Here is a 134,718-nt window from a genome sequence, read left to right as displayed (position 1 = left end):
CCTTCTGTGTTGGGAAGACAAAACCTGAGACTGTTCCTCCCTTTAAATGCAGCCTTGTTCCGCAGGAGAGGAGGGAAGAAAGAGATGGCTTGTTTTGAGAGCAAGTGGGTGTGCTGCCATACACCTTTGAAAGAGCTCAGGCCCTCCCCGAGTGGGGCTGCTGGAAGGAACTGCAGGGAGCTTGGGATTTGAGGGGAATTTGAGGCCTGGAGTGTGGGCTGGGAAAGTCCAGCTTTCACCTGGAGCAATGGTGTCTTTCTTTTGTGGAGGAGAAGAAAGTGGTGCCGGGTGGCCTTATAGAAGAGCCGGCCAGGTGCTGGTGGTACACGCCTGTCATCCTGGCTACTCAGGAGGCTGAGACCGAAAACAGTCTGCGAGACTCTTCTCTCCAACGAACCGCCAGAACAGCAGCAGAGGCGCGGGGCTCAGTGTGGAAGAGCCCTAGCCTTGAGCAAAATGAGCTCAGTGATGGTGCTCGGGCTGAGTTCAAGACCCGCAACTGAGCACCCCTCTCCCCAAAAGAAAAGGCTTTTCCCTAAGTGGGGGGAGTATTCTTCACTCTTCCCTAGCCTCTGCAGTACAGGAGACTTGAGGTGCTGCAGCGTCTTGTGAGGCGTTTGTGAGAATGGGGGTCCTCTTCATGCACCCCCGCCTCCCTGCGCGTGAGGGATAGTTCTCAAATCCGTGAGACTGCTTTGGGTACATGTGTGTGTGTTGTTTGCATGTGTGTTGCAGTGGAGGGGCCAGAACCCTGGAGGAACTCTTGACCAATCCTCTCCCTCTCCCGCTTTCCACAGCATCCTTTCTCCCCAGCTGCCAGTGGCCCTGGCCCTGACCCACTCCCGGCCTCTCACTGTTGTCATTTGACAGCCCTAGCTTTCTTCCTGTGTCCTGAGCACCAGCACGGGCTGGCTGAGAGCACCTGTGAGCAGGTGAGAAGGTTTCTTTCACACGCCGGTCAGGGGGCATTACACACTTGGATTTTGGCTTGTGCAACCCCAGCAGTCTCGCCGCCCTCTTTCCAGGTCCTCTGCAGCCCCCAAGGTCAGTGTTGCTTTTTCCCCTTTCAGAAGCAATGGAATCACTGAGTCTCCTTTCTTCCTCTCACATGTCTCAGGCTCTTAGCTTCCTCCTGCTCTTTGTGTGGGACAGCTCCAAGATGGCTTCTTCATGCCATCTGTGCCACCCCCGACCACGACCTCCTACTCACCCGGCTCCAGTCTCCTAGTTGTCTCGCTGGCTTCATGAATACACTTTCTGAGACACCTATCTAACAGGCCACCCCGTCCCCCCACACTACCCAGAGAGTACATTCTGAGCGGGCTCGTGGTGGGCGGTGTCTGCCTCCCTCCCACTCACACCATCCTCACCACGGCTCCTGGGGGCACCCCGAACATCCCCTGCCCTTTTATGGGGCTTGCTCTTGGTGTGTTGGGAATTGATGAATGACCCTCTTCCCAGGTCACCGGCATATCAGAACAGGGCTCCCCTTTCAAGGCCCAGATCAGGTGTCACCTGACCTCTGCTGTCCTCAGATGGCACTGCCTATCATGGCCTCCACAAGGCAGAGCTGCTGGCTTCTCCCGGGAGCCAGGGCTGCACTGAGTAGGTGTTCCGTTGAGTCACCTGGGATGGCTCCTGCTCTCGCCTGCCCTTTTCCTTTCTTGTGTCACTTAACTGCTTCTGCATGAGATGGCACTGGTGAAGTGGAGGACAGCTCCTGGCCGGGGCTCAGCGTGTTCTGCCACCATCCACTGCTCCTCTGGGCCTGTCCCCTCCTCTGGCATCCTGCACATCGGAAGTACGCAAACATTGGTCTTAGGGGACATTTGGCATCTGGCTTTTTTATCTTCTCTCAAAACAGCAGGCCTCTGCCACAACTGGAACCATAGCTTGTGGGGGGCCCATCTCCCTCCACTGCCTGTCACCCACACAACAGAGTAGTGCCAAGATTTGAACTCGGAATGCAGGGCCTCTTGCTTGCTGAGCTGGCACTCAACCATTTGAATGACCATTTGAACTTCGTTTCTAGCCTTGCAACCTTTTCTTCCTACTAGAAGGGCCTCTTCCTGCTCATTCAGGCCAAATGTCACCTCCACCACCAGTCCTTCCCTGACTTGCCTCCCTCCTTTCCACTGTGGCTCTGTTTTAACTGGGCCATCTCGAATGTGCTTTGTTTTCTTCTCTTGGTTCCTGTTGACCTATCCCGAGGATAGGTGCTTGCTGACTTAATCCCAGACCAGTAGGTAACATGGTAGACGCTCTGACTACTCATTTTTAAGTTAGAATGAAGTCTGGCAGAAGCTCAGAGTGGTGAGCCCCCGCCCCCTTCTGGGGGCCTGGGATGAGTGGCCAGAGTTGGGGGGCTAAGCTGGGGTGACTATGCAGAATCTTGTAAGGCCCAATCCATTTCTTTGGTTCTCACATAGTATCTTTGTTGTTGTTATTTTGCTATTCTTGGGCTTGAGCTCCAGTCTTAGGTTCTGTCCCTGACCCTTTATGCTCAAGGATAGCACTCTACACTTAAACCACCGCTTCACTTCCAGCTTTTTGCTAGTTACTTGGAAATCTGAGTCTGGGCTGGCTTGGAACTGCAATCCTCAGATCTCAGACTTGTGAGTAGCTAGGATTACAGGCATGAGCCACCAGCACTAGTTTGTTGTTCTTAAGACATGGTCTCGGGATCTCTCACTTAAAGCTCAGAATCCTCTCCAGGCAGCCTCCTGGGTGCTAGCATTTCTAAGGCCATTGTGCTCAGATCTGCCCTTTCCACTCCTGCTGGTCTGAGTGAGATCTGTGCCTCCAGAGGCTGGAACCTCCTCTTCCCCTATCCTCTGGGGGATCCTAGAACCCAGCCATGCCTGGTGTTCAGCTCTAGCCTCCAGTTGAGTTCCTCCAGCCCTACCTAGAGCCAGGCCTCCCTTGCTGCTCTTCACTGAGCGCCACCCTTCCCCCTTGTCTAAAAGGCCGTTTGAGCTGCACCTTTGTTTCATGAGTCACAGGCCATGGCTAGTCATAAATCGTTATTTCCTAGACTTTCAGAGCAGCTTTATCTGGCAAGCCCTGTGCAACCTGGGAAAGGATTGATACGGGGTCAGTTAACACGTCCTACTGAAATCTGTCATTGTGCCCATATAAGGCAAACTCCTTGGGTTACTTTTTACCTTGGCAGAATCACAGGAATGTCAGGGTAGCCGGGCCTGCCGCCTCAGCATAGCTCTGATTCTCACCTGGTCACCTGACTCACCTTCTCCCATGACTCACCCTAGCCTGCAGTGTTGGCCTCAGGACAGAGACCAGCTGCTGTGAAGGGCCTCATTGCGGGAGAAGCTGACAGCCCCACAAATGTGAAGACAGCCTTAGCCAGATGCAAGACTAGCTAAGAGACCTGGTGGGCCCCGGCCCTGTTCTTAGTCCTCAGTGCATAGTAAAGTGTTCAGCAATGGTGTCCCTTGTCGCACTGGATTGGGCACCTGATCATTGAAAGCACCTTGGGTGTGCTTGGAAGACGCCCCCCAGCCACACTGATGGGGTGGGTTGAGATGGCATCCCGACTCCCCAGTCTTCTTCCTTCCTTGTCCTCAGGACCACTGAGTCCTTCCCTGGAAACTGGAGCCCACACCTAAAGGTGTTTAGCCCCCATGCAGGCCAAGCCTCTCCCTGTTGTTCTAGGGTAGCATGTGTTATGTGCCACCCCCCCAATCCTCTGACCTCACGCAGCTCTCCTGCAGACAGTCACCCCGAGCTTTGCGGCTGGCTCGGCTGGGCCGGTGTGAGCCCCAGGAAGGCATGTAGGTGCGGCAAGCCTGGGTGAGTTCCCTGTTGCCAGGGCACATGGTTTCACCATCTTTAATGGAGCAATTATGAGTCAGAGGTTTCAGTCTCTCCTTGGTGGTTCCTCCCTATCCTGTAATTACTCTACAGAATCTTATTTTGGTTTTTCTTTTTTTAAGTTCTCCCAAAACACTGTTGTTATTGTCCACCTGTATTGCATATCCCAGGGGTCTGGGATGGAATGCTTGTGTTTGTTGTTTTTTTTTAAGATACCAAGCTTAGTGTCTTTTCTTCACCCACCCCATCCTGGGGCCAGGGAGTAGTCTACACCTACTCGACTGAGGCCAGGGAGAGCTTCACACCAGCCCTTGCCTCTTGCCAAACTCCAAGCTCTTCAGCCTGGAATTTCTGGTCAAAGGTCCCGCCCAGATTCCCAGATTCCCAGCCCTCCTGCTGTGTTCCTTGAGGCCCCCACTTTGAGCCAGAAAATCGGTTATGTGGATCCATGCCCTCCATCCTTAGTAGGTGCCTTTGCTAAACAAGCTACTCATCTGTATGTATTGCCCCTAGTGGGATCCGCACCCCAAATGCCAGCCATGTCACCACCCTACACACCCCTTGTCCGCTTTCTCTAACCTGGCTAGGTGAACTGTTGACTCAAAGCCTTGGAAAGGAAGAGATATTAAGGAGGAGGCGTTTCAGTCAGGAAGCAAGCTGCCTGCTAGAGACCAACCAGTACACAGCAGGCAAAAGGGCAGTGTCTGGCGCCTATGGATGGCCTTGGAGAGCGGGGGCAGGGGCAGCAGGGCAAGGCAGGTGCTAGAAATGGTCCTGGTCCACAGCTTCTCTGTGCCCGACTTCCTCTCCCCAGATGCCTGATTTCTCTTACACGGTTAAGGCTGAGCAAGTGACTGGGTGGACCGCTCCAGATGAAAGCATTCATTCTACCGGTTAGGGTTCCCAGCCACACAGTCCCAAGGTCAGAACTGCCCGATGGAAGTTTAACCAGGAGACCTTTAATCCTCCCCCCCCACCGGGAAACCTGAGCTCAGCTCTGCTCTGGGAAACAAAAGTGGTGTGTGTAGCTGAATGCCCTGCTCTCAGGGTTGGAGGGCCTAGGGTGCTGATGGCCTCACAGCAGAGTGGACAGGGCCCCAGTCCAGCCTCTGCTGCTGCCCTCATTTTCAAACTGTCTTTTAGGCGTGGAAGTTTCCTCTTTGGGGAGTTAGCTATCAAGGTAGACCTCTTCCTGCTGGGAAGCTGTTAGAAGGCTGAGCAGCTCCTCCATCCCTCTGGCCCTGCTTGCCTTTAGTTCAGAGCCTGTCTTCCATGCCATCAGACATGGTGTAGGGAGTCAGGCCCTTGTTGCGTTGCTTGATTGTGAGCTAGTTCTAGAAAAAGCCTAAGTGAGGGGAAACAGGCTCAGGCCACTTGCCTGCCTGCCAAATGCCAGAAACATGCAGCTAGTAGAAACAAGAGTGCGTCTTCATGACCTTCAATTACATCTGGCTTATTAAAGCAGATCTCAGAAACAAAGAAATTAGACTTCTTCCTCCAAGTCAAAAACATCATCAAAGAACAATGAAGCCTGATTTGGTATGGGGGTGGTTTTTTGTTGTTGTTTTGTTTTTTGTGTTTTTGGAGTGTTTTGTTTTTTGTTTTTTAGGTCATGGGGCTTGAACTCAGCCTGGGCACTGCCCCTGAGCTCTACAACTCAAGGCTACTGCTCCACCCTTGAGCCAAGCCCCACTTCCCCGTTTTCTAGAGGTAATTAAAGAGTCTCAGGTTTCTTTTGTGTCCGGTCTGGCTTTGAACCTTGATCCTCAGATCTCAGCCTCCTGAGTAGCTAGGATTACAGGTGTGAGTCACCGCACCCGGCTTTTGTTTTTGGCTAGTCCTGGGCTTAGGCTCAGGGCCTGAACACTGTCCTTGGATCTTTCTCAAGGCCAGAACTCTACCACTTGAGCCACAGCACCACTATGTATGTGGTACCGAGGAATGGAACCCGGATATTCGTGCATGCTGGGCAAGCACTCTACCACTAGGCCAAATTCCCGGCCTTTTTTTTTGTTGTTTTCCTTGATAGAGAGGAGAAACCCTAGGCCTTCTTCATCATGCTCAGCAGGTGCTCTTGCATTGAGCTATATCCCAGACCATGGGACGAGAAGCATTAAAGTGCAAAGGCATCCCACACAGAACATTTGCAAATGGTATTTCTCGTAACGGTCTAGTGCTAAGAGTATACAGACAACTTGTACCATTCAGCCTTAAAAAAATGTCTCACAGTTTTTTGGTTTTCGGTTTTTTTAAAGGGAGCCAGCCTAGGTAGGAAAGTCCGAGAGACTCTTAACCTCCAGTTACCAGAAAACCAGAAGCGGTGCTGTGGCTCAAAGTGGAAGAGCACTAGCCTTGAGCGAAAAAGCTTGGGGAAGCACCCAGGCCCTGAGTTCAAGCCCCACCACCACCAACAACAAAAAGTACTTTTGACATGCCTCAATAAGATGAACCTTGAAACTGCAGGGGTCGGGGGAGAGAAAAGCTAGACAGGCACTGTATTTGCACACAAAATAGGCAAATGCAAATAGATAGGAAGTACAGAGGGACTGCTGAGGTTTGGGGTGGTGGAAACGACCTGGAACTGGAGGGCGGGGTGCACTTTGCCAATACCTCCCCTAAGCCCTGCCCTCTTTCCTTGAAGGATCTTTGGAAGCAAGAAGAATCAGACCATGAGTTATAATGCCGTTAGCTGTGTTTTATGTCCTTTATTCATTTGCTAGTTGGGAAGCTTGGGGACAGCTGCTTTATATCAGCTGCCAACGTGCAGAAAAACCTTGGCAGCTGCTTGAGGGGCCCAGCTATACACACGCACACACGCACACGCACACACCCCACTGGGCTCTGCCAGGCTGTGTGGCAGCGTTTCTGTTACCTGTGGAACACATACGGTGTATCTACTGTCTTCCTTTTCCAAGGGAGAAAACAGGCTACCATGAGGCTTGTGGTAGGCTCAGGCCTCACAGGCAACTCTCTCCCCTCTGGGCCGATGAACAAGGGGGACATCGGGGCTCCACTGTGGCCTCGTGCACCTAACCCTGAGCCTGCTGCTGTCTTAGGCCTCAGAGGCCGCAGGCCCAAAACAGATTTCCCCCAGTTTGCTTTACAGAGCGTCACCCTAAGCGGGGACATGTTGGGGATATAGGAGGCCCAAGCCTGGTTCCATTTCGGCTAGGGTGGCTTTCTGAGTGTCCATCAGCCTGGCACTGCTGTTTCCACTCCTGGTCTCTGGACAGGTAGGCAGTGCCCCCCTCATGTGGGCCTTATGTGACAGGTGCAAGGGATAAAAGCAGAGTTGAGTGACAGCCTTGGTGGAAGTGACAGGCAGGGGAAGGCTCCTGGAAAGGTGACATTTGAGGGGAATCATCAGAAAGAGCAGGCCCAGGGAATGCTTTTCTTAAGAAAGGGCTGTGCTCCAAGTCTGTCCCTGTTAGCAGCTGGCACGCTGGCCTTCAGGGGACGGGCCAAGCTGCGTGGAGCTGCATTCTGGACAGCCACGCAGCGCCTCTGGAATGTTCACGACTACACTAGGTGTATTTATACCTCTCCTCCAACTGCCAAGTCAGAGCCTTCTCATGTAGGCCCAGAAAACTCCCGAATAAGGCAACTTCAGCCCAGGATACGTTTCCCTGTCCTGCGTTCACACTGGGCCATCTTATCATGGGGCAGGCACACGCATGTGCACATGCAGGACGCGGAGCGCCAGGGGCGTGGCCACCACATGAGCGGCTCCCCTGCCCCTCTCAGCCTGGCTCATCTCCCTTGGTATCCGATCCTCTGGCAGTTTGGTCTCAAAAGTCCTCACAGGTTCAGCCTCAAACTGTTCCAAAGGCCCTGCGGGCCCCGGGTAACCTACATTCCAGAAGGCTAAGAGGCCAGGGTCTGAAAGCGCCTTTAAGAGGTGCTGAGGCCCAGGGCCCCAGGAGCAGTGTCTGCTTTCAGGAACTGAAAAGGTGCTCCACCAGGGCTGGCCTTGCCCGAGGCCTGGCAGTAGCCTGGCGATGGGTGATAAGAAGGGTGGCAAGAAATAAATAGCTGCTCCCGCCCGGTGTGCAGGTCCTGGGCAAGATTCCTGGGGACCAGTGAAGGCAGGAGCCATGGGCAGCGGCCGGGGCCACCGCAGGCCGTGTGGGAGCTCAGGAAGTGGCATGGCGGCCGCCCTCTCCGAGCAGCCGGCGTCCCAGCGGAGCCACAGACCCGACACGGTATTTCAGAGACAGGGCCACACCGAGGCTTGCCTGGGGAAGCTAGATATGCCTACGTGCCAGTCAGGGCTGGCTGGCAGGGGATGGTGGCAGCCTGTAGGCCTGACTGACTGGAGGGGCACACGCCCCTCCCAGCTTGTTGGGGAGTCAGAGTCCATGGAAGCCGTGTCTGGGCGCCTGCCAGGCAGTTTGGAAGCCCAAATGAGGTTTTGCAATCCCCCTCCTGGGCCTGGTAGCTCCCATCTTCCAGTGGCCTTGCCCCCTCCGCCTTTCTGCCACGGCTCCCCAGGGCGCTTTCCTTGCTGGCCAGCAGGCCTCCTGCCTGAGCCCCCCAGCCACCTCCACCGCTGCTTTCCTCCTTGGCCGCGCCCTCTTTTGAGTTGGGGGAGGGCCTCGCCAGCCAGCCATGAATGGCTCATTAAAGCCCACTGTGACCACATTCCTGACTGCTTAGGTCACCGCCCAGACAATATCCATCATTCATTCACCAGGCTGCTCCACATCCTGGCGGCTGGGAGGGGTCCCCGTGACACAGGAAGGACTTTATGACCGGGGATGCCCCGCCTCCCCCCTAACATCCCGACAAAAATGGCTCTAGCTGGGCCCCCAGCACCAGCTCATCCCACAAAGAGGGTGCCATCCCTTCTGTCCCCCCACAGTACCCAGAGAAGCCAGCAGCTGGCCATCTGTAACACACACAGGGTCAGGGCTGTGGGGGGCAAGCCCCCTTCCCCGCTGGCCAGGGGCGCCGGCCTCCCTGCCTCTGGTTCTGCCATAGCCAGTGAGAATCCAAAGTGAGCAATGGCCCAGAATGCATGGGCCAGGGCTCCATGCATGGAGCACCTTAGGGGTGCGAATGCAGAAAGGTCTCAGCTACCCCCAAGGCGGCCTCTGCCCCCTGCTGCTGGCCAGGAGTCTCGGTGCTTCTCCCCTGCCTTTCTTCCTGATCACCACTTACTGACCTTTGCCCCTGTGGCTCTCCAGCCCTTTTCTGCTTGCTTCCGGCAGCACAAGCAGCTCCCTAGCTCCCTTGTTCTTGTCCTGATCAGAGCTTGAGAATGAAGTCTTCAGGTCCACTCGCCCCTAGCCCCCGCCCCCCACGGTGCAGCCAGGTACCACATCATTTGACTGTGAATCCAACTCTTAAGTCTAGGTGTCCAGTGGCTCACAGGGATGTAGACTTGTGCAAGGAGGAGGCCCACGAGGGCCCACAGGCCTCCTGCTATAGAAAGCACCAGGCGAGCTACCCACGTATCCTCTGCTCACCAGGGAGAGGAAGGAGCCCAGCCAGTGTTATTTTTGTCACCAAGTAGCACGCGCTATGCATTTTTAATGCCCGTTCTGAGCTGTAGCTCCTCCTCCCCAGTGTCACTGCAGTGGAGCAGGGGCAGCCCTGGTGGCTCTTGCCAAGGGTGGCCTCCCAGGACAGGTTGTCTGTACCCAGAGCGTTTAGGGTCCTTTCCTATCTTTACAACACCCCTCGCCTTCCAGGAAGTGGAGACACAGCTCAGCAAGGTGCAGGCAGGTCTTGGGCTGGAGGTCTGTGTTCTGCCGGAGAACTGACCTTAGGTAGGAAGACATGCTCCACAGCCCCCGCCATCACTTAAACATAGACCCTTCTCTGCCATGTATAACACCTTAAGAATACGTCCATTCATCAACCAGGAAGCCATGGGTTCTTTGCTTACCAAGGTGGTTATTATATAAAGCACATTGCCTCAGTGGCAGAGGCAAGACTTGGAGGCAGGTTGGTGCCTCATCAGAGCCAAGAGTTCTTGTTCACCGTTGAGAGGAGGAGAGCAAGGGTGGAGTGTACTTAGAGGGCAGGTAGAGCGGCAGCCTCTGTGAGGACAGGTGGCCTGGTCCTGCAGTGGTGAGGTTTGCTCAATATCTCCAAAGGTTGGACTGGGGACCATCTGCCATTTGAGTCTCCCTGCTGTATCTCATCTGCAGGAGAGGGCTGGGGGCCTTTGCAGAGGAGAACCAAATTCTGCCCTTCCATAGCCAGGCAGGGTATGTGATTCATCTGGCCCACACTTTGTGCCAGGGACATGACAGATGCTTTAGATGCATTTCCTCCAGTGGAATCGTTAGTGCATCTGCAGGAGGGAGCTTCTGACAACTCTGCCTGGCAGGGAGGGAGACAGGCTGCAGAGAAGAGTAAAGTCAGAGTCACTTGATGGGACACAGGTTAACTGAAGAGTGGGCATGCAACCCCAGGTCTGTATCCTTCTGAGGTAGTGCCAGCCGTCCCTGCAGGCCCCACACCACCTGGTGGGCTAAAAAACACCTGGCCACTTTGTAGCCCAACGGGTCCAGCATCCCACCTGTTTCTGTCTGCTATTCCCCGTTTTTTTTTTTTTATCTTATTTATATTTTTTTTTCTGTGCATACTGGGACATGGCTTTTGTGCTCAAGGCTAGCACTCTACCACTGGAGCCACAGCTCTGCTCTGGCTTTTGAGCCATTAATCTCAGATAAGAGTTTCATAGATTTTTCTCCCCAGGCTAGTTTCAAACTTTTATCTTCAGATTTCAGCCTGTGACCTCTGCACCTGTCCTCTGTCTGCCCTAGAGGCCCCACTGAGCCCTGGCCATGTGAGACACACAGGCAGGGCGGCCAGGGGACAGCGGTGGCAAGACTTCTGAGAGCAGAGGTGGCATGTAAGCTTTACAGACACTGGCACCTGGCATCCTTGTAATAACCTTGACCCAGTGCTATCTGCCTGGCCAGATTCCAGAAGAGGAAAACTGATGTTAGCGCAGTGGAAGCAAAGGACCTGGGGCCGGGGGGACCACTGCCTCCTAATGGGCGTGGGCCGTGTGGGGACAGCTGGTGGAGCCCAGGTGGGGTCCTGTGAATGGGACCGCAGAGCAGGGTAGGATCTCTGGGGAGTCAGGACTGGATGGAAGCCGCGTGGTATGGTAGGTAGCCATGTAGTCTGGACTGCAAGTCGGGTTTTTTGTCCTCTGTAGACCAGGCTAGCTTTGAACTTGTGATCTTCCTGTCTCAGCCTCCTGACTGCTGGGATTATGGGCGTGCATGGCCGTGCCCAGCTGGTCCAGTGTTTTTTTTGGGGGGGAGGTAAGCTGGTGACTACGGGGTTGAAGCAGACGCGGGCAGAGGCATCACTAGCTGGAGCAGCTGTAACTGCAGCAGCAGGGTCCCCGCCTCCCAGGCCCGCTGTGCGCCGCTGTCTCTGCTTGCCCTCTCTGGTTTGCAAGGAATTTCCTTGCCGGTCGATGGGCGCACTGTAGGATGGCGTATTAATGAGGCGTCGTCATTGTCCTAGAGCCGCCTGGTGTTGGCTCTGAATGAGTAGACCTGATGACACTTGTCACAACACATGGTGCTCGGCCAGAGGCTCTGTGGAAGCCCCTGGTGTCCCATGTGGGCTCTGCCTGTACCCGGGGCATGGAATGTGCTTTTGCCGTGCCTGGCAGCCTGCCCACTTGAGCACTGGCCCCTGCAGATGGAAGGGGCATGCGGGGGGGGGGGGGGCACACAGACTCTGGGAGAAGCCAGTGCCTGGGGTTTTCCAGCAGACGTCTGGGCAGGTCTTGTGCACGTTGACACCCTCTTGCTCGCAGGCCTAATGGCATGCACTCGGCGTCTTGTCATGGATGTTGGGGCTCAGCTGCGTGCCGAGGGACCCTCCTTTCATGGAGAAGCCCGGGAATTTGCCCCCTCAGAGAGCAGGTCTTCTATATCCCAAAGGTCAGCAGAGCCCAAGGCTGGGGAGGAGTGGTACCCAGGATGCTCTGCGGGGAGATAGAGGCCTGGGAAACCAGCTGTGTGCAGGTGTGCACAGGCCCAGCCAGGCCATGGGGCCTTTCGCTTGGCCAGTGATACTGGGGGCCGGCACTTTACCCATGTGTGTATGGATTGTGGGAAGCACAGTGGATTGGGTTCAAGTCCAAGCTCTGCCACATACCACCTCGGGGATCATGGCATGTTCACCACCCTGACCTCAGTGCTCTCAAGTCTGCCTGGCCTGCCGGCTGCCAGCTGACCTGCCACACCCCTTCCCCAGACCTTCACAGCCTGGTGCAACTCCCACCTGCGAAAGGCAGGCACGCAGATCGAGAACATCGACGAGGACTTCCGGGATGGGCTCAAGCTCATGCTGCTCTTGGAGGTCATCTCAGGTGAGGCCCCGGCCCGGCATGGCCCCTTCTGCCCTCATGCTGCTAGGGGGTGGGTGTACAGGGGGTGCGCCCTTCCCCTCAGCCTGAGGTGGGGCCTGGGTTTGGAGATGAGACGCACGCTGAGGCTCGCCTCGCCCTCCCCCCTCCTCTCGGTGTGCGTTTCAGGGGAGCGGTTACCCAAGCCCGAGCGAGGCAAGATGAGAGTGCACAAGATCAACAACGTGAACAAGGCGCTGGACTTCATCGCCAGCAAGGGGGTCAAGCTGGTCTCCATCGGGGCCGAAGGTGAGCCAGCTCGAGGCAGGGCAGCCTCTGCTCCCCAGACCTATCCACCACAGCGGCCACCCTTCACAACACCCTGGCCCCACTCAGAAATGTAGGCAGAAGTGGGTACCGAGGGCTTCTACCTGCTACTCCACAGGCCGAGATAGGGAGGATCATGGTTTAAAGCCAGCCTAGGAGGCTGAGGCAGGAAGATTGTGAGTTCAGGCCTGGCCAGTGCCTTACAGCAAAATACTGCCTCAGAAATTAAAACAGAGCCTGTAATCCTAGCCACTCAGGAGGCTGAGATCTGAGGATCGTGGTTCAGAGACAGCCCCTGGCTCTGGGAGACTCTTATCTCCAATTAACTACTACAAGTGGCACTGTGGCTCAAGTGGTAGAGCGGCAGCCTTGAGCCGAAGAGCTCAGACAGTGCCCAGGCCTGGAGTTCAAGCCCCACAACTGAACAAAGGAAAACAAAAACAGCTGGGAATGTGGCTTAGTTAGTGGTAGAGTGCTTTCCTAGCATGCATGAAGCCCTGGGTCTAATTCCTCATTACCATGTACACAGAAAGAGCCAGAAGAGGTGCTGTGGCTCAAGTGATAGAACGCTAGCCCTGAGCAAAAGAAGCTCAGGGACAGTGCCCAGGGCCTGAGTTCAAGCCCCAGGACTGGCAGGGAAAATTAATCAAAATCAAAACAAAAAAAGGGAAACACAGACTACGGGTATAACCCCAATTTAGGAGGTGTAGCCATGGGGCCTGGAGGAAAGTGGCTTTGACTTGTCCTCATACTGTGCTGGACCTCTTGTCTACACCAGGATCCCTGTTCCATTTCCCTGCCTCATAAGTAGGCCAGAGGGGGGCTGTGGCCCCCAGCTGAGCTTGGGGACAGGATGTGCAAGGCTTCAGGTCCACGCTGGGACTTTGCCGGGTCGCATAGGCCCAGGACAGCTTGGAATCCTTCGTACCTAGTGGACTTGGGGCTCCTCCAGCCCTACGCTCTCCTCGGTGCCCTCGTGCAGTTCTCGGGTGTTTTTGGCAAGGCAAGGCCTGATGGAGCCCAGAAGCCCTGGCGGCTGGCGCGCTGCTCTGCTCATTAGTCAGCGCAGAGTTTCTTGCCCTGATATCCGTGTTGTCCCAGCTTTTAGAAAAACAAAGAAAACTAATTGCTCCTAATGACAGGGCCCCAAGAATTTGGCCAGGACTGAGTTCCAAGGCCTTGCCCCAGCTCGGGACCTCTCTGAGGAGCAGTGCCAAGCCTCCAGCCCGGGAGAGGTGGCTGGTGTTTGAGCAGTCAGGCCCAGGGGTTTCCTGTCCCTGCCCCCGTCCCTCCTCTGGGCTCTGTGCCAGCCTTGTGCTTCTCACAGCCTCGTTTGTTTTGTCCAGTGCTAGTCTGTAAATATGAAAGGGTCAAAGGACAGACCCAGGGCAGGCCCCGCTTCATTAGAGAAAAACTCAACTCTGAAAATGTTCCCTGTTCATGCCCAAATGGATTTCATCCCAGTCCCTGAGCCCGCCGGGCCCTGGCACAGAGCTAGAGCGGTGTCCCAGAGCCCCGGGGGCCTTCGCCTGGCCCCAGCTCCCTGCCCTCTGCATAGCCTGGCAGGGCAGCGGCTCAGCCTCCTTGTGCTCAGATGAGGGTGCAGCTGCAGGTCCGAGAAGCTGCTGTCGACAGCGCTGAGAGCCACCTTCCTCTCCTCCTCGCCTGCCTGGATCTGGGGTTGTGGTATGGAGGACTGGCAAGAAGCAGGGCCTGGGACAGGACCAGGCCAGGTTTGGACCACCCCCGGCCCCCAGCCCCTGGGCTGCAGCCTGAGACTACTTTCAAACCAAGCCTGGCCTTGAGCCCCATTCTTGAATGTCAGGGAGCTTGGAATTTGTCTTTCACTCAACCCTTCTGGTTTGTCTCCCACACTTTCCTCCAGTGCCTGGTTGGTGTGCTCATCAGAGAGCAGCCCACCATCAGAGGATCCGGAGGGGGTGGGAGATTCTTCAGGCAAGCCCTGAGGACCAGCCGCTGGAGGGAAGGCAGTACACACCTGTAATCCCAGCAATGGCTTGAGAGTCTGAGGCATCCCAAGTTCCAGGCCAGCCTGGACCCCAGGGCGCCAGGCCCGCGCCTATAATTCTAGCTGCTCAGGAGGCTGAGATCTGAGGGTTGAGATTTGAAACCAGCCCAAGCAGACAGATTCAAGACTCTGGCCTCGTGTTAACCAGCAAAGAAGCCAAAAGTGAAGGATTGGTTCAGGTTGTAGAGGGCAAGATCCTGTGCTCAAGCCCAGTGCTGGCACACAACACACAGAAAAAGAGCAAATGTCCTGGCTTGGTCTGGTTTGCCCAGAGGCTTTAGCTGAAGGATTGAAGTAGATTGGCGGGTCACCTGAGCAGCCTCGGGCCTTTTATCAGGGGAGTCGAAGGTGAGGACCAGGTGTCAGGAGGAGGGGCAGATCTCCAGACTGCAGAGGCCACCTTCACCCCGAGGGCGGCACTGCTCACATAAAAGCAGAGCCGCACCCCTGCGGGGGTGTGACCAGCCCTTGGCAGCCCATCAGCCGGGTCTGCGGGTATGGCCCAGAGGCTGCAGCCAGGACTGCAGCGAGTTGGCATGGCTGACCCCCCCCCCCCGCCCTTCCGCACATGCAGAAATTGTGGATGGCAACGCCAAGATGACCCTGGGCATGATCTGGACCATCATCCTCCGCTTCGCCATCCAGGACATCTCTGTGGAGGGTGAGACTCACAGCCTCGTGGCTTCTCGTTCTTGGGGCTGCGGGCTCAGAGGGCCCCACAGCAGCGGCCTGCCTCTCCCACAACCATGTCTGGTTCCTGCGTGGAAGAGGCAGCTTGGTGGTCCACCCAGAGCCCCTCAGGCTGCCAGCTTATGGACCCCCCACTCCGCTCGTCAAGTGGCCTGGGCGGCTCCTGGGGCCCATTGTCTATAAGGAGATGAGGCGGGGGCTACTGTCCCAAGGGCGTCGTTGCTAGTACAGTGGTGGCTCAGGGCTCGGTACTCAGGGCCTGACCCTGCCGCTTCCTGGGGTGAGTGTTCTGTCACTGAGGGTGGCCCCTCTCCCTGGGCTCAGTACGGGCGAGTTCTAAGGTTTGCCATTGAGCTGGCCTCACCCGCCTTGTGTGTATTGCAGAGACTTCGGCCAAAGAAGGGCTCCTGCTGTGGTGCCAGAGGAAGACGGCCCCATACAAAAACGTCAACGTGCAGAACTTCCACATCAGGTAGCGACACCCCCACCTGCGTTCCTGCCAGCCTCTCCGTCAGTCCCTTGCCCTCGGAGCCTTTACGTGGCATTGATGCTGGACCCACACTGCCATGCGGAGCAAGACTCGGTCCAGCCGTGACACCGCTTCCTTCCAGGACACACACAGGACCTCACGAGATCCCTGCCCTGTGCTCGGGCTCTGCGGGGCCCACACTGGGTGCCCAAGGCCTTTCCTTAGCCTCTGCCATTCCTAGCTCATGGCATTCCTCAGCAGAATTCTTTCAGTAGCTGCCCCTAAATGTCGGCTCAAAGAGACTTTGTTGTTGTTTTTATGGGGTGAGAGATTGAACTCAGAGCCTCCCACCCACTCCATTTCCCCAGTCCTTTTGCTTTTAGTTTTCTGGCTAGGATGGGAGCTTTGCCCTGGAGTGGGGCTGCAGTCCTCCCATTTCCGCCTCCTGAATGGTCGGGATTACAGGCATACACTCCTGTGCCCAGCTTGTGTTTGAAATCACATCTCTCTAACGGTTGCCTGGGTTGGCCTCAGGCTGATCCTTTATCCGACTCCTGAGAAGCTGAGCCACTACTCCTGGCTGAGAGGTTTCTTGTTTGCATGCATGGATGTCTGTATTTGAGCCATTTTTAAGTTTTGAGCTCTGGGCCTTGTATACTGGGCAAGTCCGTCTACTCTGGGATCTGCCTCCTGTCCCGGCCTATCTCTTGAGCTCATACAGAATCACGTTTGCTGATGTGGAGGAAGGGAGGGGGTGCTTTCAGGCGCCCTCTGCTGGGGTGGGTGGAGTGGAGCAGAGGCGAGGACATGAAGCTTGGGTCGGGTGGCCTGGTGCAGCCCTGGTGAGGACAGGTGTCTGCACTCCACTCCATGTCTCCTCCTGCCACAGTGGCTCATCTCACTTGATTGGGGTGGGTGGGAGGGAGGGAGCCTTGCACGTGAACCCAGGGCCTGGACACGGCCTTTAATCTTTTCAGTTCATGAGCCACAGCTCTACTTCCGGCTTTTTGGTGGTCAATTGGAGATAAGAGTCTTACGGTCTTCTCTTGTTCTGGCTGGCTTTGAGCTACAATCCTCAGATCTCAGCTTCCTGCGTAGCCATGGTGCCTGGCCACTCACTCGTCTATTTATTGAGTCCGGAGCCTCTGGACTGCTTCCACGAGTGGCCGTGCAGCCTTGCCCTCCCCCAGGTTCTGCTGTAAGGAAGTAACTAAGCAAGCGCATGGGGACAGCTGTCCTTTATCCCTCCTGGCACCTCATGAGGAATGTGTGACGTGGTGAAGTCCTTTTCCTCCTGAGACCCGCAGGCCGCACCACATCCGGCCCCACAGAATCTAAAGACGCCTCGGGGGAGGTCACCAGTCAGGCTGTGTCCATCCAGCGGTCTCACTGGACTGTCCCAGCAGCCCTGCGGAGTCGCTGCGAACTACCCCCATTTTACAGTCCCGGACATGGAGGCCGCCAGGGATCATGGGAGTTGGCCCCAGGCTAGGCGGTGTCAGGTCACACAGCTGTTGCTGCAATGCCTGCCACATGCCAAACTCACCAGAAAGTCACCTCTGCCTTCCTTCTGCAGCTGGAAGGATGGCCTGGCCTTCAATGCCCTCATCCACCGGCACAGACCCGAGCTCATCGAGTACGACAAGCTGAGAAAGGTGCGCGTCTCCACGCCCCAGCCGACCCCGGCCTCCACCTTGGCCCTTGCATGGGCCTTGCAACCGGCTAGGCCTGTTTTGGAGCCTGACCTGAGGGCCCTCTAGTTCTCCTTTGTTGACCTAGAGTCTAGAAGATTGCTGTGCCCAGGGGAGAAGGAGAAGAGCTGATCCAAACCTGCCCTCTCAGAGCTCTTGTCCTTATAGCAAGGGTGGGGGACTGTGTCCAAAGCAATCAGGCACAGGGTCCAGGCCACAGTGGGTGGCACAACTGTAGGGCAGAGACAGATGCTGTCAAGGGAGGGAAACCTGGTGCCGCTGAGCCAGCGTGGCCAGGAAAGGCCCTGGCTGGATGAGCGAGTGCAGGCCTGGCCCACTCGGGCTCTGTGGGGGTGGGAGTATGGCTCTGGCTGGAGGTTGGTACGGGTAGTGGGGAATCCATGAGGGAGCTTATGCTGGCCTCAGTGGTGGAATATGGGTGTTTTCAGGCCAGGGTTCAGGGCCTGGGGTCATCTGAAGTTGGTGGATGAGCAGAAATTCTGTTATTTCTTGAGAAGAAAAGGCCATAGCTTACCCCACTCGGGATAGGAATTGCATGGCTGAGAATTTCTTCTTTTTTTTTTTTTTTTTCTGTGGGTCATGGGGTTGAACTCTGGGCCTCAGTGCAGTCCCTGAGCTCTTCAGCCTGGAGCCACAGCCCCACTTCCTATTTTCTAATGATTAATTGGAAATAAGAGGCTCATGGTCTTTAGTGGGTCTTTAGTGCCCAGGCTAGCTTTGAACCTCCATCTTCAGATCTCAGCCTCCTGAGTGAGTAGCTAGAATTACAGCATGAGCCACCACGCCCTGCACGGCTGAGCATTTGTAAGAATTTGTTCCGCGGGCGGCCCTGTGCCCTGCTGATGATCTGTCTCCCCATCTGCCTCCCAGGATGACCCCGTCACTAACCTCAACAATGCCTTTGAAGTGGCTGAGAAGTACCTGGACATCCCCAAGATGCTGGATGCCGAGGGTGAGTCCCCTCTTCCGTCCATCACATCCCTGCTGCCCCAAGGCCTCCCCGTCTCTTCCTCCTGGCTTTGGGCAAGGCCTGTGACTCACTGAGGTCACTGCAGAGCCAACGGCCACACGACCCGCCAAATGGATCTGGGTGGACAGGGACGGGCCTGCAGCCTGGGAGCCAGAGTGGGGATCACCAGGGCCTAAACTGGCCAGATGCAGTCAGGGATGGAGTCGGGCATGGAGAGTTCCTGAGGGATCAGCTCTTGGTGGAGGCCGGGACCTGGGCAAGGTGGCCCCGGACTGCTGGCTCCCAGCTCCCCGCCCTGCCTGCCAGAGTGGAATGTTGTGTTTTTTCCTGTTCCGGATTTGCTCCCTTTCCCTCCCCACTCCACACAGCCATGGCCCCTGTGGCCTTGGAGTTCACTGAGCAGAGCCCCTGAGGCTGAGCTCAGGGAAGGGAAGCTGCTGTTCCCACAGGGAAGGAAGGGGGAGGGAGCTGGCTGAGTCCATGCTACACAGGTGCTGCCACACAAGGGCCACCACTCAGGTGCCACTAAGGTCCTTCCCCAAGGCCTGGCCGAGCCTGCACCCACCCCACCTCTGCTCGGGCGGTTTAACCCTTGTTGTTCACTTGCAGACATCGTGAACACGGCCCGGCCCGACGAGAAGGCCATAATGACCTATGTGTCCAGCTTCTACCATGCCTTTTCGGGAGCGCAGAAGGTACCGGGCACGGAGGCAGGCCCTCCTCGCCGCCACTGCCCAATGCCGCCGCTGCGCTCGCCTCCCGGCTCACCTCATTTCTCTTGCAGACTGCAGTGGCTCTCTCTGACTGGAAGCCACTCCCCCTCACGCCTGGGCGGCGCACTGGTCACCTCTGAGCCTCGTGTCAGTGCCGGGCTGTGGGCCAGGGCGTAGGCACATAGTTAGGCCCAAGGCAGGCAAGCCAGCTGCACATGGCCATTCAGTCCGTGGAGCACAGGGGACAAGGCCAGATGAAGATCAGAACAAGTGCAGAAGCCCTGGGGTGGGAAAGGAAGAAGCCCGGCTGCAGTCACTGCAGCTCCCTGGGGAGTGATCAGTGTGCCACCACCCCATGGCTCAAGACCTTCAGGTTTGCTTGGGGGTCGGGGGGTGTTGATGTTTTGTTTGAGGCACAATCTTACCGTGGATGTAGCCCTGGTGACCTTAAACTTAGAATTCTCCTGCCTCGGTCACCTGAGTACTGAGATTACAGGTGTGCGCTACCGAAAGTACAGGATAGACACGGTGTGATCCTACTGACGTTTTTCAGAGGGAGAAAAAAGCCTGGCATCAGTTGGAGTCCGTCTCCTCCAGCCCATTTATAGAGGCATGTCTCCATGTCTGGTCTGCTGAGACCCAGGCCCCCCTCACTCAGACTTGTCCCTCATTCTCAGGGCAGGTCACGCCGCCCACACTTGAGCGGGGGCTGGCTTCCAGTCCTGAGCAAGCGCTATCTCCTGCATGAGCTCGGGCCGCAGCCCACCCACCTCCTGCGTCTTTCACTCTCTCCTGCCTCTCTCTCTTTCTCTCTCTCTCTGCACAGATATTGTGGGCACTCTGAGGCCAGATGAGAAGGCCATCATGACTTACGTGTCCTGCTTCTACCACGCTTTCTCGGGGGCCCAGAAGGTGAGCTGGGGCAGCGGACCCCGCGCTGCTGTGCCATGCACACTTGCCCACTGTCACCTGGTGTCCCGGCTGTCCGGTCTGTCTTTGTGTCTGTGTGCTCACAATCCTGACTGCTTTGAGAGGAGGGCTGCACAGTGAAGTGGGGTGTGCCCTAATGCCTGCATGTGGCAGCCCCGCCCCTCCAGGGGAGCGCCCCCCCTTCCCCATGTCTTTGTAGAGGCCCCCTGTCGCCCAGATTTCCTGTTGGCCAGTGGGTGGAGGAAGGGATTGAATCTGTAAGCCCAGCAGGGCTCCTTAGACCCCTTGGAGAAAGGAAAGGAAATTCCCAGCCTCTGCTGAGGGAGCTGCTCTTGAAGCTGCAGTGTGGCGAGTCCATCACTCCCCACGGTCTCTTGTTGGCCCTGGGCAGCCAGGCCTGCCCTTGCCTGCTCTGCTGCTTCTGTGTGTGCGGTAGTGTCCTGTCAGCCCTGGTTCAGAATTGTTCTCCCAGCTCAGGGCTGCCAGCAGAGGGCGCTGTCCAGCCACGTCAGTGGCTTCCTGGTTCCAGGCCATGTCACTTCTTCACCTTGTTGTCATTGGACCTGGTGGCTGAGTTTTGCTTAAAGGACAGGCTGGGGTCGGGGAGGCTGTGTGTCCACTCAGGGAGGAAGGTCCCTTGCTGTGACCCTGCCTAACAGCATGGCAGATGGCATTACATCCTTCCCTTCAGGCCCCTGCTCAGACAGAATTGCTTTCCTGTCGGAGTGGCCTCTTGGCTTGGGCTGAAGTTGGGAATGGAGACCTCTAGGGGATCTGTGGGAGCAGGTACCAGCAGGACAGCCCAGCTCAGGGTGTGGGGAGATTGTTGAGCCTCGTTGCTCGCTGGCCAGCCTGTAGGATGCAGGTCCCCTCCGGGGCCAGGGTATGGTGACTTTGCCTTGGAGGACAGCCTGGCTCTGTTTCCTCCTCAGTGACTGCAGAACGTGTTCTCTGAGCTTTTTGTTTCTGTTGGAGTGAACCCCAAGTCTCTGCCTGTAGCTGGTTTCTAAGTCACTAAAGCAGCCTCTCTGAGTTTGGAGCTAGAAGCCCGTGACTTAGTGGACACACAGATCTGGGGGTGTCTGTGTAGTTGGGGGTCAGCTCCTGACCCCCGTGATGCCCCTGCCTCTGCATCCTGCCTGGTTCACACCCCCTGTGTGTGCCGTGCAGCGTGAGCATGGCTGTGGGTCTTCCCTCCCTGCTTCCCCTCGTGTGGTGCGTGGATGGGGGTGCCAGGCAGTGCCAGCTCCCGAGCCTCTGGTTTTCCTCCCTATGACTAGACCCTCCTCACTATTTCTGTTCCTGTTCTGTTGCTGTTCCAACTCCTCTGGGACCCTTTCTGTGCTTCCTGAAAGGTACCTGGCCTCCTGTGTGACCTCCGCACCGCCCCCTCCCGCAGGCTGCACCCCTGTAGTCACGGCCAGGGCTAACTCGTGCCCCTCTCACCTGCCCCCCCAGCGCCTGATGGTGCAGACTCCCTGTGAGGGCTGAGGAGGGGGACTACCTGCACTCAGGGCATCAGCATTCCCTCTCCAGCCCCCCCTCCAGCTGCCTTCCTGCCCAGGACACGGGCCTGGCCGCCTCACCTAGCCGTGGGAGGCGTCCCCATCTTCTCTCCGTGCCCGCCTCTGTTCATGGGCCGCTCAGCCGTCTTGCAGCTGCACGTCTGTCCTCCCCCTCCTCGGGGAGTTGGTGTGGGCCGTGGACTCTGCTCTCGGGAGGCATGCTGGTCAGGAGGGAGGGTCGCCAACCCCCGGCAGCCCTGACTTTGCCCCTACTCCAGGCCGAGACCGCTGCCAACCGCATCTGCAAGGTGCTGGCTGTCAACCAGGAGAACGAGCACCTGATGGAGGACTACGAGCGGCTGGCCAGCGACGTGAGTGCCGCCCCCGCCCGCCCCGCTGCCACCCGGCCAGCTGGCTCTGGGTCAGCCTTTCTCCTCCAGAACCACCAGCTCCTGGGCTAAGATTTGGTGCATCCAGAAATGCCCTGGCCTGCGGTGGGCCTGCCCTGGTGTCCCTTATACTCTGTGAGCCTTCGGCTCTCAAACAGCTGAACCTCGTGGAGTCAGCAGCCACAGCCATGTGACTGTCTGGGGTGTGCGGGGAGACACAGACGGTGGGGTCCCCGCGGGCTGGGAAGCAGGAGCCTGCCTGGGTGGACACGGGAGGGTGGCCCTGGCCGCGGGCCGAGCACCCATGCCCACGCCACCCTGGCTCCTCGGCCGCAGCTGCTGGAGTGGATCCGCCGCACCATCCCCTGGCTGGAGGACCGCGTGCCGCAGAAGACCATCCAGGAGATGCAGCAGAAGCTGGAGGACTTCCGTGACTACCGGCGCGTGCACAAGCCGCCCAAGGTGCAGGAGAAGTGCCAGCTGGAGATCAACTTCAACACGCTGCAGACCAAGCTGCGCCTCAGCAACCGGCCGGCCTTCATGCCCTCGGAGGGCAGGATGGTGTCGGTGAGCGGGCACCCGGGCCGGGGTGGGAGTGTCGGGGACCTGCGCCCTCCGTCCGGCGCGTAGTCAGGGCTCCGTGGGGCTGCCCAGGCCTCCCCTGACAGCCCTGGATGCCCCGCTCCCACCCCAGGACATCAACAACGGCTGGCAGCACCTGGAGCAAGCCGAGAAGGGCTACGAGGAATGGCTCCTGAACGAGATCCGCCGGCTGGAGCGGCTCGACCACCTGGCAGAGAAGTTCCGGCAGAAGGCCTCGATCCACGAGGCCTGGACCGATGGTGCGCCCCTCCTCCCCGCTCTGCAGCCCTTCCCGCTCCTCTGTGTGGCCCGTCCCCCGTGGCTGTCACCTCCACTGCCCTGGCTGCCCACGTGTCCTAAAAGGGCAGGTGGCCTCCCTGGGCTCGGGGTGTAGAATTCCAAGTCCCTGGTCCCATGCACATCCCAGGGGCCAGACGCCCTCAGGACCTGGCCAGTGCCTGGAGTGCTAGAGTCATCTCCAGGTGGGTGTGGCTTGGTGGAGGCGTGGGTTCAGACCCAGAGTCTGCTGCGTGACCCCATGTGCTTATGGCAGCCTCCCTCCCGCCCCCTGCCACCACTGCCTGGCTGAAGGCACTTCTTACACACTCACTGTGGCTTCCCGGCCCTGGGCAGCGGGCACCTGCAGGGGCCCCAGGCGGCACCCGGCCCCCACAGCAGCCCTCAGCTGCGGGGACAGCCTGGCATCTGGCTACTTAGTTGCGAATTGCTTCTTGAGGTCCCGACCAGGGACAGATGATTGCCTTTTCTGTGGTGCCCAGGGACACAGGGCATCCACTGCATCTGTTCCCCTCAGACTAAGACGAGCCCTCTGCCTTGTCCACTCCACCTGGAGTTCCCTCTGGGGAGGCTCTGAGTCCAGGCCCCAGGAAGATGCTTCCAGAGGGTGGCCTGACGGCTACTGAGCCCGGAGCCCTGTCCTGCTGCCAACCCTCAGCCCCCCTGGTGGCCTTGCTGCTCCAGTGCAGTTCTGGACCCCTGGTCCTGGGGGTGGCTGAGCTGAGGGGGACTGGTTTCCTTAAACATCACCCCAGTGACAGCCCAGACCCCTTGAGTCCTGCTGGCCGCCAGCCTGGCTGCCCTTGTTCCCTGCAGGGCCGTGTGAGTTTTTTTGTGGTGTGTAATTAGCGTGGCTCCAGGACTAATGACAGTGTGTGCCTTCAAAGGGCCCGGCCTGCCCCACCCATGGCTCCCAGAAAGCCTGGGACTGCATGGCGCAGCCTACCATGCTGGGCCCCTCTGGGGCCCACCCGCCCCGCCGCCTTCTAGAAACCCACGTCAGCTTTCCTGCCGTGAGGCCAGAGTCCAGTTCTGGTGGCCTCCTGATAAAGCGCTCTCGGTGTAGAACGCGAGTTGAGTTCAGGCCAGCGTCAGTCAAAGTCAAAGCAGTGACTCCAAGCCGGCCCAGGCAGCGAGGCCAACGTGAAGCACCAAAACGCCGAAAGTGGAGCTGTGGCTCAGGTGGTAGAGCAGCACGGGACTTGTGCAAAAGAAGCTCAGGGACAGCATCCAGGCCCTGAGCTCAAGCCCCAGGACCCGCGCACACACACACATCCCACAGTTGGGCTTAGAGACCTCCTGGAGGGCAAAAGGGAAGGTTTCAGAATTGTCTGGGGACCCCCCCCCCGGGGTTGGACAGCCCCCTGGGTGCGGTGCTGTTGTCCACGTGCCCTTCTGCCCCCCAGGGAAAGAGGCCATGCTGAAGCACCGCGATTATGAGACGGCCACCCTGTCTGACATCAAAGCTCTCCTCCGCAAGCACGAGGCGTTCGAGAGCGACCTGGCCGCACACCAGGACCGCGTGGAGCAGATCGCCGCCATCGCCCAGGAGCTCAAGTGCGTGGGGGCAGGGCGCGCTCCCCTTCACCTCCCGCAGACCCCACCCGGAAGCCCCATGGTCACATCTCGTCCACCCCTCCGCAGCGGCACAGGGAGCCCATTGTTCTGACCGCCCCCCTTCCAGATTCCACCCCGCCCCGGCCAGATAAACTTGGGCACAGTTAGTACACGGCACCCCTGGAGCTGTGAATGGGGCCTCAGTTCCCCGGCCCTTACTTCACGGGGAGTGCACCAGCCTCCCTAAAATAGGATCCTTGGTGGAGCTGCCTTCCCACAGACACCCCAGTGTGCCGCCCTGCGCATGCGCTGCCCCCTGGCAGGGCTTCCAGACGCTGTGGGCCATCAGCACGGGATGCCAGAGCCCCCACGAGGCACCACGGGTGTGAGACCAGCAGGGAGCCTTCCCACACAGCTGAGCTAGCCAGCCACGTGAAGCCACTCGCGTGAACCCAGAGTGGACTCTGAGCACTTGCCCAGGAGGAAGCAGGGGAGGAGGGCTGGTTGTTGGAGTGTCGTCTGCGCTTCTGGAATGAGCCAGCTGGGCCTCCTTACCAAGCATGGAGTGGCCAAGGGCCTGGCCCGAGATCACCCGGTTAGCGTAGGAGCTGGGCCGCAGGCGCCTCCCCCACTCCTCCCCGCAGTCATTCCCAGGCCCGGAGCCTGCTGCCCTGAAGGCCTGGCCCCAAGCTTCCAGAAGACAGGGACCCTCTTGACGGGGCTGAGCATCCACTGTTCCCCGTGTGGCGGGAGTCAAGTAGTGCCGCACAGCATGCGGAGCCACGGGCGAGGAAGGGAGGAATCCAGAGTAGCAGCCACGCGCTGCCCTGCTGCACCTTCTGCTCCAGGGCTGCGTGCCACCACCCCTGGCAGCAGGCCGGGGGTCCCCCGGGGTGGTGGGTGTCCCTGGGACTCACCGCCGTCCATCTGTCCTGCAGTGAGCTGGATTACTACGACTCCCACAACGTCAATGCCCGGTGCCAGAAGATCTGCGACCAGTGGGACGCCCTGGGCTCGCTGACCCACAGCCGCAGAGAGGCGCTGGAGGTGAGCGGGGCAGCGCCCAGGCCCTCGGCTTCTCCCGGGCAGTGTCCCGCCTCAGCGCCCCCCTCTTCCCACTGGTGAGCTGACCTGCCTTCCCCCCTCTCTTCATGCGCCCCAGAAAACGGAGAAGCAGTTGGAGACCATCGACCAGCTGCACCTGGAGTACGCCAAGCGGGCCGCCCCCTTCAACAACTGGATGGAGAGCGCCATGGAGGATCTGCAGGACATGTTCATCGTCCACACCATTGAGGAGATCGAGGTCCGCCCCCCCCCCCCCCCAGCCAGGTCCCTGGGGAGCTGGACCGCCGCCTCACGCCTTCTCTTCCTCCCCACCAGGGTCTCATTTCGGCCCACGACCAGTTCAAGTCCACCCTGCCGGATGCCGACCGCGAGCGGGAAGCCATCCTGGCCCTCCACAAGGAGGCGCAGAGGATCGCCGAGAGCAACCACATCAAGCTGTTGGGCAGCAACCCCTACACCACCGTCACCCCCCAGATCATCAACTCCAAGTGGGAGAAGGTGGGCTGGGCTCCCCTGCCCCCGGGGACAGCGCCAGGCCCCGCCGTGGGGGGAAGGGGCTCGGCCTGACGCCCCCCGCCGGCCCCCCAGGTGCAGCAGCTCGTGCCCAAGAGGGACCATGCCCTGCTGGAGGAGCAGAGCAAGCAGCAGTCCAACGAGCACCTGCGCCGCCAGTTCGCCAGCCAGGCCAACGTAGTGGGGCCCTGGATCCAGACCAAGATGGAGGTGAGGGCACCGAGTGGGCCAGGAGGGAGGTGTGGGTAAGATGGCTATGCCAAGCAGAAAGCCCCCGGGGCCTCCGTCTCCACGTCTCTCCACTCGTGTCGTGGCCGCAGTCACTGCTCTGGCTGCTCTAGCCCAAGCTGGGGAGGGCACTGAGGGCACAGCCTTGCCCATCAGTGCCCCTCGGGACCGCCCTCCCCACAGGAGATCGGCCGCATCTCCATCGAGATGAACGGGACGCTGGAGGACCAGCTGAGCCACCTGAAGCAGTACGAGCGCAGCATCGTGGACTACAAGCCCAACCTGGACCTGCTGGAGCAGCAGCACCAGCTCATCCAGGAGGCCCTCATCTTCGACAACAAGCACACCAACTACACCATGGAGGTGCGTGCCTGCCGCCCCGGAAACACGGGAGGCCCGGCCGAGGGAAGCGGCGTTCAGCCGTTACGCTCCTGGCCCCAGCACCCTGTGCGCATTGCGGAAGAGTGGTTGCAAAGGTGCAGAGTGGTGATGCAAGCTTGCAGTCCCAACACTTGAGAGGCAGGAAGATCTTGAGTTCCAGAACGGCCTTGGTTCGACAGAGCCTGTCTCAAAACCCCCAAAGAAGGTTCTAGACTGTGCATATTGATAAAATGCTCAGCCAGGCCACCGCGGCTCTCACCCGTCATCCTAGCTATTCAGGAGCCAGCCGAGGCAGGAAAGTCCTTGAGACTTATCTCCAGTGAACCACCACGAAACCAGAAGTGGCGCTGTGGCTCACAGTAGTAGAGCACTAGCTGAAGAACTCAGGAACAGCACCCAAGCCCAGAGTACAAGCCCCGTGACCAAAAAAAAACCTCAGCTGGGAATGTGTCTGGTGACAGAGTGCTCGCCTAGCATGCATGAAGCCCTGGGTTTCATTCCTTGGTACCACATACACAGAAAAGGCTGCAAGTGGCCCTGTGGCTCAAATGGTAGAAAGCTGGCCTTGAGCAGAGCTGCCCAGGCCCTGAGTGGAAGCCCCAGGACTTGGCCTCTCATGACAACGCCCATCTTGGTCTCTATCTCTCTGGGACCCGGGAGGGCCACATTTCCCACCCCAGGCCAGAGCCAGGGACTCTGGTAGCTGGCTCTAAGCTGCGCCACAGACCCGCAGCCGGCCCTGCCCTGCTCCCTCGAGAGCCAGTGGTAGTGCGTGCAGGCCGTGTGCACGGCTCGAGGGCCACGTGGACCCTTGCCTTGGGCAAGCTGCTTATCTGGGCAGCCCAGGCGCTGTGGTCTGTCCCCAGATGGGAGTGTGGGAGCCGCACACCGCACGCGCAGTGGGGAGCCCAGGGCACAGCCCCAGCCCACTGCCACGCCTCTCCCTCCACAGCACATCCGAGTGGGCTGGGAGCAGCTGCTCACCACCATCGCCCGCACCATCAACGAGGTGGAAAACCAGATCCTCACCCGAGACGCCAAGGGCATCAGCCAGGAGCAGATGCAGGAGTTCCGGGCCTCCTTCAACCACTTCGACAAGGTAGCCGCGCCTCTTCTCTCCTGTCCCTTCTTCCCTTCCCACGTGCCCCCCCCCCCCCCATGTTGTCACTGTCCTGGCCACTCACACCATCTCCTGTTGGGGTCTGGGGGCAGCCTCTTAGAGGACCTAAACGGCAGTGTGACGCCGGCTCTGCTGCCCCTCATCCCGAGGCCCAGCCTCCGCCCTCACTGCCTCCGCCCTGTGCACCAGGCAGAGGCAGGACCAGGGTCCACACCAGCTCCTGGCCACCACCCCATGTCCATGACCACCTCTAACTCTGTGTTTCCCTCCCCCGTGTCCTCCCCCACCTTCTGCATGTGGCCCGGCCCCTCCCTACTCCACGGCCTGGTGGCGACACCCCACCTACCACACCTGCCTTCGGTGGCCCCGGCAGGACCATGGTGGGGCTCTGGGGCCCGAGGAGTTCAAGGCCTGCCTCATCAGCCTGGGCTACGACGTGGAGAACGACCGGCAGGTACGCGCGCAGGCCCCCGGGACGTGGTATTAACCGCTCTTCTTTCTCTCCTCTCTCCCACGCCATCTGCCCATCTTACCGGCTCTCTCGCCTCCTCCCTGCCCTCCTGTCTGTCACCTGTCCCCTTACCTGTCTCTCTTGGGGCCTCCCGTGTCCCTGCTCTGCACTGTCCTGTCTGCCCGCTGCGCGCACGGGGCGCCCCGCTGCCTCCTCTGCTATGGCTGTGTCCATCCGGGAGCAGAAGCAGACAGGCAGCATGGACGCCGATGACTTCAGGGCTCTGCTTATCTCCACAGGATACAGCCTGGTATGCAGCTCCCGCCCCGCCTCTGCCTCGCTCCACTCCGCCTCCCTCTCCCGCCCCTCACCTCTGCAGCGCCCACCTCCTGTCCGCCTCCTGTCCTCCCCCGGGCGCTCCCCCGGACTCCTCTTCCTCCACGCCTCAGGGGCCGCTCCCACCCCGCCCGTTCTTTCTCTCTCTCCCCACCCTCCAGAGCTGACTCGTGTCTGGGGGCAGTGGACCCCATGTCCCATCCCCCGAGACCGGCGGGGCTGTGGCGGGCTGACCTCTCAGCCCTGCACTGCCGCTCGCTTTCCTGAGGGCATGCTGCCCGCTGAGCACCTGCCCCCCCCACGCAGGGTGACGCCGAGTTCAACCGCATCATGAGCGTGGTGGACCCCAACCACAGCGGCCTCGTGACCTTCCAAGCCTTCATCGACTTCATGTCACGGGAGACCACCGACACAGACACTGCTGACCAGGTCATCGCCTCCTTCAAGGTCCTGGCAGGGGACAAGGTAAGCCAGCACCCACTGAGGCACCGGGACTGGGTAGGAGGCCAGGTCAGCCAGGCAGGGGTGTCGTGACTCGTCCTCCTGTGCCCCAGAACTTCATCACAGCCGAGGAGCTGCGGAGAGAGCTGCCCCCCGACCAGGCTGAGTACTGCATTGCCCGCATGGCACCCTACCAAGGCCCCGATGCCGTGCCCGGCGCGCTCGACTACAAGTCCTTCTCCACGGCCCTCTATGGCGAGAGCGACCTGTGAGGGCTCCTGACTCCCGGACCAAAGCCCCCCAGCCTCCCGGCGGGGCTGGAGGTGCCCTGCCCCTCCCGACTCTGTATCTATGCAACGCCCTCTCTGTTGGTCCCTGGGGGCAGTGGGCAGAGAGGAGCTGGCAGGCTCTCTCCTCTCTGGCAGTCAGCCAGAGTCTCCCCCCCCACAGGGGGACAGAAGCGGGGTCAGCACCTCTGGCCTGGTAAATACATGCGTTTTGAGAAATCTATGTGGAGGGGACAGGCTCCCTTGGGCCTCCCACATCCAGGCCAAAGCCCCACGTGCCTTGTCCAGGAACCACCCTGCAGGTCCAGCAGAGGGCGCTGCCGCTCTGTGCTAGACTGCCCCCACCCCCCCAGCTCCCTCTCCTTTCTGGGTGGAAATCCATGGTGATTGCCCCAGCCCAGGACCCTGCTGTTGTCACACCATATGTCTGGACTCAAGGTCTCGGTTTGTCTTTTTTTCTAAGGACCAAAACCATAACAACAAAAAAGAAACAAAAAAAAAAAACTGAACAACAAAAAATTATTAAAAGAAAACCTTCAGAGAATCCCTATTTACTTTATTAACTTACGGATTTATTATATAAATATATATTCACCTAGCAACATTATCTCTGCCTCTCTTGCTCTCTAATGAAGATATAGCTGATTGGCCACCCGCCTGCACTATCTGTGCTGGGCAGAGTCTGGGGGGACCTCCCGGGTGAAGGGGGGCTGCTGGCCTGGCTGCCTGCTAGTTGATGGTTTTGTCCTCCTCTCCCCTCTTGAGTTTATTTTGATTTTCTTGGTTTCTGGCTAAACCACCCTTCTGGGGACAGGATAATAAAACGTCGTATTTTTAAGAAGGATTCCTAGCGTCCTCTTTCTGTGATGTCGTGAAAGGCGGGCTCTACACCCCTCACGTGTGTCCAAGCCAAATGGGGGCTTCCTGACATAGATAATAGCAGGAAGGGGGAGGCAGGGTGTCGGGGTGGCCCTAGAGGACAGTGGTGGGCAGGTACACACGTTCCGCTGCAGTGCTGGGGTGAAGGCGCCACTAGGAAAAGGAAGCCACCTCCGACCACTGTGGAGAAAGTGGGGTGTGAGCTCCAACCAGCGCCCGCCCAAGCCACCTGGCCCGCACCCCAGCTCACCTGTCTGTGGGTCAAGCATACGACCCCCTCGCCTCCAGCCAGGTGCTGTCTGCAGTGCCCTGTGCAGAGAAGAGCAGGGTGAGTGCTGGCCCTCAGCTGAGTGGTGCCCACTGCACCCCAGGTCAGGGCACTCACGGAAGATGCTCAGGAGCTGGGCCGCACAGGACACAAAGCGCTCCAAGTCCACCCGCAGGCGGCTGTCCCGGTAGCGGCTGGTGAGGGCCTGGGTCAGCTGGTTGTTCAAGTGGAAGCCTAGGGATGGAGCCCCGTGAGCCCCCATCTGCATGGCACCCCACCATGTGCAGGGGGCCCAGCTGTGCAGCCATGGGGGCCCTGGGCATGGACTACACCTGTCCAAAACTCCCAGGTGGGGGTTGTTTTATTGAATACCCCCAAACAACCCTGTCCCCAAAGCTGCACCACATGGAAACATGGCTGCCAGCTTCCTGTGCCATGGCAGGAGGTCACCTCTGTCATGCTGTCCACGGGGCTCCCCAAAGCCCTGGACCCCTGAAACTCCAGGCTGTGGATGCACCTGGATACACAACTACATGAGCAGCAGAGAGCCTACAGTGCGAGACACATCACACTGGAAGGAAAGGCACGCGAGGGTTCAGCCAACGCTCTCCACAGTCCACAGCATTCTACCACACTAGCTGAGCCTCAAGACACAGGGCCAATGCTCCTTCCTGCAGCCCCCACTTCAGGTCCTCTGCACACGTCCCCCTCCATCCTCCCGGCCCGGCACACCTGCTGCATTGAGCGCCAGCCTCAGCTCGTAGGAGTTCATGGTCCCCGAGTTGTCCTCATCGAACTTGTGGAATGTGTCCTGTGTGGGGAGACCCCCTACCCTGAGGCCTCCGGGCCAGCTGCCCTTCCTCTAAGCAGGGGCTCTGCACCACTGCACCCTGCTTGCTCTTCTGACCAAATGGCCATGTGCCTGCCACTCAAATGTGGTGGTGTATTGCTGTGTCTAGAACCTTCCATTTCCTCCCTGCATGGCTCCAGGCACCCATTTGTAGCCAAGGAAAGAGAGCCCCTCAGAGGGAAGTGAGGTGCCAGAGCTCCCCCAGCCAGAACCAATTCCTGGGGGTAACTGATGACCTAAAGGGGGTCCCTGTCCGGTAGGAAGCCACCCAGGTGAGTCCCCACCTTACCTGCCATGACAGGAGGTGAGCCCAGAGCTCCTGGAAGTGGTGCAGAGACAGGCAGGGTCCGCGCTGTGCCGGGGACATGGGATAAGGAACACTGCCCGCAGAAGGGAAGGAGACCCCCACACCTCATCCCTCCTTCCTTCCCCACCCTGCCTGCACGTACCCCAAAACACCGCAGCAGCTGCTCACAGGTCCTCAGCCCAATCTCTCCCATGGTCTTAGCGTTGGCTTTGCCTACAAGAAAACACCCGAGCCGGCACTGTTGGGGCACAGCTATCACCCTAGCGACTCAAGAGGCTCAGCTCTGAGGATCACAATTCAAAACAATCCTAAGTAACAAAGTGAGACTTCTTTTTTTGGTAGCCCTGGGGCTTGAACTCAGAGCCCAAGCACTGTCAACTTGAGCCATAGCACCACGCCTAGCTTTTTCTGTGCATCTACTACCCAGGAATTGAACCCTGGGCTTTATACATGCTAGGCAAGCACTCTACCACTATATCATACTCCATGCGCAAAGTCATGCTTGGATCTCCAATTGATCACCAAAAAGGCAGAGGTGGGCCATGGCTCAAGTGCTGATGATAGACAAGGTAAGGGAGCTGGGCACAGTGGCTCACGCCTGTCATCCTAGCTACTCAGGAGGCTGAGATCTGAGGGTCGAAGTTCAAAGCCAGCCTGGGCACTAAAGACCCATCTCCAATTACTAGAAAACCAGAAGTGTTGCTGTGGCTCAAAAAGTAGGGTTAAGCTGACGAGGTCAGGGTCAGCCCCCAGAACCAAAGTTCAAAAAAAAAAACAAAAGAAAAGAACAGAAAAAGACTAAAGGACAGTGCAAGCCCAATAGTACCATGCTCTTGAGACCACAGGCCAGTGTGAGTGCCCATATGTACGCTGGCATGCACACACATGAAAAGGAAGCACTCAGCACCTGCTCCCTGGAGGCCACACACTGATGAAGCTTCAGCTTTGCAGATGGGACTCACTAAAGGGGGCCTTTACTAGACACAGGCTCAGAGCTGGCATCTGAAGCCAGGCGGGGTGAGTGTTCCCCAAGCCTGTGCCCACAACAGCTACCCACCCTGCCTCCCACAGCAAGGGCTGCTGGGAGAAGCCCACCACAGGCCACATGCAGGGAGATGCTTCTGCTGAGCCTGGACCCCATGGCTACAGGGCCACTCAACTTACCAGGCTCCAGGGCAATGCTTAGGAGGGTGTGCAGCTGGTAAGCGTCCAGTGCCTCCTCCTGGAAGAGAGGGCAGCTGCTGAGACCCTGTGTGGGCCACAGCTGGGGACATGGCAAGGACTGAGATCCCCAGGCCTGTCCTCTCAGAGTCCACTTGGGTCAGGCAGTTATGGGGAAGGTGGGGCTGGAGGAGCCCAGGGCTGGCAGCTGCCAGAAGAAGCACTTTGGAAACTGCCTGCAAAGGAGGGAAAGGACCAAGGTACAGAAAAAAGCACTGAGGCAGGGAACAGCTGCATTACAAGAAAGCAACTCAGGCGATGTGAGCATGGAGGGTGAGGAAGGGAGTACAAGGGGAGCACTGGAAAGGGAGCATGAAGAGGGCTGGGCTCAAAACCACACACAACATGGACAGCTCTCTCCTCACCTCTCCAGCCAGTTCCAGAAACAGCTGCACCAGCTCCAGCTCCAGGGGCTCATAAGGGATCTGCAGTGGTGGGGAGAGTTGAGTCCTGACCCAAAGCCCTGTCCCATGCTGTCCTCCGGCCCTGGCCACCCGCGCGCTGTCCCCTCCCAGAGCAGCCCCCACACCTTCAGGGCCTCCAGGTCCGCGCTGATGACGTCATCGACCTCCCTGCGAATGACAGACCAGACTTGGAGACCTGGCACCCTTTGAGCTCAGAGCAAGAAGGGTCCTGGGCGGGGCTCTAGGCCCCGGGGGCGTGGCCCAATCCCGGGGCGGAGCCTCGCGGTGGGCGGGGCTTGTGCCTAAGGCTGGACTTGAGGTGTGGAGCAGGGCGTGGAGACAGCAGGACGGAGTTGGGGTCTGGAGCGGGGGGTGGAGGTGGGGTTTGGGGTGGGGTGGAGGTGGGGTTTGGGGTCCGGGGAGGGGTGGAGGTGGTGGGGTCTCGTCCCCCCATGCCCTCTCTGGGGTCCCAGGCTCACACAGCCGTGTGTCCTCGCTCAGAAAAAATGCGCAGCGTGAAGTCGGCCTCCTCTCCAGCCCGGGACGCGCTGGGCACCACCAGGTAGTGTCCAGGCGGCAGGCGGCAGCGGCGGCTCACATCGCGCCGGGCGCAAAAGACGGAGCGGTCGGCGCGCAGCAGAGTGGGCAGAAGCGCGCGGCTGTGCGGCGAGTCCCAGACGCCCAGCAGCTGTGGGCAGGGGCGGTGCGTTCTCCACCCGTGCAGCGGCCTCCTCCAGCCAGCACCCCCCACACCGCCTGGGGGGCCCTGGCCTCCGGATCCCCCGCCCCACCGGGGCCCTCCACCGCGCCCGTCCGGGGCAGAGCCAGGCTTGGGCGCCCCCTGACACCCACCTCTTCTGGAATCTGCAAGACAGAAAAGCCAGGGGCTCATCAGGGGCAGGAAGAAGCCACCATGCCAGCCCTCTGGCCCTCACCAGTGGAGGTCCAGTGCGCTTTCACTGGCTGTCCTGAGGCCTGAACTTGGGGCCTGGGCGCTGCCCCTGACCTCTGATCCAGGCTAGTGCTCCACTACCTTGAGCCACAGCTCCACTAAAGGCATTTTCTGGGATTGAGTGGACTTAAGAGCCTCACAGATCTTCCTGCCTGGCTGGCTTCCAAGGCTACCCTGGAATCCGAGCCTGCCCAGGAGCTGGGATGACAGGCCGTGAGTGGTGGCACCAGGCACCACCCTCTTGTTGACCGCGTTGTACCCCCTTTCCCCGCACCCCTCCCTGGCAGAGGGTCCCTCTGACCCCTGCCAGCCCTCTCCTCTCCTCTGCCCCCTCCCATCCCTCTTCTCCCCATCTGTACCGGGTGTCCCTTTGTAGCCACCTCGGTCCCCTCCACACAGCCTTTTTCTGCCCCTATTTCAGCCTGACCTTGACCTCCCACCCCCAGCCTCCTCTTCTCTATGATCTTCAACACCGCCCACCCCAGGCCGGGGCTCCACCTGAAACACGTGGAATCCCACGGTGAGGTAAGTGAGACCTTTGGCCCGCAGGCGCCGCCGGTTGCGCTGGATGAGTGACAGGAGGACGGTGCACTTGGGGATGCGGCCCCCCCTGGCTGGGCCACCCGCCCCTGCTGCCCCCCAGCCCCCCCAGGGCCCCTCCTCATCATCATCATCTTCCTCATCCGGCTCCAGCAGCGTCAGCCGGAACTGAGGATTGGTCCAGAAGGTTTCTGAGGGAGGAGAAGGCAGTGGGTGCACAGCCTGGGGGTCTCCCCACCTCCCCCCCTGGGGCCCCAGGGCTCACCAGCACCAGGCTGGCTCCCGCCAGAGTTGAAGCCGCGCACCCAGCGGCCCTGGAAAGTGTGGATGTGCCAGCCGCCCCCCGCAGGGCTGGGCCCCAGCACCTCAGGGCTGAGCGAGCAGATCTGCACTGTGTTGAAGTGGCTCAGGAAGTCCTGTAACTCCATCCTGCCGGGGACAGTCAGCCCGTGAACCCCTCAACCCACACACATCCAGCCTCCAGGTCTCCAAATGTGTCCAACAGTGTGAAAAGCCACAGAACCCCACACTCCTCAGCGCCCAAGCCCCGAGTTCAAGCACTTGCCCACACATAAAAAAAAAAGACTTTTGGGGCCGGGAGTTTGGCCTAGTGGTTAAAGTGCTTGCCTAGCATGCATGAAGACCCGGGTTCGATTCCTCGGTACCACATACATAGCAAAAAGCCAGAAGTGGTGCTGAGGCTCAAGTGGTAGAGCTCTAGCCTTGAGAAAGTCCAAGGACAGTGCTCAGGCCCTGAGCTCAAGCCCAGGAAGGGAGGCAGGGGGAAGGAAGGAAACAGGCTGGTAAGTTACAAGTTACATTGGCCTAGTTTGTCCTATTAGGATTCACCCCATGATTTCATCCCCAGAACTCACCAGAACTCACCATCCTCCTTCTTCATCAGCAGGGCATCTCGCCACTCAGTGGGGAGCGCGTCCCAGCGTGGGCAGCTGGGGAGAGGAGTGTGAGGGCCAGGCAGGAGGGACCCATCCCCCACCCCCCAGGGTCCCAGCCCACCTGTCACTCCAGGCACCAGTCCACTCCACACGGCCCCAAGGATTCCGCAGCCGCAGAAGCTGCACTTTGGTGAAGCCGAGGGATAGCTGAGGGTGGCACGGTCAGTGAGGGAGGGCACGGGCAGCAGGGGACACCTGGAGATCCCTCCACACCAGGCCTTTCCAGGGCAGCTCACCTTGTGTGTGCCGGTGACTGAGTATGCATGTCCCTTCACCAGCCCCTCTTCTGTGCGGTACTCACCCCGGTTGCTCTGGATAGAGACAGAGAGTGAGGCCAGATGATACAGAGGAGCTGCTCTCCCCAGCCCCACAACCTTGGGTCACTGAAGTAGGAGTCAGTCATCAAACACAGGCAGGCAGGCAGGCAGGCAGGCAGGCAGGCAGGCAGGCAAGCAGGCAAGTCTGTGAGATTCTCCTCTCCAAGGAACCACCAAAAAAGCCAGAAATGGAGCTGTGGCTCAAGTGGCAGAGCCCCAACCTGGGTGAAAAAGCTATGGAACAGCGCCCAGGCTCTGAGGTCAAGCTCCAGGACTGACACAAAGAAAACCCAAACCCATGTTTGGTTCCTCGATCCCGGTCAGCTCCGCACACAGCCTCCCGGCTTTCCTGCCACACCTGGCACCGCCTTCACCCTTGAAATAAAAGCACTGTCTTTCCTCATGCTCATTTCCTGTGCATGGAGAGCTGGGGCCTCCTCCTCCCCCGTCATTCAGTCGCAGCTCACTCAGGTATGGGGTCCTGATCCATGTAGGCCCCTCACATGCCAACCTGCTGCTTGGTTCACCTTGTTTCTGGAAAATTGTATTCTAGTTTACTTTTGGCCCTTGGGCCTTGAACTCGGGGCCTGAGCACTATCCCTGAGCCTCTTTGTACTCAAGGCGAATGCTCTGTCATGTGAGCTGAAGTGCCATTTCTGGCTTTTTCTGAGAAGTGCACTGGAGAAAGAAGTCTCACAGACTTTCCTGCCCAGGCTAACTTCAGCTGGGATCCTCGGATCTCAGCCTCCTGAGTAGCGAGAATTGTAGGCCTGAGCCTGCGCTGGCATCTGGCTTTCCGGCAAATCTATTATACACTGAAATGACTCGTGACTTTACTATCTACCTTGGTCTTCAGTAGCCCTGACTCTCTGTGATCCTATTGTGTGCTCTGTGCACAGTAGGTATTTGTACAATGACAGTGCTCCCTGATGGCTGTACCTATACACATCGGATTTCTCTATAACCTCCAACACAAAAGCTCAGGAAACATGCCCAGGCCCTGAGCTCAAGCGCCAAGATGGGCAAACAAGTGCACATGCACACTGCTTATCTGGGGGTTGGAGGCATGACTCAGTTGAGAGAGCATCAGCTAATGAGCCTAGGGTACTAGTTTGAGTCCCAGTTCTCACAACCACAATCCAAACTATCTGAAGAAAATAATCTAATGCAAAAGGTCCAGAGGGGAAGTGGTTCAAGTGGTAGAGCACCTGCCTAGCAAACTCAAGATGCTGAAATCAATATCTAGTTCCATCAGAAGAAAAATTTAAAAGAACAGAGGCCTGGAGACAAAGAAAGACACAGATTAAAGGGAGAGGCAGAGAATTTTTTTTTTTAAAACAAGTAAGCAGGGCTGGGAGTGTGGCCTAGTGGTAGAATGCTTGCCTAGCATGCACATAGGCCTGGTTTTGATTCCTCAGTACCGCATACACAGAAAAAAAGCCAGAAAAGCTGCTGTGGCTCAAGTGGTAGAGAACTAGCCTTGAGAAAGCCCAAAGACAATGCCCACGTCCTGAGTTCAAGCACCAGCACTGGCAAAAAAATAAAATCAAGCAGGTAGAGAGATACGTGGATGAGTTAGACCAATTTAATGAGTGAATCATGAGTTTTATGACAGGGTCACAGGAAGGCAAAGCCATGGGGGTCAGTGGGACACTGAAAAGTCTCAAAACAGGTGCTGTCTTTTTATTCCTTAAACTCAGAGTCTCACTTTCTCAATGGGCTTTTTCTGCATACAGTTTATGTTCTACCAATTGAACCACATCTCAAGCCTACCATTTGTTGTTCTTAAAACTGGCTAATTGAAGAATGAGTCTTTTAAGACATTTCCACTCACACTGGCTTCAAATTGTGATTCTCATATCTCAGCCTCCTAAGCAACTACAATTACAGACATGAGCCACGGGTGCCTGTACTCTTATTTTTTGTTCCTTGGGGAGGACACCCCTGCAGCTGTGGGAACCCTTGAATCCATGATGGGAGACAGCTGGCCATGGAGAGAGGCTAACCCAGAAGTAGACTATCACAAACATGCTTGCAACACCTGCATCCAGCTGGGCCTGAGGCTTGCCTTAAGAGAACAAATAAATTCCTTCTAGCTTGCTAATTTGATTTGCGAGAGGGAAGGAGGCAACAAGAGACGCTGTGAGGACACAGGCAGCTCCCACCCTGCCCTGACCTGGGTCACAGAGGGGGTCCGGCTCTCACCAGGGCAGTGGCGCCCACCAGAGACTCCTTGGCCAGTGCATGGCGAAGAGCGGCAAAGAGGCCAGGTGTGTTTTGTCTCAGATACAGCACCTCGCCCACTCCTCCGGTGAAGTCCACAAAGGCCTCGTTCATGTGACCACCTCGCATGGTCTCATAGGAGCCGTGGAGCCTGTGGGGACGTAGGGGAAGCATCTGAGACGTGGTGGGACCCAGTGCCTCCATCCCTGCAAATGTCATGTTCAACGTAGGGTAGAGTAGGGTGCTAGAAGGCTCTGGAATCTGCAGCTCAGGATCTGGTATTCTAGAGCCCCATGGGGGGAAGGACAAATTTGGGGTCCCAGAGATGGCACTCGGATTTGGGGTGTCTCTGGATCTCTCTCAGTGGATCAGGACAGACAGCCTGAGCTTACAGGTTCTCCAGGAGATAGAGTTGGGACCTGGTGACTGGAATGTGGGGTTGGGGGATCCTTAAGAGTAAGAGTGGGCAGCTGGGCATGGTGGCTCACGCCTGTAATCCTAGCTATCAGGAGGCTGAGATCTGAGGGTCAAGGTTCAAAGCCAGTCTGGGCATAAAAGGATAGAGACTCTTTATCTCCAGTTAACTCTAGAAAATGGGAAGTGGGGCTTGACTCAAGGGTAGGGTTGCAGCCTTGAACTGAAGAGCTCAGAGACAGTGCCCAGGCTGAGTTCAAGCCCATGACCCACCAAAGAAAAAAAGAAAGAAAGAAAAAGAAAAGGAATAAGAGTGGGTAACCAGTGGAGAAGGTGGCAGAGAGCTGTGTGGAGAGTCCAGAGGGTTGCAGGATGCACTGTGGGTTTAGGGCACTTGGGGTCGTGACTCAGCTTGGGGCCCTTGGTGAGGTGCCTGGAAGAACTCAGAAGTCGGGGGGCAGGGGCCTCACTTGGCATAGGCTTTCTCCAGGAGGGGTGCCCAGAACTCGTTCCTCTGCTCAGAGCGTACAAACATCAGCTTGCCTTCCTGGACGGGCAGCTTGTCATCTACCACGACGTCCACCCAGCGGCCAAACTGCCAGAGCTGGAGAGAGAAGCTCAGCTGCCACTTTAGCCCACCCTGACCCCGACCTCAACCCTGAACCAACCCTGAGCCCTAGGATGAGCACCCCAAGGGGACAGGGTCAACGCTGCCATCTCTGGCACTCTTTCACCATGGGGGAAACTGAGGTACAGAGAGAGGAACTGAACTTTACCTGAAAGTGGAAGATGCCTGCGTAGCCATCTTGGAAGCTCTGTCCTTGGGGGACCACCCGGTACAGGAGACGGGGGTACAGAGTGAGGGAGGCTGCAGCAGCCAGAAACCAGCAATTTCCTAGAGGACAGCTCAGTGAGAGGGAGCACGCAGGGGACAGAAGAGGAAAAGTGGGGGAGGGAGGCAGAGCAAGGGCTCCCCATCTGGACACCACTGCCACATGGGGATTTGGGGCTCACGCAGGCCCAGGCTTCTCACCCAGTCTCCCCTGGCACACATCCGTCCTGCTCATGTCTTCACAGATGAACTGGGGGTTCTCACAAAACTCCTGGGAGGAAAGGGGTGCAGTCAGAAAAGCCAAGGCCAGCCGGTCACTGCAGATTACTCCTAGCTACTCAGGAAGCTGAGATCTAAGGACTGAGGTTCAAAGCCAGCCCAGGCAGGAAAGTTTGTGAGACACTTACCTCCAAACCAGAAAACCAGAGGTAGCACCATAGCTAAAGTGGTAGAGGGCTAGACGAGCTGAAAAGCTCTAGGCCTTGAGTTCAAGCCCCATAATGGACAGAAGAAAAAAACGAAAGAAAGGAAGGAAAGCAAAAGGCAAGAGCTGCTCGGAAGTCAGGTGCCATCCCTGCAGTGCTTCCATGCCAGCTAAGAGGGCATGGGAGCCCTGAAGCCTGCAGGGGATCTGGCCAGGGGCTCTGTTTCCCTGGGCTCCCTGCAGCCCAGAGGGCTGAGCTGCCCCAGACTGTGCCCCAGCTTCCTCCCTCAGACCCTGGGGTCAAGGCTCCACCTCCTCCTCTCTCAGACCCAGGGTTCCAGTCCCAGCCTCTTCCCTTGGCCCACACTTTACGTGGGGTCTCTTCCACTCCACCCCTTTGGCCTTCTCAGAGTCTGGCCCCAGTGTGTCGTAGCCAAGGGCATCTGGACCAGCAGGGAAGCAGGGGTCGCGGAAGAGGATCCCGGATTCCAGACAGGCTGCTCGGATGGCTCGGTAGTTCTGGCCCCGAAAGGGCTGTGGGCCATGGGCTCCTGCTCCAGTGCCAACCCCGTCATCCACCAGCTGGATGGTGACCCGCCTGCCACTGCCTGCCATGGGACACTGTGGGCTCTGGAGGGGCCTGGGCCCTTTAACTTCCTGAGTCATGGGGCGGGGCCTCTCCGTCCCTCAGAGCCCCGTTGGGGGTCTTTAGGAGCCTCCCTTGTTAATATTAATTGATGGTTTGGGGTGCCAGGGAGAGAGGACGCCTCATCAGTGGTGTCCTCCCTGGGGCGTGGGGCCTTCAGTTGTGGCCAGGGTAGCAGCTTAATGGGCTTGACCAGCAGCAGGAGGGAAGATAGGCAGAGTTAAGGGAAGACTGGTCAAGAAGGAGGTCAATGTGGGGATGCGTTTCTGCTTGTTCCTGGGGGGGTGAAGAAGGAGGCATCCCTACCTGTCTCTCTGCACCTGACTGTACCTCTCTTTGGCCTTTGCTGCCACCATTTCTCATCTGAGCTCTCCGCCATCTCTAAGTCATTGTAACTCCATCACCCTCCCTAGGTGATGTGCTCAGGCTTGCTCTCCTAAGCCCCTGGGAAAGTAGACATTGCAGCCCCCAGACAGGGATCACCTGAGCCCATGTGGTCTTGACCAAAGGCAGCTCAGGGGCTGTCTGAAGACAGAGACTTTTCCCAAGAGGACCCTGGATGCCCTAGAAGAATGGCACTCACTGTCCCATCCTCCAATCCCATGAGGCTTAGCCACCAAACGGAATCATGAAACAGGAGGACTTCGGCCAGGCTTGGTGCCATATGCTTATCATCCCAGCTACTCTACTCCAGAGGCTGAAGTAAGAGGATGTGGCAAAAATGAGAGACCCTATCTGAAAAAGAAACTATAACAACAACAAAAAAAGGGCCGGACCCCATGGCTCGGGTGATAGAGCACTGGTCTAGCAAGCACAAAGCCTCGAGTTCAAATCCAGTAGTGCCAAAAGAAATCCTAAAACAATTCCTACCGATGTGGCCCAACACACACCACTCCTCTTTCACCTGGGTCAAAGAGACTGGTGGCAGCAGGGGCCAGGATTAGAAACTATAGCACATAGGTTCAATCCCAGCTCTGCCATTTTGGTCTCTGTACAAAGTCACTCCATCTCTCTGGGCCTCAATGTCTTTCATTCCTACAGTGGAGAGTGAACAGGGGCTCTACTTGCAGAGTAGCTGTGATGAGAATGTGTGTGTGTGTGTGTGTGAGTGTGAGAGAGAGAGAGAGAGAGAGAGAGAGAGAGAGAGAGAGAGAGAGAGAGAGAGATGATAAATCAGTTGGAAAACATCCAACCAGGGAATAACAGCCTACATGATTTACAGGTGGCAGGATTAGCTGATAAAACCAGGCGTGGGGTTGGGGGGATCGATACCTAAGAATGAGGAGACAAGGGCCAAGTGCTAAAGCTTTGGTGCCACAACTTTATAGAAAAGAGAAACTTTTTTTTTCTCACCAATCAGTCCTTGCTGACTCCAATTCTCAGCAGCCCAAGGCCAAAGCATGCAATGAAGGTGATCACCAAGATGGCCAAGATGGCTTGGGTTCTGGCCTCCTGTGACATGTCAAGCCCATGCTCTTTTTATGGCATATTTCTTTCTGATTTTGTCTCAGCAAAGCAAAATTTACATCTGCACAGAAGGGTGTACAATAGGATGCAAGCATCAACATAATTTCTAATAAACATTCACATTGCTATCGCTCATACAGTTCAGGAGACTGAACTCTGAGGATAGTGGCTGAAATGAAGCCCTGGCAGAAAAGTCATGAGACTCTTTTCTCCACAATTAACTCCCCCCCCCCCAAAAAAATAGTCAGGAGTGAAGGAGTGATTCCATTGTAGTAACCTATCAGGATTAGCTGTCTAATTGGATTTTTTTGTAAAAATACTTAAACTGCTTGGCCACCTGAGTGTGATGTTTTCCTGGGGGACAGGACCACCTGTGTGGGGAGCTCTCCTTTAAAAGCTCAGCCCATGGAAGGTCCAGGATGCTCCCTATCAGCCAGAAGGTGGAGAGTAGTGCCTGAGCTGCTATTAAACTGACTCCTAGCTCCGTTCACTGAATGCTGGTAACTCTATTGCTGGGGGTTTGGGTGCCTCCCCCCCAAAAATAGCTGGGATATTATACCATCAGTACAGCCCTACCCTGAAGTGGAAAAAAGGCCACAAGAGAATACGAGTCCCTGATTTCATGCCCCAGTACTGGCACATGCACATACACTCACAATTTTCCTATTACATTGCTGTCTTGCGGGGATTCTTTTGATAGTCATGTGGAAAATTAGAGATTATGTCTTTTTTTTGGGGGGGAGGTGTATCTGTCATGGGGCTTGAACTCTGGGCCTGGGCAGAGCTTGGAGCTCTTCAGCTCAAAGCTATCCCTGTAGCTCTTGAGCCACAGCACCACTTCCCATTTTCTGGTGGCTAATTGGAGATGAGTCTCACGGACTTTCATGCCCAGGCTGGCTTTGAACCATGATCCTCAGTCTCCCAAGTAGCTGGGATTATAGGTGTGGGTCACCAGTACCGCTACCTATGTCTTTTTAAGACTTGGATTCACAAAAAGATGACAATGAGCCTGACGGCCTGACTGGCTGCTTTCGCTGTGCCTTCCTCAGCCCCCTCTATCAGCTCTCTATCAACTTTTCTCTATGTGGCCTGGGCTTGCCCGGAAGAAATCATGATTCTCCAGTGCCAGGACACTGGAGTCCTCTCCGAGCCCTCTTCCCACCCCTGCAATCCCAGCTGACTCTTCTTTACTCCAATCACCAGCAACATGAACGAGGACTGAATAAAAACCAAACTAACACCTTGCAGGGGTGGCCACTCTTGTGATGAGTGTATCCTGAGGCACTGGGGAAGGGGGCTACTTGCCAGGTTCCTCCTATCACTGAGGAGGGCCCTGCTGGCTGGCTACAAGGCCAACTCCACTATCCCATTCCACAACTTTTTTGTTATGGGGCTTGAACTCAGGGCCTGGGCACTGTCGTTGGACACTTTTTGCTCAAGGCCAGCACTTTGCCACTTGATCTACAGTGCTACTTCCAGCTTTTTCTGTGTATGTGATTCTAGAGAACTGAACCCAAGACTTCAAGTATGCTAGGCAAACACGCTACCACTAGGCTATGCTCCCGGCCTGTCCTTGAGTTCTTTTGCTCAAGGCTAGCACTCGACTACTTTGAGCCACAGCTCTTTTCCAGGTTTCTGATGGTTAATTGGATAGAGTATCACGGGCTGGGTGCTGACCCCCAATCCTCAGGTCTCAGCCTCCTGGGATGGCAGGTGTGAGCCATAGGGACCCAGCTCCACAAGTGTTCTCTATCACAGCCTGCTCCACACCTGCTGTGCTTCTCTAGAAAAACTGTAGGGATGATACAGAAATCTACATCTGCCTGGGGAGCTTTTCAGTTTGTGGGGCAGCAGATGAAGTCAGGGCCTGGCACCTGTTAGGTCCATCCTAATCCTGGTGCATGTTGCACCTGTTAAGAGCCCACCAGTCTTTTGGGAATCAGTCCCCTCTTAAGGCTTAAGCAACCCACTGATTCATGTTCTCTTGAGGCTCTGATAGAGCTGGCCACGCCCCCTAAAGATTGCCATTCCACCAAGGCCTGCCAATCAGAGCCCAGCAGGTACTAGCCACACACACCCCACCCGCTCCATGGACCTGCAGACTACAGGGTTCTGAGCTGTTCTGAGGGCAGATGAGACCCAGATAGTTTGTATCTGTCTTGGCCTGGAAATGAGGATGAGTCAATGGGAAGACAGATGAATGAGATCCCCGGAGAGTGAATCCTAACATGGTTTATTTACTTATGTTGAGAGAGAGCCTTGTTACATAGCCTAGGTTGACCTAGAATTTGAGATCCTCTCTTCCAGCCTTCCAGAATCCTCTGTAACCCCAGAATGCTGGGATTATAGGGATGCACCATCATTCTAGGCTTCCAGCTGCGCTTCTATTTTTCCATTTTCTCACTAGCACCCTCCCCATTCAGTTAGCATGATTTCTGCAAAGGTGTCCCAGCCCAAAGGGTGAGCACCAGTCCTGAATACCTGACACGAGCTGGAGCCGGAGAGTTCGCGCCTGCTTATCCAGTTTCCACGTATACCTTCCTACCATTGGCAAGATGCACCAGAAAGAGACTATGTTTGAGTCAATAAAACAAATCTAGGCAACACCCTTCCCTTCCAGTGACTCACACCTGTAATCCTAGCGAGTCAGGAGGCTGAGACCTGAGGATTCTATTCCAAGGCCAGCCTGGGTAGACAAATTCAGGAAACTCTTCTAACAAAAGAAAAAAAGGAAAGAAAATTCACAAGTAGAGCTGTGGCTCAAGTATCAGTGTGCTTGCCTTGAACAAAAAAGCTAGGAGAACAAATCCAGGCCTTGAGTTCAAGCTCTAACACCAGTACCAAAAAGAAAAGGAAAAACTCTCTAAGTTCTTCCCCCAGCTCCTTTCTTTTTCTCTTGCTCACAGGTTCCTAGCTGGTGTCCTTGGTCTTGATCCTACTACCCTGGTGGCATTTAATACACACTTGTCCAGTCACTCTAGTAAAGTGGCTCGTAGATTTTGATGCTTTCATGGATGTGAGCCCAATATTTTCTCCAAAGACTTTCCAGAATGGGTTGGTTTCTCCTGAGGAAGAGACAGATCTGTCTGCTGCCTCTGCTCTGTGATGTCAGCAGGAGGTGCTCTGTACCTGCATCACATTGATACAGAAGACTGCCAGACCTGGTGGTGCACACATGCATAGCATGCGTGAAATCCTGGGTTCGATTCCTCACAAACAGAAAAAGCTGGAAGTGGTACTGCGGCATAACTGGTAGAGAGTGCCAGGCCTTGAAAAAAACGAAACTCAGGGACAGTGCCTAGTCCCTGAGTTCAAGCCACAGGAATGGAAAAACAACAACAACAATAAAAAATAAAAAAAAAAAAACCCTGCCAAACAGAACTGAACTTCAACATGACTAGTTGACTGGAGTCATGGCATCAAAATCCAGCTTCGAAAATAAAGCATGCTCAGAAATATGCCAAGCTGAGATGTAGCCACCTGAGATCGAGTAGTGAGGAGACAGGTACAATGCGGATACATAACCTGCTCTGCTAAGCTGTCATGGATGTCCTGAGCTCACCTTTCGTAAGGATCCTTTAAGGTGAGCTCGACAGCACTCTTCAGAGGCCTGGTGTCCCAAGGCAGGCCTCAGAGCCCTGGAGGCAGGAGGGGAGGCAGTAATGGACACCGGATCCTTCAGAATGCCAGTGCTGGGAAGGATGGGGAAAAGCTCAGATATTCCCCCCATAGCGCATGGTACAATTTCACCAACAAGAACACATTTCTACACCTGTTATCCTAGCTATTCAGGAGGCTGAGATCTGAAGATCGTAGTTCAAAGTGAGCCCAGGCAGAAAAGTCCCCATGAGACTCTTATCTCTAACCACTCAAAACCTGGAAATGGGGCCAGGAGTTTGGCCTAGTGGTTAAAGTGCTTGCCTAGCATGCACGAAGACCCGGGTTTGATTCCTTGGTACCACATACATAGACAAAAGCCGGAAATGGTGCTGAGGCTCAAATGGTAGAGTGCCAGCCTTGAGAAAGTCCAAGGACAGGGCTCAGGCCCTGAGCTCAAGCCCAGGACTGGCAAAAAAAAAAAAAAAAAACCTGGAAATGGCGCTGTGGCTCAAGTGGCACAGTGCTAGCCTTGAGCACAAAGAGGCTCAAGCAGTGCCCAGGCCCAAAATTCCAGCTCGACAACCACAACCACCACCACACCACCAACAACAAAAACACATTTCTAATGTTCTCCAGGACAAGTCACAAGTCCCAGGCTGACTGGCATAAGACACAGTGCCAGGTTCCCCATCTCATTTTTTCTTTTGCCAGTCTCGGGGACTGAAACCAGAGCCTGGGCACTGTTGTTGGGCTTTTCCTCAAGGCTAGAGCTCTACCGCTTGCACCACAGCACCACTTCTGGCTTTTTTCTACGTATGCAGTACTGAGGAATCGAACCCAGGTCTGCATGCATGCTAGGTAAGCACTCTACCACTAGGCAAAATTCCTAGCCCTCTCCACTGCATTTTTTTTTTTCAGTTGTGAGGGGCTTGAACTCAGGGTCTAGGCACTGTTCCTGAGCTCTTTTACTCAAGGATAGCACTCTAACACTTGAGCCACAGCTCTACTTCTGATTTCCTGGTGACTAATTGTAGATGAGTCTCACAGACTTTCCTGCCTGCGCTGGCTTTGAACTATAATCCTCAGATCTCAGACTCCTGAGTAGCTAGGATGACAGACGTGAGCCACCAGTGCCCTGCTACATGCATTTTAATTTTATGTGTCAGTACTAGTGCTTGAAGTGAAAGCCTAGGTGCTGTCCCTTAGCTTTTTCAGTCAAAACTGGCTCTCTCTTGGGGGCTGGGAGTTTGGCCCCCAAGTGGTAGAGTGCTTACCTAGCATACACAAATACCCAGGTTCAATTCCTTGGTACTACATACATAGAAAAAGCCAGAAGTGGTGCTATGGCTCAAGTGGTGAGGCGCTAGCCTTGAGAAAACCCAAGGACAGGCTCAGGCCCTGAGCTCAAGCCCAGGACTGGCAAAAATAAATAAATAAACAAACAAATAAAAACCCCTGACTCTCTCCTATTTAAGCCATAGCTCTACTTCTGGCTTTTTTGGTGATTAGATAACCACCAAAAAGGGAGTGTGTATGGCTCAAGTGACAGAGTATCTAACATGCATGTGCTGATGGAACAAGTTTTGACAAAAACAAGATCTCAGTGGCCTGCAGCCCCACTGGCAGTGGGAGAGGACAGCACTGGTCTGACCACGCGAGGCCAAGCCCTCTAGATAAGTGGGAGAAGTTGATGACACATAGCCCAGTCATCTCCAGAAATGAGAGACTCATTAACCTAGTTTTCCACAATTGACCACCCCTATGTCCACAGACCCAATAAAACTTGAGGTCTTGGGGTATGTAGTTCAGCACCCCCACCTGAGCATGCCTGACCTCTCACCCAGAGGGGTCACATCAATTGGTTCTCACTCCGCTTCGCATCAGTAAACCTGCTCCTAATTAAGCCACTTCTGTTTGTCTTTAAATTCCTTCTCCTAGCTGGGTGTCTTCTGCCTATCATCCTAGCCAGTCAGGAGGCTGAGGTCCTGAGCATCACAGTTCCATGCTAATCCTGGAAAATCTGAGACTCTCATCTCCAATGAACTACCAAAGAGCTGGAAGTAGAGCTCCGGCTTAAATGTTAGGATGTCAGCCTTGAGTGAAAATGCCCAGGAACAGTGCCTAGAAAAGTAAGTGGTGATAGGTTAAATGTATAAGACATCTGTAGCTGCTCAGGAGGCTACACAGAAGGACGTCTGTAGGCCAGGATTTGGAGGCCCCATAAAAAGAGAGAGAGAGACAGAGAGACAGAGACAGAGACACACACACAGAGAGAGACAGATTGACAGAGACAGACAGAGAGAGAGAGAAAGAGAGAGAAAAGAAAAAAGAGCCAGGCCCTGGTGGCTCACACCAGTAATCCTTGCTATGCAGGAGGATGAGCTCTGAGAATCATGGTTCAAAGCCAATCTGGGCAAGTCCATGAGGCTCTTATCTCCAATTAATCACAGAAAAAAACTAAGTGATGCTGTAGCTAAAATAGTATTGCTAGTCCTGAGCAAAATTTGCTTAGGGACAGTACTCAGACCCTGAGTTCAAGGTCCAAGATTGGCGCACACACACACACACACACACACAAAAGAATCTCAGGGACAATTTCCAGGTCCCAAGTTCAAGCCCCACAACTGATAAAGCAAACAACACTAAAAAAATTCAACAGATACTCCAAAATGGACCCTGCTTCTTCTACCTTTTGTATGTGTGTGTGTGTGCCCGTTGTGGGGTTTGAACTGTGGACCTGGGCACTGTCCCTGAGTTCTTTTGCTCAAGACTAGCACTATACCACACTGAGCCACAGTTCTACTTCCGGTTTTCTGGTGCTTAATGAGAAATGAGTCTCATGAACTTTCCTGCCTAGGCTGGCTTTGAACCATGATCCTCAGAGCTCAGCCTTCTGATTAGCTAGGATTACAGGCATGTGCCACAGTGCCCATCTGTGGCTCTACGTTCTGCCTCTTGCCGTCTTCTGTGGGCTGCCTTAACTCTGTCCCCCAAACCCAGTATCATTGGTTGGGTGTGCCAAGATTTACTCAACCTGAGACTGAATTTCTTCTCTCCTACTGCAACGACTACTGCGAGGTGTGCACTAACTCCTCAGTGCAGAGGCCTAAGCCAAGTTTTCTGCTGCTAAGCCCCACATCCTCAAGGAGGATCCAGGCAGAACAGGTCACACCACGGCACCGGGCTGCATGCCTGAACTCCTGCATGTGGTATTTTGCTCTGCAGGTGTACCAGAGTCACGTGACACGGACAGGCTCGGTGCACCAGGGAAAATACTGGGGGGTGAATGTGAGCGGAGGTCACCTGCTATCTACCAGACTCCTTTGGAGCTTGGGTTTCCTTCTGGGCCTCCATGGAGTCCGGCGTCTACATCGGGTACTGATGTGGAGAACCGAGGCCTAACCCAAGCCAAGCCCGGCCTTCCCGGGGTCGGTTTCCTCGGCCAGACACAGGTGACAGCGTCGACTTGGGGTGCTGTGGGGGGTTCCACAGTCCTGAGGCTGGCCAGCAGCGCCTCCTGGCAGCGCTGCGCGTCCCTGCTCCCTGCTGGTTCTGGCTGAACTCCGCGGCCTTCACGTCCCGCGGCTGGGCGCCCTCCGCCCGCCGTCACTGAACTCCACGCCGCGCTGGGCGCTGGCGCTGCGAGCTGCCGACCGGCCCGGGCCCGGGGCCCACTGGGCCAAAGGGGCTCCGTCCGCCCTCAGCGCCCTTCCCCGCGCGCCGCCCGGCTCCCCGCGCCACTTCCGGCTGCCCTCAGTCAAGATGGCGGGCGCCGGCGTCACGGCGGGCGGGGCCGCGGCTCCCGTGCCCGCGCCCAACATGGCGGACGGTTGTCCCGCCCCTCGACTTCCGCCGCTGCCCGACGGGCGGGGACGGTCCTGGAGGCGGCGGCCATGGCGGCTTCGCGCGCGCTCCCCGGCCTGTTGCGGAGGCGTAAGTCACCCCGTGTCGTCTGGGCTCCGCCGAGGAGAAGCCGCCATTCGGGGTCGGCAGGGGCCCCGGCCTTTAGGCTGCGTCAGTGCAGTCTGGGTCCCGGGCAGCTCGTGGTCCCCGGGCTGGGCGCAGTCCAGGGACCGGGGCCCCGCGGTCCTCGAGCCCGGAGCCCGGAGCCCCCGGAGGCCCCCGGCCCGCCCCAGGCCTCCGCCACGCGCGACGACGCAGCCCGAGGCTCCGCGGCTCCCACGAGCGCGGCCCGCGCCGCACGGAGGCTCGAGCAGGGCACACGCGAGTTCACAGCCGGGCGCGGGCTGCCCAGGAGGCTGAGATCCGAGGACCGAGGATCGAATCCAGCCTGGGCACTGGGACTAAACAACGTGAGCCTCCAGTTAACCTCGAGGAAAGGAGAAGTGGGGCTGAGGCCTCCGGGCTAGGGCGGCAGCCTTGATGAAGAGCTCAGGGACAGTGCCCAGGCCCAGAGTACGGCCATAGCCTTGAGATGAAGAGCTCAGGGACAGTGCCCAGGCCCAGGGTACGGCCATAGCCTTGAGATGAAGAGCTCAGGGACAGTGCCCAGGCCCAGGGTACGGCCATAGCCTTGAGATGAAGAGCTCAGGGACAGTGCCCAGGCCCAGAGTACGGCCATAGCCTTGAGATGAAGAGCTCAGGGACAGTGCCCAGGCCCAGGGTACGGCCATAGCCTTGAGATGAAGAGCTCGGGGACAGTGCCCAGGCCTACGGTACGGCCATAGCCTTGAGATGAAGAGCTCAGGGACAGTGCCCAGGCCCAGGGGAAGGGCCATAGAATGGAGATGAAGAGCTCAGGGACAGTGCCCAGGCCCAGGGTACGTTCATAGCCTTGAGATGAAGAGCTCAGGGACAGTGCCCAGGCCCAGAGTACAAGCCCCATGACCTACCACCAACACCCCTGACTCCCCACCCCCCAAAAGAGCAAGCCATTTACAGAACCAGGATTCAGCCGTGAGCTTAACAGAATATTAGCTCATTTTCAACATTGTCACCAAGGTTCCTAGGACAGCATAATTGCACTCTGGAACTGCAGTTTTCCTTGGTCATAAGTCTCCCCATTTAAGCAAGCATGTAGTTACAGAAGCAGACCTAGTACCAAGCCCACATTCCAGACTCTCTCGTTGTTTGGTTTTCCAGCAACAGCTTGACAGACCTTTCCCAGAACATGCCTCTGTATTTTGCTTGAGTTTTCCCTTTGCGAAGCCCATCGCCTTACCTAGGTTTTCTGTTTCTGGGGTCTCAAAAGAAAAACGGGTAGGGCTTCTTTCCTTGGTTCTCACACCCACTAGGCCCTGGGCTCTGAGGACTTCATGTTGTCCAGGCCAGGTGCCCTGAGACACGTGCATCCTCAAGTTCTTGCAGGTGAGTCCCCATTCTGGGATCTCCAGGGCTCTTCTTCCCCTCTCTCCCCAGGACTGGCAGCACGCACCCAGCTGGGCTTCCACCTCAGCCCTCGCCTCCTGAGCTCCTCCGCACACGAGGCCTCCAAACCAGCCCCCTCAGAAGCCTCTGACCACAGCTATGAGTCCCTGCAGGTGACATCTGCTGGAACACACATCCTCCATGTGCAGCTGAACAGGCCTGACAAGAGGAATGCCATGAACAGGGCCTTCTGGAGGTGCGGACTGCAGATCCTGAGGCCTTCCTGCAGGAGGAGGCAGGGCTGGAGCACCAGGCCTGGGTGGCCTTGGGGCTCAGCTGGACTTGAGGGCAGGGCAGTCCCACTGCTGTGCTCGCTAGCCCTTTCCTCCTTGTCCCTCTGCAGGGAGATGGTGGAATGCTTCAACAAGATAGCCAGGGACCCCAACTGCAGGGCTGTGGTGGTCTCGGGTGCAGGAAAAATGTTCACTGCAGGTACCTTCGCCTCCCCCAGGCTCTCCTGGTCCCCACCGTTTGGCAGTGCTCCTGATTGAGGGTTTTAGGCAGCTCTGACTTAGGCTTTGAGCCTCTTGCTCATTGGTTACTAGGCCTCATTTGAGTCATCCAAACCAGGGGCTGTGGTGGGCGGGCAAGGTGCTGGCCTCACACTGGGGGACACAGGTCATCCCCACCATCCCCTCCCCAGAGGTCAGATGGAAACATGAGGACAGAACACTGGACAGGAGCCCTTGAGCCATGCCCTTGGCCTTTCAGAGTCCAGAGCAGGGTCAGCCAACTGTGTCACCATAGCACACAGCTTACCACATAGTCACCAGGCACATGTCTGCCTCTGGGGGTCTGTGACCCTTTCCTCTGCTCTCCAGAGAGGCTCATCCACCATCGTGATGACTCCACTGTCAGCCTTGTTCTTCTGGGAAGTCCCTCAGTGCTCTCACTTCACATACTGTATGCTGCCTTCTCACATACCCATTTGCAGCCAGCACACTGGCTGACACCCATCGTGCCAGCTCCTCCAGAGGCACTGGAGAGGACTGTGGACTGAAACCACCCTTGCCAAAAACTTACTGAGACCCCTTCCCTGCACCCCACGTAACACCACGGCACTAGCAGTGCCCTTGTCTTCTGCGGCCCGTGTTTTCCTACTGCACCTCCCCCCCTTCATTCCTTCAATTATTAAACAGCAGAGAGGCCCTAGCCATGCCAGAACCTCCCTGTACCAGAAAACAGACACAAGAAGCAATCCAAGCTGGGTTTAGTTGGCTCACGCGTGTCATCCTAGCTACTCAGGAGGCTGAGAAGTAAGGATCTTGCTTTAAGACTATTTTTTTTGGGGGGGGGTGATGGGCCTTGAACTCTGAGCTGTCCCTGAGCTCTACAGCTCAAGGGACTGCCTTACCCTTGGAGCCCCAGCCCTGCTTCCCATTTCCTAGTGGTTAATTGGAGATAAAAGTCTCATGTCTTTAGTACCCACGCACTACAGAACCTCCATTCTCACTCCTCAGCCTCCTGAGTAGCTAGGATTTCCAGGTGTGAGCCACCTTGCCCAGCTTCTAAGACATAAGACTCTTATCTCCACTAAGTTACAAAAAAAAGGCGGGGGAGAAGAAGTGGTATTGTGTGTTGTGGCTCAAACTAGTGGTGTGCTAGTCTTGAATGACAAACCTCAGAAACAGTTCCCAGGCCCTGAGTTCAAGCCCGATCACTGATACACACAAATAGAGAAACAATCCTCCTGAAAACCCTGTGGCCTCCATTTCTAGGCTCTATCCCTTACTGTCAGCGCCCTTCAGACTTGTATTCCATAGCAAGAGCCTGAGAAAGACAGAAGACGGCAGCTTCTCCAGTGACCACATGAAGAGATGAAATTACAGATAAAAGAACAACATGAATTGGGCACAGTAGCACACAACTATAATCCCAGTTATTCAGGAGGAAGAGGCAGGAAAATCCATTCTGCTCCTTACCCCGGCCTTCATCTCCAGCCCTGCAGGCCATCTTGAGATCCCACACCCAGATCAGGGCCATTCCAACCCGACCACTGGGCCTCTGCACCGGCTGTTCTGTCATCTACTCACCTCAGTCCAGATATGTCTATGCCCCTGCCTCTCCTTTGGGTCTCTCACTGAGGACATTAGACAGGACAATCCTCCCCTGCTGACGCCCACATACAGGCATACGCCATGCTCTTCTGTGTAGTTGAGATGGAGTCTCAAGAGGTACCCTAGGCTGGCCTCCAACTCCCGACCCTCCTGCCGCCCCCTCCCCGAGTGCTGGGATTAGAGACCTGTGTCACACTGTTTAGTCTCTGTGTGTGTGTGTGCGCGCGCGCTGGTCATGGGCTTAAACTCAGAGGCCTCTGTTCTGGCTCAGCTTTCTAGCCTGGGGTGGCATGGAGCCAGAACCTATGGTGGTCATCAGATAGGAACAGACAGTGGCAGGCTTAGAACTCAGGGTCCCCCTTGCCTATCCCAGACAGGTTTTCCACCACTGAACCATACTCCAAGCTGGGACAGTCATGCAGAGTGGCCCAGGCCTTGAATCTGAGCACCCAGGAGCCAGAGGTGGAGAGTCAGGAGTTCCAGGCCAGCCAAGGCTACCTAGTGAACCCTATTTCTAAAACACAACAAAGGCTGGTGCCAGTGGCTCACAGCTGTAATGACAGATTCTCAGGAGGCTGAGATCTGAAGATGGTGCCTCCAAACCACCTGAGACAGGAAAATCCAGGAGACTCTTATCTCCAGTTAGCCACCAGGAAAACAAGTAATGCTGTGGCGCAATGTGGTAGAGCCTTTAGCTGAAGAGCTCGGGATCAGTGCCCAGACCCAGAGTTCAAGCCCCAGGGCTGAAAAACAACCAGCATGAAAGAAAAGCAATGCAGCTGGGCACCTGTGGCTCACACATGGAATCCTATCTATGCAGGAGACTCAGATCTGAGGGAGAGGATCACACTCAAAGACGGCCTGAAGGGAGTGTGGTCTAGTGGTGGAGTGCTTGCCCAGCATGCACGAAGCCCTGGGTTTGATTCCTTGGTGCCACATACATAGAAAAAGCCAGAAGTGGTGCTGTGACACAAGTGGTAGAGCCAGTGGCCTTGAGAAAGCCCAAGGACAGTGCTCAGGCCCTGAGTTCAAGGCCCAGGACTGGCCAAAGTAAAAGGAAGTTGGAGGAACAAGTTCACTCCATTCTGGACTCCAATCTAGGGAACGACTTGCCATGGCCAGTGACCATAGAAGCATTTTTCCCTGAATCTGAGTCCTGGCTTGGTGATGGCACGCTAGGAGGCTGGGTGAACAACCCCCCCCCCATGCAGGAATCGACCTCATGGACATGGCTTCAGAGCTGCTGCAGCCGGAGGGGGATGATGCGGCCCGCATCAGCTGGTACCTCCGAGACCTCATCAGGCGCTACCAGAACACCTTCACCGTCATCGAGAAGGTGACTCTGGGGTCTGGGAAGGTGGCTTCCTGGTAGAGGGCTGGCCTAGCCTGCATGACGCCCTCTGTGTGGTTCCTCAGTACCACATACACAGAAAAAGCTGAAGTGGCCCTGTGGCTCAAGTGTAGAGCACTGGCCTAGAGCAAAAAGAGCTTATGGGTAAGGTCCAGGCCCGGAGTTCAAGCCCCAGAATTGGAGGGGGGAAAAGGAAGGGGAGAGAGAGAGCTGGGGGAGAAAAGGTGACTGTGGACAGGAGGGGGGCAGCTCTTCTGCCCACTGTCCTCAGCCCTGATCCCAGCCCTGCCTTCCCTTCTAGTGCCCCAAACCTGTGATCGCCGCCATCCACGGGGGGTGCATTGGTGGAGGTGAGTGTGCCTCCCCCCCCACCACGGGGGTGGGTGGGAGCTGAGGCCTCCCCTCCCTCAGCCAGGGCCTCCACTCAGCTCTCTGCTGCTGAGCCTGGGTCCCTCCCTGCAGGCACACAGCCGTGACTGGGAGGAGGGCCGGGCTCTCTCCCTCTGCATTGGCCCTGGCCTCTTCCTTCCAGGTGTGGACCTCATCACTGCCTGTGACATCCGCTACTGTGCCCAGGATGCTTTCTTCCAGGTCAAGGTGAGTCACCCTGAGCTCCTGCCTTCCTGAACCCCCACAGTGCTAGAGAGTGGCACACCTGGCAGCGAGGGCCAGGGAGCAACCTGAAGGCTTCTTGGCAGAGGAGTCAGCAGTGATCCTTACAAATGAGGCTCAGGAGACAGGCAGGGTGGCTCACACCTGTCATCCCAGCTCTTGGGAGGTGGGGACAGAAGGACTGGTGCTAATCTGGGCCTTGAGGCGGGGCCCTGCCTCCCCAAATCAGAGCTGGGCATCTGGCTTAGCAGTATAGCATTTACCTGGCACATGGAGGAAGCTGGTCGTGTCCCCAGCACCATAGGAAGAGGGGTGAGGCTGCCATGGGAAAATCTCCTGCAGGCATCCAGGGAGGTGAGGAGTGATGGGGGCAGGTGACTTGGCCAGGGGGACTGTCAGGCCATGCTGGAGATCCAGAGAGACAGGATGCAGCCAGGTGAGGGTGGAATCTGGAAGGAGGAAGAGAGAGGAGGAAAGGGACCAGAAATGGACACCCCCTGAGAGGTGAGGTCACCATGAAGAACCCACTGTAAAGAACTAGGAGGGGGCAGGGAATCTGGCCTGGTGGTAGAGTGCATGCATGAAGACCTAGGTTCGATTCCTTGGTACCATATACATAGAAAAAGCCAGAGGTGGTGATGTGGCTCAAGTGGCAGAGCCTTGAGAAAGTCCAAGGACAACCCTCGGGCCCTGAGTTCAAGTCTCAGAACTGGCAAAAAAAGAAAGAAGGAAAGAGAAAGAGAGAGAGAAGGAAGGAAGGAGGGAAGGAAGGAAGGAAGGAAGGAAGGAAGGAAGGAAGGAAGGAAAAGAAAGAAAGAAGGAAAGAAGGAAGGAAGGAAAGAAAGAAAGGAAGAAAGAACGAACGAACGAACTAGGAGGTGGCCGGACACTGGTGACTCATGCCGGACCTCCTAGCTACTCAGAAGGTTGAAATATGAGGATCACAGTTGGAAACCAGCCTGAGCAGAGAAGTCCATGAGTCTTTTGTCTCCAATTAACAATCATAAAAGCAGCAGTGGTGTGTGGATCAAAGTGGTAGAATGCTAGCCTTGCGAAAACAGCTGGGTGGGGAGGAGGGCAGGAGGTGGCCTAGGGTGCTTACCTGGCATGCCCAAAGACATGGGTTCGATTCCTTGGTACCACACATATAGAAAAGGCTGGAAGTGGTCCTGTGGCTCAAGTGGTAGATTGCTAGCCTTGAGAACGTTCAAGGACAGTGCCTAGACCCTGCGTTCAAGCCCAGGACTGACAAAAACCAAAAAGAACCAGAAGGTATCCCAGGGAGAGGAGGCTTCAGGAACTGGCTGGGCCAGCAGTTTAGGGGAGTGGGAGGTGTTTGGAGGGTGCAGAAGCAGCATGTGCCCCCCACACACTGACAGCTCTGCAGAATGGCACCAAGTCCTGGCCTTGAGCTTGAGTGGGGCGCAGTGCTTGCTGGAAGGCAAACAATGACAGCCCCACTGCACTCCAGGAGGTGGACATAGGCCTGGCCGCAGATGTGGGGACGCTGCAGCGGCTGCCCAAGGTCATTGGAAACCAGAGGTGAGAGAGAGGGGGGCAGTGGGGAGGGCAGCGGGGCCTCCCCCATCCCGGCCACAGGGTGTCCTGATGTGCCCTCTCTCTGTCCTCAAGCCTGGTCAACGAGCTGGCCTTCACTGCCCGCAAGATGATGGCGGACGAGGCCCTGAGCAGTGGACTGGTCAGGTAGTGGGGGCTGAGAGAAGGCGAGCACGAAGAATGGGGCTGGGGGCGGAGGCTGAGGACAAGGAGGGCAGGGCCAGGCCTGGGGATGGGCGGCCACGCCATTGGGGTGCGGTGGGTGGGGGCTCCCGGAGCCCCTCTCGTCCCATCTGAGGCCAAAGGCGGCTCCCTGGGCAGAGGAGGGAGGGGACTGTCACCTCCGGTGGGGGAGGTCGAGGGGTCCGCGCTGGCGGAGAGTCTCACCTGCCCTTCCCGTTCCTCTGGGCCCCTCGGGCAGCCGCGTGTTCGCGGACAAGGAGGCCATGCTGGCCGCCGCCTTCGAGCTGGCCGCCGAGGTGTCGAGCAAGAGCCCGGTGGCCGTGCAGTCCACCAAGGTCAACCTGCTCTACTCGCGGGATCACCCCGTGGACCAGGCGCTGGACTACGTGGTGAGCTTCTGCTTCAGCCAATCGCCTCGCTTCCCGCTCCCTGCCACTCACTGTCCTTCCCGCTCCTGGCGCTGCCTCCACCAATCAGGGCCCTCCCAGTCGCGCAGGCCCTCCGTCATCCACGGCTCCACTGCAACCTTGCCTGGCCAATCGCGGCTCCGGAATGGGCTGGGGGCGGGGCTGGCCACCACTCATCTGGCCCTCGGATTGGTGCTCACTGCGCGTCGCCCCGCCCCCTCCGCAGGCCTCCTGGAACATGAGCATGCTGCAGACCCAGGACATCGTGAAGTCCGTGCAGGCGGCCATGGAGAAGAAGGACCTGAAGGGCGTCACCTTCTCCAAACTCTGATCACCAGGCCCAGCGTGACCCCGACCTGGCTGCCCACCTCTCTGCCTGCCTCCTCCTCTGTAGTAGGAGGATCCAAGATAATCGGCCTCTAGTGTCTTCTCAGCACTCTCAAGCCTTATAACACTATGGCACTCATTGCTTCCCACCCAGGCTTTTCTCTTTACTGAAAACAAGAATAAAAAAAATAGTTCTGGAGAGAGTCTGGCCCATTCCTGGAGCAGAGAGGCAGGGGAGGACTGGAGGCCCAGGGGACTCTCAGGAAGGCAGCTGTGAAGTTGGGGATAGAGGTTCTTTTGTTCTTCTGAAACAATTGTCATTGTGTAGGCTAGGTTGCCCGTCATTTTTTTTTTTAAAGGTTTTTTTTTTTTTTTTTTTTTTTTTTTTTGCCAGTCCTGGGCTTGAGCTCAGGGCCTGAACACTGGCCTTGGACTTTCTCAAGGCTAGAGCTCTACCACTTGAGCCTCAGTACCACTTCCGGCTTTTTACTATGTATGTGGTACCGAGGAATTGAACCCGGGTCTTCATGCATGCTAGGCAAGCACTTTAACCACTAGGCCAAACTCCCGGCCCTGCCCTAGTCATTTAATGCTGCTGTTTTGGCCTCCTGAGTGCTGGGGTTACAAGGGTGAGTCACCCTTGTGGTGAAGGGAAGACATCTGAAGGGTCAATGATGACCACACAGGTTCTACAGGAAAGGTGGGAGGGATTGATCAGGCCTTACATAACATTCTGGAACTTGAGTGACACAAGGTCCCTCTGGCTACATTCAGAGTCACCTATAGAGTTTCCTCAGATCCTCAAATGATCTGTGGGAGAAACCCCAAACCTAATTATATTGTTTTTCTTTTGGAGACTTGATCAACTTGTGTATCCCAGGATGACCTTGAGTTTTTGTTGTTGTTGTGGGCCAGTCCTGGGATCTGAACTAAGAGTTTGGGTGCTGTCCCTGAGCTTTTGCTCAAAAACTAGAACTCTACCTCTTGAGCCACAGCACCACTTCCTGCTTTTCTATGTATGTGATACTGAGGAATCAACCTGGTCTTTGTGCATGCTAAGCAAGCACTCCACCTCTAGGCCAAACTCCAGGCCCAATATCTGGCTTTTTCTGTGTATGTGGTACTGGGGAATCAAACCCAGGCTTCATGAATGCTAGGCAAACACTCTTCTACTAAGCCACATTCCTAGCCTGTCCTTTAACTCTTTATTTGGCAGTTTCTGTCCCACTAGTACTGTCATTACAAATCTCAATACAATAAGATTAAAAGTCCACATATATATGCATATATATATTTCATTTTTATCTTTATTTTTGTTGTGCTGAAGGACCTCATATATACTACCAGAAACATTTTAATACAATTTTGGGGTCTATACTGGGACTTGAAATAAGGGTCTGATGGTATGAACTAACAACCCAGCCCAGGTAGAGTCTCAAACCTCTGTCCTCCTTCTCTAAGTCTTCTGTAGTAGCCAGGTGTGTGTGTGGGATAGCACCCAGGCCGAGTTCAAGCCCCATAACATACAAAATAAAAGAAAAACAACTCTGAAAAGGCTGAGTGCCAGTGGCTCACTCCTGTAATCCTAGCTACTCAGAAGGCTGAGATCTGATGATCTCAGTTCAAAGCCAACCTGGGCACAAAAAGTCTGTGGGCTCTCATCTTCAATTAACCCATCAGAAAACTGGAAGTGGTACTGTGGCCAAGTGGTAGATCGCTAGCCTAGAGCTGAAAAGCTTAGGGACAAGCCCAGGCCCAGATTTTAAGCTCCGAAGTTCAATAAGAGAAAACCTAACCAAACCAAAACACCAACAAAAGCAAATAGAAAGCTCAGAGGTCAGTGTGACTGGTTTGTAATCCTAGCTACTTAGGATGTTAAAGACTGCAATTCAAAAGCAGCCCAAGTAAGAAAGATCAAAGATTCTTATCTCCCATTAATCACCAGAAAAGACAGAAGTGGAGCTGTGGCTTAAGTGGTTGAGTGCTAACCTTGAACAAAAAAGCTCAGGGGCACAGCAGGCAGGCCCTGAGTTCAAGCACCAGAACAGGCACAGAAACAAACAAAACACCTGGAGAGTTATTGAAAAGTACCTGACACTGCAAAACACCAGCTCCTTCCCAGGGTTAGCAGACTTTCTCAGGGCTCCATGAAATAGATTTCCTGTGTATTGGAGTCTGGGCAAAAACCAGGCTCACTCCTCCACGGGGTGGGGGGGCTCCAGGAAGATTCCCCAAATGCAGGCTGACCCAATGGCAGTGCAGGGGCCGATTCTCCACCCACAGTGATGCCCACAGCTGCTGCCCCTATTCACCCTAGGCCGTGGAGTTGTGCTACAGAGTCCAGTCCTTCCTGGGTGGGGTTGGGGGTGCTGGGTGTTCCTAAGAATCCGGGGGACAGCTAGACTGCTGCACAATGCACACGTGATGGAATCTTTCAAAGCTACCATCTTCCCTGGGGCTGTGCGTGCAAAGACCTGTCCCCACTCGGGGGTGCAGTGTCAAGTGCCAAGTCAACTCACCCATTTCCCTCCCTTCCCGGGGCTGGGAATGAAGAAAAACGTAGATGGAGGAGCAGAGAGCTTGGGCTATTTTGTTTGTTTGTTTTCTCTCCCAGCTCAGGCTAGAGGTGTCCAGTGACCAGTGTCACCCGGGCTCTGTTTCCCTTGTTCAAATATACACACGGGTGGCCATTGACCTAGACACCCCCTTCCCTGCCCCCACCCGCACCGAATGACAATCCCTGGGATCTGAGGACCAGACCTGCCCATCAAGGGACAGAGATGCATGTGGCTGTGCTTCCCTGAGTCTCTATCCTCACCTCTCTCGTGCTCAGGTCCAGGTTCCACACGAAGGCCACTCAGACATAGTCAGGCACCACAGCTACACTTTATTGGGCACCCGATCCCCTCCCTGCACCCCACCCTCAGCCGGCTCAGAAGACCGTCACGGAATCCAGCTGCACGTCGCCGCCCACCTCCACCAGCTGCACGCGTGACAGTGGTATCCGGTGGGAGAAGAAGTGGTAGGGGCCGTCCCCGATCACAGTCTGCAGGACAGAAGTCACAGTCAAGGCGCCCAGGCTATAGCAGATCCAGCCCTAGCCCATACAAGATGGAGTGGGGGGTACCCCAGGCGCAGTGTGCCCGGCTGCGCCTGCCCTGTGCTCCCCACTGTATAAATGGGGTGCCACTGGCTTTACAGTTGGGCAGAACAGGTAAGAAGTGTTTGGGTGGGTGACAGGGGATGCTGAGTCCTTGGGTCATGAGTCTCCAGGAATGGTAGTGGGGAGAAAATTCCTTATAAAGAACTGGAAATGGTTGCTAGATTTGGAGGTCTGTCAGGGTCAGTATTGAAACCCTCATTTAAAAGTGGTGATTGTTGGGGCCAGGAGTTTGGCCTAGTGGTAGAGTGCTTGCCTACCATGCACAAAGACCCGGGTTGGAATCCTCGGTACCACATACATAGATATAAAAGAGGATGGGGTGGCTCAAGTGGTAGATCTCTAGCCTTGAGAAAGTCCAAGGACAGCGCTCAGGCCCTGAGCTCAAGCCCGGACTGGCAAAAATAAAATAAAATAAAAAGCCGGGAGTGGTGGCTCACCCGTGTAATCCTCGCTACTCAGGAGGCTGAGATCTGAGGATCAAGGTTTAAATCCAGCCTAGGCACAAAAGGACCTGAGACTCTTATCTCCTATTAACCTCTAGAAAAGGGAAGTGGGGCTTGGCTCAAGGGTTGGGGCGGTAGCTCTTCAGCTCAAGGAGGGACAGCGCCTAGGCAAGTTCAAGCCCCATGACCCACCAAAAAATAAAAATAAAATAAAAGTGGTGATTGTTGCCAAAAGCTGGTGGCTCCCGCCTGTCAACCCAGTTACTCAGGAGGCTGAGATCTGAGGATCGGGGTTCGAAGCCAGCCCCGGCAGGACAGCACCCAGGCCCTGAGTGAAGGTCTCCTGGGAGCCTATCGCCCCCCCACCCCGTCCCCACCCGCCCGATCATCTCTGAGCACTCTGGATGGAGAGGAAGGCAGGAGGGCGGCCCGGGCACACCCCATCACACCAGGACACCCCGCCCAGGGTCCTGCCACGCCCCACTGCCCCACTTGTGGTGCTCACAGGCCCGGAAGATGGTCCACCGACGTCCTCTGCAGGCGAACCTCGCCTTTGCACTGCGCGCTCCACCCTGCCCGCATCATGCCCCGCCCACAACGCGAGGCCACGCCCACAACGCCGGGCCACGCCCACCGTGCAACACTCGACGCCCCGCCCCGCCCTCCGCGCCTGCCCGCCACGCATCGCCACGCCCACCGCGCCGCACCCTGCCCTCGCGCCCCCTCCCAGGGTCTCGGGCCCAGTCGCACCTTGAAGCCTTCCTGGGTGACGATGAGCAGCACCTCGAAGGGCTGGCCCCGCCGGAAGGGGAGGCTTCCGCCGCGCTCCTCCGGGCCCCAGCGGCCCGTCTCCTTGCTGTTGAAGACCACCTCCGATGTGTCCAGCCGCGGATTGAAGTGCAGGGCGGCATCAGCTTCATCTTGCTCGCTGCACAGGAGGTTCACGTGGAACCTGATGAGGGAGAGAGGATCCAGACCCGGTCATCACCTCTGGGGGGACTCAAGTCAAGCACCCAACGACCAAGATTGCCAGAGGACCCGGAAACTCGGCCTTCCAGGGAGAGGAGGGTGGGGAGTGGACAAGGGGGTCCTAAGATGTTGATGGGGGCCCTGGGCACAAATCTACCCAGGACAGGCTGTGTGCTCGTGGCCATGGTATAAGTTCCACAGGCCTTACAGGGCCTCAGAGCACCAGGGACCCCCAAGTCTCCAAAAGCCCCTCATATAGAAAACATACCTTAACTGCTAGCTCTTCCAGATGGCTGGGGCAACAAGCCCACCTATGGCTATACAGAGGTGGCCTTTGAATCCTAGATATTCTAGGGAGACCTCAGAATCCCATACGTGATGTCTGATTTGGGTTCCAAAACTCTGGTGTGCAGAGAAGGTTCCCGGCCTTGAATCTCTGGGCTGTTCCATAGGATCCCCTAAACCTGAAGACCGCCCTCCCATCTCATGCTTTTGCCCTGGGATTGGGAGATCTCACCTGCTGGCCTTGTCAGGAACAATGCCCCGGATCCTCAACACAGTGCCTGCTGAGACATCCTTCAACGGGGTCCTGTGGGGAGTAGTCTGCAAGATTCGGGGTGCAGGAAGCATGTGACCCAGGGAGATAAGTGAGCCCCCTAGAAGGAGTCCCAGAAGGCAGAGACAAGAGAGCACAGAACAGAAGAGACCCAGACTAGGGTGGAGGCAGAAAGACAAGAGAAACTGCCAGTAAAACTGTGAGGAGAGATGGAGACCAGGAGAGAGATGGGAACCTTGGAGAAATCTGGGTGGCACTAAGTCTACCCTTGGCCAATCCTCATCAGGCCCAGGCCCCCATTTTCTCACTAGAGCAGGAGTTCTCAGCCAGGTCCAGCCCCCACACCTGCACAGGCCTTAGAGTCTGAGCCCCCTCCTGGTCTCCTGATCACTCACCAGACTCATGGCTGGCACAATAGGACAGCAGCAGTGTGGCAATGCACTTCACAGGGACCTTAAATAGAGGCAGAATGGGACTGGCCTACGTGACTCACCCCTGCCTTCCCACCCACCTCCCACAGCTGGCACAGACCCTGGCCCTGGGGCACAACTGGCAAAGTTAAGACTGGCTCTCCTCCTGCCCTCCTCCTCCCATGCTCCCTGAGGTCCCGGATGCACTGCCCCTCACCTGGGCCTGTGCCCCCAGCCAGCCCGACATTCACCCAATTGTCCTGACAGGTCCCGCTGGGCTGTCCAGGGCTGAGGACCCAGCACTGACAGCCCCGGTCACCGCTGCCCTCTGCTCACAGACATAGGAACACTGCCTCCCAGGCCAGCCTTTGGCCTGCTTGGTCCAAGGCTGGGTCCCAGGACCGCAAGTATGCCTGGACCACTGGAGATAAGGGCCAGTGACCCTGGGTGATGGGGACAGGGGGACAGCTGCCCTTCCCCAGGTCCTGGGCTGGCCAGCTCCAGGCACACATGCTCAGATGCTCACATGCCCTAGCAGACGTGGGGCCTGCACAGCTGTGCTGGCCCAGCCTCTGCCCCTCCTCTCCACATCCACATCCTGTCCTCACTCTGCTGTCTGCATACCTGGCCTGTTATGAGCATAAAGATGTGAAGGTAGACCAGGGGGTAATGAGGTGAAAATATTAGCATAATGAATATGATTAGAATGAAAACCAATGGGGTGAAATACAGCTAAAATACTTAAAGAATATTGTCAATGCCAACTTGTATCTAAGGGCATGGGACCATAAAAGACAGAATCACTAGAACAGGGCCTATGGCAATAACGATGGAAACAGCCAGCACCCAGGTACATGAAGATAGAGTAATCATAAACGACTAAGAGTCCAGATACCTGGCCATAGGAGCTAAGAGCAAGACACCAGTGCACCCCTGGGCACAACCAATCCGAAAGAGAAAATCAAGCAAGGAGTTTGGGCTAGAGAAGAGGACACAAAATGAGGAGCAGCACTTTTGCTGGCCTTAACTGAGACGGTGGTTTGAGGATCTTTGGCCTGCAGGAGCTGCTCCTTGCCCAAGAGGACTGAAACTGGTTGTCATGCTGCCCCTGAGCTCACACCCCGCGACAGGACTGGGCGGTGCCCAGCAAATAACAGGCAGGCCCTGTTCAACTTTGGGATTAAGAGAAGTCGGAGAGGTGAGTCCAGCGGCTGTGCTGGATAGGCAGGATAGAGATAGGCAAGTTAGAACTAGACTATAATAACTGTTAACTGCTAAGCTATATAAAATCAATATATTGCATCATATTTACCTGCCTATTGGTGAATTACTTCATCTGCTCAGGACACCCCCTCACCCCCTGCACCATCACCCCCTCGGCCCCCCCCAGTTGTTCCCACATTCCTGTTTAGTGATGATGGGATACAAAGGGATTTGGGTTGCCATGTCCCCACATACCCAGATTACCAGTTGGACACATAGGGAATTCTACCCCAGCCTCCATTTCAGTTTCTTTGCTTCTGAAAGAATTGAGGAGAGAGGAAATCAGGGAGAAGGAGGAAAGAACTTTCTGGAAGTAGGCAGAGCAAAGTGGCAAGTTGAACAGTTCCCTCCCCATCCCCACCCCCCACACACACTGGAGCAGATTTCCCATCCCCACCCCCTCTCCTCTGCTCCTATCCCACCCAGCAGGTGGCAAAGAGCCTGGGGCAGATGCAGGCTGGGAGTGGAAAGTTGGGGTGGAGTCAGGAGACAGAGCAAGATCCATCTTGCTTCTCCCTAATTCTAGGCCTCCCAGCCCATCCCCCATCTCCCCAGCAAGCTCTCAGGTCTCCAAAGTGGAGGAGCAACTAGAGGAGAAGAGCTCTGAGTGGAGGGAAGGTGTCTGTAATTCTCTGGGGATTGAACCTTGTTCTACAGAAGAGAAAATGGAGACTCAGAGACTGATGGTTTTTCAGCTACAATTCACCAAGGGATCACAGCTCCAACTATTAAAGGTATCTTTTCTTTTTGTTGGTTGTAAGGCTTGAACTCAGGACCTGGGCACTGTTGCTCAAAGCTAGTACTCTACCACTTGGAATCACAATGCTACTTCCAGCTTTGGAGTGGTTAATTGGAGACAAGAGTCTCTCCAACACTTTTGCCCAGGCTACCTTCTAAACAGCAATCTTCAAACCTCAGCCTTCTGAGTAGCTAGGATTACAGGAGTGAGCCACTGCCTGGCTTTAAATGAGTATTTTTTTTTTTTTTTTTTTTTTTTTTTGCCAGTCCTGGGCTTGAGCTCAGGGCCTGAGCACTGTCCTTGGACTTTCTCAAGGCTAGAGCTCTACCACTTGAGCCTCAGCACCACTTCCGGCTTTTTTTTTTCTATGTATGTGGCACCGAGGAATCGAACCCGGGTCTTCAAGCATGCTAGGCAAGCACTTTAACCACTGGGCCAAACTCCTGGCCCCCTTAAATGAGTATTTTTATCAATAAAACTGAATTGGTATTGGGCCAGGAATTTGGCCTAGTGGTAGAGTGCTTGCCTTCCTTGTTACCACATACATAGAAAAAAGCCAGGAGTGGTACTATGGCTCAAGCTTTAGAGCTCTACCTTTGAGAAAATCCAAGGACAGTGCTCAGGCCCTGAGCCCAAGCCCAGGACTGGCAAAAAAACAAACAAACAAACAAAAACCTGACTAGGCAATGAGTTGAAGCCTCAGGATTTGTGGGGGAGAAAAAAAGAATGAGGCAATGAGTTCAAGCCCCAGTATGACAACACACACAGAGACACGCACAGAATCAGATACACACACACACACACACACACACACCCATACATATACATATACATATACATGTGGTGTGTATATATTATTAAAATTTTCCTGTTGCCTCAATCTATCATGCGTCCAGATGAGTGATTATAAAAGGAACAGAGAGGATTGGGGAGTGTGGCCTAGTGCGGAGCATGGGTGAAGCCCTGGGTTCTATTCCTTGGTACCACATACACAGAAAAAGCCAGAAGTGGTGCTGTGGGTCAAAAGGTAGAGTGCTAGCCTTGAGAAAGCCCAAGGACATTGCTTAGGCCCTAAGTTCAACCCCCAGGACTGGCAAAAAAAAAAAAAAAAAAAGGAAACAGAAGATGGTAAATTCATCAGGAGAAGATTGCTTGAGGAGAGGGATAATAGACCCTCCAGCTCATCTTTTTTTTTTTTCCCACCATACCTGCTTATGAATGCATACTACTCAAACTCTGCCCAATATTCTTCCCAGTTTTTCCTCCTTTGAAACCTAAAGCTGGTGTCAGTCCAGTGAGCTGAAGAGGGCCTGGAGTTTGGCCTAGGTGTAGAGTGTTTGCCTAGCATACACAAAGACCTGGGTTTAATTCCTCAGTACCACATACACAGAAAAAAGCTGTAAGTGGTACTGTGGCTCAAGTGGTAGAGCTCTAGCCTTGAGAAAGTCCAAGGACAGTGCTCAGGCCCTGAGCTCAAGCCCAGGACTTGCAAAACAACAACAACAAAACAAACAATGCAAGCTGGGCACAGGGTGTCATAGGCCTATCATATTAGCTATTCAGGAGGCAAAGATCAGAGGATCGAGGTTTGAAGCCAGCGTAGACAGTAAAATCCCTGAGACTCTTATCCTCAGTTAACCATTGAAAAAGCCAGAAGAGGGTCTGGGATGTAGCTTAGTGGTAAAGTAACTTGCCTATACATGAGGCTCCGGGTTCCATTTCTTGGTACCATATAAACAAAAGAGAAAATAGGTCAGACACAGTAGATCACGCCTGTAATCACGCTACTCAGGAGGTTGAAATGTGAGGATTGAGGTTCAAAGTCAGCCCAGGCACTAAAGACCAAAGGTGAGACTTTTCTCTCCAACGAATCTCTAGAAAAGGGGAAGTGGGGCTATAGGTAGCATTGAGCTGAAGAGCTCAGGGATACCACCCAGGGCCAGAGTTCAAGACCCATGACCCACCCCACCCCCCCCAAAAAAATAGTACCTTAAAACAAAACAAAAAAGCTGTGGGGTGGGTGGAGTTTACCTAACTGCACAAAGATCTGGGTGGAGAGTCCTCGGTAGCACATATGTAGAGAAGCCAGAAGCGGTGCAGGGCTCAAGTGGTAGAGCTCTAGCCTTGAGCTGAAGAGTTCAGAGACAGTGCCCAGGCCCAGAGTTCAAGTCCAATGACAACAACAAAAAAAGGAAGATGTGAGATGAGCATCAGTGGCTCAAGGCTGTAAATCGTAGCTACACAGAGGCCCAAGATCTGACCATTACAGTTCAAAGTCAGCCTGGCCAGGAAAGTCCATAAGACTCTTTTTTTTTTTTGCCAGTGCTGGAGCTTGAACCTAGGAACTGAGCACTGTCCTTGGGCTAGCACTCTACCACTTAAGCCACAGTACTGCTTCCGACTTTCTCTATGCATATGGTATTGAGGAATCAAACCCAGGGATTCAAGAATAAAAGAAAGAAAGAAAGAGAAAAGAAAAACATGTGATCTGATAAAAACAATGCCATGCAGATGATTATCTGGACTCTGGTTCCAGAGGCTTCCAGAGAAGTGCTTATCACGGCATCTCTGCCTGTGTCCACCACTGCACGGTGAGTACTATCTGATTTCCCTGACCTGACTTCCTGGCTTCAGGTTGCAGTGTCATCAGGACAACTTCCTGTCCTTATTTGGGCATGATCTGTTCTGGAAGGCTCTGCTGTTCCTGGGGACTTGTCAGGAAGATCTCCTGTCTTTTTGGCCAGTCCTGGGGCTTGAACTCAGGGATGGAGCACTGTCCTTGGCCTTTCTCAAGGATGGAGCTCCACCGCTTGAGCCACAGCACCACTTCTGGCTTTTTTCTATCTATATGGTAACAAGGAATCAAAGCCCTGTCTTTGTGCATGGTATGCAAACACTCTACCACTCGGCAAAACTCCCAGTCACAGGAGACTCTTATATCTATTTAACCAGCAATAAACCAGAAAGGAATCTAGGTAAGTAGGGTGCCAGCCTTGAGCCACAAAACTAAACAAGATGCTGAGGTCTAGAGTGAGAAACCTAGGATCATAACACACACACACACACACACACACACACACACACACACGAGGATTAGGAAATGAATATATTAATTGATGATTCAGGGGAGGAAAATGATGTATCAAAGATTATACAAGATTTAGCAGAATGCCCAAGGAGAATCGACTAAGGAGATTGATTCAGGGGATCTGAATCACATTGATCAAGGGATCTCAGCTCCATGACAGTCATGAGCTGATAACAAACACTGGGTCATTCAACAGAGACCGGGCACGTTCAGACATGCAGGGAGACTGTGCGTGCAATTCCATCCAGACTAAATGGAGAAATGAGAGATGTCAGCCAGGCTCTGGTGGCTCATGCCTATAATCCTAGCTAATAAGGAAGCTGAGATCTGAGGCTCATGATTCAAAGGCAGCTCTGGCACAAAACTCTTATCTCCAATTAACCACCAGAAAACCAGAAGTGGCTCAGTGGCTCAACGTGGTAGAGCACCAGTCTTGAACTCAACAGCTGACAGCTGACAGCACCTAAGCCAGAGCTCAAGACCCACATCTGACAAGAAAGAAAAGAAACAACAGAAATGAGAGGAGTTCTGGAAAACAGCACAGTGAGACAGAAATCAAATCAAACAAACAAGCAAAGAGAATCCTGCTTTTCAGGATGACCCAAGATGGAAGGGCTAGAGAAATGAGATCCACTGTTCCTCACCACAGCCCAGCCCAACCATGGGAAGAGAAAACCTTTTCTAGTTAGTTTTGGGATGCCCTAAGCGGATTCTCTCCAGATCCATCCTAGATCTTGGCCTCTTTGCTGTTGTATGGCCTTGGCTTGCAGACAACCTTCTCTAAACTTCAATTTGTCAGAACAGGGGACTTACAGCCCCCAAACCACTGCAGTCCTCCAGGCTCCTGGTCTGAGCTCTTCTCTAGTTGCACTTCCACTTGGGAGGCCTGAGAGCTTTGCTGGGGGGATGGGGGACAGGCTGGGAGGCCTAGAATTAGGGAGTAGAGAGTTGGATCCTGCTCTCTAAGTCTTCTGACTCCACCCCAACTTTCCACTCTTAGCCTGCATCTGCCCCAGGCTCTTTGCCACCTGCTGGGTGGGGTAGGAGCAGGGGAGAGGGGGTGGGGATGGGAAATCTTTCCCAGGGGGGGGATGTGGGAACTGTGCAACTTGACACTTTGCCTGCTTCCAGAAGCTTCTTTCCTCCTTCTCCCGCATTTCCCCTCACCTCAATTCTTTTTTTTTTTTTTTTTTTTTTTGTGGGTCGTGGGACTTGAACTCTGGGCCTGGGCACTGTCCCTGAGACCCTCAGTTCAAAGCTACTGCTCTATCACATGAACCACAGCACCACTTGGTAGTTAATTTGAGATAAGAGGCCCACAGACTTCAGTGCCTGAGCTGCCTTTGAACTTCAGTCCTCAGATCTGAGCCCTCTAAGTAGCTAGGACTACAGGTGTGAGGCCCCTCCACCTGGCTAGGCTTCCTCTGTTCTTGTTGTAGAGTCTTCTTCCTCAATCCATTCTTGAAATGGGGGCTGGGACATAGTTCCTTATGTCTCCAGCTCTTAGTCTGGGTATCTAGGACACTCCAATCCATTCCCGCTTTGTACCCCATCATTACTGAACAGGAATGTGGGATCACCTGGGGGTGGGCGGACGACGATGTAGAGAGTGAGACAACAGACAGGGGACAGGATGTGGAGAGGAGGGGCAGAGGCTGGGCCAGCACAGCTGTGCAGGCCCCACGTCTGCTAGGGCATGTGAGCATCTGAGCATGTGTGCCTGGGGAAGGGCAGCTGTCCCCGTGTCCCCATCACCCAGGGTCCTTACCTCCCATGGTCCAGGCACACCTGGGGCCCTGGGACCCAGCCTTGGACCAAGCAGGCCAGTGTGTGGCCCGTGCTCCTGTGGCTGTGAGCAGAGGGCAGCGGTGACCGGGGCTGTCAGTACTGGGTCCTCAGCCCTGGGCAGGAGGCTGAGGCTGAGACAAAGCCCAGCTGGACCTGTCAGGGCCAGTGGGTGAGTGTCCGGAAGCCAGGAGTCTCCTGTATCAGGCTGGCTGGAGGCACAGGGGAGCCTGCCCTTGGGTCCTGGCCTAGGCAAGGACAGTGCATCCGGGAACCTAGGGAGAATGGGAGGAGGAGGAGGAGGAGGAGAAGGAGGAGGAGAAGGAAGAGGAGGAGGGCCAACCCCAACCTTGTCAGTTGTGCCCCCTGTTTTTGATTGTGAGGTTTTCCACGTTGGGATGCAGCTGCCTCACGCCTGTCTTTCTGGCTACTCAGGAGGCTGACATCTGAAGACAGGTGTTGGAGCCAGCCTGGGGAAGGAAAGGCTGTGAGACTCTGGGCTCCAGTGAACCAGTAAAACCTGGAAATGGACCTGAGGCTCAGAAGATAGGACGGCAGGGCCAGGAGTTTGGCCTAGTGGTTAAAGTGCTTGCCTAGCATGCACGAAGACCCGGGTTCGATTCCTCAGTACCACATATAGAAAAAAGCCGGAAGTGGTGCTGAGGCTCAGGTGGTAGAGCTCTAGCCTTGAAAAAGTCCAAGGACAGGGCTCAGGCCCTGAATTCAAGCCCAGGACTGGCAAAAAAATAAATAAATAAATAAATAAAAAGAAGATAGGACGGCAGCCTGGAGTGGAAAAAAGCCAGGTGTCAAAAGGGCCTATAATGACACCAAAATAAACGTTGAAAATCACCTTTATAACTGGAGAAAAGTGTCTCATGTCGGGCACTGGTGGCTCATGCCTGTAATCCTAGCTACTCAGGAGGCTGAGATCTGACCATGAAGGTTCAAAGCCAGCCTGGACATGAAAGTCCATGAGACCCTTATCTCCCGCTAACCACCAGACAACCAGAGGTGGCACTGTGGCTCAAACTGGTAGAGCCATATCCTTGAGCTGAAGAGCCCAAGGACAGTGTCCAGGCCAGAGTACAAGCCCAAAAAAAGGAAAAAAAAAAAAAAATAGAAAAAACGTCTCACAGACGTTAACTTATGCCTGAAATCCTAACTACTCAGGAGGTTGAGATCTGAGGATCACAGTTCAATGCCAGCCCAGGGCAGAAAAGTCCATGGGCCTCTCAACTCCAGCTAAGCACCAGAAAAGCAGAAATGGCACTGTGGCTCAAAGTGGTAGCGTGCCACCTTGAGCTGAAGAGCTGAGGGACAGTACCTGAGTTCCAGCCCCAGAACCACCACCAACAACACCAACAAATAAAGTCTCAGATTTGTCTGCTTGGATTGACACTGATTCTCAATTCTCAGATCTCAGCTTTCTAAGGAGCTAGAATTACAGGCTTGAGCCACCAGTGGCTGGCTCTGTTTGGGGCAGAGATGAGATGGGCTGCAGTTCATTTTGTAGCTTGTAAACACTATCCCAGGAAACCACACAGACACAGGTCTCATAGAAGAAAGCAAGTTTATTGTCTACTGAAGTAGATAGGCCAATCTCTTGTGGTATAGATAAAAGTTATATCGGGGCACATAGTCAGATCTGGGCCTCTTGCATCTGAACAGTAGAGATAACGTGTGACAAGGAAAGGGCACCTGGACTATGACGACAGCATGTCGCTGACACAGCAGGGGCTGGGGGTAGGTGCAGTTTGGGGTGGGAACGGGCTCTGGGTAGATGCAGTTTGGGAATGGACAACTGTGGCCAGGCCTGGCTTGTGCATGAACCAACTAGAAGGCTGTCAGCCTAAACTGGGAAAATATGCCCACATTCCCCGCTTTGTTGTTCAATGAGGGCCAGTACCAAGTCAGAGCAGAGGTTGGGAGCAGGGACACTGGTCAGTTTTTGCGGAGCTGCTTCCTGCTGGGAGGGGGCCAGGTAGTCACAGGGGTCCTTAAACCATTCCAGGAGCATCTGGTTGACAGTCTTTTTAGTAATGGCTCTCATCCTTCCCATGAGAATACTTTGTAGATAACTAAACCTGCAAGGTACGATTAGGAAAAGGCCCAAATTGCTGCTAGTGGACCCATGACAGCCAAGGAGTAACTGACCCCCAAAAGCCCCTGTCAAAGAATTGAGATTCCTGATTGTTTTTCAGGCTTGCAGCTATCTCTTTATGCCCTTTGTACTTTGTTCCACCTTGCCACTCATGTTAATATAATAACAACATTCTTCCCCCAAGCAAAGGCAGCTTCCCCATTTTCAGCCATTAACAAGTCCAGGGCACTTTGGCTTTGCAGGGTCACATCTGCCAGAGAGTTCAGCTGAGTTGGAGCAGACTGAGGGCCGTGGTTCGTCTCCTTGGCATTAGCCTGTAGTGCTACACAAACTTGGTTATGGATGCCATAAGTGACACAGCCCTCCTGAAGCTCATCTCACAGAGGATATTATAGTTGCCAGGTTATTCCCACCAAAAGAGGGAGGAGGATGGCACGTTTTCATCCACTCAGGGCACTCAGGAGGTCTTTGTTAGTCCAGACCAAAACAGTGTTCCATTGGGCACTGTGTCACCTGATTCAGCCAAGATGGTCGTTGAGCACTGGAAAGGGAGGGGTGGTATCCTTTCTGTCCTGGAAACATAGTAGGGTACTTGTTTTCCTGTCTCCTGAAGGGGGAAATAAGACTTTTCCTGCTTTATTTTTGGATCACAGGAGCCTGATCAGGAGGTAACAGAAATATTTAAGGTACCCTAGCCAATGGGTGGCGCTGCAGTTCAGCACAATAGAAACGATAGTTGGTGGAAATATTAAGAGTCAGGAACATTCTTAGAGCCTGATTAAGTGAACTGGTCCAGGTCCAAGGTTGATAAGATGATATAGAGTCTTATAGGTGGTTTGTCGACTCCTTAACGGAAGAGATAACCTTGTGCAGTGGGCCATGAGCCTCTCTGGTCTGGCAAATGTTAATGACTGCTGGGGCACCATTATTTGCTTGGATATTTCTGCTTCCCCTTCTTCCCATCCCCGACTCGTTATCTGCAGGATTGGTGATGGTGAACAGAGAGAGGAGCTGGGCTCTCTGTCACTGGCAGTGCTAATGCCTGCTTCCTGGAGGACATGGCAGCCCATCTGGCAGTGTCCTCACACAGGTTATTTCCCTGATTTAGTCTGATCAGTGGGCCTTGCAGTGAACTATCCCAATAGCTGCGGGAAGAAATGAGGCTTTCAAAAGTTTAACCATGTGGGGACTATTTATAACAGATGCTCCCTTAGTTGTCAAAAGGCTTCATCGCTTCCAGATGGAAGGCATACTTAGTTGTATACTGTCAGGGAGTGGCTAGCAGCGCTGTGGAATGTGCTTGGGAGGGCCACGAGCTCAGCCTGTTGATTGGTGATCTGGAGGGGACCAGACTCTTTAACACTACAGAGATGGACACAACAGCAGACCCAGCCGCAACAGCAGACCCAGCCGCAAGTGTACCTCCCAGAGGAAAAAGCTGCCACCAGTAAACCAAGTAAAATGAGCTAATAAAGTATATATGTGAGGCTTCCATGTCTGGTACAGGTAGGTACTAGGGTAGATGGGTTAGTGGGGGGCCAGGCTGGAGAGTTAAGGTAAAATCTTCCACCGGAGAACCCTGAAGAGAGAGAACAGATGACATGTCATTCTTTTAGGGGGGGTGGTCATGGGACTTGAACTCAGCCTGGGCACTGTCCCTGACCTCTTCAGCTCAAGGCTACCACCCTTCCCTGGAGACAAGCCCCACTGTCTGTTTTCTAGTGATTAATTAGAGAGAAGAGTCTCAGGTCCTTTCCTGCCCTGGGCTGGCTTTGAACCTTGATCCTCAGATCTCAGCCTCCTGAGTAACTAGGATTACAGGCATGAGCCACTGCGCCTGATTTGACAGGTCCTATTTTGAAGACGTCTTCCCTAGCGTCCTCTCTGTATAATGTCTGTGCAAGGCCCGGGTCTCTGCAGCCCTCACATGTGTTCAGTGTACGCTGTCCAAGTTGAGTGGGGGTCCACTCACATTGACATCAAGAGGATGTGGAGTTTTGTCTAGAGAAGAGGGGATGGGCAGGTGCCAGCGTGCTTGTCTGGAGTGCTGCTTCCAGGGAGCCCCAAGGAGAACAAGGCGGCCACCTCCAACCACTGTGGAGAAAGTGGGGTGTGAGCTCCAACCAGCGCCCGCCCAAGCCACCTGGTCCCCACCCCAGCTCACCTGTCTGTGGGTCAGGTTCACAACCCCGTCACTTCCGGCCAGGTGCTGTCTGCAGTGGCCTGTACAGAGAGGAGCAGAGTGGGTGCTGGCCCTCAGCTGAGTGGTGCCCGCTGCACCCCAAGTCAGGGCACTCACGGAAGATGCTCAGGAGCTGGGCCGCACAGGACACAAAGCGCTCCAAGTCCACCCGCAGGCGGCTGTCCCGGTAGCGGCTGGTGAGGGCCTGAGCCAGCTGGTTGTTCAAGTGGAAGCCTAGGGATGGAGCCCCGTGAGCCCCCATCGGCATGGCACCCCACCATGTACAGGGGGCCCAGCTGTGCAGCCATGGGGGCCCTGGGCATGGACTACACCTGTCCAAAACTCCCAGGTGGGGGTTGTTTTATTGAATACCCCCAAACAACCCTGTCCCCAAAGCTGCACCACGTGGAAACATGGCTGCCAGCTTCCTGTGCCATGGCAGGAGGTCACCTCTGTCATGCTGTCCACGGGGCTCCCCAAAGCCCTGGACCCCTGAAACTCCAGGCTGTGGATGCACCTGGATACACAACTACATGAGCAGCAGAGAGCCTACAGTGCGAGACACATCACACTGGAAGGAAAGGCACGCGAGGGTTCAGCCAACGCTCTCCACAGTCCACAGCATTCTACCACACTAGCTGAGCCTCAAGACACAGGGCCAATGCTCCTTCCTGCAGCCCCACTTCAGGTCCTCTGCACACGTCCCCCTCCATCCTCCCGGCCCGGCACACCTGCTGCACTGAGCGCCAGCCTCAGCTCGTAGGAGTTCATGGTCCCCGAGTTGTCCTCATCGAACTTGTGGAATGTGTCCTGTGTGGGGAGACCACCTACCCTGAGGCCTCCGGGCCAGCTGCCCTTCCTCTAAGCAGGGGCTCTGCACCACTGCACCCTGCTTGCTCTTCTGACCAAATGGCCATGTGCCTGCCACTCAAATGTGGTGGTGTATTGCTGTGTCTAGAACCTTCCACCATTTCCTCCCTGCATGGCTCCAGGCACCCATTTGTAGCCAAGGAAAGAGAGCCCCTCAAAGGGAGGTGAGGTGCCTGAGCTCCCCCAGCCAGAACCAATTCCTGGGGGTAACTGATGACCTAAAGGGGGTCCCTGTCCGGTAGGAAGCCACCCAGGTGAGTCCCCACCTTACCTGCCATGACAGGAGGTGAGCCCAGAGCTCCTGGAAGTGGTGCAGAGACAGGCAGGGTCCGCGCTGTGCCGGGGACATGGGATAAGGAACACTGCCCGCAGAAGGGAAGGAGACCCCCACACCTCATCCCTCCTTCCTCCCCACCCTGCCTGCACGTACCCCAAAACACCGCAGCAGCTGCTCACAGGTCCTCAGCCCAATCTCTCCCATGGTCTTAGCGTTGGCTTTGCCTACAAGAAAACACCCGAGCCGGCACTGTTGGGGCACAGCTATCACCCTAGCGACTCAAGAGGCTCAGCTCTGAGGATCACAATTCAAAACAATCCTAAGTAACAAAGTGAGACTTCTTTTCTTTCCTTTTCCTTTTGCTTTTTTTCTTTTGCCAATCCTGGGGCCTGATCTCAGGGCCCAGTCATTGTCCTTGAGCTTTCTCAAGGCTAGTACTCTACCACTTCAGCCACAACGCCATTTGGGGCTTTTTCTGTGTACCAAGGAATCAAAGCCAGGATGTTGTGCATTCTAGCCAAGTACTCTACCATGATGTCACACTTCTGGCCCCAAACTCAGACTTTGCTCTCCAATTAATCACCAAAAAGTAGAGTAGGCTCAAGTGCTGGTGACACAAAAAGCTAAGGGACAGTGACCGCATTCTTAGTTCAAATCCCAATAGTACCATGCTCTTGAGGCCACAGGCCAGTGTGAGTGCCCATATGTACGCTGGCATGCACACACATGAAAAGAAAACACCCAGCACCTGCTCCCTGGAGGCCACACACTGATGAAGCTTCAGCTTTGCAGATGGGACTCACTAAAGGGGGCCTTTACTAGACACAGGCTCAGAGCTGGCATCTGAAGCCAGGCGGGGTGAGTGTTCCCCAAGCCTGTGCCCACAACAGCTACCCACCCTGCCTCCCACAGCAAGGGCTGCTGGGAGAAGCCCACCACAGGCCACATGCAGGGAGATGCTTCTGCTGAGCCTGGACCCCATGGCTACAGGGCCACTCAACTCACCAGGCTCCAGGGCAATGCTTAGGAGGGTGTGCAGCTGGTAAGCGTCCAGTGCCTCCTCCTGGAAGAGAGGGCAGCTGCTGAGACCCTGTGTGGGCCACAGCTGGGGACATGGCAAGGACTGAGATCCCCAGGCCTGTCCTCTCAGAGTCCACTTGGGTCAGGCAGTTATGGGGAAGGTGGGGCTGGAGGAGCCCAGGGCTGGCAGCTGCCAGAAGAAGCACTTTGGAAACTGCCTGCAAAGGAGGGAAAGGACCAAGGTACAGAAAAAAGCACTGAGGCAGGGAACAGCTGCATTACAAGAAAGCAACTCAGGCGATGTGAGCATGGAGGGTGAGGAAGGGAGTACAAGGGGAGCACTGGAAAGGGAGCATGAAGAGGGCTGGGCTCAAAACCACGTGCACACACACACATATGCACAGCTCTCTCCTCACCTCTCCAGCCAGTTCCAGAAACAGTTGCTCCAGCTGTTTCTCCAGGGGCTCATAAGGGATCTGCAGTGGTGGGGAGAGTTGAGTCCTGACCCAAAGCCCTGTCCCATGCTGTCCTCCGGCCCTGGCCACCCGCGCGCTGTCCCCTCCCAGAGCAGCCCCCGCACCTTCAGGGCCTCCAGGTCCGCGCTGATGACATCATCGACCTCCCTGCGAATGACAGACCAGACTTGGAGACCTGGCGCGGTCCGAGCCCTAAGCAGGACCTGGGCGGGGCTCTAGGCCCCGGGGGCGTGGCTCACTCCCGGGGCGGAGCCTCGCGGTGGGCGTGGCTTGTGCCTAAGGCTGGACTTGAGGTGTGGAGCAGGGCGTGGAGACAGCAGGACGGAGTTGGGGTCTGGAACGGGGGTGGAGGTGGGGTTTGGGGTCCGGGGAGGGGTGGAGGTGGTGGGGTTTCGTCCCCCCATGCCCTCTCTGGGGTCCCAGGCTCACACAGCCGTGTGTCCTCGCTCAGAAAAAATGCGCAGCATGAAGTCCGCGTCCTGGGTGCCGCGGCACGCGTAGGGCACCACCAGGTAGTGTCCAGGCGGCAGGCGGCAGCGGCGGCTCACATCGCGCCGGGCGCAAAACACGGAGCAGTCGGCGCGCAGCAGAGTGGGCAGAAGCGCGCGGCTGTGCGGCGAGTCCCAGACGCCCAGCAGCTGTGGGCAGGGGCGGTGCGTTCTCCACCCGTGCAGCGGCCTCCTCCAGCCAGCGCCCCCCACACCGCCTGGGGGGCCCTGGCCTCCGGATCCCCCGCCCCACCGGGGCCCTCCACCGTGCCTGTCCGGGGCAGAGCCAGGCCTGGGCGCCACCTGACACCCACCTCTTCTGGAATCTGCAAGACAGAAAAGCCAGGGGCTCATCAGGGGCAGGAAGAAGCCACCATGCCAGCCCTCTGGCCCTCACCAGTGGAGGTCCAGTGCGCTTTCACTGGCTGTCCTGAGGCCTGAACTTGGGGCCTGGGCGCTGCCCCTGACCTCTGATCCAGGCTAGTGCTCCACTACCTTGAGCCACAGCTCCACTAAAGGCATTTTCTGGGATTGAGTGGACTTAAGAGCCTCACAGATCTTCCTGCCTGGCTGGCTTCCAAGGCTACCCTGGAATCCGAGCCTGCCCAGGAGCTGGGATGACAGGCCGTGAGTGGTGGCACCAGGCACCACCCTCTTGTTGACCGCGTTGTACCCCCTTTCCCCGCACCCCTCCCTGGCAGAGGGTCCCTCTGACCCCTGCCAGCCCTCTCCTCTCCCTCTGCCCCCTGCCAGCCCTCTCCTCTCCCTCTGCCCCCTGCCAGCCCTCCCCTCTCCCTCTGCCCCCTGCCAGGCCTCTCCTCCTCTGTGTCCCTTTGTAGCCACCACGGTCCCCTCCACACAGCCTTTTTCTGCCCCTATTTCAGCCTGACCTTGACCTCCCACCCCCAGCCTCTTCTCTATGATCTTCAACACCGCCCACCCCAGGCCAGGGCTCCACCTGAAACACGTGGAATCCCATCTTGGGGCAAGTGAGACCTTTGGCCTCCAGGTGCCGCTGCCGCCGTCGCTTGCGTTGGATGAGTGACAGGATGATGGTGCACTTGGGGATGCGGCCCCCCCTGGCTGGGCCACCCGCCCCTGCTGCCCCACAGTCCCCCCAGGGCCCCTCCTCCTCCTCATCATCTTCCTCATCCGGCTTCAGCAGCGTCAGCCGGAACTGAGGATTGGTCCAGAAGGTTTCTGAGGGAGGAGAAGGCAGTGGGTGCACAGCCTGGGGGTCTCCCCACCTCCCCCCTAGGGCCCCAGGGCTCACCAGCACCAGGCTGGCTCCCGCCAGAGTTGAAGCCGCGCACCCAGCGGCCCTGGAAAGTGTGGATGTGCCAGCCGCCCCCCGCAGGGCTGGGTCCCAGCACCTCGCGGCTGAGCCAGCAGATCTGCACCTTGTCGAAATGACTCAGGAAGTCCTTCAGCTCCATCCTGCCGAGGACAGTCAGCCCGTGAACCCCTCAACCCACACACACCCAGCCCCCCGGTCCCCAAATGTGTCCAACACCCAACAGTGTGAAAAGCCACAGAACCCCACACTCCTCAGCGCCCAAGCCTAGTCCTGGCACACACAGAAAAAAAAGAGAGGAAAAGAAGGAAGGAAAGAAGGAAACAGACCTGAAAGTTACAAGGTACACTGGCCTAGTTTGTTCTATTAGGATTCACCCCATGATTTCACCCCCAGAACTCACCAGAACTCACCATCCTCCTTCTTCATCAGCAGGGCATCTCGCCACTCAGTGGGGAGCGCGTCCCAGCGTGGGCAGCTGGGGAGAGGAGTGTGAGGACCTTGCAGGGGGGACCCAGCCCCCACCCCCAGGGGCCCAGCTCACTTGTCACTCCAGGCCCCCTTCCACTCTCCCCGGCAGTGAGGATTCCACAGTCGAAGAAGTTGAACTTTACTGTTGTCCAGGGACAGCTGAGGGTGGCAAGGTCAGTGCTGGGACATGGTCATTGAGGGAGCAGCGGGCACCTGGAGATTCCCACTCACCTGGCACTCCCAGGGCAGCTCACCTTGTGTGTGCCGGTGACTGAGTATGCATGTTTTGTCAACAGCCCGAGTTCACCTCCCAGATTCTTCTGGATAGATACAGAGGGTGAGGCCAGGTGATACAGAGGAGCTGCTCTCCCCAGCCCCACAACCTTGGGCCACTGAAGCAGCAGTCAATCATCAAACACAGGCAGGCAGGCAGGCAAGTCTGTGAGATTCTCATCTCCAAGGAACCACCAAAAAAAGCCAGAAATGGAGCTGTGGCTCAAGTGGCAGAGCCCCAACCTGGGTGAAAAACAGCGCCCAGGCTCTGAGGTCAAGCTCCAGGACTGACACAAAGAAAACCCAAACCCATGTTTGGTTCCTCGATCCCGGTCAGCTCCGCACACAGCCTCCCGGCTTTCCTGCCACACCTGGCACCGCCTTCACCCTTGAAATAAAAGCACTGTCTTTCCTCATGCTCATTTCCTGTGCATGGAGAGCTGGGGCCTCCTCCTCCCCCGTCATTGAGTCGCAGCTCACTCAGGTATAGGGTCCTGATCCATGTAGGCCCCTCACATGCCAACCTGCTGCTTGGTTCACCTTGTTTCTGGAAAATTGTATTCTAGTTTACTTTTGGCCCTTGGGCCTTGAACTCGGGGCCTGAGCACTATCCCTGAGCCTCTTTGTACTCAAGGCGAATGCTCTGTCATGTGAGCTGAAGTGCCATTTCTGGCTTTTTCTGAGAAGTGCACTGGAGAAAGAAGTCTCACAGACTTTCTGCCCAGCTAATAACTTCAGCTGGGATCCTCGGATCTCAGCCTCCTGAGTAGCGAGAATCGTAGGCCTGAGCCTGCGCTGGCACCTGGCTTTCCGGCAAATCTATTATACACTGAAATGACTCGTGACTTTACTGTCTACCTTGGTCTTCAGTAGCCCTGACTCTCTGTGATCCTATTGTGTGCTCTGTGCACAGTAGGTATTTGTACAATGACAGTGCTCCCTGATGGCTGTACCTATACACATCGGATTTCTCTATAACCTCCAACACAAAAGCTCAGGAAACATGCCCAGGCCCTGAGCTCAAGCGCCAAGATGGGCAAACAAGTGCACATGCACACTGCTTATCTGGGGCAGTTGGAGGCATGACTCAGTTGAGAGAGCATCAGCTAATGAGCCTAGGGTAGTTTCTGTGTGTGTGTGTGTGTGTGTGTGTGTGTGTGTTATAGGGCTTGGTGCTGTCCCTGAGCTCTTCAGCTCAAGGCTACCACCCTACCTTTGAGCCAAGACCCACTTCTCATTTTCTAGAGGTTAGAGGTAAGAGTCTCAGGTCCTTTTGTGCCTGGGCTGCCTTTGAACTTTGATCCTGAAATCTCAGCTTCCTGAGGAGCTAGGATTATGGGCATGAGCCACCATGCCTGGCTGGTTTTGTTTTTACTGCAAATTGGAGAAAGTTTCTCCCCCCTTCCCCGTAGTCCTAGGGCTTGCAATCAGGACCTGAGCACTGTCCTTTGGGTTTTTTGTTTTTGTTTTTGTTTTTTTCCCAGTCCTGGGGCTTATTGCTCAGGGTCCTTAGTCTTTTTCAAGGCTACAGCTCTACCACTTGAGCCACAGCACCATTTCTGGCTTTTGCTTTTTCTTTACTTTCTTTCTTCCTTGTTTTTTTTTTTTTTTTTGGTCTGTCCTGGGCCTTGAACTCAGGGCCTGAGCACTGTCCTTAGACATTCTCAATGCTAGAACTCTACCACTTGAGCTACAGCACCACTTCTGCCTTTTTCTATGTATGTGGTACCAAGGAATTGAACTCAGGTCTTCGTGCTCAATAGGCAGACACTCCACCACTAGACCAAACTCCCAGCCATGTCCTTGGAATTTTAAAGGCTCGTGCTCTATCACTTGAACCACAGCACCACTTCCCATTTTCTAGGGGTTAATTGGAAATAAGAGTCTCAGATCCATTTATGCCCTGTTTGGCTTTGATCCTTGATCCTCAGATCTCAGCCTCCTGAGTGGCTGGGATTACAGGTGTGAGCCACCATGCCTGGCTTAGCACAAACCCTCTTGTAACCTCTGGATCCAGCTGGGCCTGAAGCTGGCCATGAGAGAACTAATAAGTTCCTTCTAGCTTGCTGATTTGATTTGTGAGAAGGAACAAGGCAGCAAGAGAACAAGCAAAGACACAGGCCTCTCCCACCCTGCCCTGACCTGGGTCACAGTGGAGATCTGGTTCTCACCTGGATAGAGGCACCCACGAGGGACTTTTTGCCCAGTGCATGGCGAAGAGTGTCACAGAGATGGGGGGGTTTATCTGTCAGTTTCAGCACCTCCTCCACACCTCCTGTGAAGTCCACGGAGGCCTCGTTCATGCTGCCACTTGTCAAGTTTTCATAGGAGCCATGGAGCCTGTGGGGATGTGAGGGAGGCTTCTGGGGTGCCAGTGGGACCCAGTGTCTCCATCCCTGCAAACGTCATGTTCAATGCAGGGTAAAGTGGGGTGCTAGAAGGCTCTGAATCTGCAGCTCAGGACCGCACAGTCTGGGGACTCGTAGAGTCCTCGGGGAGGGACCTGGTCAGGCATTCCAGAGCCCCATGAGGAGGAAGGATAGATTTAGGGTCCCAGGGATGGCGCTCGGATTTGGGATGACTCTGGATCTCTCTCAGTGGATCAGGACAGACAGCCTGAGCTTACAGGTTCTCCAGGAGATAGAGCTGGGACCTGGTGACTGGAATGTGGGGTTGGGGGATCCTTGGGAATGAGTGGGTAACCAGTGGAGAAGGTGGCAGAGAGCTGTGTGGAGAGTCCAGAGGGTTGCAGGGTGCACTGTGGGTTTAGGGCACTTGGGGTCGTGACTCAGCTTGGGGCCCTTGGTGAGGTGCCTGGAGGAACTCAGAAGTTGGGGGGCAGGGGCCTCACTTGGCATAGGCTTTCTCTAGGAGGGGTGCCCAGAACTCATTCTTCTGTCCTGATTTCACAAACATCAGCTTGCCTTTCTTGATGGGCAGCTTGTCGTCCACCACGACGTCCACCCAGCGGCCAAACTGCCAGAACTGGAGAGAGAAGCTCAGCTGCCACTTTAGCCCACCCTGACCCCGACCTCAACCCTGAACCAACCCTGAGCCCTAGGATGAGCACCCCAAGGGGACAGGGTCAACTCTGCCATCTCTGGCACTCTTTCATCATGGGGGAAACTGAGGTACAGAGAGAGGAACTGAACTTTACCTGAAAGTGGAAGATGCCTGCGTAGCCATCTTGGAAGCTCTGTCCTTGGGGGACCACCCGGTACAGGAGAGGGTGGTACATAGTGAGAGAGGCAGTGGCAGCCAGAAACCAGCAATTTCCTGGAGGACAGCTCAGTGAGGAAGAGTACACAGGGGATGGAAGAGGAGGAGTGGGGGAGGGAGGCAGAGCAAGGGCTCCCCATCTGGGCACCACTGCCACATGGGGATTTGGGGCTCACGCAGGCCCAGGGTTCTCACCCAGTCTCCCCTGGCACACATCCGTCCTGCTCATGTCTTCACAGATGAACTGGGGGTTCTCACAAAACTCCTGGGAGGAAAGGGGTGCAGTCAGAAAAGCCAAGGCCAGCCGGTCACTGCAGATTACTCCTAGCTACTCAGGAAGCTGAGATCTAAGGACTGAGGTTCAAAGCCAGCCCAGGCAGGAAAGTTTGTGAGACACTTACCTCCAAACCAGAAAACCAGAGGTAGCACCATAGCTAAAGTGGTAGAGGGCTAGACGAGCTGAAAAGCTCAGCTCAGGCCCTGAGTCAAGCCCCATGACAGACAGAAGAAAAAGAAAGGAAGGAAGGAAGGAAGGAAGGAAGGAAAGCAAAAGGCAAGAGCTGCTCGGAAGTCAGGTGCCATCCCTGCAGTGCTTCCATGCCAGCTAAGGGGGCCTCAGAGCCCTGAAGCCTGCAGCGGATCTGGCCAGGGCTCTGTTTCCCTGGGCTCCCTGTAGCCCAGAAGGCTGAGCTGTCAGTAGGTCTAGTCCCTCAGACCCAGGATCCAAACCCAGCCTCCCCCCTCAGGCAGAGCCACACTTTACATGGGGTCTCTTCCACTCCACCCTTTTGGCCTTCTCTGAGTTTGGCCCCAGTTCGTTTTCACCAAGGGCATCTGGTCCAGCAGGGAACAAGGGATCCTGGAAGAGAGTCCTCAATTTCAGATGCTCTGCTCGGATGGTCTGGTAGTTCTGGCCTCGAAAGGCCTTTGGGCCCCTGGCCCCAGCTTCATTGCTGGCCCTGTCGTCCACCAGCTGGATGGTGACATGCCTGCTGCCGCCTGCCATTGTGCACTCCTGGCTGTGGAGGTGCCTGGGTCTTTTTCAACGCTGAGTCAGGGGCGGGGCCTCTCTGTCCTCAGATCGTCCTCACATGGCAGCCTCCTGAGTAGCTAGGGTGACGGCATGAGCTACCTGTGGTGGAAAACCTCTAGATCAGAGGCAGGGGGACATCCTCATGAGCCTACGACCCACTGCCCTCTCCCCAGGACAAACTTCCCAGATTTGGGACCAGAACAAAGCAGAAAGGTGGAAGGAAGTAGCAGGGATAGGGACTGAGCTGGCATGGGTGACTCAACCCTTCCTTCCACCCACTACCCACAACTGGCACAGACCCTGGCCCTGGGGCACAACTGGGAAGGGTGGCACAAGAGACTCCTGGCTTCCAGGCACTCACTTGCTGGGCTCCCACTCCACCCCAGGCTCCTGTCCAGGGCTGAGGACCCAGCATTGACAGCCCCGGTCACCGCTGTCCTCTGCTCACAGCCACAGGAGCACGGGCCACACACTGCCTCCCAGGCCAGCCTTTGGCCTGCTTGGTCCACGGCTGGATCCCAGGGCCCAGGTGTGCCTGGACCACGGGAGATAAGGGCCAGTGACTCTGGGTGAAGGGGTCACGGGGACAGCTGCCCTTCCCCAGGTCCTGGGCTGGCCAGCTCCAGGCACACATGCTCAGATGCTCACATGCCCTAGCAGACCTGGGGGGCTGCACAGCTGTGCTGGCCCAGCCTCTGCCCCTCCTCTCCACATCGTGTCCTCACTCTGCTGTCCCCACTCTACCATCTCACTCCATGCTCCATCTTTTCCCCCTCACACCAGCTGCTCCTACGTTCCTGTTCAGTGATGATGGGGTACAGAGGGGTATGGATTGGGGTGTCCTAGATATCCAGACTAAGAACAGGAGACATAGGGAACTCTGCCCCAGCCTCCATTTCAGACTTTTGGCCTCCCAGACTCTACAAGAAGAACTGAGGACAGGGGAAAACAGGAAGAAGGAAGAAAGTCATTTCTGGAAACAGGCAGAGGAAAGGTGGCACTTTGAGCTAGAGCTCACAATGCTACTTCCAGTGTTTGAGGGTTAATTGGAGATAAGAGTCTCTTGGACTATGACATACAAACTCTCAGCCTAATTTTGATTATGTTCTAAAGTCTAAGTGCCAGTGATTATATATAGAGATTCCCTTCTTGAATACTTGTTTGTTAAACACGTCATTTTAAATATGATGTGAAAATCAATGTTAATAAATTCTTTAATAAAAAAAAAAGAGTCTCTTGGAGAACTTTCTGACTAGCCTGACTTTGAATTGCAAACCTCACATCTCAGCCACCTGAGTAACTACAATTACAGGCATAAGCCAGTGGTATCTAGCAAAGATCTCTTCAATTGAATATTTTATCAATAGAACTTAACTGGTATTATAGTATTCCTGAGTAGAATCAGAGTCCCAGGCTTGACGACAGAATCCCTGGACAACTCAGCATCCCAATTTCTTGTCCCATTATGTCTACTAAAGATGTCACCTTGGCCACCCAGGGTGCTGGTGACTTGAGCAAAATAAGTTCAAGGACAGCGCCCAGGAACTGAGTTGAAGCTTCAGGACATGCAGAAAAAGAAAAAATAAGAAAAGAGAAGGATGAGACAATGAGTACCCACTTATGTAACTTGTATATATTTAATTATTCTAATTCTCCTGTTGCCTCATTCTATCATGCCTCAAGAATGAGGGTTTATAAAAGAAGCAGAAAAGATTGGAAGTATGGCCTAGTGGTAGAGTGCTTCCCTAAGGTTTATGAAGCTCTGGATTCCATCCCTTGGTACTGAGGCAGGTTAACCTAAGGAAAATGAGATGTGGTAAATGGTTGCCAGGAATTCAAAGACCCAAGTTTAAAACTTGTCCATCCACTTCACTTAAGATTAAGGGAACAAACTCATTTTGAGGGAAATGAAGCCAAAAAAAACTAGGGAAAATGAGGTGCAGTCAGCCTACAACAAATACAAGAGCTATTCCGTCAGGTACTTCCCTTAAGATTAAGGGAACCAAAGTCCTTTTTAGGGAAAATGAAGCAGAATAATGTAAGGAAACTGAGGCCTGGTGAAGGCAACTCAAAACTATGGTAGTTAGAAGTGCTGTCTTTGAAAACTCAAGCCATCTGCCCCAAATACAGACAACAGGGCACTGCCTTGTTTCAAGCTTCTGTTTTATGACAGGATGCATTTTTTTAAAACTCAAAGTAACAGCAGGTGTAATTAGAGCAAAGACAAAGCACCTATCTTTGCATGACATTGAAGCCAGACCCCCTAACTTACCATATAAATATCCCCACAGCTCAAGGAGCTGCGTGCTTCTCTGGCTAGCTCCCTGAGAGAGCACCCACACTCTGCAAGTGAGCCCCTGCCCTTCTGTTTCTCTGCTTTTTGTGTATTTGTCTGATTGCCTGTTTGTTTATTTACTCAATCAAGTGCTGCCAAGTTTTCCACCATGATGACTTGTCCAGAAATTCTTTTTTTTTTTTTTTTTTTTTTTGCCAGTCCTGGGCTTGAGCTCAGGGCCTGAGCACTGTCCTTGGACTTTCTCAAGGCTAGAGCTCTACCACTTGAGCCTCAGCACCACTTCTGGCTTTTTTCTATGTATGTGGTACCGAGGAATCGAACCCGGGTCTTCATGCATGCTAGGCAAGCACTTTAACCACTAGGCCAAACTCCCGGCCCCTTGTCCAGAAATTCTTATTCTACGATTGCAAAGACCCTAAGAAAAGACTCCCTACATTTAAAAGGAAGCTTCACTAAACCTCCTGCCCTTCTAGTGACAGTACCAGATACACAAAAGTCAGAAGGGGTGCTATTGCTCAAGTGGTAGAGCAATAGCTTTGAGAAAGCTCAAAGACATTGCCCAGGCCCCCAGTTCAAGTCCCAGGGCTACCAAAAAAAAGGGAGGGGGTACAGAGAAGTGATTAACTCATCAGAGGACAGTTGCTTGACCAGTAGGGCTTTTAGCCCGTCTTTAGGGTGCTGACACCGGCTTTAGGCTTCCATGGAGGAAAAGCTGGGGAAGACTATCCGGCAGAGTTTGAGAAGGATGCATCGATAAGCAGTTCTGGTGAAAGGTGTGGCCAGGCAGTTGTTGTAGTCATCAAGAAACAGGCCTGGTCACCTCCTGGCAGGGAGGACCTTACCAGAAGATAGGTATCCACCAGCCCTGTTGTTCCAGGAACCTAAGGAAGATGCAGAAGAAATGGCTCAGAGCAAAACAATGCAAGCCGGCCTCCGGCCTGTGATTTAGCTACTCAGAGGGTCGAGTGTCATGGGGTCCAGCGGTGGACAAACTATGAGACCACTGAGAACACGATTGAGACGTTAAAACTTTATTGAGCAGGGAAGGAGCTGTCAGGCCAGGACTACACCCCAAGGTTGGGAATCTCAGAGTGCAGCCCCGAACTGCAAAACCAGGCATTTTTTTGTTTTTGTTTTTGTTTTGTTTTGTTTTGCCAGTCCTGGGCTTGAGCTCAGGGCCTGAGCACTGTCCTTGGACTTTCTCAAGGCTAGAGCTCTACCACTTGAGCCTCAGCACCACTTCCGACTTTTTCCTATGTATGTGGTACCGAGGAATCGAACCCAGGTCTTCGTGCATGCTAGGCAAGCACTTTAACCACTAGGCCAAACTCCCGGCCAACCAGGCGGTTTTTAAAGAAGGCCTGCAAATGTGCTGTGGGGGTTCACACCATAAATCTCCTCCTTTATCTATAGTCACAATGCACCTGGATGGGGGCGCCAGGATGTCTCAAGACACAGCCTTAGTTAGGGTAAACTAATGGCACCCTGAGGTGGAAAACCTCTAGAACACAAACGGGGATATCACCATGGTCCCACATCCCACTGCCTTCTCTGCAGGACAAACCCCCCTAACTGGGGACCAGAAGAAAGGGGAAAGGAGGATGGAAGTGTGAGGGGCAGGGACCGAGCGGACTTGAGTGACTCAACCCTGCCTTCCACAAAACACCCACCGCTGGCACAGACCCTTTCCCTGGGCACAGCTGGCAAGGCTGGGCCTGGCCTTCTTTCTCCTCCTCCTCTACCTCCTCCTCCTCCTCCTCCTCCTCCTCCTCCTCCTCCTCCTCCTCCTCCTCCTCCTCCTCCTTTTCCGATGTGTTCTGCCCTAGCCCATGCTCCCTGATGTTCCCAATACATTGTCCATAGCCTGGGCCAGGACCCGAGAGCAGGCTCCCTGTGTCCCCAGCCAGCCTGATACAGGTACTCCTGGCTTGCAGACAACCCATTGGTCCTGACAGGTCCCGTGGGGCTTTCTCTCAGCCTCAGCCTCCTGCCCAGGGCTGAGGATCCAGCACTGACAGCCCCGGTCACCGCTGCCCTCTGCTCACAGCCACAGGAACACGGGGCACACACTGCCTCCCAGGCCAGCCTTTGGCCTGCTTGGTCCAAGGCTGGGTCCCAGGGCCCCAGGTGTGCCTGGACCATGGGAGGTAAGGACCCTGGGTGATGGGGACACGGGGACAGCTGCCCTTCCCCAGGCACACATGCTCAGATGCTCACATGCCCTAGCAGACGTGGGGGCTGCCCAGCTGGGCTGGCCCAGCCTCTGCCCCTCCTCTCCACATCCTGTCCTCTGTCTGTTGTTCTCCCTGCATCTTCTTCCCCCACCCCCAGGTGTTCCCACGTTTCTGTTCAGAGATGATGGGGTACAAAGGGGTGTGTCCTAGACGCAAAGCCCCACATAAAAAAGAACGACGGGCCGGGGGTGGTGGCTCACATCTGTAGTCCTAGCTACTCAGGAGGCTGAGATCACAGGATCTCGGTGCAAAGCCAGCCTGGGCACTAAAGAACCTGAGACTCTTATCTCCAATTAATCACTAGAAAATGGGAAGTGGGGCTGTGGCTCTCAGGGTAGGGCAGTAGCCTTGAGATAAAGAGCTCAGGGACAGTGCTTAGGCCCAGAGTTCAAGCCCCATGATCCCCTGCTCAAGAAAAAAAAGAGTCTCACAGTCTTTAGTGCCTGGGCTGGCTTTGAACTACAATCCTCAGATCTCAGCCTCCGGAGTAGCTAGGATGACAGATGTGAGCCAACGTGCACACCCCCATCCCTACCCCCAATAATTTCTATTGGAGATAAGAGTCTGGCTGACTTTTCCATTTGGGCTGGCTTTGAACTTTGATTTTCAAGATCTCAGTCTCCTGAATAGCTAGGATTGCAGGTGTGAGCCACTGGTACCTGACTTACTATGTGTGTATCTCACTGGCTTTGTAGTGCTGGGGCTGGCTTTGAACCTCTATCCTCAGATCTCAGCCTTCTGAGTAGCTAGGATTACAGGCATGAGCCACCGAGCCCAGCATATACATATATACATGTATAGATATATAGAGATATAGATATAGCTTTTGTCATGGGGTTTGAACTTGGTTTGGTACTCTCTCTGAGCTCTTCAGCTCAAGGCTACCACCCTACCCTTGAGCCAAGCCCAACTTCCCATTTTCTAGAGGTTCATTGGAGATAAGAGTCTCTGGTCCTTTTGTGCCGGGGCTGGCTTTGAACCTTGATCCTGAGATCTCAGCCTCCTGAGTAGGTAGGTTTTCAGGCGTGAGCCACTGCGCCCTGGGCAGCTTATATGTTTTTTTAAAAAAAAATAAAATTGTAAACATTTGGAATTGCTAATAAAAGTGGAGAAAAGAATCAGATTTTAAGATCTCTCTCCCTTCCTCTCCCCCTCCCCAGTCATTGGTGGCTCACATCTATAACCCAAGAGACTCTTATCCCCATTTAAGCAGCAATAAACCAGAAATGATTGTGTGGCTCCAGGAAGTAGAGTACCTATAGGCATATTTGCCCACTTCAGATCGACAGTCTTCATCAGGGACATCCACAAGGCCAGGTCTGGTCACAATTGTCCATTCCTCCACTCTACCTATCCCTGGCCCACTCTCTCCAAAATCTGCACCTACCCCCAGCTCCAACCATGTCAGCAACATGCTGTTGCCATAGTCCATTCCCGGTCACAAGCTTTCTAGTGTCCAGAGGCAAGGTGCCGGGACTTGACTATGTGTTCCAATATACAATGCTTTCCCTTGGCTATGGGCGAGCTAGAGAATGTACTCTCAGCTATGTGCCAGATACAGGATGTTTTCCTGGCAATAGTCCAGCTATAGGATGTTCGGTCCTGGCTGGCTGATATCTTCAGAGTCCAGCTGCAATCACAAAGATTTCCTGTTCCCAGCCCCTTCTCTGGACCTCAACCCCCTACACCCTGTAACCGCTCCCTCTGCCTGAGAACACTTCGTTCTTCTCTACCCCATGGGAGATCAGTCTGTCCACACTTTCCACATTAAATCTTGCTCTTTTTTTTTTGTTTTTGCCAGTCCTGGGCTTGAACTCAGAGCCTGGGCACTGCTGCTCTTGGGCTTTCTCAAGGCTAGAGCTCTACCACTTGAGCCACAGCACCACTTCCAGCTTTTTCTATGTATGTGGTACCAAGGAATTGAACCTGGGTCTTTGTGCATGTTAAGCAGCACTCTACCACTAGGCCAAACTCCCAGCCCTAAATCTTGCTCTTTTCTACGTGACTTATGTCTGTGTGGATATCTGGGTTGGTACTTACAGTTCCAGCCTTGAGCAATAAAGCTAAGCAAGATGGCAGGGTCTGGAATGCAAGTCCTAGTATCAGCTCACACACACACACACACACACACACACACACGCTCGCGGACATGCACACTTGCACGTGCACACACAAGAATTAGGAAATGAATACATTAACTAATGATTATTCTGATTCTTCTTGTTTTGCTTTGTTTTGTTTTTCTAGTCCTAGGCTTGAATTTAGGGGGTGGGCACTGTCCCTGAGCTTCTTTTGTTCAAGACTAGCAAACTACCACTAAGCCATATTCCCAGTCCCTTAACCAATGATTCAGGGGAAAAAAAAAAATCAAGCAAACATTACCCAAGATTTACCAGAATGACTGAGGGCAATAAATCAAGGAGATTGACTCAGGGAATCTGAACCAGATTGATCTGATTGATCAAATGATCTCCCTTAGTTCCAAGAAATGAGAGTTATGAACTGATAACCAACCTTGGGTCCATTATCACAGACAGACAGACAAGTTGAGACAGACAGGGAGATTACACAAGACTTACATCGAGACTAGGTGAAGAAATGAGAGAGGAGAAGGTGTGGGAAACAACCAGGGAGACAGTATGTACGTAACAATAAACAAGCTAGGAGAACCTTGCTTCCCATGCTGGACATGCTAGAGAATTGAGATCCACTATTCCCGACCATAGCCCAGCCCAATTGAAGCTGTGGGGAGAGAAAACTTTTTCTATTTGGTTTTCTAAGTAGGTTCTCTCCGGATCTCTTCCAGGCCCCAGCCTCTTTCCTGCTGTGTGGCCGTAGCTTGAAGACAACCCTCTCTGAACCTCAGTTTTTAGAACAGGGGGCAATGCAGTGATCCAGGCTCCCGGGTAGAGTTCTTCAACTCTGAGCTGAACCTCCACTTGGAAGGCCTAGAAGATCGGTGGGGAGACGAGGGATGGACTGGGTGGCCTAGAATTAAGGAGAAGAGCAATGGATCCTGCTCTAAGTCTCCTGACTCCATGAGAACCATGCGGACATCCAAGGCAAAGAACAAAGAAAAGGGTCATTGCCAGCAAAGGGACTGGCAAGACCCCTCCTCACAAGAGCGAAGAAGGTGCCAGCTGTGTCAGGGGACCTTGTGTTAGGGATCTTGCGGTCGTATATGGTCATAGCTGGTCAAAGGCATACCATCCCGGTTGACTTCTATGACCTCTGAAGTTGAGAGGGATCTTACTGCCTAACATGGATGTAGTTCAGCACTAAGGGACTGGCCCAGGTGAAGTGAGTGATGGCTGGTAACTCTCTCTACTGAATGGGCCTAGTGCTGCCTACAGAAAGAACATTCTAAGCTCTGGGGGCCACTGGGCCCACATCCACAGGGGGGCAGCAGGATCTGAGGCTCATGGTGATGTCCCCCTGTTTTTGATGGTGAGGTTTTCCACGTTGGGATGCAGCTGGCTCACGCCTGTCTTCCTGGCTACCCAGGAGGCTGACATCTGAAGATGGGTGTTGGAGCCAGCCTGGGGAAGGAAAGGCTGTGAGACTCTGGGCTCCAATGAACCAGTAGAACCTGGAAATGGACCTGAGGCTCAGAAGGTTGGGCGTCAGCCTTGAGTAGGGAAAAATCCAAGTACAGGTGCCAAAAGTGCCTGCACTGGCACCAAATTACATTTTATTTATTTCTTTTTTTCCCCAGTCCTGGGCTTGAGCTCAGGGCTTGAGCCCTGTCCTTGGACTTTCTCAAGGCTAGAGCTCTACCACTTGAGCCTCAGCACCACTTCCGGCTTTTTTCTATGTATGTGATACCAAGGAATCAAACCGGGGTCTTCGTGCATGCTAGGCAAGCACTCTACCACTAGGCCAAACTCCCCGCTCCAAACCACATTTGTAACTAGAAATAAGAGCCTCACAAGCCAGGTGCCTGTGGCTCATGCCTATAATCTTAGCTACTTAGGGGGCTAAGATCTGAGGATCATGCTTCCAGGCCAGCCAGGGCATGAAAGTCCATGAGACTCTTTATCTCCTAACCACCAGAAAACCAGAAGTGGTAGCGTGCTAGCCTTGAGCCAAATGGCTAGAAGGCAGCGCCCAGGCCCTGAGTTCAAGTCCCACAACTGGCCCCCCTCCCACCAAAAAAAAAATCTCACAGGTTTATCTGCTTGGATTAGCACTGAATCTCAATTCTCAGATCTCAGCTTCTAGCCTCTTAAGTAGCTGGTTTTGTTTGAGGGTGGAGGAGTGGGATAGTGATAAGATTTTTTGCTTTGTATCTGAGCTGGCCTGCAGTTCTTTATGTACCCTAGGCTGATCTTGAACTCTGTGTATGTGTGTGTGTGTGTGTGTGTGTGTGTGTGTGTGTGTGTGTGTGTTTTCCTGGGACTTGAACTCAGGACCTTGCCTTCTTGCTTGGCTTTTTCACTCCACCATTTGAGCCATAGTTTCACTTCTGACTTTTTGGTGGTTAATCAGAGATTAGAGTCTATTGGACTTTCTTGCCAAGATTGGCTTTAAACCACACTTTGAGCCTCAGGTTTCAGCCTCCTGAGTTGGAGGATTTCAGGTGTGAGCCTCAGGCACCCAGTCCAATCCTGAATTTGTATCCCTTCTCCCTCAGTGTGGCTGGTGCAGGGATTACAGGCATGTACCACGAGTCCAGTTTGTCAGCAGAGCCTGGGGTGCACAGACAGCTGGTTAGAAGAATGATGGAGTATAAATTACCCACAAGGAGGAAGGAATACTGAGAGGGGGGAATGGACAGACACACACACACACACACACACACACACACACACACACACACACTCAGATGACCTCAGATATTTTATTAATAGCCTAGAGACATGCCCTGGGGATCTTTGTGTTTTCCCAGGAGTTGTGCCCAGGAATGATTTAGATCTGGACATAGGACAAGGTGACATCACCGTGGACTTCCACCATGTCCACCCTCTGGAAGGCGGAGAGCCTATGCGAGAAGTCGAAGAGATGCTGCCCATTGGCATAAACCTTGAAGCGATCCAGGCCGCAGCGAATGGACAGCTGTGGGAGGGAGGGAGGAGGGGTGAGCCTGCTGGTCAAGGGTGGGGGAGGGCCACTACTGGACAGGAGTGGGGAGGGGAGAACTTGCTGGACAAGGGTGGGGAAGGGAGGGCCTGCTGGCGAGGGAGGGGGTCTTGCAAGGACAAGAAGAGGGTCAGGGACTCCAGACTCACATCAAAGAACTGGCCAGGACCAAAAGGGTTGTAGGAAATCTTCCTCTCCTCCGAGCCCCAGGAGCCATTGAGAAAGCTGTTGCGAACCACAGAGCCCTCGCCCAGGCGGGGGTTAATGTGCAGGGCCAGGTCCCCGGAGGAGCCCACCTTCAGGTTGATGACAAAGCTGGGACCAAGGGGAGAGTCCAGTGGGAATCCAGTACCTGCAACCTGGCGATGAGGCCTGGGGCCTGAACCACTGGGTCAGAGGGAGGAGCCGGGACCTGGATCCCTGGGTCTGAGGGAGGAAGCTGGGGCCTGGATTTGTGGGTCTGAGGGAAGAGGGCTGGAATTTCTTGTCTCTGTCTAAGTTCTGTGCTGTCATACCTCTTGCCAGAAGGGGGAACATAGCCTTTGATGATGATGGTTCTTCGTGCAGAAAGTCCCCCCTGGAGTCTCCCTTTGTAAGGCACAGGCTGTGGAAGAGAACAAGGAGCCTCAACCTCTGTGGGATGGAAGGAGCCAGGGGCACAGCACATTTCCAGAGGGGCTCTCATGGCTCCTAGAAAACAAGCCCAACCAGTCCCTTCCCTCCCTCTTGCCCAGCCTGCCCCCCACATCTCTATCCCACCACCCTGGAGATTCTCACCAACCCCTACCAACCTACTACCACCCCCCTCAGGATGCCATACCGGGTTGAAGGTTGGGGGTCCTTCCATGGTCTGTGGAGTGGCAAAAGGAGGACTCATTCAATAATGGATCACAAATCTTTGGCCATTCCCCTGCCTCAGCCCCCACCTCCTCCCCAATTTTGGGCTCTGTCCCCTAAGTAGCCACCTAATGGTTCCACTTACAGGCAAACTGTTCATTTGTGGGGGAGTATATCCAGGAGCATATCCTGGGCCCTACAAGGATGGGCAGAGAAAAGCAGGGATGGTGAGGGGTTCTGGGGGGCCTTCTGACCCCTCCATGTCCCCTGTGGACCAGTGATTCCCAACTTGGGGACATCCCTCATCCTCAAGTACTTACTGGATATGCCGGTGTGGTCATGGGTCTCTGTGGGCACAGAGAGAGAACATGGTCATGAGTGGAACCCCCAAATTCAGGACTGGAAGACATGGAGGAGGCTCTGAAGCCCAGGGGTGGCCCCAGGTGCCACCCTGATTCTCGGAGGGGGCTCTGACTTCTTTAGGGGCCACCAGTGCCTGCGAACCCTGGTAAAAAGGCTCTAACACTTGAGCCACAGCTCCACTTCCAGTTTTCTGTCTGGGCTGGCTTTGAACCACGATCCTCAGATCTCAGCCTCCTGAGTAGCCAGGATGACAGACATGAGCGCCAGGTAGCCCTCTGTTCAGGATATTTTTCCTCATCCCCTTCAGTTGCTCACTCAATTAAACACTTCCTCCTCCAAGAAGGCCTACACCCCCTGGACCAGAACTAAGCATTTCTCACACTTGCAAAATGACCTCCTATCCCCTGGCCTGCCTGGCTCTAATTTCCTCGTTCCTAATCCTGTCCCTCATGCTTCATCTGTCCCTCCCCATTCTGACCCTGACTTTTGGGACTCTGACTACTCTGGGGCTATGCCCATCTTCCAGGTGAAGCCCTTTAGCCACCATGGAGGTCTCTGGGCAGCGCCCAGAAAGACACTGGAGACCCAGAGCAGGCATGGGCAATGGATGACAGTGCAGATGGATTGAGGAAGGATGGGGACAGCACACACCTGGCCACCCAGGAAGTTGATGGACTGGAGCTCCAAATCCCCATCCACCTGCAGGTGGGTAACCATCTGCAGGGGCAGCCGATGCGAGTACTCGTAGAAGGGTGTCCCGTTGACCACCACCTGCAGGGCAGGGCCAAGGCGGGGAGAGTCGGTGCCCACACCCAGCGCTCTGGAGGTGGGCACTGTCCCTGAGTGTCGCTGCCCAGGGTAGCCCTGTACCTCTTGGCCACAGCTCCACTTCCTGTTTTCTGGTAGTTTATTGGAGATACATGTCTCCCAGGCTTCCTTGCCTGGGCTGGCTTTGGTTTTGGTTTTGTTTGTTGCCAGTCTTGGGGCTGGAACTCAGGGCCTGGGCGCTGTCCTTGGACACATTTTGCTCAAAGCTACCACTCTGCCACTTGAGCCACAGCACCACCTTCAGCTTTTTCTGTGGATGTGGTTCTGGGGAATCAAACCCAGGTCTTCGTACGTGGTAGACCAGCACTCTACCACGAGGCCAAACTCCTGGTCCCCTTTTTGTTTTTGTTGTTGTTCTTTTCTGGGCTGGCTTTGAACTGTGGTCCTCAGATCTCAGCCTCCTAAGCAGCTAGGATGACAGGCGTGAGCCACAGCAGCCAGCTTTGAGTCTTCCTCTTCCTCCCTCATTTGTGACATGAGCGAGGGGTCTGGGAAGGATGAGAAGCTTCCCAGCCTTATATGCCCAGCAAGACTGTGCCACCAGGCCTCCAGTTAGTGTGAAGACTTGGGTCTATGTGGCTCTCAAGCCAGACATGGTGACCTTGAAACCTCTGTGTGGGTAATGGGGAGGTGAAGCAGGAGAATGGAGAGTTCAAGGCCAGCCTGGGTTCTATAAGCCAGACCTTGTCTCATTAAAACGAAGAAAACAAAACAAGCTAGGCAGGGCCGGGAGTTTGGCCTAGTGGTTAAAGTGCTTGCCTAGCATGCATGAAGACCCGGGTTCGATTCCTTGGTACCACATACATAGAAAAAAAAGCCGGAAGTGGTGCTGAGGCTCAAGTGGTAGAGCTCTAGCCTTGAGAAAGTCCAAGGACAGTGCTCAGGCCATGAGCTCAAGCCCAGGACTGGCAAAAAAACAAACAAACATGAATTAATTAGTTAATGGGGATATATATATGAAAGCAATGATGTAATGTCTCAGATCGACTTTTAGATAACATGAGAGAGGTGTGTGAAAGAGACGAAGGGGAGGAGTCTTGAGGACCCCTAAATATCAAGAGCATGTGGGAGACCCCAGCTCTTCATGCTTTCCTCGTGTGTCCACAGTTCTGACCACACAAAGTCCACTTTTTCTCAGAACCCCCAGAACAACAAGATTATATGTATCACACGGGTTAGAAACCTTACCGGTAAAGAGGCAGGAAGAAGGCCGGTGCTTAGAGACAGGTCTGAGGGTCAAGGTTGAATGCCAACCTCAGGCGGGAAAGTGCTTGAGACTCTTATCTCCAGTGAACCAGTAAAAAGGCAGAAGTAGAGGTGTGGTTCAAGTGAAAAAGCCAAAAGAGGGCTGGGAGTTTGGCCCAGTGATAAAGTGCTCACTTAGCACACACGAAGACCTGGGTTTGATTCAAGGAATCACATACCACATACAAAGAAAGAAAGAAAAGGCAAAGGGGCCGGGAGTTTGGCCTAGTGGTTAAAGTGCTTGCCTAGCATGCATGAAGACCCGGGTTCGATTCCTCGGTACCACATACATAGAAAAAAAAGCCGGAAGTGGTGCTGAGGCTCAAGGGGTAGAGCTCTAGCCTTGAGAAAGTCCAAGGACAGTGCTCAGGCCCTGAGCCCAAGCCCAGGACTGGCAAAAAAAAAAAAAAAAGAAAAAGAAAAAAGAAAAAAGAAAGAAAAGGCAGGATGGGAGGCAGGGAGGGCTGGCTGGAAAGACACGATGGAGGGCACAGAGGAGGGAGGAGGGGATTCCCCAAGGGGCGGACCTTGTAATGCTGATCCAGCACCATGAACACCAGCTCAAAGTGGCTGCCCTTGCTGAAGGGCATGCTTCTCTTCTTCTCCTCGCTGCCCCAGTGGCCGCCCTGCTTGGTGTTGAACACCACCTTATCCCAGCCATCGAAGCGGGGGTTGAAGTGGAAGGCAATGTCAGCTCCCGGGTCCTGCCCCACCAGGAAGTTCACGTGGAATCTGGGGGACATAAAGGGCCGGTTCCTTGGGGTCACCCCCTCCCTCTAATGGCAGGAGCCTCCCCCAGGAAGCCCTGCCTCCGTCTGGCCTGGACTTTAGTGCTGTTGGTCCCATGTGGAGGGGGGTTGTGGGCCCCAAGGTTCCCAAGCCACTTTCTGCACACCGCTATTCCTGTGCTTTTGCACATTGAATCCTGACAATTGTCCTATTTACAGTAGTAACACAGAAGCATCGAGAAGAATAGCCGTTCTCTGAGTCACCTGGCTGGGTGCCAGAGCTGGGGATTTGAACACAGCACCGCCGGTGTCTGATCTAGATTCAGGTTTTCAAAGTTCTCACTTCAAAGTTAAGTGCTGGTGACTCATTCCTGTAATCCCAGCTACTATGGAAGCTGAGCTCTAGGGAATGTCCATTAGATTCTGTTACCTCCAATTAACCAGCAAAAACAAAAAAGCCGGACGTCTGCTAGGTGTATGTGGCTCATGCCTGGAATCTTAGCTACTGAGGAGGTTGAGGTCTAAAGACAGTGGAGCTGTAGCTCAAATGGTAGAGCACTAGCTTTGAGCAAACAACCTCAGGGACGGCACCCAGGTCCTGAATTCAAGGCTCAAGGACCAGTGAAAAAATATTTTTAAAAAAGCATTTTAAGTAGAGCTGTCACTCAAATGGTAGAGCACCAGTCCTGAGCCAAGCAAAAGCAGAAAGCCTTTGAGTTGAAACCCCAGTACCAGCACAAAACCACAACAATGGCAGAAAAAAAAATCTCATTTCATGTCCCATATCCTGACTCTGAGATCACACACACACACATACACACTGTCTTTTTATCTTTGCCTCTCGGGCTGACTTCAGCCTTCTCTCCTGAGTGAGCCCTCCAGCCCCACCCCCCCCCAACCCCCAGCACACAGCTGATCTGACTTCACACCCTCTGCCCCTTCCCCATTGGCTCTTCTTCCATCTTTTCCTACCGGGTCTCTTGCAGGCCAACCTCACACAGAGCCTAAAGTTCCAGTGCATTTCACACATCCATCCCACATCCATCCATCCTGGTAAACAGGAAGGAAAAAGACAGCACTGTGCAAGTGGCCTGGGCTATTCTGAATGGCCCCAGCCTCCTGGGAGGGTCTCACTACTTCTTTCTCTCCTCCTCCCCCTCACCCCCTCAGACTTGAGACTTGAACTCAGGGCCTGGCCACTGTCCCTGCACTTCTTTTGCTCAGGACTAACGCTCTACCACTTGAGCCTCAGCATCTTTGCTAGCTTTTCTGTGTATGTGGTACTGAGGAATGGAACCCAGGGCTTCATGCATGCCAGGTGAGCACTCTACCACTAAGCCACCTTCCCAGCGCTGGTCTCACCGTCTCATGTTCTCTTTTGCCACTCCCTGGATGTACACGGACATGCCACTGCTGAGCCCGCCGGGAATGGGCTGGTTGTAGGGCAGCGTCTGTAGAGGGGGACATCAAGGAACCTCACAGGTGACTTGCCTGCTACAGCCCCTCTCCCTCCTTGAGATGCCCCTGACCCCAGTGTCCCCTAAACAAGGGAGAGGAAGCATGAGAATGAGGTGTGGACACAAAATGGCCTGAATGCCAGTATGGGTGGAAATGAAGCCTTAGCCTCAGTTCTGGATGGATATGGCCTGAGCAAGACATGGGACACCCCTCCACTGAGAATCAAAGTGGGGTGAACTGGTGTGCGGGGGGGGGGGGCTTACCGGGTTGTAGGTGGGCTGATAGCCCGGTGCTGGGACAAAGGCCATCTCAAGAGACTGGGCTGGTGGCTGGTGCTAGAAGAGTTTCAGGAATGGGATGCAGTGGCTAGTGGCTGCTGGCCCTTATACCAGAGGGGAGGGAGTGGCTGGCAGGGAAAGGGGTCACCAGGTCCCTAGGATGGAATCCTTCTCACTTCCTGTCCCTGAACACCACACTGGGGCCTCATGCAAAAAGGACCAGTGTTGGACTTCGGCCTTGGGTGAGAGCCTTATCAGAGACCATAAAGCCCTGCCCCAAGTCTGTTGGCTGAGGGAGGGGGCAGCAGGTGGGCAGGGCAGGGCTGAAGGAGTGAACAGACAGGTGGGTAATGGGAGCAGATAAGAGCTGGAGACCCAGCCAAGTGCCCACATGCACCTCCAGCTCTCATGTTATAACCCAGGGACAGGACTTTAGAGCACATGTGTGGCTGGACTGAAAAGGTCTGGGTTCTAATCCTGCTCCGCTACTTTCTTTCTTTTGTGTTTTCATCAGTCCTGAGGTTTGAACTCTGGGCCTGGGAACTGTCCCTGAGTGTTTTTGTTTTTGCTCAAGACTAGCACTTAAGCCACAGCTCTACTTCAGGCTTTTTCCTGGGTAATGAGTCATTTTCTGGCTGGCTTTGAACCTCGATTTTCAGATGTCAGCCTCCATTTGAATAATTGGGATTGTAGGTGTGAGCCACTGGCGCCTGGCTGCCTCTACTACTTTCTACCTGGGTGTGCCCAGCTGGCTCCACCTTTGAATTGACTACAACTAGGACAGGAGCCAGGCGAAGTGGGAACTGTAGGTGGCCTTTCATACTGTGAAGGGTGTCCGCCAAGGACTCCACCTCTTAGACTTCCTGCCCTCCCTAAGTGCTCTTCCACTGGTCAGCTCCCATCATTGGCTATGTACAGTGGTTCACCTCTGCAATCTCAGTACTCAGAGAGCCAAGGCAAGGGGGTCTCAGGTTCCAGGCTACCCTGTGCTATATAAGGAGACATTGTCTCAGAAGAGGATAAGAACCACTATCCCAAGATTCCCACCTGCCTTCTTGGGATGTCCCCTGGGCCTCCAGCCCTCCCCTCCCCATTCCACTCCGGTAAAGAAGCCAGGTTCTTGCCAGAACTTTCCTTATTGTTCTCAGAGAAGATAAGGGCGTGGGTAGGAAGATATGAGGGCCATAAAGATAAGGCTTGAGAGCACAGAGAAGGCACTAGCAGATAATCATTTTTTTTTTTTTTTTGCCGGTCTTGGGGCTTCAACTCAGGGCCTGAGCACTGTCCTTCAGCTTTCCTCAAGGCCAGAGCTCTACCACTTAAGTCACAATGCCACTTTTCGCTTTTTCTATAGATGTGGTACCAAGGACTCGAACCCGGGTCTTCGTGCATGCTTGGCAAGCACTCTATCATTAGGCCAAACTCCCCATCCGAGCGGCTGGTCTTGACTCCTCCAAATACGAAGGAAGAGGCAGGCACTGGGTGTGGGCCGGGGCCTGGTGATCAGAGTTTGGAGAAGGTGACGCCCTTCAGGTCCTTCTTCTCCATGGCCGCCTGCACGGACTTCACGATGTCCTGGGTCTGCAGCATGCTCATGTTCCAGGAGGCCTGCGGAGGGGGCGGGGCGACGCGCAGTGAGCACCAATCCGAGGGCCAGATGAGTGGTGGCCAGCCCCGCCCCCAGCCCATTCCGGAGCCGCGATTGGCCAGGCAAGGTTGCAGTGGAGCAGTGGTTGACGGAGGGCCTGCGCGACTGGGAGGGCCCTGATTGGTGGAGGCAGCGCCAGGAGCGGGAAGGACAGTGAGTGGCAGGGAGCGGGAAGCGAGGCGATTGGCTGAAGCAGAAGCTCACCACGTAGTCCAGCGCCTGGTCCACGGGGTGATCCCGCGAGTAGAGCAGGTTGACCTTGGTGGACTGCACGGCCACCGGGCTCTTGCTCGACACCTCGGCGGCCAGCTCGAAGGCGGCGGCCAGCATGGCCTCCTTGTCCGCGAACACGCGGCTGCCCGAGGGGCCCAGAGGAACGGGAAGGGCAGGTGAGACTCTCCGCCAGCGCGGACCCCTCGACCTCCCCCACCGGAGGTGACAGTCCCCTCCCTCCTCTGCCCAGGGAGCCGCCTTTGGCCTCAGATGGGATGGGACGAGAGGGGCTCCGGGAGCCCCCACCCACCGCACCCCAATGGCGTGGCCGCCCATCCCCAGGCCTGGCCCTGCCCTCCTTTCCTTCCCCTCTTCTTGTCTCCTTCCTTCCCTCCTGGTCAGACCCTGCACCTGGCTGTGTTCTCTCTCTTGTCTCCAGCATGGCCTGACAGTCCCCCTGGCCAAGTCACCTGCCCCCATCCTCACCTCCCTGGATGCCTGCAGGAGATTTTCTCCATGGCAGCCTCACCCCTCTTCCCATGGTGCTGGGGACAGGACCAGCGTCCTCCATATGCCAGATAAATGCTCTACCGCTAAGCCAGATGCCCAGCTCTGATTTGGGGAGGCAGGGCCCCGCCTCATGGCCCACATTAGCACCAGTCCTTCTGTCCCCACCTCCCAAGAGCTGGGATGACAGGTGTGAGCCACCCTGCCTGTCTCCTGAGCCTCATTTGTAAGGATCACTGCTGACTCCTCTGCCATGAAGCCTTCAGGTTGCTCCTTTGGCCCTCGCTGCCCCTGTGGTGCCAGGTGTGCCTCTCTCTAGCACTGTGGGGGTTCAGGAAGGCAGGAGCTCAGGGTGACTCACCTTGACCTGGAAGAAAGCATCCTGGGCACAGTAGCGGATGTCACAGGCAGTGATGAGGTCCACACCTGGAAGGAAGAGGCCAGGGCCAATGCAGAGGGACAGAGCCCGGCCCTCCTCCCAGTCACGGCTGTGTGCCTGCAGGGAGGGACCCAGGCTCAGCAGCAGAGAGCTGAGTGGAGGCCCTGGCTGAGGAAGGGGAGGCCTCAGCTCCCACTCACCCCCGTGTGTGTCTGGGGGAGACACACTCACCTCCACCAATGCACCCCCCGTGGATGGCGGCGATCACAGGTTTGGGGCACTAGAAGGGAAGGCAGGGCTGGGGTCAGGGCTGAGGACAGTGGGCAGAGGAGCTGCCCCCCTCCTGTCCACAGTCACCTTTCCGATGACAGTGAAGGTGTTCTGGCATCAGAGGTACCAGCTGATGCGGGACGTATCGGGCTGCATCAAGTATGAAGCCATGTCCATGAGATCAATTCCTGGTCAAGAAGATGGGGGGCAAGGGGGCTCAGATCCAAGCAAAAATAGTTCTATTGTCACCAGCCACAGCAGAGAGCAACTTGCCTAGAACTCCTGAAGCCATGGTGAGGAGTAGCTGCTCTTACTGAGCCCTCACTTAGTCTTTACAGTACCTTGGCAGGTTCACCCACAGGGAGAGTGACACACAGACAGATTCACCATGGCCCAAGGTGGCACAGATGGTCTGGGAAGCAGGTTGGGGCAGAGCCACTGCATCAGCAAAGTTGTTTCCTGAGATGGGGGTCCAGGATGGAGCAGACATCCTGCCTCCAATTTCCAGATAATTGTGAATCTGGCTTTTCTTCTTTCTTTCACACTCCATTACGGTTTTGTTTGTTTGTTTTGCTCAAGTCCTGGACTTGAGCTCAGGGCCTGAGCACTGTCCTTGGGTTTTTCTCAAGTCTAGAGTTCTGCCACTTGAGTCACAGCACCACTTCTGGCTTTTTCTATGTATATGGTACCGAGGAATTGAACCTCTTCATGCATGCTAGGCAAGCACTCTACCACTAAGCCAAACTCCCAGTTCCCATTATGGTCTTTGTTGTTGTTGTTGGTGGTGGTGGTGGTGGTGGTGTTTTTTGTGTGTGGGTCATGGTGCTTGAACTTTGGACCTGGGTGCTGTCCCTGAGCTCTTCAGCTCAAGGCTATCGCCTTACCCCTTGAATCACAGCCCCACTTCCTGTTTTCTAGTGATTAATTGGAGATAGGAGTCTCACGTTCTTTAGTGTCCCAGTTGGCTTTGAACCATGATCCTCAGATCTCAGCCTACTGAGTAGCTTACAGGCACCATTATGTTTTTATCTGTTGAGAAAGGGCTCACTAGTTAGCCTGGCTGGACTAGAACTCCTGACCTTCCACTTCTGGCTCTTAGGTGCCCATATTCAAAGCCTGGACTGATCTGCATGACTGTCCCAGCTGGAATGTGGCTCAGTGGTAGAGAACCTGCCCTGAGTTCTAACCCTGCCACTGTCTGTTCCTATCTGATGGCCACAAAAGGTACTTGCTCTATGTCGCCCTAGGCTAGAAAACTTCTCTCTCTGTCTGTCTCTCTGTCTTTCTGTCTGCCCCCCCCCCTCTCTCTCTCATGTAAATTTGGACTAGAGGAAAGTGACATATGCCTGTAATCCCAGCCCTAGAGGGAGGAGACAGGAGGATTGGGAATTAGAGGCTTGCCCAGGTTACATCTCCTTGAGACCCCTATCTCAACAACAAGAACAACATGGCATGTGTCTATGTGTGGGAGTTCAGCAGGGAGACTGGTGCCCTGTCAGTGAGAGACCTGTAGGACATGACAGGGACATGGACTCATCAGGATTGAGAACATAAGGTACCAGGAGTAGCCAGTGCAAAGGCCCTGTGGTTGCAATGTTTCTAGCCTGGGTGAGGATCTTCACGGAAGTCTACAGGGCTGGGGCTGCAAGGCAGAAATGAATGACAGGGTCTGGAGGAGATCATGGGCCACCAGACATGCTTCTCTTCTCTCCACTTCAGCCTTTCCTTGACCCTAACAACTTAAGAAGTCCCTTCCATTCTGGACCAGTCAGCTCTGATCCACACAGACTTTGCTTCCTGAAGAGGAAAGCTCAAGAGAGTGCTGCCCTGTACACGTGGCAGGTGGGTATGCCATGACTTTCCATGCCACCATGGCTACGCCTGCATCTGAACTAAGGGTAGTTTCTCTGTACCAGGCTACTGAAAGCCTCCATGAGCATCGGGGCTGCAGGGTGGAGTAGTTGCATCTGGGTGACACAAAGTGGGAGACAGGCATGCAGTGACATCACAGAGTAGCCACTACCAGGTCCTCTGTTTGGCAGTACCAGGGTGGCCTGCCTCAGCCTGCTGGCAGCTCTTGGCACCCACAAGTCTAAGAAGCCCTGGTGACTCAGTAGCCTGGTTCCCAGGACCAGCCTCTTTGGACAGCTTCCTAAGCCTGCCCTTGCTGGCTTTTCTGGCTCTCCTTGAATGCCCACCATTGCAAATCCCTGAAACACAGAGCCCCAGTGCACAGGCACTTCAATCACATTAGATGGGTGCAGAAAATCCACCCTGGCATGTCCTCCTGGGAACATCTAGATTTCACCTCAATCAGCTGGTTGCCATTGTCACACAACCACATAACACAGGGTTTGTCTAGATTAAGGTGAGCACTGAATAGTGACATCACACAAACCTCACCATACAGCAACCTGCAGGGCTAGGTACTGAGCTTCGCTCTATCTTCACATCAGGATCCCACAAGGCAACGGGGCAAGAACAGATACAGAGATGGGGGTCTGCCTGAGCCCCCAGCCTTCAATCCTTCTGTTTTAGTTTTTCTGGAGTGCTGGGGATAGAACCCAGGGCCTCACCTGTTAGGCAAGCATCTTCCTCTGAGCCCTGAGTTTTACCCAGCATGCCTCTGATTTGGAGGCTTGAACAAGAGGCTCCGATCATAATTTAGAGCTGCCTAAAATCCTCAATTAGGTGGGTCTTTTTTGTTTTGATTTTTATTTGTTTGTTTTACCAGTCCTGGGGCTTGAACTCAGGACCTGAGCGCTACCCTTGGGCTTTCTCAAGGCTAGAGTCTACCACTTGAGCCACAGCACCATTTCTGGCTTTTTTCTTTTTTCTTTGGTCATGGGGCTTGAACTCTGGCCTGGGTGCTATCCCTGAGCTCTTCAGCTCAAGGCTACTGTTATATCCTTGAGCCAAGCCCATTTCCCATTTTCTAGAGTCTCAGGACCTTTTGTGCCTGGCTGGCCTTGAACCTTGATCCTCAGATTTCAGCCTCCTGAGTATCTAGGATTACAGGCATGTGCCACGGTGCCCAGCTCCTTTTCAGAGTCTTTGTGAAGATGTTCCTAGGGACCAGGTGTTGGGGTACACACACACATACACCTGGCTACTACAGAAGACTTAGAGAAGGAGGACAGAGCTTTGAGAATAGTTCAAAAGACTCTACCTGGGCTGGGTTGTTAGTTCATACCATCAGACCCTTATTTCAAGTCCCAGAATAGACCCCCAAATTGTATTAAATTGTTTCTGGTAGTATATATGAGGTCCTTCAGCACAACAAAAATAAAGATAAAAATGAAATATATATATATATATATACACACACACATATATATGTGGACTTTTAATCTTATTGTATTGAGATTTATAATGCCAGTACTAGGGGGACAGAAACTGCCAAATAAAGAGTTAAAGGACAGGCTAGGAATGTGGCTTAGTAGAAGAGTGTTTGCCTAGCATTCATGAAGCCTGGGTTTGATTCCTCAGTACCACATACACAGAAAAAGCCAGATATTGGGCCTGGAGTTTGGCCTAGAGGTGGAATGCTTGCTTAGCATGCACAAAGACCAGGTTGATTCCTCCATACCACATTCATAGAAAAGCAGGAAGTGGTGCTGTGGCTCAAGAGGTAGAGTTCTAGTTTTTGAGCAAAAGCTCAGGGACAGCACCCAAACTCTTAGTTCAGATCCCAGGACTGGCCCACAACAACAACAAAAACTCAAGGTCATCCTGGGATACACAAGTTGATCAAGTCTCCAAAAGAAAAACAATATAATTAGGTTTGGGGTTTCTCCCACAGATCATTTGAGGATCTGAGGAAACTCTATAGGTGACTCTGAATGTAGCCAGAGGGACCTTGTGTCACTCAAGTTCCAGAATGTTATGTAAGGCCTGATCAATCCCTCCCACCTTTCCTGTAGAACCTGTGTGGTCATCATTGACCCTTCAGATGTCTTCCCTTCACCACAAGGGTGACTCACCCTTGTAACCCCAGCACTTAGGAGGCCAAAACAGCAGCATCAAATGACAAGGGCAACCTAGCCTACACAATGACAATTGTTTCAGAAGAACAAAAGAACCTCTATCCCCAACTTCACAGCTGCCTTCCTGAGAGTCCCCTGGGCCTCCAGTCCTCCCCTGCCTCTCTGCTCCAGGAATGGGCCAGACTCTCTCCAGAACTAATTTTTATTCTTGTTTTCAGTAAAGAGAAAAGCCTGGGTGGGAAGCAATGAGTGCCATAGTGTTATAAGGCTTGAGAGTGCTGAGAAGACACTAGAGGCCGATTATCTTGAATCCTCCTACTACAGAGGAGGAGGCAGGCAGAGAGGTGGGCAGCCAGGTCGGGGTCACGCTGGGCCTGGTGATCAGAGTTTGGAGAAGGTGACGCCCTTCAGGTCCTTCTTCTCCATGGCCGCCTGCACGGACTTCACGATGTCCTGGGTCTGCAGCATGCTCATGTTCCAGGAGGCCTGCGGAGGGGGCGGGGCGACGCGCAGTGAGCACCAATCCGAGGGCCAGATGAGTGGTGGCCAGCCCCGCCCCCAGCCCATTCCGGAGCCGCGATTGGCCAGGCAAGGTTGCAGTGGAGCAGTGGTTGACAGGGGGCCTGCGCGACTGGGAGGGCCCTGATTGGTGGAGGCAGCGCCAGGAGCGGGAAGGACAGTGAGTGGCAGGGAGCGGGAAGCGAGGCGATTGGCTGAAGCAGAAGCTCACCACGTAGTCCAGCGCCTGGTCCACGGGGTGATCCCGCGAGTAGAGCAGGTTGACCTTGGTGGACTGCACGGCCACCGGGCTCTTGCTCGACACCTCGGCGGCCAGCTCGAAGGCGGCGGCCAGCATGGCCTCCTTGTCCGCGAACACGCGGCTGCCCGAGGGGCCCAGAGGAACGGGAAGGGCAGGTGAGACTCTCCGCCAGCGCGGACCCCTCGACCTCCCCCACCGGAGGTGACAGTCCCCTCCCTCCTCTGCCCAGGGAGCCGCCTTTGGCCTCAGATGGGACGAGAGGGGCTCCGGGAGCCCCCACCCACCGCACCCCAATGGCGTGGCCGCCCATCCCCAGGCCTGGCCCTGCCCTCCTTGTCCTCAGCCTCCGCCCCCAGCCCCATTCTTCGTGCTCGCCTTCTCTCAGCCCCCACTACCTGACCAGTCCACTGCTCAGGGCCTCGTCCGCCATCATCTTGCGGGCAGTGAAGGCCAGCTCGTTGACCAGGCTTGAGGACAGAGAGAGGGCACATCAGGACACCCTGTGGCCGGGATGGGGGAGGCCCCGCTGCCCTCCCCACTGCCCCCCTCTCTCTCACCTCTGGTTTCCAATGACCTTGGGCAGCCGCTGCAGCGTCCCCACATCTGCGGCCAGGCCTATGTCCACCTCCTGGAGTGCAGTGGGGCTGTCATTGTTTGCCTTCCAGCAAGCACTGCGCCCCACTCAAGCTCGAGGCCAGGACTTGGTGCCATTCTGCAGAGCTGTCAGTGTGTGGGGGGCACATGCTGCTTCTGCACCCTCCAAACACCTCCCACTCCCCTAAACTGCTGGCCCAGCCAGTTCCTGAAGCCTCCTCTCCCTGGGATACCTTCTGGTTCTTTTTGGTTTTTGTCAGTCCTGGGCTTGAACGCAGGGTCTAGGCACTGTCCTTGAACGTTCTCAAGGCTAGCAATCTACCACTTGAGCCACAGGACCACTTCCAGCCTTTTCTATATGTGTGGTACCAAGGAATCGAACCCACGGCTTTGGGCATGCCAGGTAAGCACCCTAGGCCACCTCCTGCCCTACTTCCCACCCAGCTCTGTTTTCCTCAAGGCTAGCATTCTACCACTTTGATCCACACACCACTGCTGCTTTTATGATTGTTAATTGGAGACAAAAGACTCATGGACTTTTCTGCTCAGGCTGGTTTCCAACTGTGATCCTCATATTTCAACCTTCTGAGTAGCTAGGAGGACCGACATGAGTCACCAGTGTCCGGCCACCTCCTAGTTCGTTCTTTCTTTCTTTTCCTTCCTTCCTTCTTTCCTTATTTCTTTCTTTCTTTTTTTTTTTTTTTTGCCAGTCCTGGGCTTGAGCTCAGGGCCTGAGCACTGTCCTTGGACTTTCTCAAGGCTAGAGCTCTACCACTTGAGCCTCAGCACCACTTCTGGCTTTTTTCTATATGTGGTACCGAGGAATCGAACCCAGGTCTTCATGCATGCTAGGCAAGCACTTTAACCACTAGGCCAAACTCCCGGCCCCTCCTTATTTCTTTCTTTTCTTTCCTTCCTTCCTTCCTTCCTTCCTTCTCTCTCTCTCTCTCTCTCTCTCTCTCTCTCTCTCTCTCTCTCTCTCTCTCTCTCTTTTCTTCTTTCTTTCTTTCTTTTCTACTTCTGGGACTTGAACTCAGGGCCTAAAGGCTGTCCTTGGACTTTCTCAAGGCTCTGCCACTTGAGCCACATCACCACCTCTGGCTTTTTCTATGTATATGGTACCGAGGAATCAAACCTAGGTCTTCATGCATGCACTCTACCACCAGGCCAGATTCCCTGCCCCCTCCTAGTTCTTTACAGTGGGTTCTTCATGGTGACCTCACCTCTCAGGGGGCGTCCATTTCCGGTCCTTTTCCTCCTCTCTCTTCCTCCTTCCAGATTCCACCCTCACCTGGCTGCATCCTGTCTCTCTGGATCTCCAGCATGGCCTGACAGTCCCCCTGGCCAAGTCACCTGCCCCCATCAACCTCCTCTCCCTGGATGCCTGCAGGAGATTTTCTCCATGGCAGCCTCACCCCTCTTCCCAAGGTACTGGGGACAGGACGAGTGTCCTCCATGTGCCAGATAAATGCTATACTGCTAAGCCAGATGCCCAGCTCTGATTTGGGGAGGCAGGGCCCCGCCTCATGACCCAGATTAGCACCAGTCCTTCTGTCCCCACCTCCCAAGAGCTGGGATGACAGGTGTGAGCCACCCTGCCTGTCTCCTGAGCCTCATTTGTAAGGATCACTGCTGACTCCTCTGCCATGAAGCCTTCAGGTTGCTCCCTCGGCCCTTGCTGCCCCTGTGGTGGCACGTGTGCCTCTCTCTAGCACTGTGGGGGTTCAGGAGGCAGGAGCTCAGGGTGACTCACCTTGACCTGGAAGAAAGCATCCTGGGCACAGTAGCGGATGTCACAGGCAGTGATGAGGTCCACACCTGGAAGGAAGAGGCCAGGGCCAATGCAGAGGGAGAGAGCCCGGCCCTTCTCCCAGTCACGGCTGTGTGCCTGCAGGGAGGGACCCAGGCTCAGCAGCAGAGAGCTGAGTGGAGGCCCTGGCTGAGGGAGGGGAGGCCTCAGCTCCCACCCACCCCCGTGGTGGCGGGGGAGGCACACTCACCTCCACCAATGCACCCCCCGTGGATGGCGGCGATCACAGGTTTGGGGCACTAGAAGGGAAGGCAGGGCTGGGGTCAGGGCTGAGGACAGTGGGCAGAGGAGCTGCCCCCCTCCTGTCCACAGTTACCTTTTCTCCCCCACCTCTCTCTCTCCCCTTCCTTTTCCCCCCTCCAGTTCTGGGGCTTGAACTCAGGGCCTGGACCTTACCCATAAGCTCTTTTTGCTCTAGGCCAGTGCTCTACACTTGAGCCACAGGGCCACTTCAGCTTTTTCTGTGTATGTGGTACTGAGGAACCACACAGAGGGCGTCATGCAGGCTAGGCCAGCCCTCTACCAGGAAGCCACCTTCCCAGACCCCAGAGTCACCTTCTCGATGACGGTGAAGGTGTTCTGGTAGCGCCTGATGAGGTCTCGGAGGTACCAGCTGATGCGGGCCGCATCATCCCCCTCCGGCTGCAGCAGCTCTGAAGCCATGTCCATGAGGTCGATTCCTGCATGGGGGGGGGGGGGTTGTTCACCCAGCCTCCTAGCGTGCCATCACCAAGCCAGGACTCAGATTCAGGGAAAAATGCTTCTATGGTCACTGGCCCTGGCAAGTTGTTCCCTAGATTGGAGTCCAGAATGGAGTGAACTTGTTCCTCCAACTTCCTTTTACTATGGCCAGTCCTGGGCCTTGAACTCAGGGCCTGAGCACTGTCCTTTGGGCTTTCTCAAGGCTAGTGCTCTACCACTTGTGTCACAGCACCACTTCTGGCTTTTTCTATGTATGTGGCACCAAGGAATCAAACCCAGGGCTTCCTGCATGCTAGGCAAGCACTCCACCACTAGACCACACTCCCTTCAGGCCGTCTTTGAGTGTGATCCTCTCCCTCAGATCTGAGTCTCCTGCATAGCTAGGATTCCAGGTGTTAGCCCAGGTGCCCAGCTGAATTGCTTTTCTTTCATGCTGGTTGTTTTTCAGCCCTGGGGCTTGAACTCTGGGTCTGGGCACTGATCCCGAGCTCTTCAGCTCAAGGCTCTACCACATTGCGCCACAGCATTACTTGTTTTCCTGGTGGCTAACTGGAGATAAGAGTCTCCTGGATTTTCCTGTCTCAGGTGGTTTGGAGGCACCATCCTCAGATCTCAGCCTCCTGAGAATCTGTCATTACAGCTGTGAGCCACTGGCACCAGCCTGTGTTGTGTTTTAGAAATAGGGTTCACTAGGTAGCCTTGGCTGGCCTGGAACTCCTGACTCTCCACCTCTGGCTCCTGGGTGCTCAGATTCAAGGCCTGGGCCACTCTGCATGACTGTCCCAGCTTGGAGTATGGTTCAGTGGTGGAAAACCTGTCTGGGATAGGCAAGGGGGACCCTGAGTTCTAAGCCTGCCACTGTCTGTTCCTATCTGATGACCACCATAGGTTCTGGCTCCATGCCACCCCAGGCTAGAAAGCTGAGCCAGAACAGAGGCCTCTGAGTTTAAGCCCATGACCAGCGCGCACACACACACACACACACACACACACACACTCACTCACACTCACATACACAGAGACTAAACAGTGTGACACAGGTCTCTAATCCCAGCACTCGGGGAGGGGGCGGCAGGAGGATCAGGAGTTGGAGGCCAGCCTAGGGTACCTCTTGAGACTCCATCTCAACTACACAGAAGAGCATGGCGTGTGCCTATATGTGGGCGTCAGCAGGGGAGGATTGTCCTGTCTAATGTCCTCAGTGAGAGACCCAAAGGAGAGGCAGGGGCATAGACATATCTGGACTGAGGTGAGTAGATGACAGAACAGCCGGTGCAGAGGCCCAGTGGTCGGGTTGGAATGGCCCTGATCTGGGTGTGGGATCTCAAGATGGCCTGCAGGGCTGGAGCAGAATGGATTTTCCTGCCTCTTCCTCCTGAATAACTGGGATTATAGTTGTGTGCTCCTGTGCCCAATTCATGTTGTTCTTTTATCTGTAATTTCATCTCTTCATGTGGTCACTGGAGAAGCTGCCGTCTTCTGTCTTTCTCAGGCTCTTGCTATGGAATACAAGTCTGAAGGGCGCTGACAGTAAGGGATAGAGCCTAGAAATGGAGGCCACAGGGTTTTCAGGGGGATTGTTTCTCTATTTGTGTGTATCAGTGATCGGGCTTGAACTCAGGGCCTGGGAACTGTTTCTGAGGTTTGTCACTCAAGACTAGCACTCCACTAGTTTGAGCCACAACACACAATACCACTTCTTCTCCCCCGCCTTTTTTTTGTAACTTAGTGGAGATAAGAGTCTTATGTCTTAGAAGCTGGGCAAGGTGGCTCACACCTGGAAATCCTAGCTACTCAGGAGGCTGAGGAGTGAGAATGGAGGTTCTGTAGTGCGTGGGCACTAAAGAACGTGAGACTTTTATCTCCAATTAACCACTAGGAAATGGGAAGCAGGGCTGGGGCTCCAAGGGTAAGGCAGTCCCTTGAGCTGTAGAGCTCAGGGACAGCTCAGAGTTCAAGGCCCATGACCCACCCCCCAAAAAAATAGTCTTAAAGCAAGATCCTTACTTCTCAGCCTCCTGAGTAGCTAGGATGACACGCGTGAGCCAACTAAACCCAGCTTGGCTTGCTTCTTGTGTCTGTTTTCTGGTACAGGGAGGTTCTGGCATGGCTAGGGCCCCTCTGCTGTTTAATAATTGAAGGAATGAAGGGGGGGAGGTGCAGTAGGAAAACACGGGCCTCAGAAGACAAGGGCACTGCTAGTGCCGTGGTGTTACGTGGGGTGCAGGGAAGGGGTCTCAGTAAGTTTTTGGCAAGGGTGGTTTCAGTCCACAGTCCTCTCCAGTGCCTCTGGAGGAGCTGGCACGACGGGTGTCAGCCAGTGTGCTGGCTGCAAATGGGTATGTGAGAAGGCAGCATACAGTATGTGAAGTAGAGCACTGAGGGACTTCCCAGAAGAACAAGGCTGACAGTGGAGTCATCACGATGGTGGATGAGCCTCTCTGGAGAGCAGAGGAAAGGGTCACAGACCCCCAGAGGCAGACATGTGCCTGGTGACTATGTGGTAAGCTGTGTGCTATGGTGACACAGTTGGCTGACCCTGCTCTGGACTCTGAAAGGCCAAGGGCATGGCTCAAGGGCTCCTGTCCAGTGTTCTGTCCTCATGTTTCCATCTGACCTCTGGGGAGGGGATGGTGGGGATGACCTGTGTCCCCAGTGTGAGGCCAGCACCTTGCCCGCCCACCACAGCCCCTGGTTTGGATGACTCAAATGAGGCCTAGTAACCAATGAGCAAGAGGCTCAAAGCCTAAGTCAGAGCTGCCTAAAACCCTCAATCAGGAGCACTGCCAAACGGTGGGGACCAGGAGAGCCTGGGGGAGGCGAAGGTACCTGCAGTGAACATTTTTCCTGCACCCGAGACCACCACAGCCCTGCAGTTGGGGTCCCTGGCTATCTTGTTGAAGCATTCCACCATCTCCCTGCAGAGGGACAAGGAGGAAAGGGCTAGCGAGCACAGCAGTGGGACTGCCCTGCCCTCAAGTCCAGCTGAGCCCCAAGGCCACCCAGGCCTGGTGCTCCAGCCCTGCCTCCTCCTGCAGGAAGGCCTCAGGATCTGCAGTCCGCACCTCCAGAAGGCCCTGTTCATGGCATTCCTCTTGTCAGGCCTGTTCAGCTGCACATGGAGGATGTGTGTTCCAGCAGATGTCACCTGCAGGGACTCATAGTTGTGGTCAGAGGCTTCTGAGGGGGCTGGTTTGGAGGCCTCCTGTGAGGAGGAGCTCAGGAGGCGAGGGCTGAGGTGGAAGCCCAGCTGGGTGCGTGCTGCCAGTCCTGGGGAGAGAGGGGAAGAAGAGCCCTGGAGATCCCAGAATGGGGACTCACCTGCAAGAACTTGAGGATGCACGTGTCTCAGGGCACCTGGCCTGGACAACATGAAGTCCTCAGAGCCCAGGGCCTAGTGGGTGTGAGAACTAAGGAAAGAAGCCCTACCCGTTTTTCTTTTGAGACCCCAGAAACAGAAAACCTAGGTAAGGCGATGGGCTTCGCAAAGGGAAAACTCAAGCAAAATACAGAGGCATGTTCTGGGAAAGGTCTGTCAAGCTCTTGCTGGAAAACCAAACAACGAGAGAGTCTGGAATGTGGTCTTGGTACTAGGTCTGCTTCTGTAACTACATGCTTGCTTAAATGGGGAGACTTATGACCAAGGAAAACTGCAGTTCCAGAGTGCAATTATGCTGTCCTAGGAACCTTGGTGACAATGTTGAAAATGAGCTAATATTCTGTTAAGCTCACGGCTGAATCCTGGTTCTGTAAATGGCTTGCTCTTTTGGGGGGTGGGGAGTCAGGGGTGTTGGTGGTAGGTCATGGGGCTTGTACTCTGGGCCTGGGCACTGTCCCTGAGCTCTTCATCTCCATTCTATGGCCCTACCCCTAGGCCTGGGCACTGTCCCTGTGCTCTTCATCTCAAGGCTATGGCTGTACCCTACACCTGGGCACTGTCCCTGAGCTCTTCATCGCAAGGCTATGAACGTACCCTGGGCCTGGGCACTGTCCCCGAGCTCTTCATCTCAAGGCTATGGCCCTTCCCCTGGGCCTGGGCACTGTCCCTGAGCTCTTCATCTCAAGGCTATGGCCGTACTCTGGGCCTGGGCGCTGTCCCTGAGCTCTTCATCTCCATTCTATGGCCCTTCCCCTGGGCCTGGGCACTGTCCCTGGGCTCTTCATCTCAAGGCTATGGCCGTACTCTGGGCCTGGGCGCTGTCCCTGAGCTCTTCATCAAGGCTGCCGCCCTAGCCCGGAGGCCTCAGCCCCACTTCCCCTTTCCTCGAGGTTAACTGGAGGCTCACGTTGTTTAGTCCCAGTGCCCAGGCTGGATTCGATCCTCGGTCCTCGGATCTCAGCCTCCTGGGCAGCCCGCGCCCGGCTGTGAACTCGCGTGTGCCCTGCTCGAGCCTCCGTGCGGCGCGGGCCGCGCTCGTGGGAGCCGCGGAGCCTCGGGCTGCGCCGTCGCGCGTGGCGGAGGCCTGGGGCGGGCCGGGGGCCTCCGGGGGCTCCGGGCTCGAGGACCGCGGGGCCCCGGTCCCTGGACTGCGCCCAGCCCGGGGACCACGAGCTGCCCGGGACCCAGACTGCACAGACGCAGCCTAAAGGCCGGGGCCCCTGCCGACCCCGAATGGCGGCTTCTCCTCGGCGGAGCCCAGACGACAGGGGGTGACTTACGCCTCCGCAACAGGCCGGGGAGCGCGCGCGAAGCCGCCATGGCCGCCGCCTCCAGGACCGTCCCCGCCCCGCGGGCAGCGGCGGAAGTCGAGGGGCGGGACAACCGTCCGCCATGTTGGGCGCGGGCACGGGAGCCGCGGCCCCGCCCGCCGTGACGCCGGCGCCCGCCATCTTGACTGAGGGCAGCCGGAAGTGGCGCGGGGAGCCGGGCGGCGCGCGGGGAAGGGCGCTGAGGGCGGACGGAGCCCCTTTGGCCCAGTGGGCCCCGGGCCCGGGCCGGTCGGCAGCTCGCCGCGCCCGCTCCCAGCGCGGCGTGGAGTTCCGCTCCGCAGCAGCTAGCAACCCCACTGCGGCGGCACCGCTTGCTGGCTTGCTTTCATTGAGTTAGTGGAGCTGAAGTCTGGGCCCCGGGCCTGCGCTCTTCCGTTCCGGCCAGGCTCTGCCCCAGCAGCCACTGCACCACTCTTGGTTTTCTGGTGGGTCCTCAGGTCTCAGCCTCCTGAGCCACCGGCGCCCGGCTTAGTCTTCTTTTAAAATATCGAGTTCAGGAAGCAACAGCCCTTGGATAAAAAGGATTACCCAAGAGCAGAAGAATTGCTTGTAAAGTTACCTCCTTAAGGAGCTTAACCAACGATGAACAGATCCACTGAGATCCCAGATCCACTGGGATCACAGGTCTTTTAACTAAGGGACGGCTCTTTCAAAGTTGGAACCAGCTGGAAACCATATGCAGGAGGAAGCCAGAGGACAAGGAAAGGTTAGGGAGCTGGGGACCTTCTGGCATAAAGATGTCTTCCTTATGTAACCAGATGTGGAGGCAGGACCCAGTGGGATCCCAGAATGAAACCTGAGCTGCCAAGGAGCCTGGTGGATGGGCTATCAGGAACCCAAAACTCACATTCACCCAGCAACTCCCATGGGCAGTCAACTTCACAACTGGTATCAGAAAGTGTCTTTGATATTTGCATTAAGGAGTGTTACACTGTTTGCAGTAAAAGAGCTAGAAATGGCATTCAGTCCAAGGTTAAGTAAATCATGACACAATCAGCTAATTATGGCAGTGGAGGGAGGCAGTGATAAGGCAGTACATAGTATTGAAGGAAGGAAAACATGGCACAGTGAATTCTTTCTGGGATTTCCAACCAACCTTAAAAGAAAGAAATTCAGGTTTCAGCTGGGCGCGGTGGCTCATGCCTGTAATCCTAGCTACTCAGGAGGCCAAGAATTGAGGATTGCAGTTCAAAGCAAGCACGGGCACTAAGAAAGTCCAGGAATCTGTTATCTCCAATTAGCCACCAGGAAGCCAGAATGGTGACGTGGCTCGAAGGGTAGGGCAGTAGTCTAGAGATGGAGAGCTCAGGAACAGCACCCAGGCCCAGAGTTCAAACCCCATGACCCACCAAAAAAGAAATGCAGGTTTTTACATTTTGTGGTGCTTTTGTTGTTGGTTTTGGCCAATCCTAGCCCTTAAACTCAGAGCCTGGGTACTGTCCTTGGATGTTTTTGCTTAAGGCTAGCACTCTGCCACTTGAACCACACAGGACCACTTCCAGCTGGTTCTGTATATGTGGTACTTAGGAATCGAACCTAGGGCTTAGTGCCTGCTAGGGAAGCACTCTACCACCACTAGGCCACACTCCTGGTCCCATTTTGCGGTATCTCTTGGTGCTTTTTTTTTTTTTTTAAAAAGACGAGGCTTGAAGCAGGGCATAGGGGCTCAGGCCCGTAATCCTAGCTACTGAGGAGGTTGAGTAGGGGTAGGGCGGTAGCATTCAGCTGAAGAGCTCAGGGACAATACCCGGGCCCAGAGTTCAAGCCCTATGACTGAGGCAGGGAGTGTGTGAGGCAGGGGGTGGGGGCGAATAGGAGGTCCGAGAACCCTGGGCGGCAGATTTCCTTTCCCACATAATACCTGGCCTGGCTCCTTTCAACATCTCCAGACTCATGGGATTTTCCTAAAATGACTCCTTTATTCACTGCTCGCATAGCTCCCGTTTGCTTTCGTCCCTGCTCTCACGGCTAGGCTTGTGTCCTAGCCTGTCTGCAAACTGTAGCGGTTGACAGAAAGCAGCTGCAACCAGAAATGCCAGTAAATGCTCCATTTATTTTCCAAACAATTTTATTGAAATGTGCCAAGAGTACATGGGCAGCACAAATGAACAGAAAAAAAAATCACATGGACAATAATTTTTAAAAAGTGAAGGTTAATCTTGGGAGATATCAGTTCCCCTCTCCCCTCCCCCTCCAGACTTCCAGCAATTCCATTATGGTTAAGCCTCTACTAACCTAGCATTTAAAAAAGGAATACAGGAACTTTTGCAAAAATGAAATAAACCAAACAAAAACCCAAGGGCATCATAAAGGGAAAAGAAAGGCTTCCTGCTCAGGTGGTTCTTCGTGGGCATCTAATTAGGAGGCGTGCTGAGCGGTGGAGAAGCACAGCTTCAGGGTGTATGGGTATGGGCCATCTGTGGACAGAGAGGTGTGGTCAGCCCCTCTGGAGACCCCAGCCCAGCCCCACGATGCCTTTCTCTTCCAGGACAGCCCTGTGCTTCCTCCCTCCACCCACAGAGGAGCCCACTTCTAGACACCCCTGGGGCCAATGCTGACAGAGAGGCAGCTCCCAGGAGGAGGAGCCACAACAAGTCCCAAGCTGGCAGCAGGCAGCCCGGCTGGCCTCCCAGGAGGAACAGCAGCAGACAAGCTCTCCTGGAGACCAGCTTGCCTGCCCGCTCCTGCGACGGGAAGGAAATCTCCTGGGTCCTGTATCTTGAGGGCAAAGATGGCCTGGGACTGAAGCCAGCCAACCAGGCAGGCCACCAGGGGAATGAGTGCAGGACACACAGATACTCACTCGGGTTTTTCATCTGGTAATGGTTCAGGAAGCCCAGAGTCTCCAGGGCATCGCTCTTGGATTCCCACTCGAGCAGCCCAGAAGAGCTGCGCTCACCTGAACGGATAGGAAAGAGACAGCAAGGTGTCAGGATGAAGAGCAGAATGAACAGCAGGCACCAGGCGGCTGCCTTTGGTCAGTAAGGACAGGAGGAAAGCACGCTGGAGACTCACTTTTGCCTGAGAATACTTTTACAGAAGTTGGCCGCTTCACTCCTAGCTCGTCGCATATCTGCAGCAGAAACAGATGGTGAAGGAATTCAGAAACAAGAGCCCAGGCAACAGGAGATCGGGCAGGCGTGGCCCGTGTGGCTGACTGCTGGCTTTAGGAACAGGGACCTTCGTGATCCAACCTGCCATCCTCAGCAGCCCACAGGGATGTGCTGGCTCAGAGCTGTGTGCCCACCTTCAGGGCAATGTGAGGGAGGGAGGCCGGAAGCGCAGCCCTGCCTTCTCTACTTCCTGCCTGTCCCACCCAGCTGCCTCCCTACCAGAATGCACCCAGAACCGCACAGACTCCTAAGTTTCTGTGGCCGAGGGCCCAGTACAGGAGCATGGGAACTCAAAGGATTCCCTCTCTCACCCTGATTCCAGTAAGCAGGGAGGGACCCCGGTAACCAATGTGGAAAGGGAGTGCAGGTTGGACGTTAGTTAGTGGACACAATGAGAGGCCACCAGGGCACCCACCTCAAAGAAATTCTCCTCGGTAACCTCCAGGGGGGCGTTGAAGAAGTGCAGCACGTTGCTTGGGTGCTGGATGCGGTTCTTGGCCGCCTGCTCTGGGGTGGAGAAGCGATTGTTTCTGGACTCGCTGAAGTCTTTGTAACTGGATGACCCATCTTCTAGCCCGTAGGACTGGCCGGGCATAATGGCTGGCTGCTTGGAGACACTGGAAAGCAAAGTTGCGCCTTGGTCAGATCCCAAGTTGTCCTCAAGGCCTAACACAGGCGCTGTTGGCTCCATGCCTGTCAACACTGTGGGTCTCTTGGATCGGCTCCACAGCTGAGTAAGGCTGACCCACTTTTTTTCCACAGCTCAGAGGACACTGCACCGTCCCACCTTTCCACTTGGGGAGCCGCTGGCCCTGCCGCACCCCACCCGCCTCTCCGGAGCTGCCTCCAACCCTCCCTGGTCCAGACAGCACCCACCAGACGTTCATCTTCTGCCCGAACATGAAGTTGTTGTTGAGGTGAGTTATAGCTCGGTCCACAGCATAGCCATCAGCCATCTCCACCATGGCGGCCCCTGGCTTGCTTTTCATGAACTTTACCTGGAGAAAGAAGCCACCCTCAGCACCAATGCCACGCTGCCAGGCTACTCTGGCTCTGGGTTTCACCTTTTCCCCTGTCCACATGGAGTCAGAAACACACCCCAAAGACCTGCAGGCCCACGCTCTAGTGTTCTTTTTCACTGCACCCCAAGGTGACGGCTAGGCCCTCACTCTCACAGAGCCATGAAGGCTACAGGCGCAGCTCTGACTCTGCTGCACAAAAGCACTGCAAGACCAGAGTGCAATTCTGAGCAGTGCGAGCATGCTCTGTCACAGCCATCCTTCCTTTCCTGTCTCACAAAGGTGAACAAAATGACTCAAGTTCCTATGTGTAAAATGCCTTTAACAGGCTTGCTAACATACATACACTCTACAAGTTAAGTACTAGAAGACCAGAAGAGACAGATGGAAGCCGAACCCTACCAGGCCAGCAAGGGCCCAGTGTCCCATAAGGACACAGGGCCTCCACTGACCTGCAGACATGGCCCACACCCATGCCTCCACTAGCTTGGAGCCAGAGAATTGAGGTTCAAGTCCAGCTGAGAAAGATTCCATCTCAACAAAGTTGGGGGTGTGGCATAGGGGAAAGGTGATGATCTACACTGGTAATTCCAGATATATAAGACATGGATCATGATCTGAGCCAGAAATAAGCTCTATATGGCCAGGCACTGATACCTCACACCTATAATCCTGGCTACTCAGGAGGCTGAAACCTGAGGATTACAGTTCAAAGCCAGCCCAGGAACTAAAGACCGTAAGACTCATCTCCAATAAACTACTAGAAGACTGCAAGTGGCGCTGTGGCTCCAGGGGTAGTCAGTAGCCTTGAGCTGAAAAAAAGCTCAGGGATAGCACCCAGGCCCAGAGTTCAAGCCCTATGACCAACCAACCTTCCCTTCCCCCCCAAAAAAGAAAGCCTCAGGACTGCCTGGAGTTTCCTTACACAATGGACTTCTACTTGAACCACCACACCACTTCTGGCCTTTCTATGTGGTACCAAGGAATGGAACCTGAGTCTTCATGCCTGTTAGGCAAGCCCTCCACCACTAAGCCAAACTCCCCATCCAAAGTGGTCTTTTAATTTATTATTATTATATTTTGCCAGTCCTGGTGCTTCAAGACAGGGCCTGAGCACTGTCCTTGGGCTTTCTCAAGGCTAGAGCTCTACAACCTGAACTACAGCATCACTTCTGGCTTCTTCTATGTAGTACGAGGTATTGAACCTGGGTCTTCGTGCATGCTAGGTAAGCAAGCACTCCACTACTAGGAGTCAAACTCCAGGCCCCAGGATGGTCTTTTTAACAAGCATGCTTTAACTCACACAGTGCCAAGCCTTCATATGTGACACTAAGTGGCCCCGTGGTAAATGCTCAGTGTGTATGGGTGCCTGGGCTCTCGCGCCCCGCCCCCACGTGCATCGCCTCACCCCGCGGGGGCTCACCTTCTCCACATTGCCATACAAGCAGAAGACATTGAAGACTCGATCACAGTTCATCTTAGACTGATCCAAGCCATAGACCATGAGCACAGGGCTGTCGGCGTGGGGGCCATACTCGGGTGGTGGGGGAGGGGGTGGGGGGTGCCCATACTGGGGGCCGTAGCGACTTGGGCCCCGACGGTGACCCCCCACAGGTGGGCCCATCCTTCTCCCTTCGTAGTGAGGTGGGGGGGGCCCGTAGCCCTCATCATGGTAATGGCTGTGGTACCCACCGTGGGGCCCTCCTGGGGGGTGGGAAGGAAAGAGAGGGAGGGCGGGTGAGAATTTGCGCGGCGGGCGGCGGGCAGGGGCACAGGTGCCACGGGAGTCCACGGAGGGGAACCCCCTGCCCTCACCATATTCTGCGGGGTGATCTCCCAGAAGAGGGGGCTGCCTCTGGCGTTTGTTGGGGTTACTGCCAGGGTCACCTGTAGACACAGAGAAGAGTTAGGGCTGAACCTGAAGACGAGCCCCTCCCTCCTGACTGGAGGCCCGGCGGTGACTCAGCTCCTGGAGCCGCTGCAGGCCCTTCTTACAAGCAAGCGAGGGCCGTGGGGACGGGCGCCCTCGCACTTGCTGCGGTGGGCATGAAGCCCAGGCTCCCTCCCAGCTCACACGGTGGAGGATGGCTTCCATGTGGGCAGGAGCGCCCAGCAGCAGCAGGCCTTCTAGAGACCTGCCAGCAGCCACTGAGCTGACCCGCCATGTCAATTCCCGGTGAAGGGAGAAGAGGATCAGAGCCGGGGCTTAAGCCAGGACACAGACACAGGGTAAAATGCGGCCTCCAAAGCCCCAACTTCGGAGCCCCCTAACTAGGGGCCCAGGCTGCCCCCCCATCCCTCAAGTCCCACCCAGCCCGAGGAGACAGGAGGAGGAGGAGCAGGCCACACAGCGGTGTGGACAACGTTTACAGGAGGCATCAGAGTTCTCAGACCCAACAATGGCGCCGGCCTCCCCCTCCACACCCCACCGCACCTTGCACCCAACTCCAGCCCCCCGCCAGCTCAGGCGGCAGACGTGGGGACACACATTACAGACAGCAGCTTCGGAATTAATTCCTCACAACAACCCTATGAGGTAGGTAGCAAGTACCGTGCGACCAGCCCATTGTACAGAGAGGAAAACTGAGAAGTTACCTTTTAACTGAGCAGTTAAAAGACACTTTGACCCAATGTCAGAAAGCAAAGTCAGCAGCTGGGCCAGGACTTAAACCCAGGTCTGGCTGACTCCCAAACCCAGGGCTCACAACCTCGGCCCTTGCCTGGGTTGGGTTTTCAACAAATGTGTCATTACAAAGATGGAAAAGGGCTACTTACAGCAGAAGTACAGAGTACAATGTCCATTTGTCACAAAAAAGCAAATCTTATTTTCTCTTACCATTGGACGCTTCAACAGTGAGTTAGCACAGTTCTGAAAGATGGCGTCCCATCAAACATACACTGCGACCCTGCACACATGGTTTTACAGTCATAAATACAAGTTACAGTACACATCCGCTACATTTTTTTTTTTTTTAAGAATTGCTTTAAAAGTCAATGCTGTGATTAAATCAAAATTGATTGGCTCACAGATGTTCTGTCCTCGGAAGATGGGAAGATGTCAGAAAGTGCAAATAAAGGTGTATGCAGTGGGTTGTGTCCCTCCGTGTTGTCACCTCCTCACGTGTGTGCTGCAGTGCGGTGGTGCTTCTGGCTGTGTAGGCTCCGTGTGCGTGTCTCCTGGTATGGAGTGTGCCAGTGGCCCCACCAGGCGCGCGCTTTTGGCCTTGGGAGCGCGCCGGGTTACCCGCCAGCAGGTAACTGTGTGCCTCTGAGCTGTTTGGCTGTCTGGTTTTTTAAGATCTGGTTTTTAGTTTTTTGTTGTTGCTGTGGTGGTTTTAAGGTTTTTGTTTCTGATCTCCAGTTGGTGCAGATTGTGTTGGCAGCCGGTGACTGCAGAAAAAATAAAAATAGCAAAAGGCCCTCCCCAAACCAAAGGACTTAAACACAAACCCACGTGGCGAGGAATGGAGAGGATCCTATTGTCTTGGAGGCCCATGGAATCAATCTACTGCAGTCTATGAATCGTTCTCCGAAAACAGCACCGCTGGCTGGCTGGCTGGGAGAGCTGTTCTGTGTTTCCTACTTCTGTGTACATTCTCGGGCTCGAGTCTGCTTGGATTTTGACTTTAATGTTTAGTAAAAAGCAGTGTCTGCTGCCATGTTGCGTCTCTTTCTTTATCTCTGTCTGCCTCTGTCTCTGTGCTTGGAGCTGTTCGTTGGAGCGCGGTGTGGTGTTCTTGATGTAGTGAGCTCAAGGCTGCGGCTGTTTCTGGGGTCGTGGTGCGGCTGCGTGTCCTGCTGTCCAGGAAGCGCTAGTGGTTTCTACCCTGTGTGTTGGTGAGCGTGTGCAGAGGCAGAGCCGCTGAAGTCTGGTTCCTGAGGGCGGCGAAGCACTGCCCTCACTCCAGGTTACCTCACCAGCCCTTGTTTGGGGGCCCCAGCCTTGGGGCGGCCAAAGCTGAGAGGCATGAAAAACAATGCACAGCCAGCCCCTGCCACTAGCCCCTGCCGCTCTGCACATCTTCTACTTATGTTCCTTGGAGAAGAAATGGTTGCTTGCCGTGTTTCTGTTAGCAGTCATGTAATGCCATTGCCCGCTCTGGTACATTCACTTGGTCAATTGGCCTCTGACCTCTGCAGGGAGCGAGTCAGGCCCACAGGGCTCCACCACTTTGAGGGTCCAGGGACAGAGTCTAGCCCACCCTGCCACTGCTTCCCAGCTTCAAAGGTGAGCAAGCCGGGCCTGCCCAGGCCTGAGGGCCCCTGGCCTCCCAGAGCCTCTGTGATGTCAGCGACCAACCTCCTCCCCCAGTCCCTGGCCTAGTCGACGTGTCAGACCAAGGATAGGCAGTCTTGCTGATTTTCAGAGGGGGTGCCGCTGTTTTTTTTCTTTAAAAAAAAAAAAAGAAAAAAAAAACCCACCTCCCGTCTCCCACCATTCCTGACAGACACCTGGACAGGGCTGTCCATTGGGCCCCTGTAGAGATGCTGAGTGTCCTCTACAAAGGAGGTGAGACATGGCCACCTGGCCAGTCCCAGCACCTAGCTTCTACCGGGCCAGCTTACTCACTGGCTCAGCTCCAAGATCCCAGCAGGAGGTAAGGATTATTCCTGGCCCAATGGGGATGAAGTCAGTGGCCTGGCCCTGACCAAAGTCCACTTAAAGAAAACAGCACAGCCAGGCGCTGGTAGCTCACACCTACAATCCTACTCGGAGGCAGAGACCTGAGGATCATGGTTTGAAGCGAGTCCAGGCAAAAAAGTGAGACTCTAATTTCCAATTAACCACTAAAACACCAGAAGGGGAGGTGTGGTTCAAATGGAAGAGCACAGCCCAACTCAGTTGGTAGCTGCTTTTCTAAGCCTAGACCATGCCTCGTCCTCAACGAGACCTCTTGCACCCTGCCCACGTCTCAGCCTCACTCAGGACACTCAGCAGCCTCACAGATTCCCAGGCTACAGGACGCACGAAGGACCCTCATTCCCCCACTTTCCTGGGTCCACAGGAGTCCAATGGCATTACATAACCCACACCTACAAGGTACACTAGTCAGGTGAAGGCAAGGCAAAGTGGCCAACAGGATTACCTTGTCCACTGAGGTTGGGGTTTGTGTAGTCCCAAGTATCCTGATCATTCTTGAATACATTCAAGCGTGTTGGCTGCAAGGACAAGGCACAGTCTGAGATCCCAGCCATCTGTCTCACCCAGAGGCCAACAAGGGCAGAAGGGTAGTTACTCCCCACACCTACCTTCGCATATTCAATCTTGAGAGTACAACAGCCAGAATAGATGTCAGCCCCATTGAGGGAGGCCTTAGCCCGCTGTGCACTTTGCACAGAGTCGAATGTAATCAAGTTAAGGACTATTCCACCATAGCTCTTGCGGAGGGCTTCAAAGTGTCCCAAACAGGACTGGGAGGACAGCATCCTGGACTGTGGCATAGGGGTAGCAGGCAGGCTGATCGACACCCCATCCCAGCTGAGGCACCCACCACCACCCCAAGCCAAGGCAGCTTCTTCAGTCCAGTTGCTCCTTGTCACCCTATCTCCAAAACGTCACCAAATCACACCCTTTGCAACCCAGGTCAAAGGGCAGCAGCCCACGGTGCTCTGTGCAGCGACGCCTCCGCCCGCCCCATCCCAACTTTCGCCAGATCATTCTCAGTCCTGAGGTTACCTAGGCTCATTTTCATTAAACCACTGCAGGTGCCATCCTGGCCTAACCTGGAAACCAGCCGGCTCCACCTCTGCATGGCAACAGGACAGCACCTCCTTGGGGACCTGCCCAGACCCCTTTCATACTCCCTTCCCGGAACAGTCCCTTGGCACCTTCTTCCTCTCCCAACTGTTCACAATATGCACCTGCTGCCCACACCTCATCTGCCCTGGACTGCAGACTCCAGGAAGATATCCACTCAACAGACAAATAAATGTCCACTGCTCTGGGAGTCTCACCCCAAGTACACATTCCCCAGTAAAGGATATTCCACCATGGCCTGGACGCCATTCTTCCGGAAAATAACAATTCGCTGGACAGGGCCACAAGGATTACAGATAGTGTAAAGAACATCCTGTAGAAGCAAAGACAGGCAAGGTGAGGGGCCCTGGAAGGTCAGTCTGGCAAGAGGAAGGGCGAGAAGGGAGGAAACCTCACAGAAGTCTCTAGGAGTGCCCAGCACGCACCGTGGTTATGGAATAGATGGGGTTCAGGATGGTAAATAAAAGCACGCTGTTAACGCTCCGGGAATCATCTGAATCCCCAGGGCGGGAGATCTTCTGGCTGGTAGAGTAATTGACAAAAGCTGGATGACCAGCAATGTAGATCTGGTTGTCGGCTGCGTAGTTCACTGCATTGCAAGCCCCCAACACGTCTTCAAATTCCACCAGCGCTTGTCTCTTCTTAGGCATCACCACCACATAGCTGGTGGAGAGAACACAGGTTCAGTCCCCTCTGGGATGTAAGCGAATCCTCAGCAGTTTCTGGTGCAATGAATGACTCCTCCCCCCAGACTCTGAATTCCTCTGGTGACCTCCCAGATGTCTCCAACAGCCCCTTCAGCTCACCCTATCACAGCTCTAATCTGGCTGGCTGGGTGCCTTTCTGGGAGAGGCACTTTTGTATTCAACACATTCAGCACCTGCCACATATTTAACAAGTAACAAGTATTTGCTAAAAGATTACAAACCAACTATGAGGCAATGAGAAAAAAAAAAAAAAAAAAACATAGAACCAAAGTTCAAAGGCCATGAGTGGAGCCAAAGGAAGGCCTGCAGAGCCCAATGGGACAATTTCAACGGGATTCCATTGTCACATAAGTGCCAAAGCTGGAGCTGGACATGGTGGCTCTTGTCTGTAATCCTAGCTACTCAGGAGGCTGAGATCTGAGGATCAAGGTTCAAAGCCAGCCCAGCAAAAAAGGACCTGAGACTCTTATTTCCAATTAACCTCTAGAAAATGAGAAGTGGGGCTTGGCTCAAGGATAGGGTGGTAGCCTTGAGCTGAAGAACTAAGAGACAGCCCCTAGACTGAGTTCAAGCCCCATGACCCACCAAAAAAAGAATGTCAGAGTTGGGCCGGGAGGTTAGCCTAGTGGTAGCGTGTTCACCTAGCATGCACAAAGCCCTAGGTTCAATTCCTCGGTACCACATACACAGAAAAAGCCGAAAGTGGCACTGGGGCTCAAGTGGCAGAGGGCTAGCCTTGAGCAAAAAGTGTCCAAGGACAGTGTCCTGAGTTCAAGCCCCAGGACTGGAAGAAAAAAAAGCCAGAGCTTTTGGACACCCAACCTCCCTCCTCTAAACCAGTAGTGTACCTGATGGGTCCAAATTCCTGCAAGGCCTCCACAAGGTCAGCTTCAACCACACCGTCAATCAGGCCCCTGATGTGAACAACTGGGGAGGCAGGGGTTTTGTGGGGGTCATCGTAGTTCTCCTGATAAAGGAAAGAAACAAGATCTCATTTCCTGTTTTGTTTTGTTTTTTTTTTTTTGCCAGTCCTGGGCTTGAGCTCAGGGCCTGAGCACTGTCCTTGGATTTTCTCAAGGCTAGAGCTCTACCACTTGAGCCTCAGCACCACTTCCGGCTTTTTTCTATATATGTGGTACCGAGGAATCGAACCCGGGTCTTCATGCATGCTAGGCAAGCACTTTAACCACTAGGCCAAACTCCAGGCCCCCTCATTTCCTGTTTTACAAGATGGCAGCCAATAGCCTCAAATACTGCAGGAGATGCAGTCAGGTGGTAAGACCACAGGGATGACCAGGGAAGAAAGGGACTGCCATCCAAGCCAATTCACCAAAAGGCTTCTGTCTGTAAAGGCAAAATGGAGCATCAGCATCAGTGTATGGAACCCATATCTCTCCTGTTCCATCAATGTTGAGAGGCTAGGAATGTGACTCAGTGGTATAGAGCTTGCCTAACAAGCATCAAGGTCTGAGTATGATTCTCCACTACCACATAAAGAGTCAGAAGTGTCACTGTGGCTCAAAAGAAGCTTAAAGACAGCACCAAGGTTGAGTTCAATCCTGAGGACTGGCCAAAAACAAAACAAAAAGGCCTGGAGTTTGGCCTAGTGGTAAAGTGCTCACCCAGCATACATGAAGCCCTGGGTTTGATTCCTCAGTACCACATGCACAGAAAAAGGTGGAATGTGGTGCTGTGGCTAAAGTAGCATCATGCTAGCCTTGAGCAAAAGGTCAGGGACAGTGCCCAGGCCCTGAGTTCAAGCCCCAGGACCGGCCAAAAAAAAAAAAAAAAAAAAAGGAACATGGGCAAGAGTGGCTTGGCGTGAAAGGGGAACCTGTGTAGAAAGGGCCCACACATGCATTATGTATATACCTCAACCTCCCTGCCCTTTCTCTACTTGAGCAAGCCAACATCAACCATTTAGGCATCATCCATTTAGGCAAGGAACCCCTTTGATCACACCCCAAAGCAGCATATACCTCAGAAACTGTAGCAGCCAGGTGACCTTCTGCCATCATTACTATTATGAGTTTCCACACTTAAGCAGCTCTTTCAGAAACATAAATTCATACATATACCACTAAGAGACAAAACAGCTGCTGGGGGGGGGGGAGAGCGGAGGAAGATAGTAACTTTCCACTCAGAGAAACCTCAGGGATTCACGAGGAAAATCAAGTGGCTTTTCCCTCCCCTTCTCCTGGAGTCTGCAGGCCTCCTGTCTAACAATCAGCGGGCAGGAGGAGCCCACTGGAGTCTCTATCAGGGAGAGCCACACAAACCACTGAAAGCTAATTACCAGCTCTGGGACTCAGCCTCCAGCGCTGTGGTCTTCCAATCCCATCCCCCTTCCGGCCTTTTAGCGACAGGACTTAAAGTTTCACCCCATTTCCGCCTCCCACGGTGTAGGAACCAGACACTTGCCCTAGACCTAACGCTTCCCCTCTCTCAGACAGGCCTCCATCAAGCTGTCATCTAACCCCATTATCAACTTTCTCCAACCAGGGAACCGAGAATCCGGAAACGGGTGATCCCACCTCTCGTCCCCGGAACCCCGAAGTAATGGCGTGACGGCCTCAACCCTTGGCTCCATGCCTACACGGCGGGACCGTTTCCCCCCTCATGCCCACGAATAATGGGGACGCGTGATTTCTTTTTTTCGGGGGGAGATCACATTCTCAGCAAGTCGCGACTTGACACTACTGAGACTCAACAGCAACCGGACACCAATCCTGACTCTGCCAGGCCACCCACTTAACTCGTTCCCGCTCACGCGGTGACCTTCCCCAACCATGGGCCCACGAGGCCAGACTGGAAGGCCGCGCCTGCGCACGCGGTCAACGCCAAAGACGATGATAAAGGGGGGGAAAAAAAAGGCCCGGCCCCCACGCCAGCCCGCCGCGCCTGCGCAATGAGCTCCCAGCGGCGAGAACCGTTTCCTCCACCCCCTCCACCCCCGGCTCAGGATGGCGCGCATGCGCAGGCGCCTGTCCTCGCGCAAACCCGGCCGTTTGCCCAACGCCTGCCCCTCCCCCAACCCCGTCCACGGCGCAAGGCCTGGGCGCGTGCGCAGAGGCCCCCTTTAAAAAAAAAAAAAGATAAATACAAAAGTACGAGATTTTTCTTTTTCCTCCCTTCCCAATAACTACAGCCCTGGCCTTACCCCGCCGCCGCCGCCCGCTCCCCCAGCTCCACCGCCACCACCGCCTCCGTGCTGGTCACCGGCGTTTTCAGTCTTAAGCCGTTTAGGGGCCCGGCCGCCCTCACTGCCGCCGCCGTAGTAGCGGCCGCCGCCACCGCCGCCACCCGCCGCCGCCATCTTCACCATCGCTCCCGACCGTCTCAGCTGCTCGTCCGGCTGCTGCCTCTGCTCCAACCGCCGACGCCGCTTCTCCGCCCGGGGCAGCAGCCTCCGCGACATGGCGGCGCAGAACCCGCCTCCCCCCGCCTCTCATTGGGGGAGGGACACGCCCGTCACTCGCCGCCCCCACCCGATAGGGGGAGCCACTAACCCTGCCGTGGGGGGAGGGGAAGCCGCTCCACGCCTTGCGCGCCTATTGGGTGTTGCCCATGCCCTTCTGCGCAAGGGCCCGCCCTCATTTGTCTGAAACACTTCTTATAGGCGAGCGCCTCCTGCCAGTCATTTGCCCAATCCCGCCGCCTTAAAATAAACGCCAATTTGATAGGTCAGATTTCTGCCATTGCCCGGCCTCCCTAGGAGCGTCTCCCAGAAGCCGCGTTCCCAAAAGCCCGAGAGGCTCCGCCTTCTTCCCCACTTTCGTTGGTTTTCTGGCTAATCCGTCAAACTGGAGGTCTTCGGTCCCCCAGTCAGAACACCACCTTCCCGCGCCACTTCGCGACGAGACAAGAAAGGCCTTCCCTTCTCTCCCTCTCCGCAGTGGTCACTGCAGACGCCCATCTTCTGCGTCACCACCGAGGTGTCCAATGGGGAGTGGGAAGGGTATCCTCTCCCCAGAGGGTGGGACTCATCATGGTCTCTAATTGGGTAAAAAAGGGGAGCCCGACGGCGCCCTTTGGAAAGGGATCCAAGGTGGGCGCACGCTCCAGTGTCTTTCTGAAGGGTCCTCGGAGGCGGGACACACATGTAAGGGCCGACCCCCCCCCAGCGCGGCTTTGAGGGCGGGCGGTTAGCATCGCCGGAAGTCTACACCGAGACCCGTCACTTTCCCGAGCTGTGTCCCCCATCGAAGCACCCTTCCTTACTCCACCTCCAACTTTTCCAAGGCCGGAGGCTCACCATCACACACACACACACACACCCTGACCCTTGCCATTCCCGTCTGCCGACTGTCTTCCAACCGCGCCGCCTCGCAGGCATCATTTGTGCACCCCGCCTCAAACATTTCAGCCACAACAAATCATTTCAGTCCTTTGCCCAAGTAGAGACCCTTCCCAGGTTCCCTTACCACTCCAGATCCCTTGGCTAGGCCTCCTCCGCCCCCACTAGCCCCCGACCCCGAAACTCAGGCCAGCGCTTCGGGCGTGCCCGCCCTGGCCTCCGAGGGGCAGACGAGGGAGCCAGAGCCGGGCCGGACCCCCAGAGGGGCGGCATCGCTCAGACGCTCCAGCCCTGCCCTACTAGGGGCGGGGATAAGAGGTCCCGACCCCAGACCTAGTCTTTGAAGCTGTTTGGGGGCTGCCTCTAGGGAGGCACAAGGCACTTCGGAGTTTTACGCAGAACGTTTGCCTGGGGCGCTCCAGGGCCCAGGGTTCGATCCCGAACAACTCACAAAGGAAAACCAGGCAAGAGAGCCATCCAGAGCCGCGGGAAGGGCGGCTGGCACCCCTGGAGGGTGCTCAACGACCTCTCCCACGGGGTGTGGACTCGAACCCCCGTGGTGGGGGGGTTCTCCCCGCAACTAAGTTTGAAATGGAAGTGAACAAGCCCAGCGCCGATCGGGAGGACGGGGTGGAGGAGACGGGGGGGGGGGGAGAGAAAAGTTTTGCAGGAGAAAGTGTCTGCTGGGAACCAGAAAAGTCACACCCAGGAGCGCAGGTGAAGCTCCGGCCCCACCACCCCCATCCCCACGCACCCCCACCCCCCAAAGCCAAAGGGGCATGTCACAGCGAGGGGGGGGGGGGAGGATGGCAGGCTTTGCGTCACGTGACGCGGACAGGGGGCGGGGCCTCCGCGTCCTGACGTCAGCGGAATGCGGTGGGGGGAGGGGAGGAGGAAAGGGGGGGCCCCGCCCCGCCCCCGCGCCCAGCCCGGACGCCCCTCGCGCCGGCGCGCGGACGAAGCGCGGCGGGACCCGCCCGGCGCCGCACGTCGCGGGCCGCACCCCTCCACCGCGCGCGCCCTCGCCGGTGGCCGTCCGCGCCCCGCACCCGCTGCCCCTTCCCGCCGGGCGGGTCCTCCCGGGGGGGGGCCACCCATCCCGAGACACCCCCCCCTCCCCGGCTCCCCTCCCCACCCCGCCTGCCCACCCCCGACCCAGCCCCCTACCAGCTCGGCGGCGAGCCTGGCCGGGCGTCCGGGATCCGAAAGAACAGACACTGGGAAGTTTTGGGGGAGGGAGGGGCGGGCCTTAAAGGGACCACGACCTCTTTTCAGCCCCGAGGGTGGGGGGGGAACGGACCGAATCAAACAGCAGGGGGGGGCTGGGAGCAGGGTAGAGGGGGAAACTAGGGTGGCCTCAAGGCCAGTGACAGCGTTTACGCCTCTGCGGTTGGGGGCTCTGTACCCCCTTCCCCTGTGCCCCCCAAAACCCACCTCCCACCCCTGCCTGGCAGAAAGTTGTGCAGATGTTTGGGGTTCTGGCAGGCATGTTTCTCCCTTGGGTCAGCAAGCGCCGGGGAGGATTGAAGCTTGTGGGGGAGGAGGGGGTTGGGGGTTGCGCTGTGCTGTTGTGGAATTGGGTTCAGGATAAGACAAGAGAGGGGCTGCAGAAATGGTGGGACAGGCTGAGCGGAGGCAGCCGCGGTACTCCCTGGAGACTGTGGGAAATGAAATCTACCATGGTGGGCGGGGAGAGAGCCGGGGAAGGGCTGACACACTGTATCCAGAAAGAAATGTGCTCTTTACCTGGACTTCCGGAGCTGGATCCCCTCGGGGCATCACCTTTGTAACAGTAAAATTAAAACATTTTCAAGATATGCAAGTGACCAACCCAGGATGCCACCGGAGCAGGGCAGGGGCTTTGCATGCATTCACAGCACATCCAGGACTGGGCAGGGCCTGCGTTGCTTAGGGAACAGCAAGCAGAAAATGGGGTGCAGCTGTGCAGCCTCTGCGCACTCAGTAGCTATGTACCTTTGGGAAAGTATCCAGCCACATCCATCCTCTGTGAGGACTCATTAGAGGAGGTCCCTTGTCTTCGGGGACCCCCACAAATTCACACAGCTGAAAGGACAGGATTTTTTTTTTTTTAAACCAGTCCTGGAGATTGAACTGAGGGCCTGGGCACTGTCCTTGGGCTAACTCAAGGCTGGTGCTCTACCACTTGAGCCACAGCACCACTTCTGGCTTTTTCTTTATGTAGTACTGAGGAATAGAACTCTGGGCTTCATGTGTGCTAGGCAAGCACTCTACCACTACGCCACATTCCTGGCCCCGAGTTGGAAATTCTCACAGCAAGGCAGCCTTACGAGGCATTAGCTGTCTCCATCTGGTACTTACCCATTACAAACACTGCCTTTCTTACTGTTTGCCAGAAGGCCAGAGCTCATTCCTGCCTCAGGGCCTTTGCTCTGCTTCAGTCACCAGGGCACATCTGTTGAGCCAGGAGACATGGGTATATAAAAGTAATGGGACATGTCTGTAAGAGCTCCCTGGGTATCAAACTAATGATGAAGCAATTACAGCACTAAAATGGATGAATTAGCCAGACACGGTGGCTCACACCTATAATCCTAACTACTCTGGGAGCTGAGATCTGAGGATCAAGGTTCAAAGCCAGCGTAGGCACTAAAAGACCTGAGACTCTTAGCTCCAATTAACTTCTAGAAAACAGGAATTGGGATTTGGCACAAGGGTAGGGTGATAGCCTTGAGCTGAAGAGCTCAGGGACGGCTGCCAAGCCAAATTCAAGCCCCATCACACACACACACACACACACACACACACACACAGGAATCTCCTAAACTTTCCTGCCCAGGCTGACCTCAAACCTAAATGCTGTGATGTTTGTACAGAACATCTCCCTCTTCCAGTTTGCACCCAGCCTCTCCGAGGCTCTACCACTGCAACTACACTCAGTTTTTCTGGTGTGTGTGGGTTTTTCATTGTTGTAGCTTTTTGGCATTTTTTATTTTTTTGATTTTTGTGCCAGTCCTGGGGACTGAACTCAGGGCCTGAGCACTGTCCATGGGCTTTCTCAAGGCTAGAACTCTACCACTTGAGCCACAGCACCACTTCCTGTTTTTTTCTATGTATGTGGTACTGAGGAATCAAACCCAGGTCTTTGTGCATGTTAGGCAAGTACTCTACTGCTAGGCTAAACTCCTGGGCTTTGGCGGGGTTTTTTGTGTGTGTGTGTGCCAGCCTTGGGGCTTGAACTCAGGGCCTGAGCACTGTCCTTGGACTTTCTCAAGGCTACCACTTGATCACTTGACCACTATCTGCTTTTTTTCTATGTATGTGTTAGCGAGAATTCAACTCAGGTCTTCATGCATGCTAGGCAAGCACTCTACCTCTAGGTCAAACTCTCAGCCCCAAATTCCTGTCCTTGAGATTTCTCAAGGCTAGCCCTCTACCAAGTAAGACATAGTACCACTCCCGCTTTTTCTGTGTATGTGGTACTGAGGAATCAAACCCAGGGCTTCAAGCACTCTACTACTAGGCCACTCTCCTGGCCCTCCTTTTGGATTTATTTATTTATTTGATTTGTCAGTTATGGAACACGAATTCTGGCCTGGGTGTTGTCCCTGAGCTCTTTAGCTCAAGGCTACTGCACTATTCCTAGAGCCTCAGTTCCACTTCCAGTTTTCTGGTGATTAATTGGAGATAAGAGTCTTGCAGACTTTTTAGCTGGGCACGTGGCTCACGCCTGTAATCCTAGCTACTCAGGCTAGGACCTGAGGCTGAGATCTGAGGATCAAGGTTCAAAGCCAGCCCAGGAGACTCTTATCACCAATTAACCTCTAGAAAACAAGAAGTGGGGCTTGGCTCCAGGGTAGGGTGGTAGCCTTGAGCTGAAGAGCACAGGGACAATGCCTAGGCCCAGAGGTAGGGTGGTAGCCTTGAGCTGAAGGACAGATGTACAGGCTGAGTTCAAGCCAAAAACAAAAACCAGGCCGCTTTGAACCAGGATCCTCAGATCTCAGCCCCCAAATAGCTAAGATTACAGGCATGAGGGCCGGGAGTTTAGCCTAGTGGTAGAGTGCCTGCCTAGCAACATGAAGACCCAGGTACGATTCCATGGTACCACATACATAGAAAAAGCCAGAAATGGTGCTGTGACTCAAATGGTAGAGCTCTAGACTTGAGAAAGCCCAAGGACAGTGCCCAGGCCCTGAGTTCAAGGCCCAGGACTGGCAAAAAAAACAAAACAAACAATGTCTCTTGCCCACCTTTTGTTGTTTTTAATTGGAGTGCAGTGGTCCTGCTGGCCAGAAAACAGCCAGTTGTAAAAATACTACTACACAAAGTTATACCCCATTTAGCTTGCCCTTAACCTTAGGTTCTGATAATAGTCTGGCTTTAGTGGTAACATTTCCCAAGTGGGAAAAGCCATAATTGTTAGCAATTGTTGTTAATTAAAAAACTGCACTGTGCCTATCAACCTGAGTTCAGGACATGCCAAATGCATAAATCAGACGCTCTCTCTTTTTTTTTTTTTTTTTGCCAGTCCTGGGCTTGAGTTCAGGGCCTGAGCACTGTCCTTGGACTTTCTCAAGGCTAGAGCTCTATCATTTGAGCCTCAGCACCACTTCCAACTTTTTTCTATGCTGAGGAATTGAACCCGGGTCTTTGTGCACGCTAGGCAAGCACTCTACCACTAGGCCAAACTCTCAGCCCGATCTCTCTTTTTTTTTTTTTGGTGCCAGTTCTGGGGTTTGAACTCAGAGCCTGGGCATTGTCCAGGGACAGTTTTTGCTCAATGCTAGCACTTGAGCCACAGCACTACTTATGGCTTTTCCTGAGTATGTGGTACCGAGGTACCACGGCTTCGTGCATGCTAGGTGAGCACTCTACCACTAAGCTAGGCTCCCAGTCTTCTAGTTTCTTTATATATATATATATATTAAACTCTTAGTTCCCTGTGGCTGCTGTAACAAATGAATACAATGGAGCTGGGGGAGGAGTTAAAACAGCAGAAATTTATTTTCTCGTAATTCAGAATCTTGGAGCCATGACACAAATTAAGATGTCTGCAGTGCTGAACACCCCCGAGGGCTTAGAGAGAATCCTCTGCTGTCTGGTGCTATAATACCCAAGTCTCAGGACGACCACCAAGAGACCACCGACAGTCAAGACGTTCGGAAATGCAAAAGCAAGGCTTTATTCAGGCGGGCTGTCAGCTCGGGCCCCCTCACACAGCAGAGCTTAGGAGGGAGCCCTGAGCTGAATTTTGACAGGGCTTTTAAAGGCAAAGACCACAGATTTACATCAACACAGCAATCAGCTATCTCAGTGACATAAAGTAGGCATTAGGGACACTTCAGGGCAGTGGATGCTAACCAGAGGTTCCCATGCCAGTAGAGTCCTAATTAACTGTCTGAGGGTAGTTTTATGGCTTTAGAAAACAAATGCCATCCCTTGAATTTAAGTGAGTTCTGGTTA

At 55.0% G+C, this 134,718-nt stretch overlaps 9 protein-coding genes and 2 long non-coding RNA genes across 21 annotated transcripts in view; 2 read left to right on the top strand and 9 right to left on the bottom strand.

The window, feature by feature from the left end:
• The window catches only part of Actn4 (actinin alpha 4), a 54,018-nt gene extending 24,030 nt beyond the window's left edge, over positions 1–29,988 (top strand). Inside the window, exons 2-22 of one of the 7 annotated variants that reach the window (XM_090322781.1) lie at positions 12,067–12,181; positions 12,347–12,466; positions 15,088–15,174; positions 15,588–15,675; positions 17,249–17,327; positions 18,255–18,336; positions 19,894–19,979; positions 21,781–21,873; positions 22,228–22,458; positions 22,586–22,733; positions 24,177–24,327; positions 25,266–25,374; positions 25,490–25,630; positions 25,708–25,890; positions 25,981–26,115; positions 26,317–26,496; positions 27,467–27,613; positions 28,008–28,088; positions 28,330–28,395; positions 28,728–28,886; positions 28,976–29,988. In XM_090322781.1, coding sequence (XP_090178907.1) covers positions 12,067–12,181; positions 12,347–12,466; positions 15,088–15,174; positions 15,588–15,675; positions 17,249–17,327; positions 18,255–18,336; positions 19,894–19,979; positions 21,781–21,873; positions 22,228–22,458; positions 22,586–22,733; positions 24,177–24,327; positions 25,266–25,374; positions 25,490–25,630; positions 25,708–25,890; positions 25,981–26,115; positions 26,317–26,496; positions 27,467–27,613; positions 28,008–28,088; positions 28,330–28,395; positions 28,728–28,886; positions 28,976–29,134 — 2,640 coding nt within the window. In that variant the 3' untranslated portion in view covers positions 29,135–29,988. Of the gene's footprint in view, positions 1–12,066; positions 12,467–15,087; positions 15,175–15,587; positions 15,676–17,248; positions 17,328–18,254; positions 18,337–18,963; positions 19,050–19,893; positions 19,980–21,780; positions 21,874–22,227; positions 22,459–22,585; positions 22,734–24,176; positions 24,328–25,265; positions 25,375–25,489; positions 25,631–25,707; positions 25,891–25,980; positions 26,116–26,316; positions 26,497–27,466; positions 27,614–28,007; positions 28,089–28,329; positions 28,396–28,727; positions 28,887–28,975 lie in introns of all 7 variants that reach the window. The other 6 variants (XM_090322780.1, XM_090322779.1, XM_090322778.1 and 3 more) reach the window with 6 other exon arrangements.
• On the bottom strand, positions 9,345–21,764 carry LOC150043885 (uncharacterized). Its single transcript, XR_016533424.1, has 3 exons — positions 21,584–21,764; positions 19,123–19,348; positions 9,345–10,181 (listed from the first exon to the last, which is right to left on the bottom strand). It is a non-coding gene; the product is annotated as an uncharacterized LOC150043885 (long non-coding RNA).
• Positions 29,989–30,097: 109 nt separating the features above from the next.
• LOC150043883 (calpain-12) lies at positions 30,098–40,761 on the bottom strand. Its single transcript, XM_090322536.1, has 22 exons — positions 40,713–40,761; positions 40,109–40,344; positions 39,514–39,583; positions 39,257–39,375; positions 38,951–39,084; positions 38,049–38,217; positions 35,763–35,837; positions 35,588–35,673; positions 35,446–35,520; positions 34,836–34,999; positions 34,529–34,761; positions 33,931–33,942; positions 33,558–33,766; positions 33,204–33,246; positions 33,040–33,099; positions 32,618–32,675; positions 31,596–31,666; positions 31,436–31,498; positions 31,029–31,107; positions 30,414–30,530; positions 30,279–30,337; positions 30,098–30,208 (listed from the first exon to the last, which is right to left on the bottom strand). The coding sequence occupies exons 1-22, from the start codon at positions 40,759–40,761 to the stop codon at positions 30,182–30,184; spliced, it is 2,208 nt and encodes a 735-aa protein (XP_090178662.1). The 3' UTR covers positions 30,098–30,181.
• Positions 40,762–44,475: 3,714 nt separating this feature from the next.
• LOC150043882 (uncharacterized) lies at positions 44,476–48,984 on the bottom strand. The gene is made up of 3 exons (XR_016533423.1): positions 48,753–48,984; positions 45,412–45,541; positions 44,476–44,562 (listed from the first exon to the last, which is right to left on the bottom strand). It is a non-coding gene; the product is annotated as an uncharacterized LOC150043882 (long non-coding RNA).
• A 335-nt stretch (positions 48,985–49,319) lies between these two features.
• On the top strand, positions 49,320–57,530 carry LOC150043881 (delta(3,5)-Delta(2,4)-dienoyl-CoA isomerase, mitochondrial-like). Its single transcript, XM_090322087.1, has 10 exons — positions 49,320–49,382; positions 50,829–51,033; positions 51,181–51,269; positions 54,106–54,230; positions 54,547–54,595; positions 54,778–54,842; positions 56,329–56,399; positions 56,490–56,561; positions 56,836–56,986; positions 57,231–57,530. Exons 1-10 carry the CDS (start codon positions 49,343–49,345, stop codon positions 57,333–57,335), a joined length of 972 nt encoding a protein of 323 aa, XP_090178213.1. The 5' UTR covers positions 49,320–49,342; the 3' UTR covers positions 57,336–57,530.
• Positions 57,531–60,263: 2,733 nt separating this feature from the next.
• Positions 60,264–71,800, bottom strand: LOC150043880 (galectin-7-like). Its single transcript, XM_090322535.1, has 6 exons — positions 71,623–71,800; positions 63,497–63,501; positions 62,858–62,915; positions 62,424–62,562; positions 61,688–61,889; positions 60,264–60,377 (listed from the first exon to the last, which is right to left on the bottom strand). Exons 1-6 carry the CDS (start codon positions 71,798–71,800, stop codon positions 60,264–60,266), a joined length of 696 nt encoding a protein of 231 aa, XP_090178661.1.
• A 1,498-nt stretch (positions 71,801–73,298) lies between these two features.
• Positions 73,299–83,427, bottom strand: LOC150043879 (calpain-12-like). The gene is made up of 22 exons (XM_090322783.1): positions 83,185–83,427; positions 82,617–82,686; positions 82,360–82,478; positions 82,054–82,187; positions 81,374–81,542; positions 79,184–79,249; positions 79,003–79,088; positions 78,862–78,936; positions 78,438–78,601; positions 78,123–78,364; positions 77,479–77,490; positions 77,106–77,314; positions 76,781–76,823; positions 76,617–76,676; positions 76,186–76,243; positions 75,334–75,404; positions 75,175–75,237; positions 74,765–74,843; positions 74,151–74,267; positions 74,016–74,074; positions 73,824–73,945; positions 73,299–73,430 (listed from the first exon to the last, which is right to left on the bottom strand). Exons 1-21 carry the CDS (start codon positions 83,425–83,427, stop codon positions 73,853–73,855), a joined length of 2,232 nt encoding a protein of 743 aa, XP_090178909.1. The 3' UTR covers positions 73,299–73,430; positions 73,824–73,852.
• Positions 83,428–92,820: 9,393 nt separating this feature from the next.
• On the bottom strand, positions 92,821–98,872 carry Lgals4 (galectin 4). Its single transcript, XM_090321996.1, has 10 exons — positions 98,786–98,872; positions 98,427–98,515; positions 96,864–97,068; positions 94,915–95,034; positions 94,221–94,247; positions 94,046–94,096; positions 93,884–93,913; positions 93,579–93,667; positions 93,213–93,378; positions 92,821–93,039 (listed from the first exon to the last, which is right to left on the bottom strand). The coding sequence occupies exons 1-10, from the start codon at positions 98,828–98,830 to the stop codon at positions 92,893–92,895; spliced, it is 969 nt and encodes a 322-aa protein (XP_090178122.1). The 5' UTR covers positions 98,831–98,872; the 3' UTR covers positions 92,821–92,892.
• A 1,427-nt stretch (positions 98,873–100,299) lies between these two features.
• LOC150043877 (delta(3,5)-Delta(2,4)-dienoyl-CoA isomerase, mitochondrial-like) lies at positions 100,300–100,997 on the bottom strand. The gene is made up of 2 exons (XM_090322534.1): positions 100,653–100,997; positions 100,300–100,408 (listed from the first exon to the last, which is right to left on the bottom strand). Exons 1-2 carry the CDS (start codon positions 100,995–100,997, stop codon positions 100,304–100,306), a joined length of 450 nt encoding a protein of 149 aa, XP_090178660.1. The 3' UTR covers positions 100,300–100,303.
• A 4,994-nt stretch (positions 100,998–105,991) lies between these two features.
• On the bottom strand, positions 105,992–114,401 carry LOC150043876 (delta(3,5)-Delta(2,4)-dienoyl-CoA isomerase, mitochondrial-like). Its single transcript, XM_090322128.1, has 10 exons — positions 114,329–114,401; positions 112,735–112,939; positions 112,499–112,587; positions 109,523–109,647; positions 109,158–109,206; positions 108,911–108,975; positions 107,121–107,191; positions 106,959–107,030; positions 106,534–106,684; positions 105,992–106,289 (listed from the first exon to the last, which is right to left on the bottom strand). Exons 1-10 carry the CDS (start codon positions 114,366–114,368, stop codon positions 106,185–106,187), a joined length of 972 nt encoding a protein of 323 aa, XP_090178254.1. The 5' UTR covers positions 114,369–114,401; the 3' UTR covers positions 105,992–106,184.
• A 2,028-nt stretch (positions 114,402–116,429) lies between these two features.
• On the bottom strand, positions 116,430–130,520 carry Hnrnpl (heterogeneous nuclear ribonucleoprotein L). 5 transcript variants are annotated; one of them, XM_090322680.1, is made up of 13 exons: positions 128,137–128,409; positions 125,825–125,943; positions 124,695–124,932; positions 124,497–124,582; positions 123,762–123,858; positions 123,599–123,671; positions 120,327–120,398; positions 119,935–120,215; positions 118,369–118,490; positions 117,908–118,109; positions 117,395–117,452; positions 117,183–117,278; positions 116,430–116,796 (listed from the first exon to the last, which is right to left on the bottom strand). In XM_090322680.1, the coding sequence occupies exons 1-13, from the start codon at positions 128,392–128,394 to the stop codon at positions 116,738–116,740; spliced, it is 1,761 nt and encodes a 586-aa protein (XP_090178806.1). In that variant the 5' UTR covers positions 128,395–128,409; the 3' UTR covers positions 116,430–116,737. The 5 variants fall into 5 exon arrangements, with proteins under 5 accessions (XP_090178806.1, XP_090178809.1, XP_090178804.1 ...); XM_090322683.1 differs by lacking the exon at positions 128,137–128,409 and adding an exon at positions 130,441–130,520 and having other exon boundaries at positions 119,935–120,398; XM_090322678.1 differs by having other exon boundaries at positions 119,935–120,398.
• Between the last annotated feature and the right edge of the window lie 4,198 nt (positions 130,521–134,718).

The sequence above is a fragment of the Megascapheus bottae genome, chromosome 31 (assembly GCF_031878675.1).
Source record: "Megascapheus bottae isolate mThoBot1 chromosome 31, mThoBot2.hap1, whole genome shotgun sequence".
Taxonomy (NCBI): domain Eukaryota; kingdom Metazoa; phylum Chordata; class Mammalia; order Rodentia; family Geomyidae; genus Megascapheus; species Megascapheus bottae.
Note: the sequence above shows the minus strand (reverse complement) of the source record. Positions and strands in the feature narration are given on the sequence as shown.

Bases quoted from the DNA above. Each gene is read 5' to 3' on its own strand.
- LOC150043883 (XM_090322536.1), bottom strand. From the start codon at position 40,761: ATGGCGGAGAGCTCAGATGAGAAATGGTGGCAGCAAAGGCCAAAGAGA. The intron at 38,218-38,950 runs GTGAGGCCCCTG...ACGTCCCCACAG, and splicing joins CTGGAGAAAGCCTATGCCAA to GCTCCACGGCTCCTATGAGA. The intron at 30,338-30,413 runs GTGAGTGCCCTG...TTCTCTGCACAG, and splicing joins CCAGCTCCTGAGCATCTTCC to GGCACTGCAGACAGCACCTG.
- LOC150043881 (XM_090322087.1), top strand. From the start codon at position 49,343: ATGGCGGCTTCGCGCGCGCTCCCCGGCCTGTTGCGGAGGC. The intron at 54,596-54,777 runs GTGAGTGTGCCT...TCTTCCTTCCAG, and splicing joins CGGGGGGTGCATTGGTGGAG to GTGTGGACCTCATCACTGCC. The intron at 56,987-57,230 runs GTGAGCTTCTGC...CCCCCTCCGCAG, and splicing joins ACCAGGCGCTGGACTACGTG to GCCTCCTGGAACATGAGCAT.
- LOC150043880 (XM_090322535.1), bottom strand. From the start codon at position 71,800: ATGAGAGCCATTACTAAAAAGACTGTCAACCAGATGCTCCTGGAATGG. The intron at 62,563-62,857 runs GTGAGTGATCAG...GACTCCTTCTAG, and splicing joins TTGTGCCAGCCATGAGTCTG to GGGGCTCACTTATCTCCCTG. The intron at 61,890-62,423 runs GTGAGATCTCCC...CTCCCTCATCAG, and splicing joins GTTCCTGACAAGGCCAGCAG to GTTCCACGTGAACCTCCTGT.
- LOC150043879 (XM_090322783.1), bottom strand. From the start codon at position 83,427: ATGGCAGGCGGCAGCAGGCATGTCACCATCCAGCTGGTGGACGACAGG. The intron at 82,687-83,184 runs GTAAAGTGTGGC...CTTTCCTCCCAG, and splicing joins TGGAGTGGAAGAGACCCCAT to GAGTTTTGTGAGAACCCCCA. The intron at 75,405-76,185 runs GTGAGTTGAGTG...GTTTTCTTGTAG, and splicing joins AAGCATTGCCCTGGAGCCTG to GCAAAGCCAACGCTAAGACC.
- Lgals4 (XM_090321996.1), bottom strand. From the start codon at position 98,830: ATGGCCTTTGTCCCAGCACCGGGCTATCAGCCCACCTACAACCCG. The intron at 94,248-94,914 runs GTGTGTGCTGTC...CTGTGCCCACAG, and splicing joins TCAACTTCCTGGGTGGCCAG to AGACCCATGACCACACCGGC. The intron at 93,914-94,045 runs GTAAGTGGAACC...GCCACTCCACAG, and splicing joins CACAAATGAACAGTTTGCCT to ACCATGGAAGGACCCCCAAC.
- LOC150043877 (XM_090322534.1), bottom strand. From the start codon at position 100,997: ATGGGCGGCCACGCCATTGGGGTGCGGTGGGTGGGGGCTCCCGGAGCC. The intron at 100,409-100,652 runs GTGAGCTTCTGC...CCCCCTCCGCAG, and splicing joins ACCAGGCGCTGGACTACGTG to GCCTCCTGGAACATGAGCAT.
- LOC150043876 (XM_090322128.1), bottom strand. From the start codon at position 114,368: ATGGCGGCTTCGCGCGCGCTCCCCGGCCTGTTGCGGAGGC. The intron at 112,588-112,734 runs GTGCGGACTGCA...GTCCCTCTGCAG, and splicing joins ATGAACAGGGCCTTCTGGAG to GGAGATGGTGGAATGCTTCA. The intron at 107,031-107,120 runs GTGAGAGAGAGG...TCTGTCCTCAAG, and splicing joins AAGGTCATTGGAAACCAGAG to CCTGGTCAACGAGCTGGCCT.
- Hnrnpl (XM_090322678.1), bottom strand. From the start codon at position 128,394: ATGTCGCGGAGGCTGCTGCCCCGGGCGGAGAAGCGGCGTCGGCGGTTG. The intron at 125,944-128,136 runs GTAAGGCCAGGG...TTCCTTTATCAG, and splicing joins GAGCGGGCGGCGGCGGCGGG to GAGAACTACGATGACCCCCA. The intron at 123,859-124,496 runs ATATCCTTTACT...TAACTTGATTAC, and splicing joins GGCGTCCAGGCCATGGTGGA to ATTCGACTCTGTGCAAAGTG.